General features: G+C 45.9%; 12 protein-coding genes, 1 long non-coding RNA gene, 1 other non-coding gene and 2 pseudogenes across 21 annotated transcripts; 8 read left to right on the top strand and 8 right to left on the bottom strand.

Moving 5' to 3' along the window:
• Positions 1 to 2,959: 2,959 nt before the first annotated feature.
• On the bottom strand, positions 2,960 to 9,343 carry LOC120647757 (serine/threonine-protein phosphatase 7 long form homolog). Its single transcript, XM_039924608.1, has 9 exons — positions 9,248 to 9,343; positions 5,527 to 5,686; positions 5,063 to 5,447; positions 4,573 to 4,986; positions 4,190 to 4,488; positions 3,848 to 4,106; positions 3,443 to 3,776; positions 3,277 to 3,357; positions 2,960 to 3,195 (listed from the first exon to the last, which is right to left on the bottom strand). Exons 2-9 carry the CDS (start codon positions 5,682 to 5,684, stop codon positions 2,960 to 2,962), a joined length of 2,166 nt encoding a protein of 721 aa, XP_039780542.1. The 5' UTR covers positions 5,685 to 5,686; positions 9,248 to 9,343.
• A 26,347-nt stretch (positions 9,344 to 35,690) lies between these two features.
• On the bottom strand, positions 35,691 to 37,526 carry LOC120650405. The gene is made up of 2 exons (XR_005665595.1): positions 36,469 to 37,526; positions 35,691 to 36,169 (listed from the first exon to the last, which is right to left on the bottom strand). It is a non-coding gene; the product is annotated as an uncharacterized LOC120650405 (long non-coding RNA).
• A 9,231-nt stretch (positions 37,527 to 46,757) lies between these two features.
• On the top strand, positions 46,758 to 49,289 carry LOC120650406 (probable UDP-arabinopyranose mutase 1). The gene is made up of 4 exons (XM_039927525.1): positions 46,758 to 47,309; positions 48,074 to 48,324; positions 48,425 to 48,593; positions 48,704 to 49,289. The coding sequence occupies exons 1-4, from the start codon at positions 46,968 to 46,970 to the stop codon at positions 49,034 to 49,036; spliced, it is 1,095 nt and encodes a 364-aa protein (XP_039783459.1). The 5' UTR covers positions 46,758 to 46,967; the 3' UTR covers positions 49,037 to 49,289.
• A 2,281-nt stretch (positions 49,290 to 51,570) lies between these two features.
• On the bottom strand, positions 51,571 to 51,642 carry TRNAD-GUC. The gene has a single exon. It is a non-coding gene; the product is annotated as a tRNA-Asp (tRNA).
• Positions 51,643 to 51,785: 143 nt separating this feature from the next.
• Positions 51,786 to 57,996, bottom strand: LOC120650407 (ultraviolet-B receptor UVR8-like). Of its 4 annotated transcripts, XM_039927527.1 has the most exons (10): positions 57,486 to 57,994; positions 56,371 to 56,632; positions 55,794 to 55,899; positions 55,527 to 55,720; positions 55,387 to 55,434; positions 54,296 to 54,368; positions 53,895 to 54,066; positions 52,975 to 53,406; positions 52,668 to 52,859; positions 51,786 to 52,338 (listed from the first exon to the last, which is right to left on the bottom strand). In XM_039927527.1, the coding sequence occupies exons 3-10, from the start codon at positions 55,837 to 55,839 to the stop codon at positions 52,260 to 52,262; spliced, it is 1,236 nt and encodes a 411-aa protein (XP_039783461.1). In that variant the 5' UTR covers positions 55,840 to 55,899; positions 56,371 to 56,632; positions 57,486 to 57,994; the 3' UTR covers positions 51,786 to 52,259. The 4 variants fall into 4 exon arrangements, with proteins under 4 accessions (XP_039783461.1, XP_039783460.1, XP_039783463.1 ...); XM_039927526.1 differs by lacking the exon at positions 55,794 to 55,899 and having other exon boundaries at positions 57,486 to 57,996; XM_039927529.1 differs by lacking the exon at positions 57,486 to 57,994 and having other exon boundaries at positions 55,794 to 55,961; positions 56,371 to 56,512.
• Positions 57,846 to 60,728, top strand: LOC120650408 (uncharacterized protein YwbO-like). 2 transcript variants are annotated; one of them, XM_039927530.1, is made up of 9 exons: positions 57,871 to 58,014; positions 58,089 to 58,314; positions 58,639 to 58,783; positions 58,874 to 58,996; positions 59,080 to 59,123; positions 59,207 to 59,332; positions 60,091 to 60,175; positions 60,261 to 60,317; positions 60,416 to 60,728. In XM_039927530.1, exons 2-9 carry the CDS (start codon positions 58,199 to 58,201, stop codon positions 60,500 to 60,502), a joined length of 783 nt encoding a protein of 260 aa, XP_039783464.1. In that variant the 5' UTR covers positions 57,871 to 58,014; positions 58,089 to 58,198; the 3' UTR covers positions 60,503 to 60,728. The 2 variants fall into 2 exon arrangements, with proteins under 2 accessions (XP_039783466.1, XP_039783464.1); XM_039927532.1 differs by lacking the exon at positions 58,089 to 58,314 and having other exon boundaries at positions 57,846 to 58,014.
• A 421-nt stretch (positions 60,729 to 61,149) lies between these two features.
• On the bottom strand, positions 61,150 to 64,486 carry LOC120650409 (E3 ubiquitin-protein ligase At3g02290-like). Of its 3 annotated transcripts, none has more exons than XM_039927533.1 (5): positions 64,198 to 64,486; positions 63,699 to 64,035; positions 62,677 to 63,058; positions 62,157 to 62,266; positions 61,150 to 61,456 (listed from the first exon to the last, which is right to left on the bottom strand). In XM_039927533.1, exons 2-5 carry the CDS (start codon positions 63,804 to 63,806, stop codon positions 61,430 to 61,432), a joined length of 627 nt encoding a protein of 208 aa, XP_039783467.1. In that variant the 5' UTR covers positions 63,807 to 64,035; positions 64,198 to 64,486; the 3' UTR covers positions 61,150 to 61,429. The 3 variants fall into 3 exon arrangements, with proteins under 3 accessions (XP_039783467.1, XP_039783469.1, XP_039783468.1); XM_039927535.1 differs by having other exon boundaries at positions 63,699 to 63,889; positions 64,198 to 64,485; XM_039927534.1 differs by having other exon boundaries at positions 63,699 to 64,051; positions 64,198 to 64,485.
• A 7,650-nt stretch (positions 64,487 to 72,136) lies between these two features.
• On the top strand, positions 72,137 to 73,585 carry LOC120650412. Its single transcript, XM_039927538.1, has 3 exons — positions 72,137 to 72,605; positions 72,749 to 72,840; positions 73,045 to 73,585. Exons 1-3 carry the CDS (start codon positions 72,215 to 72,217, stop codon positions 73,342 to 73,344), a joined length of 783 nt encoding a protein of 260 aa, XP_039783472.1. The 5' UTR covers positions 72,137 to 72,214; the 3' UTR covers positions 73,345 to 73,585.
• Positions 73,586 to 74,951: 1,366 nt separating this feature from the next.
• LOC120650411 (BTB/POZ and MATH domain-containing protein 1-like) lies at positions 74,952 to 76,306 on the top strand. The gene has a single exon (XM_039927537.1). It carries the CDS (start codon positions 75,105 to 75,107, stop codon positions 76,185 to 76,187), a length of 1,083 nt encoding a protein of 360 aa, XP_039783471.1. The 5' UTR covers positions 74,952 to 75,104; the 3' UTR covers positions 76,188 to 76,306.
• A 200-nt stretch (positions 76,307 to 76,506) lies between these two features.
• On the top strand, positions 76,507 to 83,820 carry LOC120650410 (nucleolar protein 14-like). Its single transcript, XM_039927536.1, has 14 exons — positions 76,507 to 76,836; positions 76,931 to 77,065; positions 77,276 to 77,408; positions 79,111 to 79,193; positions 79,287 to 79,346; positions 79,954 to 80,127; positions 80,465 to 80,593; positions 80,852 to 81,481; positions 81,572 to 81,764; positions 81,858 to 82,051; positions 82,315 to 82,419; positions 82,496 to 82,638; positions 82,711 to 82,989; positions 83,077 to 83,820. The coding sequence occupies exons 1-14, from the start codon at positions 76,591 to 76,593 to the stop codon at positions 83,345 to 83,347; spliced, it is 2,775 nt and encodes a 924-aa protein (XP_039783470.1). The 5' UTR covers positions 76,507 to 76,590; the 3' UTR covers positions 83,348 to 83,820.
• A 1,086-nt stretch (positions 83,821 to 84,906) lies between these two features.
• LOC120650413 (ACT domain-containing protein ACR4-like) lies at positions 84,907 to 88,016 on the bottom strand. Of its 2 annotated transcripts, none has more exons than XM_039927539.1 (8): positions 87,647 to 88,016; positions 87,135 to 87,207; positions 86,941 to 86,986; positions 86,731 to 86,845; positions 86,542 to 86,621; positions 85,853 to 86,452; positions 85,637 to 85,741; positions 84,907 to 85,524 (listed from the first exon to the last, which is right to left on the bottom strand). In XM_039927539.1, the coding sequence occupies exons 1-8, from the start codon at positions 87,657 to 87,659 to the stop codon at positions 85,192 to 85,194; spliced, it is 1,365 nt and encodes a 454-aa protein (XP_039783473.1). In that variant the 5' UTR covers positions 87,660 to 88,016; the 3' UTR covers positions 84,907 to 85,191. The 2 variants fall into 2 exon arrangements, with proteins under 2 accessions (XP_039783473.1, XP_039783474.1); XM_039927540.1 differs by having other exon boundaries at positions 87,643 to 87,986.
• A 4,050-nt stretch (positions 88,017 to 92,066) lies between these two features.
• LOC120650415 (scarecrow-like protein 9) lies at positions 92,067 to 94,124 on the bottom strand. Its single transcript, XM_039927541.1, has one exon. The coding sequence runs from the start codon at positions 93,432 to 93,434 to the stop codon at positions 92,316 to 92,318; it is 1,119 nt and encodes a 372-aa protein (XP_039783475.1). The 5' UTR covers positions 93,435 to 94,124; the 3' UTR covers positions 92,067 to 92,315.
• A 17,339-nt stretch (positions 94,125 to 111,463) lies between these two features.
• Positions 111,464 to 113,620, bottom strand: LOC120647758 (scarecrow-like protein 9). The gene has a single exon (XM_039924609.1). The coding sequence runs from the start codon at positions 113,618 to 113,620 to the stop codon at positions 111,464 to 111,466; it is 2,157 nt and encodes a 718-aa protein (XP_039780543.1).
• A 3,868-nt stretch (positions 113,621 to 117,488) lies between these two features.
• Positions 117,489 to 118,112, top strand: LOC120647759 (annotated as a pseudogene).
• Positions 118,113 to 118,745: 633 nt separating this feature from the next.
• LOC120647760 lies at positions 118,746 to 120,083 on the top strand. Its single transcript, XM_039924611.1, has 3 exons — positions 118,746 to 118,764; positions 119,110 to 119,323; positions 119,489 to 120,083. The coding sequence occupies exons 1-3, from the start codon at positions 118,746 to 118,748 to the stop codon at positions 120,081 to 120,083; spliced, it is 828 nt and encodes a 275-aa protein (XP_039780545.1).
• Positions 120,084 to 123,540: 3,457 nt separating this feature from the next.
• On the top strand, positions 123,541 to 125,661 carry LOC120647761 (annotated as a pseudogene).
• The last annotated feature ends 1,493 nt before the right edge of the window (positions 125,662 to 127,154 follow it).

Raw genomic sequence — 127,154 nt, forward strand, 5'->3', positions numbered from 1 at the left:
TCCTTTGCACTGGACACCAGGGGCGGCGCCCCATCTCCTGGCCGCCTTCCCTAGGGGCTGCGCCCCCTTCTCCCTCTATTTATAGAGAAGTTTCTTTTCAATTCAGACTTGAGTTTTGTTTACATCTAGCTTTAGCTACTCTGGAACACGCGCAAAACAGCGCTGTCCTCGTGTATTCAGAACTCCACCTTCGAGAGATAATCAGATTGCTCGCATCCTTTTCTTGTTCGTTCTTCGATTGCGGACAGGAAACGATCTTCGTGATCAGGCTGATCTTGCATCAACAAGGTCGGTAACCACAGGGAGTTGGTTCAGCGATTGCATTGGCGCTTCGGGTTCACTCGTCGTAGTCGGATCGTGAGGGTCTTCTTCCGCCAAGTCGAATTTATCCCTACTCACCGAAAGATCGGGCACTCCGGCTCTATCACATGACATGGCATGTCAGGACCTGTTGCAAACTACGGTAACGAGGTCCAATACTAAACCTAACATGCCTTAGGTAATTCGAACAAACGTTACATTATTTATTCAGACGTAGCAGTACAACATCAATCATTCACGGGCAGTACCCTTATCACGTCCCGCGATGTCTGGTTTTGCACGCTCGCCTTTGCGTAAATCTTCATTCACCTTCTTTAACCACTCCATATATTGCTGATCACGATGGGTGATCCACGTGTCAATCCACTCATGGAAATGACACCAATGAGTATGCGTGTCATCACCAGTGTACTTTTGCAAACAAGAAACGATTCAAAATTAATAAAAATAATAAAAGCATATTTACAAATTAATCTATACCTGTGATGTTGCACCTCTTTTTTGGACTTCCTCGATATTCTTGCAACACCAATATCTCTGGCCAAAAGTCTCGTAATCACGAGATATGTTCGGAACACAACGCATTTGGCAATAGCAATCTGGTGGCTCTACACCTTTCGGCCATACCTTGCAATCTGTAATACATCTATTGGGATCGTTAGGAGAGGGTCCTAAATTAGCCTCCATTTCCCGACGGAAAGCTGCCCGGGAGAATGAGGAGCTCATAGCTGTTTGGTTGGGCTAATTAAAAAAAGTGGAAACTGAATTGCAAGTCTGTGCTCTCAGGAACCACAAGGTGCTCTTTTATAGACGCAGGGCTGCTTACATGTCCAAGCACTTTGAACATAGATATTATCTCTCACTGCTCCATAGTCGTCCACGGTTCTGCACTCGCACGCTCCACAGTGCGCACTCATTCCACTAAAAACAACAACAGGACCTCTCACTGCTCGTACCATCAGCACTCGCACGCTCCACAACGTTCACTGCTACCACTTTAAACACGGATTATTGCATCGACCTACTCATCGCATCGCCCACTTTAAACTCGTCGTACTGTCACTGCATCGACCTACTCGTGATTATTGCACTGCCCTGACACATCCCATCGCCCGGAACACTACACGGTACCGGCGTAATCGTCACAATGTTAACCATAGGAATTACATCATAATACAACATTAATGAAACACACAGCAGAAATGCAGTGGCATGGCAGAACCCGTTGCAACTACAGTAAACAGATTTTGATCTAAGCTAACATGCCTTAGGTAATTTAAAAAAACCCAACAAATACAACGATGCAACATGTCACTTGGACTAGGTAGTCCTAATAGCCGTACCCCCACGTAGCAAACTGCGTTGAGCCTTCTCCGCAGTATCCACCCATTGCAGGTTGCGCAGGCGGTGGTGCCGGAGGGCCAGGGCCCTTGTTCTTGTGACAAGGGCAGTTGCAGTAAGGAATAGTGCATGGTTCATCTTGTGAAGCGGCAGCATTGCTGTTATCATCATCTTCGCCGTCTTTGTTACCCTCGCTTACTTCCTCGTAATGGTTCACCTTGCACTCCAGATCAAATATCTTAATCTGGAGGTACTCGATGAACTCCTGAACAGAATCAATTGGTGCAGGATCGACCCACCTGGTAAACCCACAGTTTTCTGGAGCATCTGAAGACTGCAAAACAAATTTCATGTAAGATGTCTCAATGAATAAAGAAATAAAACAACCGAGCATTACCCATGCGTGAGGGCATTTGAAGAAACGCCGACCGCCATCCATCCCGTCGGTGCACATCTGCACTAAGCAGTCCTCACCATGTCTGCATTTTGGCCACGTTTCTCTACGGTTATCGTATTGTCGAAGAGGAGTTTCATTGGTAAATTCACTCTTGTGTTGTGGCGGAAACTCAAACACTGGTTCTGGAAAGGAATCGGGTCCAAGAGGCCCCTCCCATATTATGGGGTCTCCCTTTCTTCCCCCTTTTCCTTTGCCAAAACCATAGTAATTCTTCCCGCTAGACCCACCTCCAGACATCGGGTATACAATGAGCTTTGGTGTTTGAGTGCTGCTGGGAGCTCACAACCTTGTGAGTATTTATAGGCGCACAAAGGTCTGATACCCGGAGTGTGGAGTGTAAATGCACAAGAAAAGCCTATTGTATTCGCACGCTCCACAGCGCTCACTCGTACCACTTTAAACACGGACACGACCTCTCGTTGCTCTTGATTTGTACCCTCGCACGCTCAACACCGCTCACTGCTCCCACTTTAAACAACGACACGACGTCTCACTGCTCATGACTTCAGCACTTTCACATTCCACAGCGCTCACTCGTGATTATTGCACTGCTCCGACATTTCCAATCGCCCGAAACACTGCACGGCACCGGCCTAATCGTTATAATTTCACTCCACGGACATATACCATCGCCTGAATCATTGCACCGGCCTACTCATCATAATGGTACGTAATAGACACATCGAATCATAGTCTGCACATGCATACATAAGATAGTATGACGGAACAAATTAATTAACAAGCTACAACCTGTAAACTAGATGCGTCCGTGCTTGCCCCCTCTCCTCCTGCCACGTCGCTCTGCAGCCTGGCCCGCCCTAGTGTGGTGCTGTGAGTACGTCAGTGGCTCCGGCAGGATGGTCTGGCGAGTGGACCGACGACCCTGCTCAGGAACAGGCGTCTGTTCCACCTGACTGTAGTCCTGCGTCGCGAGTGGGGCACCCCCAGCTGTGAAGTGCCGACGACCTCCTGCGTCGGTGCAGAAGAGAAGAACGTGTTCACCCACTCCATCTGCGCGAGGTCGTCTACCTCCTGAATCTCCTCATCGTCGTCTGTCCCTCCCACCTGCCGGTACTCTGATTCACAAACTTCAATCCATCAATATTCAATTAAAAATGCACTTGTTACCGCCTATTAACAACTGGTCTTAGACGTACCTAAATCGTGTATTGGACGATGAAGAGACGAAGATCCAGCGCCGTAGGGATCCATCGACGGAAACAGCGACGAGCCGGGCGCTACACGAATAAGAAGTACAAATTAATAAATAAAGTTTAACATGATACGGTATTGTAAGTGACACGAGGTTGGAGTACGATTTACCTGCCGAGTACAAATGTGCCGGTCGCGGCACGTACGTGGGCCAAACTGCAGAACCCGAAGGTGTCGTCATCGTTTCAGGTGGCGGTGGCGGTGGCGTTGGACCTGACTGTGCCGCGGGTGCAGACCGTCGTGACGATGGACCGGTCACAGGAACCGGCCCCGAACTGCGAGGTGGGAGGAAGGTGTTGTCGTCACGACAGGTCACGGCTTGTCGGAATCGCTTGCACATATCGACGATCTTCTGCAGTGTGCTCTGGTGCTGGGCGGGCGTCATGTCATGGTACTGGCCCATACTCGACGAAGCCTCGGACTCAATCGCTCGTATGACATCGTACTGTACCGAGAAAGTAGTAACATCATATGCAACCAGTTTTTTTTACTGCAAATTCAATCAGAGAAACGTACCGCTATGGCGAAGTTCTGATCTCGAACTACGGGGTACGTCTCCGACACCCTTGCGGCCTCGATCGGAGCCTCTGGTGGAACGTGCACGACACGTGTGCGCGTCCTCGGCAGGTACCACCGTAGGTAGTCCGCGAACTCCTCGTCGCTGTGCGGCCGATCCTCGAAAACGACGTCGTCGAGGGCCGCGGCCCAAGAGTCGACGTAAGGACGGACCTTGTCGGCCCACCGCGAGCCTGGTGGCTGACCCTGCCGTGTCCACCTATAATAGAAAGCTTGAGCGATTCAATGCTAAATGGTAGGTTAAAAAATTATTAATTATTAACAAAACTATTTATTCGGTACCTGTGGACGTGGGCCTCCACTGAGTGCACAATCGGGACCGGGGTCTGCTGGTAGAGACCGAACTGCCTCATAACCTGGTGAACGTGGTACTCCTCGATGTGGATGTCGTAAAGGATCGGCTTCCTCGTCATCCAGTACTCGTGATCTCGCAGGCATAAGGACGAAAGACCGCTCGGTGCCCGGGCGTAAATGTCGGCTGCAGTGTAAGGAGTCCACCTCACGTCCGTGTCCACAAGAGCGTCAAACTGACCAACGAAGTCGTGGTACGACTTCCTCGTCTGCACGCCGACCCAAGAAGGCTGCACAATGAAAAAAAAGTTAATCGCTAAATCGTACATTTGTGCACGCATGTAACAATAAGTAAAAGAAACTATGTAACGTACCCTCCTGAGGCACCACAACGAACCCATCGTAGGTCTGTCGACGTCGTCGTGGTCTGCGGACAGCTGGACGTACGGCTCGAAGTCCATCTTTGGCCTACCAACGGGAAAGCGCTCGTAAGACCAGAGCTGTAACAGTAGAGGACACCCAACAAAAATGGGCTCCTCTGCCGAGACCTTCGTCACGCCCGTGCAAAGACCCCTGTAACTCGCAGCCAAAACAGCAGAACCCCAGCTGAACTGTGGCATCTCGTGAAGTGGAGCGTCAGCTATTGACCTCGCCAAAGGAATGAGCTGTTTGGGGCACGAGTCACCCTGCGAGCTGCAGAACATGACCCAGCCGAACAGCCACAGTAAGTAGGCCTCGAAGTGCCTGGCAACCGTAAAGTCGTCTGCGTCTGCCCTCATGTAGTCCGCCTTCAAAATGGTACGAGTCGTCAATGCAAATACGTATCAATATAAGTACGGAAAGAATCAACATTTATGTACTCACACTGAACTGTAGAAGCCACCTCTTTGTCGGTCCGTGTGCGTGGTTCGTAGGCAAGGGCCGGTACGGCAACGCTAGCTCGTTGCGCTGAACCCCGGCGAACCAAGCCAAAAGGTCATCGCGCCACGAGAGTCCCACGTCCTCTGCACCCACAGCTCGTCCAGCACACGGCAAGCCTAGAAGCATCGCCACGTCCTGAAGAGTAGGGGTCATCTCACCAACCGGGAGGTGAAACGTGTGCGTCTCCGAACGCCAACGGTCGAGAAGTGCCGCGAGGAGGGACATGTCGAACTGGAACCGTGGAGCCCTGTCCCTAGGTCGACGTGCAGGGTCGGCCATATCTCCCTCCACAAGTCGCGCAATCGGGAGAAGACCTGAAGCGCGTAACCTGCATCGCGAAAATGAAAATCAAGTTAGAACAAACGGTTAAGGAAACAACTAAAATATGTGACAAATGTAATCCGTACCTAGGAACCCAGCGACGGTGTATCGGCATCGTCGACACGGGCACACGAGCCCGAAACGTCCCTAAGCTGATGCCACGGACCGCAGACATGTACGACCGGTGGCGCTTGTCGACGAGAGCATCTAGCAACTCAGGGGTAGCTCCTTCCTCGTGCGCCATACCTGTATAATGAGATTTATTACAAATAATTTCAGAACATAAATAACAATATTAAGCATAATAACATTAACGTAAAAAATACTAAATAAAATTTTAGAACATAAATTAAGTAATACAACAAATTTTTAATAAAATACTAAATAAAACATAACATAATAAACTTATAAATGATGCACAACAAATTACATATTATATAACTTCAAATTCCAATTACAACAATAAAGTTGAACATATATTTGGAGCACATATTACAACAAATATTCGTACGGCAAGACGAAATCAGTTTACGACATATTAGTTCTTAATATTACATAATTTAACATCGAACATGATTGAATAGCGAATGACACAAATGACAATCGTCATCGATCACATAAGGCCATCGTTGTTAGGACGGCGGCCACGACGACCCGTTGCCTGCGGTGCCGGATTTGGAGCAGCTTCAGATGGGCCCGCTCCATCTGTGCGGCCACCATAACTCAATGCCGTACAATACTTGTACGTATGACCCGTCTCATGGCACTTCGAGCAGAGGCGGACATCTCGACCAGCCTCCGATCGATCCATGTTATTTCTAATGCGTTTCTTCTTGCGTCGGCCCACCCCTTGAAACATTTCTGGATCTGGATCTGGAATGTAAGTTGCATTGTGTCCAGGATCAGTTATGAAGTCTCCAAGGATGCGAAACCCATATATCTCGTGCCTCCAAGTCATCCAAATAGTTTCCTTCATGAAGTAATTTGAGACATACATACGAGCATGTAGTCCACCAGCTTCAAAACAGGCAGCAATGACATGTGTGCACGGCAGGTGCAGCAGCTTTGGCTTATGACATGAGCAAATACAAGCATCAGGACGGAGAACACACTCCTGCACATGCTTCTCACGCCGGCCCCCCATTCGGCCTTTGTCCCTACACATCACCTCGTACCGACGTTCCATAGAGCCAACTGGAGTCACCCGATGTAAACGGGCCTTTTTGAAAGCTTCCTCCATATGCTCCGTAACCTTGTATCCGTAAACTTTGCGATTATCGACCATATCTTTCTGTGCCACAGCGTAACGGTCCCTGAAGTACTCGCAAGTGCGATACAAGAAGAACTCCACGATCTCAACAAGTGGCAATGATCTTACACCACGCAGCACCCAATTGTATACCTCCGCTAGATTCGTAGTCATTAAACCGTACCTAGCACCGCCTTCATCAAACAGTAAAGCCCATTTCTCTTTTGGTTCGTGCTCAATCCACTCAGAGAATGTCTTAATTGCCTTTCTCCTTTTGCGCCTGACATTCGGACCGTCCAAGCCCACATCTTCAAGCGAGACCTGGTCGTCCTCCTCTGTATTGACAGATCTCTTCGCTAGCTCCGCCGTTTGCTTTTTTGTTAGCTCATCCAATTTTTTCCATAGGAAGTTGAATTTCCTTTCATGATTCTGGCTGCATAACCGCTTGAATAGCTTCATAAGGATTTTGTTCTTGAACTGGGTATGAAAGTTTGCCCCCATATGCCTCATGCACCACCTACTCTTTAGGTCCGGCCAAAGTGCAGTCCTACTACGCTCAGTAGAACCATTCTGTATGTCATCGATTGCTTGTAATATACCCTTGTGCCGATCATGAATTAAACACACGTTCTCTACATCTTTAACAATCATCTGCTTCACCCTCTGCAAAAACCAATACCAAGTATCCCCTGATTCTTTCTCCTCAAAGGCAATTGCCAAAGGCAACAATTGTCTGTTACCATCAGCTGCAACAGCTGTGAGGATTGTGCCTTTATACCTTCCTGTCAAAAATGTCCCATCTATACAAATGACTGGCCGGCAGTGCGGAAACGCCTCAATGCAAGCGCCCAAGGCCAAGAACGACCGTTGGAGTACCTGCTTTCCAGGCTTATGGGCACATGGATACGTTTTCAAGTCGTAGTAGCTACCAGGATTTCTAAGACATATAGTGTGCAGCAATGCCGGTATATTGTGATACGAAGCTTCATACGTCCCCCACCTCATCTGCAGCGCTTTCTGTTTCGCTCTGTAAGCTTTGTTGTAGCTAATTTTATATTTAAACTCCTCCTCAACAGCACAAATGATTGACTTAGGTTCATAACTAGGATTGTCCACGATCAAAGGGTACATGTAGTTAGCTATGAAACCTGCACTGAGGTTGCGGTGCTATGGTTCTAATTGCTCAAGCAGGCATGTGCGCTCCACAATTTTTTTAACCTCCCAGAAATCCTGCCACTTGCCCATAGAAGCATACACCCTGAAAGGACATTCGCTTCTCACACAATGCACGTCATATGTTCTCGGACTGCTCTTGAGAACTTTGAACTGTCTTTGCAAAGAGAGAGTCGACCAACATTTTATAACTTCCTTCATGTTGTCACTGTTAGCATACACCGAACCGATGCATACCTCATTTTGCCTGTACTCCCAAGACACCGCTTCACCTTCATTTACACTTAATTTTGAAAATTCATAACCGGACCAATTGTGTGGGACATGATAATCTTCGTCGTCATCATCATCATCATCCGAGCAGTCATCATTCATTGCATTGTGCTGTTCTTCACCCTCCCTCTGAAACTCTTCAACTATCTCTGGAATGTTTTCCCCTTCATCAGCCTGACCAGTTGCTTGACGAGGTTCGTGTGCAGCATGTCTATCATCTTCTAAAATCTCAAGTTCACCATCTTCTTCATGAGATTCATGCATCGTCTCAGTTTCTTCGGAAACTATATCTCCCTGGCCTTCATGATCCCCGCCCGCTTCAGTTCTAAAACTAATCTTCTCGAATGCTTGAACAAACAACACAAGCGGTAAGCCTCGGCTACTACTTATATTGACATAGTTCCTCCAGTTTTGCGTCCCTTCAAGCGGCAATAGCTCCCAAAATACTGGTTCCCTTCGACTAACCACTGCCATGACAGAGATCTCATGTTCATCTCGACTAAGGCCGAAAGCTTTAAATAGCCAATTGGATATTGAAATCCAAGTCCTCTCTCTAACTCGGGGTATTTTTTTTGTGATCGAGCTAAACTCTGACAAATCTACCCCTTCAGGACCATATCTAACTTCTCCAGACCCATAAAACACTTGAAAATACAAATCATCTGACATGCCTGTCAATATTTACGACAATAATTACTCTTCCTTAGAATTTAATCAACGCTAAAAAATAATTCTGCTATTTTTGCATATATCTTAATTATTTCTTTACAATTTTTATTACTGACAACCATTTCTATTTTTCTGTAATATAATATTAATTAATATTATTTTTTATGCGACAAATATGTCTGTTTGAACTCATTAATATTTTCAATTATATTCGTATGTAAACTAATATTTTCAATTACATGTTCTACGATTTTATATCGTAATAATTTATTTTCGAATCACTAATATTTCTACATATAAAAAAATAATTTCTACACATCAAACTATACTCAAATAATTACACGCTAAAAACTATTTCTACACATAAAACTATATTAAAAACACTAATATTTCTAATTCTAATCTACAAACTATTATTAATAAAATTTAAATTTAAATTGTACCTGCGCGCGCCGTCTCGGTGCGGCGGCAGCCGGCCGGGAGAGCGCTGCGAGCGCCCGGCGCGCGTGCGGGAGCCGCGCGGGGGGCGGCCGGGCGGCGGAGCGGGCGGCGGCGCGGGCGGAGCAAGCGGAGCGAGCGGGCGGCGGCGCTGGGGGACGGGCGCGCGCGGGGTTTAAAGGAGGGACCTTACCGCCGGTTCAACTGGCGGTAGGTGGAACCTACCGCCGGATGATCCGGCGGTAGGTTCCACCTACCGCCGGTTGAACCGGCGGTAAAGCTCGGCCCACCACGGCCCAGCGCGGACCGATCCTACCGCCGGTTCATCCGGCGGTAACAACCTTCCGCCGGATGAACCGGCGGCTGGGTGATATTTTTGAAAAAAAAACAAGACATATATTTTTGATAAATCGAAAAAAAATAAAAATAAAAATAAAAAAACTCAGGAAAACAGCGATCGGAGTCTCTCGCTTCGGCTACTTAAGGTTGGTGGGCTTGTTAGACGTATATATCGGGCCGTTGTTGGATCTAAGATGTATAAGCTAAGGAGTCCCCGTCGTCGTCCGCAGCAGACTATATGAGTGGCTCGCGCTACAAAATCATCATCCATCACCTGAAGCATAGCACGCACGGCCCAATAGTATCTAGCCCAATAAATATTCGACCTACTGTATTGATTGGTTCGTATTGATTTGTCTACACTAATAGAGGCCTACTAGTAGACGTGCAGCATGCTTGGACTGGGCAGCAGAGCAGTGGGTGTGGAGAGGCATGCCTTTTTTTAACCATTCTCTTATATAGCCATAGAGAGTGGGTGTGTTTCTTTTTTTTTTGCCATACTATTTTAACAGATTTTTTTTTCCTGATCTTTGGCCCACGCGACATGAGTTTTATTTTTTCATTTTATTTTTCTTTCCTTTCCTTTCCTATTACTTTCATTCCATCTTTCTATTTTCTATTTTTATTCTTTATCCTTGTTTATATATAATTATTTATTTACTCTTCCTTTATTTTTTCTGCTTTTTCTAACCGTTAGTCTTGCTTAATTTGTAATAATCTAGACCATTCATTATTTTCTTATAGAATTGATTGTTAATAAATTTATTTTTAATTGTTTGCCTAGCTAAACTATTTCTAATCCTTTCCAATACATTGTCTTCTCATATGTGATTTGTCCTTTTCAATAAATTTTGTTTAATACTTCATGCATGTAAGATTCTCTTGTAGCGCCAGGTGTTCTAGCGCAAACCAAACAGGGCCAAACATAGAGGCATGCATGTGTAGCTAACCAGCAGAACCCATACACATATTACATCATATCTTTATCCGTGCACATGGCTGCAGGCAATATTTAAGCTGCACCCCTTGCTTTCTTTTCTTCTTTTTTAATTCTCATTTTTCTTCTTCTTTTTTATGTGTTTCTATCATTCTACAGATAGAAAGCGAGTTGCACATTTTGCATATTGCTATTGCCATGGGCATATTCGAGTGCACACATTAAAAAAGAGTTAGATTTTTGTTTCTTTACTTTGCTTTACTTTACTTTTCTTTTCCGTGCATTGAACAAGCTCGTAGGTACATATACATGGTAAGCTAAGGCACCTTATTAACTGTCTCGATATTTGCAACAAATGCATAGTACTAATTAAGTACTAACTTGTCATCATCCCCCTTTCAAAAAAAACTTGTCATCCCAAACAAAATGAAGAACCACATGTACCCGGAGAAGTTTTTTTTCAAGAAAATACTACTTATAATTACTTGGTACCGGATTACTCCCCTCCCCCATTCTTTCAAGTGGTACCGGACGCCACGGAAAGGGGGCAAGAATCCCGGCTTTGCTCCATATCCAGCATCAATTAGGTAGTATTTGCCTGTCATGTGATGGACAGGTTGGTCAAATTTCTATAAACATGACAAATTTGTATGCACAAGTTCAGAGCCTGCTACTCTATTACCTTGTGGAACACGAAGACCATTCTCACGTTCTAAAGCATCTTGTAAAACTAGAGCATCGTGTGCTGCCCCCTCCCAACCAGCCAAGACATAAGTGAACCGTAGATCAAAATCTACGGCTGCCATAATATTTTGTGTGGCATGAGATTTCCTACCACGAAATGAATTCTCAATATCCTTAGGAACAGATGCTCTTACACGTGTACCATCAATTGCTCCAATACAATCTTATTTTTTTCAAATAAATCAAGAAAATATTAGGGACATTGCTGAGGTCAGATTAGTATGAATATGAAAACAAAACAGCAATAAGGCTCACACCTTAAAGTATGGATCCCATCTATAATTCCCTGCAATTTTGCTTGGAGTGTCCAAAGATGGGGGTTTAATTAATCCCCCCGTAACTGACCAATAGCATGGAGTACTTTGTTGAAATAACAGCTAACTGTTTCTCCCGATCTATCAAAATTAGTTCCAACTAACCTATTCCTAAGGTTGTGTCCCACTGTATTTAGAAATATGCCCACTTGTTGCTCAACACACACGTGAATGGTATCTTTAAGCAAACAACGATCTCTAAAAAGACTGCACAACCGAAAGAACTTGTCTCTATTAAGTTTTAATATGTTCACACAAACTGTGTCATCCCTCCAAATTTTATTGTTTAGGTATTCTATTCTCATCCTATCCCTTTCCATCATAGACCCATAGGTAATACCAGCAGTCCTTTCACCCGTTTACGTTTTCTAGACTGAATAATCACAGCCATCATTGATAACAACATGTGTGCAGCAGCAGCGCAAATTACAGCCTTGGTCTTCTTATCCATCTACAACATAACAATGACAACAATAATAATATAGGCATGGCATAGTTCCAAATCTAGCAACATATACATGTATACCCATTGTTGTAGCAAAATTAGTTCCAAATCTGGCAAGCACCACACACGAGAATCAGCAAATCAGTTTGGATTTGCTTACCTTGGGGCGGAAGAAGGATGGCGCGGCTCAGTGATGCCCGGTGGTGGAGGAGAAGGCCGGCTTGCTGGAGATGCGGTGACGACGATGAGGGCCGGTGCAACCAGGTCGCCGCGACGAGGGAGGGGAGGGGACGGGTCCGTTGGGCCGGCGCGGGCAGGGGAGACGGGGAGGTACGGCGCCTGTAGGGAAGAACAGGGGCGGCACGGTTCAGCTCGCGAGCTAGGAGGGAAGGGGGAGGCGTAGCCAGGAAAAATGAGAAGGGGAGGGCGCCGAGGTCATGGCGCAATACCTAGGAGGGGAGGGAGCAGGGATGCACCAGCAGGGAGGCGAAGCATCGCCACCATGGAGGAGGGGCGCCGCCGCCGCCCGCCAGAGAGTGGCGTCACGACTCGTGATATCCAGCGGGGGTGTGCATGGGAGGGTGAGGGTGAGGGTGAGGATAAGGTTTGGGGGGTGACCGACGGCTCACGCGCGACACACGTGACGCGTGGGAGGGAAGTGGGTCGGAGTGGTCTGTTGGTTTTGAAGGAATCACCCTGACCCGCATCTAGTGGGTACATTCCCCTCCAGGTTGAACTCAACCCATATGAACCCCCTAACTAAATATGAGTCCAACTGGGTTGAACTCGTCCCGACCCAGTTCGACCCTGGAACCAAACACACGGTTGGTCTCATGGACCCTACAGTACAATATGGACGCCGGCCGCTTCCATCCTCCAAGCTGGCTCTTCTCCGTCGGATCCATCCAACGGCCGGGTGACTTTGCAACTGGAGCGTGATGCACAGCCTGCCGAGATCAATCACCGCATGCAGTCGGCCGATTATGCATGCGATGATCAAGTTAGTGGCAACAGTGTTGTTTTGTACCGGCCTATAACTTTCTGAAACTATGTTGACTTGCTCTGTATTTAATTTGAATCGCCATGGAATTTTGTTCAACAATGATTTTTTTAGACGGACCGGCAAAGCGCCCTGCCCCATTTTCCATTGAAAATGAAGCAATTTGTTCAACCATGATTCATACTATACAGTAGTTGCTCCAGATTTGTCGACCAAATATAGATAGAGCAAGTCAACCATCACTGAAAGGCCCGCCTCCCATTATTAACTGATCTGATTGGCAAATTATGAAGCAGGGCCAGTCTTCTCATATTGCTGTTTCCTATGGAAATTGCCTGCCAAAAGATGCTAGTTAAGTTTTTGAACGTTATCACTGTTTGCTGAGCATTCCATAACACAAGTGAAGGGGTCAGGCTGTAGGCGACTGACGAAAAACGTGAACAAATGGCATGCAGCGTTCCATTGAACAAGATGTTTGTCTGTGTTAGTGTCTTTTTTCAGCGAATCTGCACCATTGATGTCATTATATCTCCTTGTTTATCAGTTCCTCCTAACATACTGCAGGTCTGCAGCACGCACCATGTGAATTCCTGACCCACAATTGTGCCTTCCTATATATTCTTCTTCCCCCACCACATATTTCCTCTGCAATATGCCATCATATATGAACAAGGGTTGTCTCATTGGAGTCCATGTGATGGCTAGGCCCCGTCCTGATTTGTAATTGTGGATGGAACACATGAAGGAGGTAACATCATGCACAAAAATTGGGCAGGGTTCATCAGGTACTGGGGGTAACATCATGCACTTTCAGAGCATAAAACCTAGTAAGAGTTATAAGGAAACTTGGAAAGAATTAACACGCGGAACATGATCTGTCCATGAATCGATAAACATTAAACCCTTAATCCCTTAACAGCTGATTCCATAGCATATAAAACTCTTCTTGAAGTAGAAGGCTCATGCATGTAGAGTCTTCTTTTATTGCCTGGGGAAAATGGCAGGCAGCATAGTGCGCGCGCATCCATGAATCAGCCATACTCTTGTCATTTAACAACTCAAGATACATGGGTGAACAGTAACCACAATAACCGTTGTTGTCGTGATATCGTGCCGTTGTTGTCGATTAGTTAATTGCAGATGTAAAGCACACCACCTCAGGCTGAGGCTGGGTTTCTTGCTACAAGCACCTTGGAGAGCCGAGTCTCTCAAGCAAAACATGAGTGCGAGATTCCTTAACCTCTCTCTACAGGCACCTTTGCCAAGTAGATTTGGCCATCGAATTGACAATTAAACAGGAGACAAGTGAATTGAACAGTCAATTTAATTTGCTGATAATTGTGATTTTCTGACTAGACCATGACTCACCATAGCTAGCCTCCTCATTTTGTCTTGGATTTCCCAGATCTGATCGATTTGCTCTGACTCTGGACACCTTGCTAGCACAAGCTTTATCTATTTCTGTTTTTTATGCTGCATTTTGAGTGATACAAACCTGATTTGTAGAAGTATTTGTCATTTCAACATTAATTCATCAAGAATTAAGCGCATATTGGGCACGCTATTGTTCCTTCCACTAGCTCAGTCTATTTTAGTCATTTTCTTGTGCTTCACAAAAAAATAGTCATTTTCTTGTGGGAGTACCACACCATTTCTACAGTAAAGTTACAAAACAAAATTCATCTGGGTCAGGTCCGTGTAGCTAGTACTAAGAACATCTCCAGCAAATTACTCATCCCTCACCCCAATACCAAAAATATATCCTTTTGGTAATGAGAGGTGCTCCAGCAGATTACCAATTTCATCGATAATACCAAAATAATTTTGGAGATTGCCAAAACACACCTCTCTCTCTTGCTCAAATGTAGTGGATTCCTCCCTCCACCCTCTCTTTTGAGTAATTTGCCACAACACAGGCTACCAAAAATATAAAAATCATTGTTGATGATGGAGAGAGAAAATATATAGTGTGTGCAAGATAAATAATCTTTTGGAGGTGCTCCAATTTTGATGCGTCTAGTGTCTCTGTCTGGCAGAGCATTGAGTTCATTTTTTTTGAAGAAACAAGAGGGGTGATCCCACTACCGATTATATATTCAAAGCAGAGAAAAAGTTAAATAAGCATCCCAAAAATTAAGAGACAAAGAAGGAAACAAAAAAAATCAGTGAAATTACACAAAAGCTTCGAGCCATATGGACATCGGGGCTTTATATCTATATTTTGCTCTTAGATAACTAAGGCAACTGACAAAATATTGAAAATAACTTTCTGGAGAGGGTTGCACTCCTTTGAAGATTAAATCATTCCTCTACATCCAAATGCACCAACTCGTGACAATGATCACATCCATGAAGAAGGATACGTCCAGCTGGAGTTTCAAACTTTCTAGAGTGACAAATGGATCATCCATACATTTCATAAGACCAATGGTGGACCAACATGCTTGTGCAAAACTGCAATGTATGAACAAGTGTGCCAAGGTTTCCTCCACTGAAAGTGTGCAGCATGTTTCTCCATTTGAGTAAATCTCTTGTGGAAAGTCTATCCTTTAGCAGAAGCTAGAAGAAAACCTTGTGTTTATTTTGGCAGGCTGGTTTCCAAAGCCATTTGGAAGCTACATGAACTTCTATGTGGCATTGAGTTCCCTACCAACATGAGGCCCATACTCCAAACAACATACCTCTGCCACCTAATAGTAGCATTATTGTTCAAGAAAATGTTTGTCTAAAATTACGGTGGGTTGGGGTTATAATGACATGTACATGTAGCTAGCTAGTTGTGGCCCTAACATATACCCTACACTTACTCCCTACCGCTATGGTTCTGTACCTGCTTGGATTAAATAAATATGTTAGAGACAGATATTTATCTTCATTTACTCGCGCTAAGAGGCATCAGGAATCATGTCCTAGCGGGACTTTGGATTCATCCGTAGGCCTCCTTTGTTCCATGCTCTACACCATTAGCCATCTTGCTCACGAAGCAGAGTGCCCTGGTACATCAATCTGACACCTTGTTCGTCATTGTCGGGTCCTCCTTTGAACATTTGAGGTGGTGTAAAATATATAGGTCACCAAGAAACTGAAAGGTAAAATGAAGGAAAATCTGAGTAAAAAATATAAAAATTGTATCATCATGCAATGTGCCATTGTATATATGTAGTCATCATTCCTTGCAATAAAATATGTATAGTTACTAAACTTAGGAAATATAGTTAAGATTTGGTCGATTCCCAAATGTACACCAAGTTCGACTCGAATTGGGCAATATAGTGGATTTTTGCAGCTCCACAAAGTGGAGAAAATGAAAAATATGCAAATTTGAAGCATCAAATTGAAGAAATAAATGGTTCAGCACAAATAGTACAAGATGCTTCAACGCCATAACCACAAAAAAGTACGTGTGCACAAGCCACACATGAATACCCCGGTGCTCCTTGGAGAAATAAATGGTCTCACCTAGGTTTATGTCTTTTGGCTACCGTGCATCCTTATGCTAGCTCACTCTTGTATACATATACATCTTTGTGTTCACTCCTTGCAACTAGAGTTTCATATGTGGAGACAGATAGTTGTATTAACTTTTATGATCAGAATGGGTAGCATCAGGAATCATGTCCTAGCGGATGTTCAACATTCAAGGCCCTCAGCAGGGAGCCAGGAACAGCTAGAGTCGCCACCGCCGCCATCGCCGGGGATTGAAGGAGCCGCCGTCGTTGTTGCCAGAGATTGGAGGAGCATCCGCCGCCGCTGGATCCCAATGGGATTGGAGGAGCGCCGCGGATTCGAGGTGGCATCGGCGTAGGCCTTCGTGGGGGGAGGTGCGGTGCAGGCGCGCTACAGTGCAAGTGGGAGGCACGGCGCAGGCGTGACCGCATGAGAGGGAGGCATCGACGGAAAGAGGTGGGGGCTGGGGGCACGGGGGGATGTAAGTAGTGTTAGGGTTGAGCCGGGTTATGTTTGTTAGGTGCTCAATATTGGGCTGGCCTGACAGTTGATAACGGGCCTTTTTCTTTATCTCGGAGAACTGAATTTTTCCACTAAAATTTGGTTATCTAATATCTTGAATCGAATTAATGACCGAAATTTTAGATTTCGGGTTATTGGTTAATTATGCCCACCTTGAGTACTAGTAAGACCTAACGACAAAATCATGGCACTGAGTACTTTGATGTTTGATTTTATTATAGAAATACAATATAAGAATGCAAACCTAGTACTACTAATAGCATTTGTGGGAATGCAATTAACATACAAAAACAATATAAATGAAAGATTGTGATTTTAAAAAAAGATCAGGAAAATTTATCGAATTTAGAGTTTATATGAGGGAGAAACACTAGATACAAGATTTAATCTCGGATTAAAAAAAGAATGATGAAAAATACATGTGTTCTTCATCTTAATCCATCTAGAAGAAAACTCTTTACCGATTGACGATTCGAAATACTAGGGTCAAATATTTGGTGTTTATCTAAGTAACATATAGTATTAAATAATTTTATAAATTAATAAATCTCATCTTTGAAATATTAGGCATATTTTCTCAATTTTTGGACAATAGGTTTGTGGCATAAGAATTCAAATATTCTTAAAAAGTAGCCTAATTTGGTGGATTTTAGTTTTAAGATCGTAAATGCCACATATAGTTTTTTTTTGCAAAAGGGACTCATCTTCATTGGTTGTATCACTGTAAAAAGTTTGATGAATTTTGGATTTTATTTGAAGGTCGTTTTAGTCAAGAAGAAAGAAAAGATAGGTGAAAAATCACACGTTATTGTTCACGCAAGTTAACTAAGAGACTTTGACGGTTGGGCCATAGAAGGGATAAAAGTTAAAACTAGGGTCAAATAAGGAAGATTCAACTTTTTTGGGTCGTAGAAGGAAGTGATGTTATTTCCAAGCTCTTGGAGGAAATTTTCCCAAAAAAAAAACCAGCTGGCTAACGCTGATCCTGGTAAGGAAGAAGCCTTTATCATTTATTTGCAGTAAGTCTGACCGGAATCTGCTGCTTCTATTTTCCTGGGAAAAACTGCATAGTAAAGCAACTAAAGCGGTAACTAGGTTTTAGCTTAGTAATCATGAGTGGCCGGATGCAAGTGCAACTAAGGACGAACTTGAATCGTTCAGGTGGAGTTGTTCGCGATCATCAACCGGTAAAGCCAAGCTGTTGTGATTTCCAGTTAGTTGGCCTAAAGCTAGCATTGTACCTTGATATCCAAGTCATTACATAGGCCTTGATTCGCTTTAGTGACGGAAAATAGTGGACCATCACTTAATAATAGCACTAGCGAGCAAGATCGTGACATCTATTTCATCCATGGGGCACACGAACCGCCCCATTCCAAATATACACTACTAGAAAACGGGCCTTGGGCACCGGCTGAGAAGAGCCAAAGACATCGGTTTCCCAACCGGTGCCCCGCAACCGCGACCAATGGCCTCGTCTTAAGACACCGGGTTTTTCAACCAGTGCCTTAGTCTTCCATTGGTACCGGTTGGAAATACCAACCGGCACCTATGGCCTCTTAAATCACGCAAAATATTCTTTGGCTGGGATTTGAACCCACGACCTCTAGCCTCACGTGCTGCTCCTTTACCATCTCAACTACACATCAGTTCTGATTGAGAAGGAGATATTTTCCTTTTAAAGTAACTCATGTATGAGCCTAAGGTACCGGTTGGTAATACAAACCGGTACCTAAGGCTTTTAAGGTACCGGTTGGTAATATCAACCGGTACCTAAGGCTCGTCTATTAGTACCGGTTGGTGGTACCACCCGGTACCAATGTAAAAGTTACCACCCGGTACCTATGATGAGCCTTAGGTACCGGTTGATAATACCAACCGGTAGCCTTAGGGTTTTAAATAACCGGCTATAGCTGCCGCTATAGCCGGATTTAGCCTTTTGGGAGCATAAACGCTAGGAGAAGGTCCATTTGGCGCTAAGCAGGATAGCCCGCTAATAACCCGCTATAGCCAGCTAAATCAGCTAAATTACCATCTCTTAGCCCGCTAAATTTTGACTGGAGATCGAAACTGTGAACTCATTTCTTCATCGATCTGTCGTTTGTGTTAGACTTATGGTTGTTGCATCATCTGAACTTTGTGTTAGATTTGTGAAAGCATGAAGTTGAAGTCCTATGTTGTTTCTCTACATGATGAATTGATGATGTACTGAATATTCTGAAACTGTGAACTTGATTTGCAAAATAGCTAAATGGGTTAGCTAAGGCTATAGCCGGATATAGCCTTTTATTAGCCTTTGAAAAAGTAACCGCTAAGTACCTTAGCAAGATATTTAAAACCTTGCCTAAGGCTCATCCATAAATTCCATCCACCCCAAAAGTACCGGTATCTTCGTACCGGTACTTTTGGGGTGGACCTAAGGCTTGTTTTCTAGTAGTGTATAAGACACAACAACGATTTTCTTCCCCGCATACTTATTTGCTCCTGATAACAGGGCGGTTTAGTCCGGGTGTATGGTGCTACCCTTCTCCCGGGTGGTTTCTTCCTTCATATACTACAACCAATGAGAATTTCAGGTCACACACTTCAGCCTTCCCGCACCTCATATATATCTCCACAGCACATCTGCATAGAACCATCACAATACAAAGGATGTAATAATGTGTGTGCAGTTGCAAGTTACTGTTAGGTATTAGAATTGGGCGGCACCAGGAAAATTAAACATACAGACTTATGGTGGAGACTTGTGGTTCTTCACCAGTGCGAATGCCCAACGGGATAGACATGGCCAAACACACACCGGCTTCGGCTGCGCACATGTGGTGCCACCTGCTGGAATCCCCTCTGATTCTAGCCCCTGCAGCCCTGAAGCTAAGCATGAGCAATCAGACTCGTACAGTATGCCCATGTCTCTCATTCCTCTCTGCACAATATAATACTATCATATGTCTGCTTGCAATGTTAGATACTGGCTACCGAGATAAACGTTTTGAAACATATATGAACAAGCACTCTAGTTTGTGGTCAGGATTCTAACGAGAGTAACAAGGGTTTGTCAATGTTTCGTAATACTTGACTCCGGATGCCTTATTAGAGTGAGCTTTACATATACCTACTTACAGTGGTTGCACTTGCACAGAATAACCCAAAATTAATTGATTAGTCATTTAGGTAGCGTTTATCTCACCATTTTGTAACGTAATCAGATTATGCCGGAAAGCAATAATCACGTTACTTGCGTTTGGTCGGAGGTGGTATGTTCAATCCCGTTACCTCCGGCCGTGGTCTGTTAACGCATTGCGTTGCCTCCTCCATGGGAAAATATTACTCCCTCCATTTTAAATTATAGGTCATTTGACTTTTTGACCTCAAATTTGACCACTTGTCTTATTCAAAAATTTATGCAAGATATGACTTCTTTTGTTGTGGGTTGCTTTATCAATACAAGATCTTCAAAAATAATTTAAATTTGGCAATGTTGGCACAATTTTTTTTTGAATAAGACAAGTTGGTCAAATTTAGGGTAAAAGAATCAAACGAACTACAATTTAGAACGGAGGTGTAGTAGCTAGTAGTCCGTAGCACGTATGTAGCACGCTGCTAGCAGACGCAGACACCGCAGCTCGGAAGCAAGCACACAAGCCTTGCTAGTAGCTTAAAATATTTTCAGTAGAAGTGTTATTTGATACCCGTTACAATTTTAAACCTAACAAAGTGTGCAATAATCACTCATCCCACCTTCGATTAGACTGTGAACTGATTTCGTTTCTTTTTGCATCACCACTCCTACCAAACACTACCTTAATTGGGCTTTTTCCAGACCACCCCATTGAACATTAATTGTAAAGCATAACCTTATTGGGCGAGGCCAGTATTATTGTACAACGAGCATACATGTGCACAAGTGACCAATGTATTCTGACTTAGCTCATTGCTCACCTTGAGTAGTGGACTAGCGGTAAATGATCTCATCTACCGGTTTACCTTTTGGCCAGTTTATTTGCATCATTAGGCTAGCTAGTTAGCCGTATATTTATATACATACCTAACACATTACTCGTTGCAGACTTGCAGTCATGGTTGGACACGACATATTTGCGTTCACTTGCTCGGAATGGGTAGCATCAGGAATCGGGTCCTAGCTGGGTGCAACTATTGTTCGCGCTGCACCCACAGGCCACCAGACACCTGCTCGTGCAACAGTGCAGAGGCCAGCGCCCATCGTTCACTCGCTCTAGCCATCGCTGTTTCGCCACTGAACAAAACTCACCTGTGCCGATCCAAGAACAGTTGCTCTTTTCTTGATCATCATTTGCGCCGATCCAGTCGTGTCTGGTCCTACTGGCTGGTTGGTCCATCTAAAATCTAAGCAGCCAGCAGCAACATTCCTGACGTGAAACCTATGTACGTAACGCCAAGCTTGTCATTGGTTGTAGTACAAAAATTGGAATATACATTGTTCATATATAGGACACATCTCTTTCATAGTTTCTTATACTTGAACTCAAATGATATAGTTTTCACATCTTGCAACATTTTAAAACTGGTATGCTCCTCAAATTTGGGCACGACCTTATGTTTATCTTAGTATTAGAAAATATGAAGTTGCACTAGTAATTATTATGCCAAAAAATGTTTTCCTATTTTGTACTTAGTTACATAAAAACTTTTTGGGAAATAACAATTCTATACAAACAAAAGCTATTGAATGAAAGAGCTTGATTTAAAAAAAATTAAAAAAACAGACCATCAAATTTGGATTCTTTATGATAGAGAAATACTATATACAAGTTTTAATTCTAGATTAAAAGGAGAAAAACCAACATTTTTTGTGTTCTTCATCTCAATCAGTTAACTTTTTTCGTGAGGGGGGTAGCTTATTTCATGAGGGTTTACACAATAAGATCACGAAAATAGTACACTCTCGTGATGGTGTATGGAACACCTTCACAAAATTAGTACATTTTCGTGGCGGTGTATGGAACACCTTCGCGAAAATATATTTCCGTTGCGGGTTTTGACGAACCTTCACAAAAATAATTTCATAACAGTTCCTTAATACCTCCCACGAAAATACATCACCGCTTGTCATGAAATTTTGGTTTTCTAGTAGTGCACAGGACTCAGGAGCCCACGGCAGGAAAGAGAGATGGCAAAACACACAGGATCAAGATGATTCTAATTTGGGCAATAATCCATTAGTCTTTTAATTTTAGTTGGGCAAGTCTAGACCACCCTATTTAACACTATAGAGTTGGGTCAGCACAATGAGCAGAACATGTGCTAAAGCCGCCAATACACGTGCATGCTACCTCAGTGCAGTGCTCCGGGGAACTAGTAGTAAATTATCTCTCACCTATACCGATTTGCTTTTTGGCCAGTTTATTTGCATCCTTGTACTTGCTAGTTTACCCTTATATGTATACACCTCCGGATGTTTATTCCTTGCAAGTTGCAACCGTAGTTTCAGATGCTGGCCGGTGACGAGATATTGTTCACTTGCTCGGAATAGGTAGCATCAGGAATCGGGTCCTAGCATACCTTTTATGTACTGCTGCTCGGATTTGAAGCGCCACGTCCATTCAGGCAATTTGCTCGTGCAGCAGTGCAGAGGCCGACGCCTGTCCTTGCACCTCTCCATTCGCTACTATTGCACAACTCCACCAAACACGTTGCATCTTCCAGTTGTAGCTTCTCTTTTCTGGGTCATCCATTGCGTGGTTCGTCTAGAGACAATTCAGCGGCACGCTTGGTCTTGGCTCTTCTAGAGCTAATTCAGCGGCAATGTTCCATGAAACCTACATGATGGCCGGAAAAGCTTGGAGTTTATCAATCCCTGGTCTTGGCTCATGATGTACACACCAACCAGCCATTTTAGTTGATGCGCACACTGCAAGCTCATGGCATTGATGATTCTCTCCACACACCACACAAAACTAGAGAAGGTGGATTATTTGTGAATCTCATCATATATATTAACTATCTTGGAGACTCAAGCATACAACGGCAAATATGTTTTCAAGGGAAAAAAAGGTATATGAGGCTACTATATCAGATTCAAATCTACGTAACTAGTACTGGAAGTGAAGCGTGCACGTGTCATTGTGCTCCCTTTGAATTATCAACCAAGTGTACTATAAGGTAATGAACAGAGGCCAAGTGCCTGAATTGTCAGTAGTAGGCCACTCCAAAACCCCGCGGCCTAATGCTGCCGCTTCAACTGGCACAAGACTAACACGCAGCCCGTCCCTGCGCTCCGTCCGCATGCCATCGTGTGCCCGGCCACAACCCATGCACTAGCAAGGAGGTCTGTTCTTCTGTGGATGCTGCTTCTGCTCAAGAAACATGAGCACCTGGAAAGCTAGGTTCAATTAAATTTGTTCGTGACGTCAACACTGCTAGCATCTTTGGGCGTTGGCGCGTAGCGTAGGTTATTCTACCGAGAGTTGATGGTTGTAAGCACGAGATTTGCGATTCTCTGAATCAACACGCAACCAGTTTCATTTTGCTCCTTTTCAAGTTTCATTTTGCTGACGTAGGCTGCTGGAGTTCGCTGTTTACCCATGTAACCAAGCCCTGATCTCCACACTTTACGGTAATTTCTGAGCTGCCTATAATGCGCCCAACACGCAACATTTCATCACCGGTTTGCCGCCATCAGTGAATAAATCAATTCAAGTGGGGACTTTCGTCCCCCCGCCCGTGTTGCTTGCATAAAAAAATTTGTGTCTTTGTCTTTCTTCATTCTGATTTGCCATTTCATCTTGGATAGATTTCTCCTATTTAATTTGTAGATTGCATCGGCTGACAAAATCATACTTGACTCCATGCCCTCTGAGATTCTCTACTTCTGCATCCAATTCATGGATTAAGAGTGTCCCTGTAGACTTTAGTTAGTAGAAGTCTATAGCATTTTTACATGCTTAGACAGGACTAAACTAAAATCAATTGAGAATCATGCATTAACATCACTGGGCCTGGACCAGTAGGACTATGGCTCGATTTCGCCGCAGCACTGTGGTTCCCTAGCAACATGAAGGCCCATGCGCATGCACTCGACCCCACCTCTCTCTGCTAGCCACACTTATCACACTGGACTAATGTTGTTTGCTTCAAAAAAAAATGTACACTAGCATGTCCCTTTTCTTTGTAATTTAGTTATCGAATTTTGGCTTGTTTTTCGGTCATTTTTTGTCAAATTAAGTTGGACCTAACGTACTACAAATTTTAAAAAATAAAGTTGAGATATAAATGGGTTACTAGAGAGATGGTACAAGATGTGTCCACACACGGAACAGGGCCACTAAAATTTACATGTGCACACAAGCCACACAAGCCCCGTGATCCTAGAGAAGTAAATGATTTCACCCTCCAATTTGCCTTTGGGCGAGTCTGCATCCTTACACTAATTCACTCTTCTACATATATATGTACCCCGACAGGTGTTGTTCACTCCTCGCAATATATTAGTAGTTGTTAGTGACAGATACAAACTCACTCTTCTTCGGAATGAGTAGCATCAGCGATCATGTCTCAGCGACTCTGGCAGTTCAACCACAATTCACGCTCTACGTCTTCACAGACCAGACTTCCCAGCCTAGGATCACCAACAAGATAACCAGCATGAAAGAGCTGGTAAGTAGCTGTGGATCAGCCAAGATAACTAGCTTACTCCAGTGCATTTCCCCGTCGGATTCAGAATGAAAACCGTCGTTAATAAAACTCAAAGCCTACCAGTCTTTAACCGGCATATTGAATCAAAGATTCGTCTAACCGCACTCTGAAAAAACCAAACAATCAATAAACTAGGAGCACAGGCGCTGATGACGCAGCCGCATCTATAATCCCACAAGAAAATAACAAGAGCGGGGGGGGGGGATAAAAGTTCTCCTTAGAGACTAATTTTAAAGAGATGTCTACGTTACCTGCAGTTGTGTAGTACTGAGACGTCGGCCTATGCACGGTCGTCGGACACGGGAACGACGACGAGGCCTGGGACGACCCGTAGCTGTCATCGTACTGCACACGGCTTCCCAAGTTGTGCAGTACTGAACGCAACTGGTCACGCTGCCTCGACCATGCCTCTGTCTGCTCAAACTGGGTCATTGGGGATCCGGCACGTACCCTCGTCAGGTAAGTCGAGCAGTCCGTCTCCATCATGTTGCAAAGGCGAAACTACATCCATTCAGTAAAGGAACAGTTAGAAACACATGAATTATCTTATATATATATATATATATATATATATATATATATATATATATATATATATATATATATATGCAAATATGATCAAGAGACTCACCGCGCCAGCTAGTGCCTCCACGTGGTGCCGGGCATAGCCATCCTGAGGCCTCGCCTGGTGTGGCTTCGGGTGAGTGTCAACATAAACCAGACGAGCCCGAGTCCGGGGTAAGTACCAGGTGAGGTAAGCCCTAAATGAGCTGTCTGTGTGTGGTCCTGTTAGATGGACCAAGTGCTCGTCTGTCTGTTCCCATTGGTCCACCCACGGCTGCATCCTGGTGAGCCAATCAGTAGAGCACGGCAAGCCACTCCTTGACAACCTACAAAAGTGGACCACGAAGAATCGTTAGATTCGACACGAATGTATGAGCCAAGTTCATTCATAATTACCTGTGGTCCTGGCGACTGACACGCTCCAACGCGGTGGGCACCGGAAACTCCTGACGCTGCCCAAACTGTCTCCTGACTCTCCAGGGGCAATATGCCTCAACCGCAATGTCATAAACCAGGACGGCTGTAGTAAGCCACAGGCTCGCATTCGCGGAGCAGTGCGAAGACAGGCCTGCTGGTGCACGGGTAGCCACAGCCTCTGGGCTGTAACGCTCCCAGACAACGTCCTCGGGCGTCAGCATGTCGAGCTCCGAAACAAACTCAGCATATGCGCGTCTAACCTGCGCATGCGCCTAGGACCTCTGCAGTCCGAATAAGTAAAATTAAAAAGTGCGCTAATGCATCGTGTAACAATGAATAACAAAATTAGATTTGTTGCGAACGTACCTGACGCCAGATCCAGAGAGTTCCCATAGTGGGCATGTCGTCCTCCTCGTCGCCATACATGGCCTCGTGGTAAGGCTCGTGGCTGACGATGGGCCGACCAACGGCTAGCCTCTCGTACGACCAAAGTTGCAGCAGTAGTGGGCACCCCGCCAGGATAGCGTTCCCATGTGTCTTCATGCAGCCGTCGCAGAGTCCACGGTAAGTGGCTGCAAGTACCGCCTCACCCCAGCGGTAGGGCGGTACGTCCTCGTCCCCATCCGCAATCTCCCGTGCATACGGAAGGAGAATCCTATCGACCGAGTTGCCATGAGTGTTGTTGAACATGATGTAACCAAACAACCAAAGTAAGTACGCCTCCAGCGATCTGGTCACACTGTACTCGTCGGCATCCACAGCCAACAGGGTAGGCTGCATAAACAATTAAGATTAATGGTTTCAACTGACAATGCAACATGTGAATTGTAATAATTAAACTTAAATATGCAATGAATACGTACTATAAACTGTAGGAACCAGGTCTTCGAAGGACCTGCTGCTCGCGGGTGCGGGTTGATCGGACCTGCTTCTTCCACGCGGTCAACCAGGGCAAAACGGACCTCCAGGTCATCCTTCCACGAGGCCGCCACCACACACGGATCTACAGCCTCCCCGATGATAGGGAGGCCGAGGAGGTAGGCCACGTCCTGCAGTGTAGGAGTCATCTCCCCACACGGGAGGTGGAACGTATGTGTCTTCAGCCTCCATCTGTCAACGAGCGCCGTCAGGAGGGATCGGTCGAGCTGAACAGGCCCACCCTCGACAAGACGGCCCAGAGTCAGTAGACCGAACTCACATAACCTGCAATAAAGAAAATTGTCGAAACAAAGGAATACCGACGAATACATAAGTGATAAACAATAATATTTTATTACATACCTGTCAACCCAATCATGGTGTATAGAGATCGCCTCCCCAAGTGGACGAGGACGTAGCACCTCTAGTGCTCGGTGCTCAACTGCTGCAAAGAAAGACCTGTGGCTCGAATCGATAACTGGGTCTAGCAAGGAGTCCATCTCCATACCTACATTCAAAAATATATGAGAACACATAGGTATATATATGTCCCATACAAAGTGGACGCACGATATTTATACATTATAGATATGTTCGATACAAACTGGACGCACGATATTTATACATTATAGATATGTTCCATACAAACTGGACGCACGATTACTACATATTACAGATATGTTCGATACAAACTACACGCATGATTAGTATATAGGTACAAACTGCACACTGGTGGATCATGACACCGAGTGCCTTCCACGAGCAATTCTCGCCGATGGTCGTCTGAACGTAGGAGGTGCTCCATCTCTGGGATTTCCGGAAGGACCAACGTCAGCAGCATCGTGAAGTGCATTCTGAGGACACTTTTTGTAGTTGTGACCCAATGCTCCACATTGACTGCAACGCTTTTGTGCCTTACTTGCTTCGGACTCGTCCATACCATTCCGAATACGACGTGTCTGATGGTGGCATTTGCCTTTCTTAGTGGCTGGATCAGGAATAAACATCTTATCCTCATTATCCTGAATGAAAGGTCCCACTATTCCAATCCCGTATACCTCATGTCCCCAGGTGGATACAGCTGCTTCCTTGCTGAAGTAAGGTGAAACAAATACTCCTGGCTGCAACCCAGACTCTGCACATGCTGCAATGAGATGCGAGCATGGCAAATGCAATAACTTAGGCTTCATGCAGGAGCAGAAGGCTTTGCCATCTACTGTAATCAAACTCTCATGTACCACCCTATCTCTACGGATACCACGACCAGTTCTATCCTTGCATAGAACCTCAAATCTATGCTCCATTATACCTATCGATATGACGCGGTGCAGTTTGGCCTTTTCAATCTTCTGTTGCATATATTGTGTCACTCTTGTACAAAACTGAATTTGGGGGTTGCTGATGTTTATGCTTGCAGCCATGTAATGCTCTCTGAAATACTTCAGGCTCCCATACATGATGAACTCAATAATTCCCACAAGAGGAAAGGCACGACAATAACGCATAACCATATTGAAACACTCTGCATGGTTCGTTGTCTGAATACCATACCGTATTCCGTTGGTATCATAAAGGAATGACCATTTCTCCTTAGGTGCACCTCGAATCCAGTGTGAAAATGGCTTCTCAATTGAATCCCTAGCCTCTGCAGCCTGACTCATGCTTGTTCCTGAAGCCCTTACCTTCACTTGCTCTGCAGTCAACTGATCAAGTATCTGCCATAATGCATTGAATTTTCTCTATTGATTTTGGGTGCACAACCTCTTAAACATGTTTATTAAGATCCTTGTTCTTGAAGTGGTCATAGAAGTTTGCACCCATATGCCTAATGCACCACCTGTTTTGGACATCGAGCCACAATGGAGGCGTTATCGCGGTTCCACGTTGCAATTTCAGTATTGATTGTAGCAGACATGCATGCCTATCACTAATAAGGCACACATCTGGACGTGCAGCAACAACATGAACCCTCACTCGTTCAAGGAACCAATACCAACTGTCTAAGTTCTTATTCTCAACAAATGCAAAAGCGAGCGGAACTATTTGGTTGTTGCAATCTACCCCGATTGCGGTGAGTATCTGACCTTTATACCTTCCAGTCAGAAATATGCCATCAATGCAGATCACCGGAAGACAACACTGAAATGCCCTAACACAGGCACCTAGGCAAAAGAAAGCTCATTGCAGAATGTTTTGCCCCCTAGTCACGGCTGGTACGAGGTATGTGTCATAAAAGCTTCCAGGATTTCTAGCAGCAACATGTAATAACATACGAGGTAGGTTATCATATGATGCCTCGTATGTGCCGAACTGCATCTCGAACACCCTTTATTTAGCCCGCCATGCCTTCAAATAACTAATAGTGTGCTGGTAAGTCTGCTCAATGTGTCGAACAATCATTTTTGACTCATAATTTAGGTTGTCCATAATCAACCCATATATTTGCTTTGCAACAAAGTCGCATGATATATTGCGATGCGAGGGAAGAACTTCTGACAGCAAACAAGTGTGCTCTGTCACAATGGAACATTTCCAGTTCGACTTCCATTTTCCCTTGAATGCATGTACTCGCCATGGACATCCATCATTCACACACTTCACCTCATATTCTTTACTGCCAGACTTTACGACTCTAAATTCTCGTTTCAATGATATTGCCCATAGTCTCACAGCATCTTTTACGGCTTCAATGTTTGGATATGTTGCACCTTGCACTACCTCATTCCCTCTGTACTCCCACTCCTGATTTCGTACGTCTTCTGCGACATAATTGCCAAAACCATGCGCCTTCCACTCTTTTGGCAATGAGTACTGCTCGTCATCAGATGAGCCATCATATTCTTCCATCTCCGTTGCGGTTTGGTCTTCTGCCTCCATCTCGTCCACAATGCTATGTATCATCTCTCTCCCTCATCAGCAAGGCCCTGTGGTCTGATGTTTTGGTTCTCTATCTCTTCTAACTCATCTTGCTCAACATAGTTGGTCTCTCTTCGAATACTCGGAGTTGCTTGATCTGCACCATGTTGGATTTCATTTTGTGTCTTCTCCCGGATTTGAACAAGAATGGCCAGAGGCCACCCACGCTCTAGAGCTGATTGCATGTACTTCTGCCAGTCATCAGTGTTGTGTATCATCATCAATTCCCATAAATCACTTTCTACCTCCTAATTAACAAGAGACTGGACGGTCATCACATGTGTCTCCGGATCAATACGGAACCCACGCTGCAGCCACTTACATATGGAACCAAAACTCCTCTCCAGAAGTTTATCTATGGCGCTAGATGTGCACTTAAAGGCAGAAATGTCTACTCCATTTGGCACATACAAAATATTATAGTCACCAAAAAATACTTGAAACTGCATCTTGCTCGACATATCTGTATATCACATAATACTTATGGAGTTATACTCTTTACTTCACTACCTTATTCAATAATCCGTAAAAACTAAGTATTGATTTCAACTACAACATATAAGTATTCATAACTACATGATGACACTCAAATTCTATACTGCATATGCGAAATTCTATTCTAAATCGTAATTAATTTATAAACATGTCTCTAATAGTACTGCAATTATAATAATAAACGTGTAGTACTAATTTTCTAAACTAATTTACTACTACGTAACTAAAGTATCATTAAACTCCTACTTAAATGGTTCTACTATAGCACTAATTAAATTAAATTACTCTACAATACCAATGAAAAAATACATAAGCTAAATGTACTACATTTTAAAATTACTCTACAAACCCGGGGGGCAACAGCCCCCCTGTCGCCCGGGGGGCGACAGGCCCCTTGCACCCACGCGCCCCCGGCTAGGGATTTCTTTGCAAATTTGAAGAAAAAAATTACATTAAGGGACTGTCGCCCCCCAAACGGGCGACCGGGGTATATTTTCGAAATTTTTCGAAACGGACATATATTTTTGAAATTTTGATTTTTTTTAAAATATAAAAAAGAAAAAATCGCCTACCCTAGTGCTTAAATGCAAGGTCTCACTCGCACTTTAATTGGTTTCTCGATCAGTTCAGTAGTTGTGTTGCCAGCCCAGCACATCCGTTGGTTCATCCGAAACTGATCCAGCAGCACCGCCGTTTCTTGGAACCTACATTTTGATCCCTGCCTTCTTGGTTGTGTGGCCCAACATATCGTAAATTTTGGCCCGGATATGAACTGGGGCCCATGAAGATTGGTCGAGACACTATAGGGCCCTTTGGGCCACTGAAGCACCAGCCAGCGGTCTTTCTAACTCACGTGCTGCTGCTGCCCCTGCTGCTAAGCACACATTCAGGTGATACTTTGTTGAGTTGGGGGTCTGGTTGTTATAGTCGCAGTTTGCCATGCTAAACCTTACACGATGCTGCATTTGCCGAAGAAGATCCATGAACCTCTCTTAATTAGTAGAGGCTGGATGTAAACTTATTTGTCTGCAAGGGGGGGGGGGGAGAAAGGCATGAGGAGGCCTACCATGCAAACACTGTAGCAATATATCAGGCTTTCGCTGTTGGGAGTAGGTAATAACAGAATCAGATCATGTGGCCTCCCTCCTGTAGTTGGATCGGGCCGGTCTTCGGTACCAGCCCGTGGGCCCTGATTCATCTCCCACAGACCACCACTACAACAGCAGCGTCAACCCCCAGCTGGTGGCAGAGGTCCCATTTTCTTGCACGTACGGTCACGTACCGGCTGCATCAGGGCCCTTCCTTAATGAAATTAATTGAAGTCGCGATACTAAAACTGTTACGCTAGTAGCAAAGTTATGACACCTGCTCGTCGAGGAAAAAGTTCAGATTACTCCAATCCCATCAAAGTATCGACAAAGTCCAGATAACCTCTGAACTATTTCTTGATTCAGTTTACCCCTCAAACTATATTATTTGGTCCAATTACCCTTTGATAAGATTTATCTTTTTTTATCCATGCACGAAAAGTCTTAAATTAAAATTTAGTGGGATGATAGCAAACAGCCTAACACATTTTTGAAAAAACATGTCAAAAAATTGTCATCATTATTTTGATAGGGTATGATATTTAATAATAAATTAACTCTTATGATATAAAATTATGGAAAACATAATGATGAAAAATTCATAATATGTTTTTTACATACATTTTGATGCTGACTACAACCCTGCAAAATCATAAATTGTATTAGGAGATAAACTGAACCAAATGCCAGAGTTGAGGGCAAATTGAATCAATAGATGATTATTAAAAGATTATCCTGACTTTGGTCATACTTGAGAGAAGTCATTTGGATTTTTTTTTTGTCTTATTAAAGCTAGCCACACGATAAGGACTAGTAGAGTTTCGCACGAGGACACTCGTGCGGTTAGTGCTAGCTAGGGGAGGACCTAAACGTACAGTGCTGCGTTTGTGGATACATAGTTTTTTTCCTACCAATCTACGCTTACTCTAAGGCCAGTCTCAATGGTAGTTTCACAAGAAGTTTCATAATCATTAAATAACATATCACATCAGCAATTTTGCTGATTTGACAGTGTCATTATGAGCAGAGATGATGGAGAGTTCCATAAGATAAGAGAGGAGTTTTCATCCTTATGAAGCCCAGCGGGCACAATTAGGAGTTCTCAGTTTTGATTACCGTGCAATAAAACTAGCCTAAGTCCAATCTCTCTATCTTGAAAAAGGAGCATGCCGGTAATAAGGTACAATGCACATCAGTTGCTTCCTCTTTTGGGGCAGAGGAGGAGTACAATGTACTGCGCGCTGTCGACGAGGTCAATGCAAGGTTTCGGACGATTTAATTTTTTCTCTCGGAGTCGTCTTGGGTACCTAGCTAACCGGTGGCTCCAGAATGCAACAAGGTTCATGGATACGTACGTACTACTACCCCCTGGGACGGTGGGGGTAACAGTAATTAACAGTAGTATCTCGATCAAACCTTTTGATCGTGAGCTGTCGGCGCGGTGGCTAAAACGCGCGTAGTGCACGGATAAACTTTGGGTGCGGTGATGCATGGCCGGACAGAAAACATAACGGAGGCGCGCGCGAGCCTGGCCCCTGGGTGTCAGTGGACAAACTTAGCTGTGGCAAATGGAGCCGGCCAAGGCATCGCAACGAAGGCATGTGCGTGCGGCTGCTTGCTGGTTCGGTCGGCTCGGCATGCATGATGGGCAGCATCAGATCCGAGTGATGCCACCGCACCGCCAGTGATCGCTCCCGGCGATCCCACGCACGGTGTACAGCGTGGAAAAGGCGCAAAGGGGGCAAAGGTCAAAGCCGTGAGCTCCGCTCAGGGTTCACCTTTTCGTTTTTCTACCGAATCCCGCCAACTCCCGAAAACGAAATTTCGGCCGAAATTTCGCCGAATTTCGCTAATTCCGAACGGAAAGAGAATTCAAATTCAAAAAACGAAATTTCGGTGAATTCCGACCGAAATTTCGGTGATTTCGACCGGAAAATGATGTCCGTTGTGATTTTCGTACTGTTTCGGAGGTCAAATGAAAAACTTTTGAATACCAATTTTGTTCAGTTTTTCGAGATCTACAACTTTTGTTTCAGAAACTTTTTCATTTGAGCAATGGTTTGAAAGTTATTTAATTATTTCAAAAACTACCAATTAAAAGTCTTGTCATTTCATGTGACAACTTCCATTTTCTCTCTTAGGTCTCAACTAGACTTTTATTATTCTTGTTATTGCGGATATGGCTATTAAATTTCAGGGACATTGGTTGATCCAATTGAAAGTTGTTTTAAATCCAGGACAAACATGATTTGAATTGGTTATCAATTCATGTGACAGTGTTTGAATTTTTTTTTGATTCAATTTGTATAGAGAATTCCTAAAATGTAATTTGTATAGAGCGAGGAGGGGTCTGGAGAAATGCCAATCTGCGTCGGATACTAAAAAGATATAAATTCTACCTCATTAGACTACAAATAACCTTGTTTTTCAACTAAAATGCAATTTTAGCCTAGCAAATGATTTTAGATTTGAGTTGTTCTAGTCCTATTTGCTCATAAGAACACCTAGTTTTTTATCATATTTTTTTGAATTTTTTAAAATATTTTTGAATTTTTAAATTTGAAAACGAAAAATACCGAAATTTCTCTTCCCGGTAATTAGCGAAAACGAAAAAAACACCGAAATTTCGGCGAAATTCCACCGAAAAGTTGAACCCTGGCTCTGCTACGCCACTCTGCTCCAACTTCAACGGGCGCCTGGCTAGCTAGCTGCCTGCCTGAACGAGCGAGTGGGGAGATCGGGTACGGCATGCAGCAGGGGCGAACGACGCATGTGGCGCGGCACTCGTAGGGCGCATGCCACAATTATTGTTACGTCGAGGTGAGGTGATCAGGGGAGGATTATTTATTTATTGTACAAAAAAATATTACTGGTATATATATATATTAAGGTCTTGATTGGGACCACCGAGCTAGCTAGTATAGCACTCATCCGACGTGCCGGCCGGGTACGTCGAGCTCGGCTTAATTAAACAAGGCTTGGTTAGGTTGGATCATGCATCCTTGCTGCAGAATGGACTGTCATGGGTGTCGGTCGTCGGCCCCAGTTGCTGCCTGCTGCGTTTTCCCGCGAGACCACGTACCGCCGGAATATGGAGATCCATACGATCCACCCATCCTGTGGAGCCAGGCCGACGCCTTTCTTATCTATTCTACAGCGCCAGCCAGTGCGATGCACAGCACACGGTGACAGTAAGGCAATAACTTCATATACGTCATGAACACAGGAGCATGGCGATATAAACTAGCGGCCCAATTAACTACTACTAGAGTACGTACAGGAAAAAGAAAATTTATTGTTTATTTGTTTACTATAATATATACTCCACGAATAGAAAAGAAACCCAGCAGAGGTGGACGGGAATCAGAAGGGGGAGAGCGAGGCTACTACCATCATGTCGCCATGTGCGGCGAACCTTGCGAACCGCACAGTACTCCTAAAAATAAAAACGTAAAGAATTTTTACAATGATTAAAAAAAAGTAAGAGACATCAATCTGACAGAATTGTACGGTGGTCAAAGGTAGGAAGGATCTAGAGTAAAGTACTTGGTGGTACCAAAATGTGGGACCAAATACTAAAAAGTGTGGAACCGAATACTAATTTAATTTAATTTTTATAAATATCTTCATTGATCAACTGTCAGAAAAATTCAAGCCAAAAGTACCCATTGGTATTTTAAAATTATTGTAACATGGCTCATAAACGTATAGCAATATACTATTATGTTCTGGATGGAAATTACCCTAAAATAATTACTACGTACTCCAATCACACGCAGAGAGAGAGAGAGAGGTCAGAGGGGGTACGGTAGTAGTGTGTTTGCGCCTAGAGTAGTAGGACGAAGGCAGTTGGTGATCCGCATGCACCGGATAGTTCGTGTCTTCCGGCGTTTAGGCGCATGTGAAACGAACATGCACGGGGCGTGGTGATTTGATGCCATCATTCCACCGTACCTCCAGTGGCGGTGTTGCCGGGCCACCGTCACGGATGCTGGAAAAGGCGCGCGGCTTTACTTTACACATGTGTCTCTCTCGATCGTCTCGGCAGGGTGATAGGCTGCCTCTCGATCGTCTCGGCAGGGTGATCGTCTCGCTGCGGGGGGTTGGATCGGGTTTGGTCCGCGCACGGAATGGTAGCTAGCTGCTGCCTGCCTGCTGGTGCGTTCGGTTTGGGTGGGGTCCTGCCCACTGCCCGCCCCCGCGCGGGTGGTGGCGCGTCGCGTCGCTTTTAATTTGTAGCCTCTCCAAAGCTGTACGACCGTGCTGCTCGCTCAGCTCCCTCGCATGCGTACAAGGAGTAACCCGGTGGATTTGGGTTAATCATATCCTTTAGGCCTCATAATGGGATGTACCCGCCTCTCCCCCGCCCCTACCCGTAGCAGTTTAATTAATTTTTGCCAACCCGTCCCCACCCAAATATTTAATTAATCAACCCGCCCCACCAATGGTGGATTATGCATGGATTGTTGCTGCGTAACATATGCAGCACTCCAGCATCGGCCCAACAATATTATCGTGCAATACCAAAGCCTGCAGCTGTACCACGTCAAAGAAAAAAAAAAGGCCTGCATCTGTACCGTACATGCAAGCTATCAGATCAACCACCTTCCAAACACCTCCTGGTATCGTGGTAGTAACAATGGTAACATTAAAACATAAAAAACTGTGACACATGTAGCTCGAACAAATGCGATGGTAATTTTTGTAACTATCACATGAAGTTACAGTTCCTCAAGAGGGCGATGCTGTTGCTATCCTAAAAAAAGCTGCATCAGCTCCTTGCAATCCTGAGCCCCAGGTTAACCCTTGGTGCTGGTGCGGCATTCTGCCCACAAGTTGCTCCCCAATTCAGGCTCTGGCAGGTCCTCCTCTACTGCAAGCAATGCTATTTTGCTAAAGCAAGACAGGAATTGAACTTGTGACACTACCAATTTTCAGCTCCCTTTGAAGATCTAATACTAATTTGATTTTAGTTCTCTTTGAAGACCTATTTAAGAAAACAGCACAGAAAACTCAATAGGCAGCCATAAAACAGTTAAGGATGAAAATTGGAGTGCCACTGTTGAGAGTGATCTTGAACTCAAACTAAGCATCGGCCCTAGTTCACCTGCAACACAAAAACCACACTGGTTATTCTCGGGCAGCAGGGATAGGAACCTTTCTGGTCAGCATCGATGAAACAAATTGGTTAACTGGACCAGTTAGTTAGATGGTGTAATGGCACAGCGCTATAGTTTCACTCTGTGCAAGACAAAGCTAAAGAATATTGCAAAATGGGTGCATGGTGCTACTAGTATCAGTATGTGAGTATGTCAACGAGGTGAATGGCCAGCGCAAGCACACGCATCAGGCTTGAGATAAACTAATCTGATGCGTCAAGTGAAATCCACATGTACATGTAATTACCTATACGAGCAGGCGCCGCCGTCCGGGCGGTGGAGAAGCACCTGCAGACGTTCCACCACCGGGAGATGAAGAAGCTGCCGTCGTTCCTCGACTGGTTCGGCTGGTGCACCTGGGACGCCTTCTACACCGACGTCACCGCCGACGGCATCAAGCGCGGCCTCCAGAGGTATGCCGGCCTGTTCTGTTCACCGGCGAGATTAATTCCTCCTCACCTGCTCTGATCGATCTTGTCCTCCTAATGAATCGATGAATCCTCCTGCAGCCTGGTGCCGACGGCTGGTAGCAGATCACCGCGGTTCCTCAAACTTCAAGTCGACGGTGGTGCCGAAGCCAGGTCCATCCACCTGTGGCTCCTGCGATGAGGGTGTACAGAGGCCTACAGCACCTCCCCCATAGATCTTGGCATTTTGCAAGAAGAGGAAGAGGAAGGGGTGATGCGGAGGACATAGAGATGCGAGGTGGAAGATGAGTACCTTGATCCGTGGACGTCGGAGGAGGGGATGTGCGGCGGCGACGGTGGCCGGCGGCGGCGATGGCGGCGGCGGCGGTGTCGCGCCTTCAGCTTTCTCGCGGGATCTCAATCTGTTTTCTCCACCCAGTCACCCACCCCGCCCCAACCCGCAAGTGCAGCCGACCCCGCCCCAACCAGTTGGCCTCTAAACCCGTTACTACCCACACAAACAGATCTCCATTCGAAAACCCGCCCCAAAATCCCCATCTGACCCCGCCCCACTAGCAGGCCTAATATCCTTCCTTCCTCCATCAACCCGTCCATCATCTTCGAATCATATCTTCCGAGTTCGTTCTCAGGCACCTCAGAATCTCAGGTGCATGTAGCATGGAGATTTGAAGGAGACGGCCTTTTGTTGCAAAGCTCTTATCCTTTCCTGCGCGCAAGAAAAAAATCATCCGTACATTTCCCAAGGGAAGATTGCAATCCTTGGAAATTAGCAGAAACAACTAAAGTATTGGCATAGAATTTGGCACTTGGCGGCGAGTACTCCTGCGCATAAAGGTCAAGGAATAGCACGGATCGCGGAAGTCGGGGAGGGGTCTGACCGTGTGAATGATAGCGACGGCCCGCGGGGTGCTCACGCTCAAGTGGCCAGCCAGCGTGGAAAAGGAGAGCCCGGCCACGGCCAGGGAGAGGAGACGCGGCAAGCGACTGGCTCCTAGTACTACCCAGTCAAGTGGACGGACGACGATGGACGACCCCCTCTCCTCTGCCTCTACTGGAGGATGGATCGGAGCCGAGCGAGAGAGAGAGAGCGTTCGGCACGGGAGTTTGACCCGTGCACGCGCGACGCGGTGAGGGGACGAGATCAGGCCCGTGCCACCCCACCCCCCCCCCCCCCCCCCCCCCACCGACGAACGAGCGAAGCAGCGGGCGAGCCGCCGGGGTCGTCGCCTCGCCCGCCCGCCTACCAAACCGAACCAGCCTGCCTAACAAACTACGTAGCCGCCGCGTGCCCACCGCGATCGGCGCAGGCGGGGCAGCTTTGCTGCCACTATTAGGAAGCGGCGCCGGCGGTGATCCCCCTTTGCCGCCGCCCCACTCATCCACGTGCCCCCCCCACGCCGACGCGACGCCCCCAATTCATTTCTGCTCTGCTAATAGTGGCAAACCGAACCAGCCTGCCTAACAAACTACGTAGCCGCCGCGTGCCCACCGCGATCGGCGCAGGCGGGGCAGCTTTGCTGCCACTATTAGGAAGCGGCGCCGGCGGTGATCCCCCTTTGCCGCCGCCCCACTCATCCACGTGCCCCCCCCACGCCGACGCGACGCCCCCAATTCATTTCTGCTCTGCTAATAGTGGCAAACCGAACCAGCCTGCCTAACAAACTACGTAGCCGCCGCGTGCCCACCGCGATCGGCGCAGGCGGGGCAGCTTTGCTGCCACTATTAGGAAGCGGCGCCGGCGGTGATCCCCCTTTGCCGCCGCCCCACTCATCCACGTGCCCCCCCCACGCCGACGCGACGCCCCCAATTCATTTCTGCTCTGCTGTGCTCGCCACCACGCACGCACGCAGGCTGCTGGTTCTCGCTAGCGGTCGCCCGCCGCGGCTGGCCCTTCGTTTACCCGTCGCGGCTTTGGCTGCTTCCGCCGTGTCGGCGCAGAGCCTCTTCTCCCAGGGAGCAACAGCCGGACCTGCACGGTTCTACGCAGTTTCTTTCACCCTCGCCGAGTCACCGTCAACTCGTTTGGACTGCTTCAACATCACAACGATTCTTACAAAAGTATAAAAAAGATCACAACGAATATTACGTTCCTTTATTTTCTCGCAACCGTGTTCAGTCTCCGGTTGAGAGGTAGGCTTGGAATTTGTTTTTATGTAATTTTTAATTTTCCTCTTCTGCTGTAATTTTATTGCCAGCTGCGTCTGGACCTTAGCCCCTGCTGCTCGCCCCCCCCCCCCCCCCCCCCCCGGTATTTGTGTTGGCAATGTATGGTTCAGACTGACCCTTAAACGGGTCCACAGTACTTCCCGTAAAAAAAATTATATCACCACAAACGTAACTCCGCTTTGCATTCTTGTCTCGAACACCAGCCGGAGCAACAACGGGCCGGGATTTTTTTTTGTGTGTGTGTAAATTTAGCCGTTTGCAAAAAGCTCAAATCCGCTATTAAGTTAATCACCGCTTAAGATTGTAGTTAGTTTACATCCTCCATGGGTTCCAAACACAAGCATATGTTCCTTGTACAAAAAAAACATAAGCATATGCCAGTGGCAAGAGAAATCGATCTATCTTTTGCCTCCAAAATTTTAGTGGATTAAGTCAGCAGTAGCTATAAAAGTAATAGCATACTGCAAGCGGTAGCCTAGCTAGTGCTCTTTAATGTCTTAAATATCAGCCCACACAAAACAAACAGCTTGATGCTGGGACTTGCCCGATCTTCCCGTGTAGGATCTGGGGATAACTTGATCTGCGCAACCTGATGAACCGATGGCACCAACAGTTGCTCGAATAGCCACCTGTGACAAATGATTTCGCCCAACCACACGATTTGGTCGATGCCTAACCTGATCCACGCAAAATAGAGGCAATGCTCTCGCAAATCACAAGGAAACACAAGAACAAATTGTAGAGAAAACTCCCAATCCTCAAGGGGGCAGCTATGACACAACCCTAAGGACAAGAGCACTTGGTTTCTCTATTTTTCTGAGTCCAATTCATGGTTAGGGTTTCCACCAGGTGCACAATTGATATTTATACTAGGAACATCCCTCCTAGCTGGGCCGGAGGCCTTACAAACATGCCCAATCCAAAAATACATGAGTTGGAACATCTCACGGGCTGGTCAGATCGGACCAGTCCGAACTACCTCGCTCAGATCGGACCAATCCGAACTACATTGTTCCCTAACAGTCTTCACGAAAATGGGCATAACTCCATTCATACAACTTCAATCGATGTGCCGTTTGTTGCAAATGAAAGTAGACTTGATAAGCTTTCCATCCATGTTTCCCTCGTTTCTCATGCGCGTCGTTTCTTGTTTCTCGTACTTGGTGAGTTCCTAGTCAGCTCAACTCTGGCAACAGTACTATTTGATTCTGGAGCATCACATTCATTCATATCGTCAAGCTTTGTGGATAAGCATAAAATATCTACAGTACTACTAAAAACACCCCTATTAACCCGGACGCCTGAAGGTGACATCAGGTGTCAACTGGGTTGTCTACGGGTAAGGATCAATTTAAGTGGGGTAGAATTTCTAGCAGACCTAGTAGTACTTAAGTCTAAGAGAATAGACGTGATCCTTGGAATGGACTGAGCCTGCACAATGGTCTCATAGGTTGTACTGACAAGGTGGTACACCTAACGAACCCAGAAGGAGTACGAGTGACCTGCCATATCCGGGGAAGTGGACCAGATCCAATGGTGTTTAGCATGGAAGCCAAGACCTTGGAAGAAGTCCCGGTAGTAAACGAATACCTAGATGTTTTCCCTGAAGAACTTCTCGGAATGCCACCAGATATGGATATAGAGTTTGTCATCGACCTTGTCCCTGGAACCTCTCATATAGCCAAGAGACCCTATAGGATGGCAGCCTCTGAATTGGCAGAATTAAAGAAGCAATTGAAAGAACTACAACGAATTGGCTTCATCAGACCAAGCTCGTCGCCTTGGGGAGCCTCCATCCTTTTTGTCAAGAAGAAGGTGGGAGTATGAGGTTGTGTGTAGATTACCGTGCACTGAACGAAGTTACCATCAAGAATAAGTACCCCCTCCCCAGGATTGATGACCTTTTCGATCAACTAAAAGGAGCCAAGTACTTTTTCAAGATTGATCTGAGGTCAGGATATTTTCAGCTCAAGATTAGAAAAAGTGACATCCCAAAGACAGTTTTTGTCACCCGCTACGGGCAGTTTGAGTTCACCGTGATGTCTTTTGGACTAACTAATGCACCTGCTTATTTCATGAACCTCATGAACAAAGTGTTTATGGACGAGTTAGATAAGTTTTTTGTAGTCTTTATCGACGACATACTTATTTACTTCAAGAGTGTCCAGGAACACGAGCAACATCTGCGGGTAGTATTCGAAAAGTTGAGAGTACATAAGCTATATGCCAAATTCAGGAAGTGTGAATTCTGGCTTGAGAAAGTAACTTTCCTTGGTCATATTCTGACCGCAGAAAGAGTAGCCGTGGACCCTGAGAAGGTCGAAGTAGTCTCCAACTGGCAGCAACCGACCAATATTAGTGAAATCAGAAGCTTTCTTGGATTAGCTGGGTATTATCGGAGATTCATTGAAGGATTTTCCAAGATAGCCCGGCCCATGACAGAGCTGCTCAAGAAGGATAGGAAATTCACCTGGACAGAGTCATGTGAAAGAAGTTTTCAAGAATTGAAGAATAGGTTGACAACCGCCCCAGTGCTGCCCCTACCGGATATTCATTGGAATTTTGTCATTTATTGTGATGCATCTCGACAAGGTTTAGGATATGTCCTCATGCAAGACGGGAAGGTAGTAGCTTATGCTTCCCGACAGCTCAGGCCTCATGAGCAGAATTACCCAATACATGATCTGGAGTTTGCAGCCGTAGCGCATGCCCTCAAGATTTGGAGACATTATCTAATTGGAAATAAGTGTGAGATCTACACCGATCATAAGAGCTTGAAGTATATTTTCACCTAGCCAGATTTAAACTTAAGGCAAAGAAGATGGTTAGAACTGGTAAAGGATTATAATGTGGAAATTCATTACCACCCTGACAAAGCTAATGTGGTAGCTGATGTCTTAAGCCGAAAATCTTATGGACTCAAGGATGCCCATCTGCAAGAAGAAATGGCCCGATTGAATGTGCACATTGTCCCTCGAGGTTCCATTCGCAAGATGAGCATTCAACCTACTCTGGAGGATAAAATCAGAAAGGCCCAAAGTTCGGACAAGGATTTGATGGAAATCCGAATGCAGACTGGAGAAAATAAGGCACCGGATTTTAGAGTGGATAATGAGGGAACTTTATGATATAAAAATAGAATTTGTGTGCCCCAGGAAGGAGACTTCCGGCAAATAATCATGGATGAAGCCCATAACTCGGCCTACTCCATCCACCCAGGATCCACCAAGATGTATATGGATGTAAAATAAAAATATTGGTGGAAGGGAATGAAGGCGAATATTGCACGGTTTGTCACCCATTGTGATACTTGTCAAAGGATCAAGGTCGAACATCAGAAGCCAGCAGGATTGTTGCAACCCCTACCCATCCCGGTTTGGAAATGGGATAAAATAGGAATGGACTTTGTAGTGGGTTTGCCCAGAACACAGAAAGGACATGACTCCATATGGGTAATAGTGGGCCGACTCACTAAAGAGGCTCATTTCATACCCGTGCGGACCAATTGCGGTGGAAAAAAGCCAGCCAAGCTTTATGTGGAAAACATAGTAAAGTTGCATGGTGTACCTAGTAGAATTATTTCAGATAGAGGGACCCAATTCACCTCTAGGTTTTGGAAAAGTTTGCATAAATCTATGGGCACCAAATTGGATTTCAGCTCCGCCTCACCCACAAACGGATGGACAAACAGAAAGCGTAAATCAGATTATGGAGGATATGTTGAGAGCATGTGTCCTTACCTGTGGCAAGGATTGGGAGCAGAGTTTGCCCTATGCGGAATTTTCATACAATAACGGTTATCAAGTAAGCTTGGGCATGTCACCATTCGAAGCTCTTTATGGGAGAAAATGCAGAACTCCTCTGATGTGGTCAGAAGTTGGAGAACGTGCCCTGGTTGGACCCGCACTCATAAAGGAAGCCGAAGAAAGAGTGGCCGAGATTAGAGAAAAGCTGAAGGCCGACCAGTCTCGACAGAAGAGCTATGCAGACAAAAAGAGACGAGAAATAAACTTCAACTCAGGAGAGTTCGTCTACCTTAAGGTTTCACCTATTCGGGGAACTCGAAGATTTCAGGTACAAGGAAAGTTGGCCCCTCGGTACAGTGGACCATACCAAGTTCTGAAGAAAGTCGGAGCCGTAGCATACCGTCTGGAGCTACCAGAAGGAATATCAGATATACACCCGGTGTTCCATGTATCTCAGCTAAGGTGATGTTTGAGGGTACCCGAGGGAGAACACGTGCCAGTAGAAGCGATAGATTTGCAGCCAGACCTGCGATACCAGAAAATACTGGTCAAGATCCTGGACACTGTCACTAGGAGGACAAGAAACTCCGAAGTACGGATTTGCAGAGTTCAGTGGAGCAGACACGGAATAGAAGAAGCTACATGGGAGCGTGAAGATGCTCTGAAGAAAGAGTTTCCCCATCTCTTTAGGAACCAGCCGAATCTCGAGGACGAGATTCATTTTAAGTGGGGTAGATTTGTAACATCTAAAAAAATCACCAAATTAAATCACGCGCTAAAAATAATTTTCAAAACTTTTTCGTCGCTGAGCTCGAATCGTTTCCCGTCCGAACTCCTAATCTCCCGAAATCCCCCGGCGATCCGCCGTCCCGGCACCCGCATCAGTCACCGTCTAATTTTTTTCCTGTTTCCCTCGTTTCTCGTGCGCATCGCTTCTCTTCGACGCCACGCCCGGCTTACGACCGTCGCCGCGAATCCCGCCAGCGTCTCCTTTTCTTTTTCCCTTTTTCCTCTTTTTCCCTCTCTCTTTTTCTTTTTCTCCTTTTCTTTTTCCCTTCCCCTTTCTTCCTTCTCTCTTCCTCTCCCCTTTCCCACGCACGGACAAGCACAGAGCAGAGCACAGCACCTCCCCCACGCGCTGCACGCGCGTGCGCCTGTGCGCCCACGCGCGCCACGCGGCCGGGATGCCCGGCGCGCCGCTCGACCTCTGCCCGAGCCGTCCCGTCATCTACACTGCCACCGAGAATCGCGCCGCCGCTCCGTGACACCTCGCTGGCTCCAAACCGCCATTAATGGCCGCAGAGCTCGGCCACCGGCGCCCCCCCTTTCCACCGCATCTCCCCGCCTATAAATAGGCCCTGCGCGTCGCCCTCGACCCCCACAACCCCTCCAACCACCGCACACCTCCTCCCTGAGCATGCCACGCCACCACCAGAGCCACCTCCACCCACCTCCGCCGACCACCATCGCGCCGCCTCCTCGCTCCACCATAGCCCGAGGTGAGTAGGGGAATCGGACCCCCTCGGCCTCCTCTCCCTTTTCCCCCTCTTTCCGGCCGCCGCCGTGCTCCGGAGAGCCAGATCCCAGGGGCGCCCCCCTTCCTCCCCCTCCTCTGTTCTGTCGAGGGAGAGAACGGGAGGAAGAAGAAATGGCTATTTTGCCCTTAGCCCCCTCCTCTCTTCTCTTTTCATTTAAGAACCCTCCCACCTCTCTTTAGCCCTTTTCCAAGAAAGCCCTTTCCTTCTTCCTTTTTAGGAATAAATCCCTCCACCATACAAAAATATTTATTGTTAGACCCCTGCCTTTTCCTAGAGTGACTCTAATATTTCCAGAAATACTAATTAAGCTCCTGTCTTCTCAAAAGTATTTACGAATAAGCACCGGATTCTTATTTAACCCTAAACCCCTCTCCGACCTGTCATTTCATGCGCCACAAATCCTCCAATCACCTTGAAACTTTACCACACCATTTCTAATATAGTTTTGGCCGTGCCATTAGAAAACCACCCAAAAATATTATTCCTGTCTCTATATCTTAATTGTTCCCGATTCGAGCTCAACGATAAAACCTTTATTTCTTTTTTTTATTGTGTACTTGCTTGTGTGCGTCGTAGATTACGGTGTGAACGAGAGAGAACCCGTCGACGAGCAGTACTGCGAGCAAGTGAACGAGGACCAGTACCGCGACCCCGAACCCGAAGGACAATACCTCGATTAGGACATCCCGGAAGGCTTTGAGAACGGCAAGTTCAATCCCGCCCTTTGATGCATGTTTTGTCCCAATTTTTATAAACACAACCTATTGGCCTATTTTATAAAATTGCATATATTTTGCCTGCTGAAAACATGGTTGGATAGCCACTCCTTAATTTATTATAATCATTCGTTGCCCACCTAGATTAATGTCTGAATGTGATCTATTTGGACGTTAATCGCTGCTAGAATGCTTAGGACCTTAAACACAATACAACTTGTTTTATAAAGCAAAAATGCGTGAGTGTGTGGAAAGGGAAAATGTGGAAATTTTTGAAAACCAAAAGAAAGACGAGATGGATGGCACTTCTGTCTGAATTGCCAAAAGGTGTGCTCGTACCTGTGTGGTTGAGCAAGGTTGGGAGATATCCATCTTGTCACAATTAAGGACCAAGTTGGTGTGTCATCTTGCCTAACTTCACTATCGTGCAAACCACTCGACCGTTGTATGGGCAACGGCTTGGCATAAACCCCACTAGTTAGTCTGATAGCCATCAGGAGAGCTGAGAGCAACGGGTGACCAAGGAGAAGGGATAAGCTCTGTGTGACTAATGCCCCGATTAAACCTCGGTGATAGGTCAATGACCCCTTGGTGGATCCTGTGGTGGCTAGTCAGGTCTAGCTAAGGTGGGTAATGGCTTTGTTGGGATCTGCACCAACACTAAGGTGATCGTGCTGTGGTACCCCGCTTGTGGGTAAAGTTGCACACCTCTGCAGAGTTAAAATCTATTCGAATAGCCATGCCCACGGTACTGGGCGAGTTACGGTTTGGTCACACAAACTAGTGTTTCTTCTGGGAATCAATGGGTTGCGTGAGTTGTTTTGGAAAAGTGTCCGGCAGTTGTGCCGTGTGCTACGACGGATGAGGAGTCCGGTAGCAACTTAAAACTGGGATCCTGTGTGGATCAACTCTACGTGTTAATCAGTGCAAGATAATTGCTTTTGAAAATCCCCTTCTTTCAAATAAACCCCTGCATAATAATTAGCTTTCCGCAAATTAAACTCTAGCCTTATCCTTAATTTACCATGTGCATTGAATTCTGTTTATACCCCTCCGTGGGTGTGGTTGGACTTGCTGAGTACGTTTGTACTCACCCCATTCTTAATTTTTACAGAGGAAGATCCAGACTTCGTTCCTGAAGACGTTGAGTAGGGATTCCGTCCTGCACCCAACCTTGCCTGTGGATAGGGTCACCCGCAGGAAGCTCCGTATGGCGCAAGACTCTGATGACATCTTCGTAGTTAATGTCGTTGTGTGGGTTTTAGTTGTTATCCTCGCGATAGTGGCGCTTCACTGTCCATTACCACGTACAGTTGTACGGTAATGTATCATCTGATGTAATAAATGTGTTATCAGGCTCCTGGGACTGATATTATATCATATTTAAGTCTTCTCTTATGAGGAGACGCTTCACCCGTGCAACCTGACGAACCGATGACACCAACAACTGCTCGAACAACCACATGTGACAAATAATAAATATACTATTAAACATCAATTTTAGTTTTGTCATCTATTAACTGTCATTTATAATTGCCACTTTTAGTGAAGACTCACTGATTAGTACCCTTTCAATGAATAGTTCCGGTGAATTAGCCGCACAAGAAGATAATTTCACAACTGGTTATTCGAGTGAAAAAAGAACGAAAAAAATATACAGCTATGTACCTAGCATGGAAGCACATTTTTAAACACGATATTAATCGGTACCATGTGATGGAGGCACACTCATGCTGGTGAAATTTCATAATATGAATTCACATCAAAATGTTTCCACATGCAGGTTCCGGGGCACCGACATGCCTGCTCGGCTGCTCCCAGATCCAAACCTCCTCCTGTGGACCCATTAGGAAGCTCAGCAAGAAAAAAAATACCACTCGGAAAGCTAACAAACAAAAACAAAATAAAAATAAGAAAGGGCAGAATAGAGATAGAGAAGAGGGGAGGAAATTAAAAGAGAGGAAAGTCCTTGTTCCTCCCTGCTGCTCGTCCTATATAAACGCGACCTCCTCCCACCGCTCACCCCACGCCTCCCAACCCCTCTCTCCTCCTCTGCTCCCAAGATCTCCTCATCTCCCGGCCCGGCAGCAGCGCGCGGGGTGGGCAGAGAGATCGAGATCCGGAGGAGGCGCGGCACCTCGCGGCACCAGCAATGGCGGGCACGGTGACGGTCCCGGGGGCGAACGTCCCCTCCACGCCGCTGCTCAAGGACGAGCTCGACATCGTGATCCCGACGATCCGCAACCTCGACTTCCTGGAGATGTGGCGGCCCTTCTTCCAGCCGTACCACCTCATCATCGTGCAGGACGGCGACCCGACCAAGACCATCAAGGTGCCCGAGGGCTTCGACTACGAGCTCTACAACCGCAACGACATCAACCGCATCCTCGGCCCCAAGGCATCCTGCATCTCCTTCAAGGACTCCGCCTGCCGCTGCTTCGGCTACATGGTCTCCAAGAAGAAGTACATCTACACCATCGACGACGACTGCTTCGTATGACCTTTCTCCTATTCTGCTCCCGTTCCTGTTAAAATTGACTCTTGGATCCGACGGAAAGGCGGGATCTTGGCGCCAGATCTGGGTCCAATTCGCCCAGATCCGGCCCGATCAGATCTGGATCTCGGCTTGCGCGGTCAATTCCGTTGATCCTTAGCGTCGGTGGTGGTTTCGCATTGCGGATCTCGATCTGTAGCACCAGGCTATGCTCAGTAGCTGGTAGCACCAGGCGTTGTTCCGAGGGAACAGGGCCAGCAGCATACTGGTTGTTAGTACCTTTGTCGTTAGAGAGGGGTCCTTTTCATTCGGCCAGGGTCCTTGTTTATGGGATCCCGTCGTGGATCACAAACTTTCATGTATTAACCAAGACATATTTAGAATGCTCCACTGCCATTGGATCTAGTCGCATCAGATCTGATCCGAGCAGTAGGCACAATTCAGGTCAACATTAGATTTAGCTCCTCATAATACACACTTTCTGAGTGAAAATTTTTCACCTTTTACCAGGTTCAACTCTTATTAAACGACGCAGTTTAAATTTTTCACCTTTCACCTTGCAAGATCCACACACCTAGATCGTAATGCTTAGGGTGGAATTAGCAACTCCGTGATCTGTTGACACATCGGCAGTAATATCCAGTGATGCACTCAAATTAGGAGTTTTTATCAACTGAACTAGCAACATCGTGATTAAAACTAGCAGCATCATTGCACTCGTGCTATTTTGTCACATTAACCAAATGTCTTTGTTTGTCATTTAGGTTGCCAAGGATCCATCTGGCAAGGACATCAATGCTCTTGAGCAGCACATCAAGAACCTCCTCAGCCCATCCACCCCGTTCTTCTTTAACACGCTGTATGACCCCTACCGTGAGGGTGCTGACTTTGTGCGTGGGTACCCCTTCAGCCTCAGGGAGGGTGCCCACACTGCTGTCTCCCACGGCCTGTGGCTGAACATCCCTGACTATGATGCTCCCACACAGCTGGTCAAGCCTAAGGAGAGGAATGAAAGGTACTGCAGTCTGTTCTTATTTTGATCCTTTACATTACATTCGTACAACTGTTTTTTTACATCAATGGTTTTAGCTAACTCTGTTTTTTTTTGGGTTCAGGTATGTTGATGCTGTCATGACAATCCCCAATGGAACCTTGTTCCCCATGTGCGGCATGAACCTTGCCTTCGACAGGGATCTCATTGGCCCTGCTATGTACTTCGGTCTCATGGGTGATGGCCAGCCTATTGGTCGCTACGACGACATGTGGGCTGGGTGGTGTGTGAAGGTGTGTTGTCATTCTGTTCTTTCTGCCACAATTGCATCAGTTGCTTTCTTTGCAAATCACATGTTTTCTAATGACGCCATTGTATTAACAACTGTGCAACTAACATCCAGGTCATCTGCGACCACTTGAGCCTGGGTGTCAAGACTGGCCTGCCATACATCTGGCACAGCAAGGCTAGCAACCCCTTTGTTAACTTGAAGAAGGAATACAAGGGCATCTTCTGGCAGGAGGACATCATCCCCTTCTTCCAGAACGTGACCATCCCCAAGGAGTGCGACACAGTCCAGAAGTGCTACATCTACCTCTCTGGGCAGGTGAAGGAGAAGCTGGGCAAGATTGACCCCTACTTTGTGAAGCTCGCCGATGCCATGGTCACCTGGATTGAGGCCTGGGATGAGCTGAACCCAACCACCGCCGCCGCTGCGAACGGCAAGGCCAAGTAGAGGGAGTCCCTGGTCTTCACTTCCCCTTCGAAGTGATGAAAGTATGATTGGGGCCTGCCTAGGCCCCATAGATATAGCTCTTTTTGAGAGGGAAGAGAGATTATTTCAGCAGCAGCTTTTATAATTCTTTGTTGTTATGATACCGTGGTTCTTTTGTAGTTGATGAAAGGGATTTGTCGTTACTATCATTTACATAATTCAAGACAATAATTTATCGTGTAATTTTGAGAATGAAAGCACTGTTTGTGTTGAAGCATTGTCTATGTGGGGTGGAATATGCACTGCTGCTGTTTTGTCTTATGTGGACAGAATCAGTCCTTCCAGGCTTCCAGCTTCCTGCCTGTAGGATTGTAGGGAGAGGTGGCAACCAGTTCAGCTTTCAAAATTGTTGCCATGTTAAGTGCGGTGTTTGTCAGCTCTGAACGGGGACATATCCTTACACCACCCTGTACATGGTCCGGTTTCACCGGCTTTTGGTTAAAACCCAACTCAGACCATGAGGGAGCGCAGTTGCGGTCTAGGAACCGGTGGGTTGGACGGTTACCAATTTAACCCGTCGCTAATTGCAGAAAACATAATTACACGAGCAAAATAGCTGCTAGGGGCAGCGAGGCGGCACCAGCCGTTGCACTGGGGAACGAATCTTTTGATGATGAAGCGGCGCAAGTGCGTGGCGTGAGGTTACTGGTGTTTACAAAGCGCCACATGCATATAATGCTACTTGAATATGGTGTTTACAAAGCGCCATATGCATGGAGACAAACTCGCGAAGGCAGATTGTTGTGTACAAGCTACTAGTGCTACTTGAGCTTTGAACGGGTTAAGCGGTTCAAACCAGACTCAAACCGGCCCGTGCATGATCTCCGGAAGCGGTTTAACATGGGTCGGTTACACGGGTTGCTCGGGTTGAGACCGGACCATGTACAGGGTGATCCTTACATGATGAAATACAGCTAGTACCAGTACCATAGCGGACTGAGCAATAAAGGTGCAATGTGAAGCTGCTACTCCCACAATCCATAAAAGAATTCCTAAAAGAATGCAATTCTTACTTTTCGATAAGTCAAACAGTTTAAATTTTGACTAAAGTTATATAAAAACAATAACATTCATGATACAAAATAAATTACCAATAGATTATTTATACAAATATAATTCTATATAATAAATTTATTTAAAAACATAAGCGCTAATACTATTTACTATAAATTTGGTCAAACTTAAACTAGAACTTAAACTAGTTTAACTGTCACAAATCCCATAATTATATTTTTTTATGAGTCCCATAATTATATATTTTTTTTGTGAACGGAGGAAAGTAACATTACCGTTAGCGTCGGGAGCAGCAGCAGCTTATACATTGAAAAGCCGCCGCCAGCTCTCTTTTAAGTATATCATTTCCGAACATTAACGCCTGTGGTTTGGACTTTAGAGGCGCAAATCCAACCCCGCGCGCGACTGCTAGCGAGCGTGCTAGCGCTCGAGTCCCAGAAGCCAACCGCCAGGTGCTAGGCTCGCAATCGCACCTCACTGTATGTGGAGGGTCCTGCCAAAGTTTTTAATTTTTATTCTCTTTTTCCTCCAAAGATGGCTAGACCGCAGACCTGGTGTCGGAACCTGAGTGCTTGCTTTTTTATTTTTTTCTTGTTTTCATTGATTTTTCATAAAAAACATGTGATGGAAAACTTATGTGTATGTGTTATACATATAATTTTTTATAAGTTTTGCATTTTTCGGATAAGTTATATATTTAAGTTTTTGATATAAAATATATATATATATAAGTTTTCGTTTTGTCATATAAGTTTTCGTTTTGTCATATAAGTTTTGCTTCTTTTCGTATAAGTTGTATGTACAATTTTTTGGAAAAAAATATTTACGTAAACCGGCTGGGTGAGTGGAACTGCTCAGGAAGAAAAAAAAAGTCGAGTCCATTAGTCCGTGGAGCGAAAAGCTGCCATCATCCGTGCCTGTCAGAAATCGACCGCTAGCATCGGTCCTGGCGAGCGCTCGCGGAACAGCAGAACTCCTTTAGAGGACTACTAGCTACTCTACCCGGGGTTGTGAAACGGACCCTACTGTTTTTTCATCGAGAGGAAGACTAACCGGCTAACCGGATAGAGAAACCCCTCGAACTCTGGCCCATGTCCGAGAGGGCCAAGCCTTGCGGCGAGCACAGCGAGTGGGTTTTTTTTTCTCACAGCAGCCTGAAATTCGCTTATGATGAGATTCAAACTCAGGACCTGCCGGGTTAGCCATCTCAACCGTCCGGCCTTTCGCTTAGAGGACTACTAGCATTTGTTGGTTTTGATGGGATGTGATGTGCGAGATGTTTGCTTGATTTGGCTTAGACGGTCATTGAGTCACCACATGAACAGATTAGCCTTCGACGGGGGCAAGCTAATCGATTGTAATAAATTCGACAAGGTTTGATCACAGTAAGCAGATTACGGCTACGGGAGAAAGAAAAAAAAATGGCTTCGATGACCCAAGCAATCGGCGAGTAGGTAAAAATGGTCTCCAAAAACAAAGGTCGCCGTTGCCGGGGATCGAACCCGGGTCGCCCGCGTGACAGGCGGGAATACTCACCACTATACTACAACGACTTTGTTGTTTAATTTGGCAAATCGACTTATATCAAGTTGCGCAGATGTTACCAAGTGCACAAACATCACGGTGCAGCGCCAAAAGCCCAGAAACCACAGGCAAGCATAATCACAGACAAGCAACGGCCACTGGACAATAAAGGTAACATCGATCCTTCTTTATAGATTAATAACAGTAGGAGCCATTCCCACAAGGCCATAAGCATCGTCACAGATTTCAGTTTATCACACTTCCAGTTGCACGCACAAGCCTGTCAAGTTACAAGCACACACATGTTTCCATTAGGTTCTATGGCAACCTGACTGTTACAGTTGCACGCACAAGCCTTTCAAGATACAAGCACCCACGTTTCCGTTAGGTTCTACGGGGACCTGACTGTTGGACTTGGATCATGATACTTATGGAGCCTCTCTGGCCCTCGGATACACTTGAGAGGCATACAAATGGGGGTTTACAGATCAATCAGAATCAATTTCTGAGTCCAGACACAATCGCATAGACCATAACAATAATTGTCTGAATAACATTACTGAGAGGTCAAGATATTAAGGTTGAGATGAATTGGCACCGGTTTAATTGGCTTCAGCCTCGACTGCTTCAACTATTCATCAGTGGTCTAACCGGTCTTAGCTTCTGCTTCTTCAGAAACCTGCTTTTCCAGGACTTCACATTCTCCTCGTTCATGCACATGCTCCCTGCAACACGCCAACAATGCCAAAAATAGGTAACAATAGAAGAACAATAGATGGCTTGGCTAGGTACAATACAACGAATGAATAGAACAGATCACTTGGCTAGGTAAAATACAATGAATGGAAGCCTGAAAAAATCAAAATAAAATTGTTATTGCAAATTTTCCAAAACTGCACTAACCGATCACAGAAAACCAGTTCTTCCTATGATACTATGTCTTTTTTTTTTGCTTAGCTTGGGAATTAGCCCCCAAAGAACTAATAATAAGTACAGTATGAGAACAACAAAAACCATTACGACCTGCCTTAATTCTGTATGTGTAGTTCTGTACCTTAGTTTCTCACACAAGCGTGCCAAGGCATCAGCACCAGTACGTGATGCAACATCTTCTATTAGCTCAGCATTAGAAAGGTTTACAGTCTCTGCTAGCTTGAACTCACACAGCTCTTTTAGTGAACATGCATCAGTCAGAACAGCTGAGTGTCCACCTCCAGCAGCAAGTCTCCTCACCTCACCAACACACCTGCATCACATGAAAGATAATTAAGAACCTAGAGTTGATTTTAACAAAGGTAGGAACAAAACAGTCTATGTTTAAACCCCCAAAAAAGAAATGAAATGGTTCTATTGGAACCTACCAATCAACTGGAGAGGGGAACCAAGCATAAGTAGATTTTGCATTTGCTGCCTGACCATAACTATTGTAGCCCCACCCATATATACGGCCATCTTTCATTGATACCAGTGTGTGTGAGTGCCCACAGGTAGCAAGACGAACACCTGACGGTATGACCGTGACTGGGATGTTGCGAAGTAACAAGTCAGATCCATTAAGAGAGCAAGAGAAGAAGCCACTCTGAGGCCCGACTCCCAGCTGGCCCACATGTCCGCCGCCCCACGCATAGAAAGCTCCACCTTCAGTTACAGCACAAGAGTGGACCCCTCCACAAGACACGTCACTAACCACTATTCTATCAAGGGCAACAATTCGCCTAGGGATCAGCTCCTTATCACCAGACTGGAGGGAGCAATGGCCAAGCTGCCCCATGCTTCCTAATCCCCAAGTATACCTGTATTATAATTAGAAAAATAATCAAGTTCATGCTTGGAATAGGTTTGTGATGATGAGAGTTAAGAAATGAAATGGTTACGGTTTTGATTTAATGTAAACAATCTAAAAAAGCGAAATCTAACAATCTCTGGAATATCTAGGCTAGCAAATCGACAGACTCAGAAGAGAATTGACAAGTTATAATTCAACTGTAGTAATGTAGTCATTTAATTCTTAAAGTATTAGACACATTTCTCTGTTGAAATTGGGATGCTCAAGAGGAGACCACTTGGATCTCTGTGTTCAAAGATCGTAAATAGCAGCAAAAGTGCATGGAACAACACTGATGCTATAATGAGAAATTAAAACTATTTTTCTTGTTCTCTTTGCAGTTAGCCCAACAGTTAGTCATGGTTAGTCTTCGATACTCCAAATGCTTCTATTGTCATGCGAGAAACCACACAACAATCACTGACAGCAGAGAACAGCTCCCTTGAAATGACTTACACCTCCCCATTTTCTGATATAGCTGCTGTATGGTACTCGCCACATGACACTCTAACAATCTTCACTTGCTCAGGGGCGTCGTCAAGGAACCTTGCATAAGCAGTTAACACACGAGCTCCCTGAAGTCCTTGAGAAGTAAAACCTCTGCCAAGCTGACCATACTCATTGTAGCCTGGTTAGTAAGAAAATAGCACATATCCCGTTAATAGTCATCCTATTGTTAATTTTACAGAAGTGACTTTCACATAGTCAAAGCAAAATATCTTGATAGCCTAAACATTAAGTTATATCGCTGCTGATTCACAAGGTTTGCACCAAGCAGTAAAGAACAGACCAGTACATTTGCATTAAAAAAATCACAAGTATGAAAAGTGTAATTTAAGACTCAGGTTGCACATTACCCCATGCTTGAAGTAGACCATCCTCAGATAGAGCCACAACATGCACAGCTCCACAAGAAACCTGCTTAATCACCTGGGATATGCAAACCATATTAAAAAAAAATCGCATAAAGAATTACACACTAAATGCACAGTATCAGTAACTTTTAAGTATGTCCACCCTTTTTTTTTGTCGAACACACAGGAGGGGTGCGTACCAATATACTAAGAAGGAAGAGTATGTTCACCCTGTTACTAATTCTGAATCACAGAATTACTTGAGCATAGCTAAACATCTAAGACTTATGACACAAACCTGAATACAATATAAGTATTAAGTACACAAATTAGCAGTAAGAACCAGAGCTTTCTACTGAAACAAGGGAGAGAATAGTGGCACTGAGGGAAAATCCAGGCACCTATTCAAATTCTTTAAACTTGCTCATATCATGGACCCAGCAGTAATATATTTTTATTTGATTTATTGATTTACAATGCTAGAATGTACATCTAGATATGATTTTTTCTAGACCCACCTAGATATGGTTCTAGAACATTAGAAATACAAAATACATTAAATCTAACTAGAAAACATACAAAGTTGGCACTTTCTCATGAGCAAGTTTGTCAACTGGAACAGATACAGAGAAAAAGAAACAAAGACACCTTGAGTATTAAAATGAAGATGAAATTAAAACACAAGGATAAAGACATTCTCCACGGATGAGGATTCTACACTAGTTTTTTATTGAGTACATATCGTAAAGTTTTCTAGCGAAACTAAACCCAGCAAACAGGATAAGCAAAGAGACAATAATATCATGAGATATTTGAATTCAGTCCACCCAGCAAGGCTATCATATACTCCCATCCGAGGTCATTAGGTGAAAATCATGTTATCAGATCGCATGATAATCTAACTACTTAATGCAATGCAGAATGTTAGCACAATTTTTTATGTATTTTTTTTCAAATCGAAAGAGCTTGGCAAACTAACAGGGAAACCGAATGTAATGACTACTGACTAGGCATGTCACTGCTTCAAAATGTTGCTAATACTATTTGCAATATGTTACTAATACTTGAACCATAAGTTGTTAAAATGAACTTACTGTGTTTGGTGTGAAAGCTCCCCAAAAAAGGCGAGGATAATCAGAACCCTGTAACAAGCATGCAAATGGTGAATATTTAATCAAATAATTGTATGAGCTTCTCAAGGTTTGTTGACCCAGTGAGAAGTTATTGCACAAACCTGATTTTGTCCCCACACCCAAAGCCTGCTTTTGGATAATGTGCCATCATTTTCTCGAGGCTCAGCAACAGCAGCTGTACAATGTGCACCACAGGATACTGATTTTACAAGCTCGGTCTCCAGTGACTTGACTTTCTTGGGTTCCTGCGCACTCTCCTCTGTCCCATCTCCCAACTGGCCAAACTCATTAGCACCTGTACGCATTTGAATTGAACTGTAAGTAACTCATTTCAGTCACAAACAGAATACCTGTACGTCAAGCAGTACCTTTCATCACTGTCAATGAAGCACTCCAATAGAAAAAGTTCCCCATGCTCTAATCCTCATCAAGCCAAAGCCAATTTAAATCTCAGGGCTAAATTAGTTGCGCCTTCTGAATAATAATAATAATAGCAGTGTTCACAATTACCCGTACTTGTTACCAAACTACGCATACTGGGGTTGCACAATAGCAAGGAATTGATAAAAAGAACTTCCTTAGAAAAGCAAACAAGGTAGTAAAATTAACGGGAACAAAAAAGGCAGTGAAATTAATGACATAAGCATCACTGATAGCAGAAGAGATAGAAAACAATTTCTAAGAAATCCAAATGCACAGAGTACACATGAACAGAAGAATAGCTCTTTCATCTTGATCGGAAGATATCTTTTACACTACTGAGAATTTATATACAGTTGCAATGCTAAAGTTACTGGCAAAATAAAGATATAGATCAACTGTAACATCTAAGTCCAATATAACAATTATGGTGCTATCCCTCTCATTTCAATGCCATTAATTAATTAGGGAATTAGGCACTCTAACGTACACCTACTGCGAATTAACTGAGCAGAAAGGACTTACCCCAGGTGAAGAGTGATCCATCGGAAGCAACTGCAGCAGTGTGCTCACGGCCACATGCAATATCAGTCCACCTGAGGCTCTTCCCATTCCCCAATTTGAATAGTTTGGGAGGGAGGCTCCTGGGGATCCTCAAGTGGCACTCCTTGCCCTTTCGTGCAGTCTGACCACTGTGGTTATAACCCCAAATGTAAATTGCACTTTTTGTTGGCACACCGACAACACGCAGGTTGCAGAGCACATCATCTACATCCATGGCCCCTGACTGATTATGATGCATAAAAGACAAGTAGGTCAACAAACAGACAGAATAGCGCACCAATTAAACCGATAAACAGACAGATAGAACAGTGCAGGTGAGTCTCTAGAGTTGCCATTTCATAGCCTAAAATGATAAAACAAAGCAATTTGGCCAAAAATTTCCCAGCTTTGATGAATGGTTGTCTCCTTTCACAGCCTCATGTCCAAAAAGAAAGAAAAAAATAAAAAAATGTGGTCTTATCATTCCATCATGGAATTCCCTGGCCCCTACCTTCATCTTTCTACTTTTTATTTTTCTTCGGCACCACCAATTTTCACCACTAAATTTGATAGGATGAGAAAACCTTGCTCCAGTTTACCACAACAATGATCTTTCATAGGTTCCCAAGCTGCCTCAAAAAAAAAAAAGAGTTGAAGTTGCAAACTAAACCGCCCTGGCTAACAAGGTCCCAACTTGTTCAAGATGGTGCAGCCGGTGATCCGGGCACCGCAGCTCAGCATAGGCAAACAGGCAGCTGCCGAAAGAACAAGCTAAAGGCATCGAGAACCATTACCCCCAATAACCCGTGAAATGCCCATCAGGACATGCAACTGGTTCAGGAATCCGGATACAACGAGCAATCATTTTCCAAATCTACAAGAGAAAGGGGGCCGCCCCTCAAGCTTAAACAGGAAGTATCCATGATTCGAATAAATTGTGCCAATTTTTCCCCTACTTAACAAGGTCCTAGATTTACCCAACTTCTCTGTTTCCCCAAATCAATCAGGCGGCAATTCAGCGGTCGACAAGCGCAAGAAACAACACCATGCGCTGCAGAAAAGAAATCAGAGAGGGCAGAGGAGGCTCCGGCGCTCACCTGGAGGGAAGGAACGAGGAGGAGGAAGAACGGCGCAATCTTTCGGGCGGATTCTGCGAAAGGTGGGAGCTTGGCTTGCTTCTCTTCGTTTGACCCGCCGCGGAATGGCCTCGCTTCCTTGTTCCTCCTCCTCGTGGCGCACACACTTGTCTATGGGCACCGACCACCGGATTTTTCTGGAATCCTGGATTCCCGAGGTCCTGGGAAAGGATAGACAGGAACGGCAGAGAGCGGAGGTCACGTGCCCAACGTGAGCCCGGTCCAGGGGAGGTTTGATAGGTCGTCGGGTGCTCGGGAGCGCACCGCGCGTAGACCGAGCTCACCAACGCCCACTAAACTCCTCCTATGACGTCAGTTACCTGCTTCTCCCTCCTTCCACAACCTACAAGAGGGGAGAGCGCCGACCAAATCCCTAGCAAGAACAGGGGTGTGGGGAACGAAGGGAGGAGAGTCCTCTGTGCTTGTGTATGCCAAGTCGCCTCCTCCTCTCTGTTCGCGTCCCGTCCCACGCGAAACCCGGCGCTCTCAGGTTCGGTTTGTTATTCATTTTTTTCTGTGTTATAATCGTCGTTTATGCTGATTAATTAAAGGCCTTTGATTCAGAAAGATGGCGATGATAGTTGCTCTAGGTGACGGGTACTAGTTGTCCTTGGCCGCAGCAGGAAATTATGCTTTTTTCTGCCGCATAATTTTGCTAGTACTTCAGGAAAAAGATGCAGGGCGATTATTTGATGTGTTATCCGTTGGGTGTAAGGTTACAGAAACCTGGCAGTGAAGAACAATTTGATCCTAGTTCTGAATTACACACTTTCTTGGCTTCAGAACACTGGTAAAAAGAAAATGAATTGAGCATATGGCCATCTCACAGAAGCATGGGATTGAATTGTGCTATTGTGAGACAAATCTATTATCTCATTATCTGTCATGCATGAGGCGATTCCTACAACCAAAATGCATCCATAAAGATATGCATCCTTACTGGAAGGGGGGAAAGTCCCCCACTTGTCCTGTCATCGAAATTCTCAAATCTTTCGTCTAGTCATTTTCAGCCCAAAGGAATGATTAACAAGCATATTGTTACCAAATTGTCAATCAAAGCTTTCTTAGAGGGAAGCTAGACCAATTTGATTGTTGACTGCTCTGCAAACTGTAGGTGCACGAAATTCATGGCTTCAGACATGGGGAAGAAGCTCATGCAGATCGATGTGAGCTCAGATACAGTGTGCCCTTGGTGTTTTGTTGGTAAAAAGAACCTCGAGAGAGCAATGGAGCAAACCAAGGACAAGTATAATTTTGAGGTTTTACTCTCCTTTAAACCACCGTCATGATCTGGGTTCACAATCTTGTTTATGCAGTATTAACTTAGCCTAGACATGTTTGCTTGTTAGGTCCGTTGGCATCCATTCTTTCTGAACCCTGATGCGCCTAAGGAAGGCATCAGGAAATCTGACTTCTACAAGATGAAATTCGGCCCTGTTCAATTTGAGCGTGCAACATCTCGCATGACAGAGGTTCTTTCATTTGACCTTGCCATGGTAGACTTCATTCACATTCCAGAAAATGGATTTAGCTGTTTGGCACGCGTGTGTTTCAGATATTTCAAGGACTTGGACTTGAATATGACATGTCAGGGTTGACGTAAGTACATGGTTTTAAAGCTATTGCTTCTTACATTCTTGTCATGCAACATCACACTTGCTGACGTAACGATTCTAATCCAGTGGGAATACGATGGATAGCCATAGGCTCATAACACTTGCTGGACATCAAGGCTATGACAAGCAAAATGCTCTTGTAGAAGAATTATTCCAGAGTTATTTTTGCCAAGGAAAGTATATCGGTGACAAGTGAGTATGCATAGAACTTGTTGATTATTGTATTGATTGTAATATTTATTGTGCATTCATTTTTGTGTTAGCCTGTATATTCTGTAATTTATTTTATAATTCTCCTAGATCATCTTTTATCTGGCTCTGTTATTAATTGGTCCATATGAAAAAAAAATCATATTTTGCTAGAAATCTTGAAGCTGCATCAATTTGTGCAAATAAGGCTTTCAGAATTTACATTTGATGCATATATTCTGCTGGTAATCTGACAATATTGGGAGTGATTTGCACGATCTCTTTCTCAAAATTCTACAACGTTATGGTTGAAGTATTTGTTGCACTATCTAATCTAAGTATATATTTTCATATTTCAATTATGAGTTGAAGCACTTCTGTGCAAGTGTTATTGAAAATGTACAGATGAATAAGTCAAATTTGTAGTAGGTCATGTGCTAGATCTATTTTACTGGTACGGTTGATATTAATTTTGTACTGAGACTTTGAGAAAAAAAAGCATATAATCTCTGGCCCCCTTTCTTGAATGATTATATGACCTGCATCATAATCTACAGAGTATATCTAATCATGATGGACCTCCATTAAGGTGCTAGTTGTCAATAGTGCCAGAGCATTCTATGCTTGAGGTTCTCTTTTCCAGTTTCCTCAACCGCAGATTTATCATGCAAACTGGAATTTTACATGCTCCTTCCTGTGTCGGAATGTTCTTTTCTCAATTAATGTTGAGTCAGCTAATTGAATTATTTCATGTATCGCAGGCAGGTTTTGCTGGATGTTGCAAGAAAGGTGGGCATAGAAGGGGCAGAACAGCTGCTTGAAGACCCTAGCAGAGGAGTCGATGAGGTAAGCAGTACGCTTTCCTGTGAACTCTGTTCCCTTCCATATCCCTTTGATGACAGGGCTCATATATCGTTTATGCTGCCAAAAGGTTCAGGAAGAACTCAACAAGTACTCATCTGCCATTTCCGGGGTCCCTCACTTTGTGGTATGAGCACTAATTGATGATGATATGTATTTATCATCTTTTATCTGGTCAATGTATACATATTTTATCCATCTGTTGTTCACTGCGCTACCTTTCAGATCAATGGAAAATATCAACTTAGTGGTGGCCAGCCTCCAAGTGTATTCATGAGGGCGTTTGAGATGGTGGCAAAAGATGGAGCTTAACTGTGATCTAAGGAACTCCAAGTATGTTTGTGTATGTTGAAGGGATAAGAATTGGAGTACAGAATTTAACAATAAAGTTGGAGTACAATTAATTTATAGCTGATTGTGAAACATCTGGAATTATTTTTATTTCCATAATTTTGAGGTGGTGATAATTAGTGGTGAACATATTTGAATAAATTTTTGAGGTGATAGGATATGGCAGAGGTGTCAGAATGTCGCAAAAGCTGAATCTACTCTCTATTCATATTTGGTGGGTATGGGATATGCAGAAGATATCCGACAAAAGAAAAATTCATTATTTTTGTCATCAAAATTCAGTTTTTGATAACAAATTTGAAAGGAATGGAAAAGCCATAGCATACGCAACAGTATCTAAATCTGTTGTCATTTACACTAAATATTCCACCATCTTTCTGGTCCAATATATCATTTCACCTAGAGAAATTTCTGCAATGGCTATATATTGTTAAAGCTTGAATTTAGACCTGACATTTCGTCAAAAACCTTCAGACAGATCCTCTTGCAAATTATTGGCCAAGATGTGGCCTAATGGCCACTGATCTGTTTCTTGTCAATTGACTTAGATTATCAGCAACAAACTGAGGTTTGTGGAACCTAAGATTTACAGCGTGAAAAACCTAATGTAATCAACCTCTTGAAAATGTAATATAATTGAGCATGTAACATCAATGACCCCATCAGTTTGAAATATCATATGTAAATTGGCACAAACCATCAATTTTGTCAAAAAAGAAAAGTGAGGGAGGATTCTCTACTCTATAAAGAAAAATTGAAACTTCACGACGCTGGAAGTTTCAGCAAATAATCTAGTGACTGTATTCCATCAGTGCTATGTACACAACATATTGGATCTAGCCTGCGAGTCTTCCACTTGCCATCGGTGAAGACATTACCTCAGCAGGGTCATTCATCCTCGTTAAACAACATAACCTGCAGTGGGAGATTTTATCGTTAGAGATATTGCAAATGTTGATCAATTACATATAATCTTCAGTTCTCAACAACAACAACAACAACATAGTCTTTTTTACCAAGCAATTTGGGGTAGGCTAGAGATGAAACCCAAAAGAAATAAAGGTCATGGTTCAGGCACATTGATAGCTAGTCTCCAAGCGCTCCTATCCAAAGCTATATCTTTAGAGATATTCCAATCCTTAAGGTCTCTCTTAACCGACTCATCCCAAGTCAGTTTAGGTTTACCTCTACCCCTCTTTACATTATCGACCCGCTCAGGAACCCCACTACGCACCGGCGCCTCAGGAGGCCTCCGTTGGACATGTCCAAACCATCTCAGCCGATGTTGGGTAAGTTTCTCCTCAATTGGTGCCACCCCGACCCTATCCCGAATAGCTTTGTTTTGGACTCTATCCCTTCTTGTGTGCCCGCAAAACCACCGCAACATCCGCATCTCTGCTACACTCAGTTGCTGGACATGTCGCCTTTTTGTAGGCCAACATTCAGTACCGTATAACATCGTCGGGCGAATTGCTGTCCTATAGAACTTGTCTTTTAGCTTTTGTGGCACCCTTTTGTCACAAAGGATGCCAGAAGCTTGACGTCATTTCAACCAGCCAGCTGAAATAATTTTCAGTTCTCAGTGTGAAATAATTTTCTGGTAGAAGTTAGGTACCTTTGCGCAGACAGGGCAAGCTTGACTTCTTTCCATCCACTCGTAAATGCAACAAAGATGAAAATTATGCTTGCACTGCAATGCAATCTTTGGATTCTCATAATCATATTCTGCAGATAAAGTATGATATTCAGAACACAGCAAATACTGAAATCATACATGCATGGCTTTGTGCATAAACTATATTATTACAATAGTTAGAACATATTTCCAATATAGTTACCCATATGTTCCCAGCTATAAATTAGCTAACATGTTCTTCTGTTTATATTGTCATTGAAGCAAGTTAATAATCTAACAATCCATCATAACCTTTAAACACTTAGGCATGTCCAGATTTAGAATGATTCAAATGAACGAGCATTTATTTCCTTCTGCAACTAAAATCACATGGTTTAACTGATCTCCTTTTATTCATGCATGCTAGACACTCGAACCTGTAAATTGTAAAGCCAGTATCTGCTGAGCAAAAATCTGAATAGGTGAGAGAGAGAGAGCTGTGCCAATGGCTTCCACCAACCTTCTAGGCATATCGGACAGTCATCCTCACTGTCAGAAGAATCAGAGGCTTGTAGTCCATCAATTCTCGAACCTCCTGAGTGGTGTTTTACTGATGACCCATCAACCTTTTGAGATTGGCAAGTTGATGCAGTATCAGTATTCTTTCTTTCTGTAATTTGTCCAGGTTTCTGGAAATGCGTTGATGCTTTGTCATGTTCTGACACAATTGGGTGTTGCACCGTCGGAGGACTAAATCGAGGATCATCATAAGGCAAAGGCCTTGGAGGGGCACGGAAAGTATCCATTGAATCCACTTGTCCTTCAAAGATGCGAGCTGCAAGAGGAATCCTTCCACGATCAGGAGCGACCCGTGTATCACCTCTGTGACGAGCAGCAGAGCCCTGGGTAGGAAGTGATTAGAAGAGGCTGCATAACAGCTGACTGAAAGACCAGATGCAGTGAAAATGTATGTGAACAGATCAAACAAATGTGAGAGGACGATGTAAATACATATTTAGTCCACAATACTTAGACTATATGACTCCAGAACATGCATTAAGTCACGTGAACTCAAACTTCCAAAATAGATCTCAAAATATGTTGCCAAAGTCACTGATAACAAACTGAATGAGCTGCAACCAAAAATTATGGCATTCTATTAGAACTTTAAAGTTGTAGTCCTTTTTTTTTCTGTTCCACACCACCTCCTTAAAGAGACCAACAATGCTGCTCCATCCAACGATGTAAGCTGAAACTCCACGGAGTCCATCGCAAAGTTGATCTCAGAAACGGCCATGCATTATCAAAGAACATGGAGACGGGCACCACCTGACAGTGCTGGTATGGATCCCCAAATCCCTAACACGTATTTTGCAGGATCCATGAGCATCATCGGAAGAACCCAATCACACATGCAGACACTAAACTGAATGCACCACAAATACATTCAGGTCTTACAACCGCAACACGCCAATACCCAATACAGTTGCAGAGACAAACGGAGGAGAGATAAACAGCAGTATAGCAGTGCTAGAAGCATACCGAGTCGACGCCGTGGTAAGCGAAAGGCCATGGCAGGCAGAAGCAGCAGACGGGCGGCGCCGCCGTGCCGGCATCCGGGTAGCGCAGGCAGCACAGCAGGGACCCCATCCCTCGCCTCCCCCTTCCAAGTTCGAACCAGGCAGAGGATTCTAGTAGCGCCGGCGCGGCGCCTCCAATTCTTGGACTCTCCCCTGTACGCCGCCGCCCGTTCAGGGAGAGGGAAAAAAAGAAGAAGAACGGAACAAATCCGGCCGCTCGCGATAAAAAAGGCGGAGCAGGACACGATTCGCCGCTACGAATCCGCGCAGATTTTCCTTCCCCTTCGTCGCGCGTATAACTGGGTAACAAATTGCCTATTAAAAGATCAGTCGCCGAGGCTCCGGCTGCGGCGACGGCGGCGAGTGCGGCGGCGCAAGTGACTTGGTGCTACTGCTGCTGCTGCTGCAACTTACTCAACGAATAAACAAAAAAGTGTAATTTTTCACGACTGGATTCTTACTGCGAGTTCTAGGCGGCGGATTGGAAGACAGGCCACGGAGCGATCGGGTTAAACCCACAACCCCCCACGCGGATTGGCAGCGCAACGGTCCCCGAAAATCGGAGGTGGAGACGGATTTGTTTGTTGGAGTGGAGTTGGATTGGGGGTGCGGATTGGATTGGGGTCAGGAGATCGGAGGTGGCACGCAAGGCATTGCGAGCTGCGATTTTGCTGTTGCACCGAACAACGAGCGCAACGGAGGGGCCGAAAGGAAGTGAGAGAAAGAGAGAGAAGAAAAGAAAAAAAAGGCAAAGCGAGGGAGAGAAAAATAAAAACGAAAATAAAAGAGAGAGAATCTTGGTGACGGCGCTAATTACGAGATTAGCCCTTGCTTTTGCTAACAACAAAGCCTACTGTTTTGTAGCATCTTTTGAAGGTGCTACTAATTGCTATTTTTAATAATGGCACCAAAGTCCAAATCTTCCCTGATTACCTGCTGGGGAAAGGGGAGATTAGATGTCCTCCATAATGGTGGACACACAATTGCTGTACTTAAGAATAGGTGGAAGAAAATTTATGCTTAATGATTTGCAGTAAATTTTTGGCTAATACTACTCCCTCTGTTTTTATTTATACTCCCTCTGTTTTTATTTACATGTCGTATTGGATTTGTTTTAAGTCAAATTTAATAAACTTTGATCAAATTTATAGAAAAATTAATAATATTTACAATACCAAATTTATTTCATTGAATTCACCATGAAGTATATATTAATAATGCATATGTTGGATATTATAGTTGTTGGTATATTTTTCTATAAACTTGGTAAAAGTTAATCAAGTTTGACTTAGGACAAATCTAATACAACATGTAAATAAAAACGGAGCGAGTAATAAACTATTAACTGGTCTTATTTCAATCTGGGGTGTTTTATTTGGCAAAATAGTACCATTTTGTAGGAGAGTCATAATATGAATATGCATCAAGATTCCTATATTATGTAATGAACCTCATGTAATGCATTTTTAAAACATAATGCCATGACAATTCCACAAAAATAGTTCATATAGGGATCCTGAAACATAGAGCCTGAAATGTCAGCATGCCAAATATAGGCAGACCCACAAAATTTGGCGCTCATTTGGTTGAAGGCAACAAAAAAAAAACTACCCACCTCGCCAAATGCTATATAAACTTGTCAATATTTTGACATCCTGCTCATAGTCCCAAAAATACTAGATCCGAAACTTTAAACACTGAAACCAAAAAAGTTACAAACTTGATAAGTACATGAGGCTTATGAACAGAAAGTTAAATTTTTAGTGTCAATTGGCATTCAAGTAAAAAAGCAGTGTCCTAGAAATTTAGATGGGGCCCAGAGCATAGCATCAACGTATGCTTGGGATGGCCCCAATTCATTGATGCAGGACTGACCGCGTTCAATTTTCTTGATTAATGGACCCACCTGTTTATTACTGATCCAAGTCAATGTGGTGGGTTCCATTTTAACCTAGTATATGTGCCAACAACGATTAGATAAACAGGACACCGACATGTGAACCATCAGAAATCTTCATATAAGATCTAGCGTTGCTTGATAGGCAGACCATCTAGTCACTGACAAGTGGGCCAGAGGAAATATCATATCAAATGTGGGAGTACTGAAATGCCAACTCAGCAAGTCACCGGCAAGTAAGACCTTGTTTGCTTCCAAGGGTTTTTTTAAGTCCATGTCACATCAAAAGAAATTTTACTATTTTGGATATCAAATAAAATTTGTTTATAATTTTTTTACAGCTAAGTGCTAATTCGCGAGACGAATCTAATGCGTCTAATTAATCCATAATTTGCTACAGTAATGCTACAGTAACCATTCACTAATCATGGATTGACATAGCTCGTTAGATTCGTCTCGCAGTTTAGCTCTAAGATTCTGCAGTTAGTTTTATAATTAATCTTTATTTAATACTTCTAAATATTAAGATTCTCTTTGATGTGACATAGACTAAAATTTAGCTTCTGGAACCAAACAACCCCTAAACCTTCTGAAAGGAAAAAAAATAAATGGGGGGTATTTTTGTACTCCATGACTATCCTTATCAATTCCTTTATCGTCTATCCATCCATGCATTTGTTTTCCCACCTACTAAAAGAAAGGAGAGGGTTTGCTTGGACGGGCAGCTTCGCGGTTGATCACGGTGGTATTTTTAGTTGAGAATGGCGGCGAGACTGCAACTTGCGCAATAATCTTTGTATCCCGGGAAAGCCCCTCATGAGTGGTGGAGGAGGAGTCGCATAGTTTAATTATAATCAAATCCTTCGTACTAATCACGTTCATTCTCCAATCAGGGCAGTGAGCTCTCCCAAGCCGCAACTGTATTGGTGGGGTCTCTAGTACATTGTATTTGTCTGCCACCCAGAGGCCCATTATTATTCAACATAGCTAAGGACGATGACACTAGCTAGTACTTCATATCATTCGTTTCTATCTGGTCCAACTTGTAGATAAAAAGAAACGCCACTACTTGCGTACTAATCCCTCCATTACAGTTGTTTGGAGATACTCCTTTAATGGAATGTAGCATGTCAGTCGCTCAAATGCTTCACGCTGACACTGGTGTCTCAATGGAATAACCCCCCTTCCCACATGCAGAAGCTAGCTATAGCAGTTTTCTCAACTTGAAACTTCGCTGCGAAACCAAACCTGCTACGATACGACCTAGACAGTGTGCTCTCCATCTGCATCAGCGCACCGTGTCATTCACTGAACCTGCATTACAGTAATGCGCGTGATTACTGTCGGCGTCGGTGAAATCCTAATCCTAATAATAAAACAAACTGTCGATGAAGAAGGGCCGTGCAAGCAGCTCCATATATGCTTTCCACTAGCTAATCACGACTACAAATAATAAAATGTATGGACCGAACGGGGAGGTTAGCTTCCGACTGACAGCAACGTCGTCTGTCATCTTCTTCCAGCAATCGACAAATCAGCAATCAGAGCTTGGGCAGGCAGGCAGGCTTCAACGCACTCACTTCTTGCCTGTTGCTGGCACATCGCCGCCGGATGCACCGAAGCGACGACCCAACCTATCGTGCTGGAGTTCCCCTATCATGCGAATTGAACGGCATTTTCTGAGTGGGGTCTTGCTTGTTGGATCAGCAAAACGCCAATGCTGGTTTCTACCATCGATGCAGACACTCAAGTAGCCAATGCTGGTTTACTTCTACTATAACTACATATTACTAATCTATACACAGCTGCTTTACTGCTCTGCATCTTGGTACATATCCATGCCGCCTAAGCAACATTCTTTTTCATGAAAAATAAGGAGAAGCTTGACTGCTTGAGCCAGCCGGAAAAAGGGTCTGACAGTGCCCACGGGACGGGTATGGGCACGAATCTTCGGCCCAAAATGAACCGTGCCTTTTTTTTTAGGCCCGTCTTAAAAGATGATGAGGTACACAACAAAACACCTTACATTCCATTTTATATTGCTCAAAGAAATAAAAAAGTATGAATACATGTTAAACATATGTTTCGAAGTCGCAACTTATAATTCAATATGTTGAATTTGATGCCCGGGATTTTAATTTTCAAGGTTTATCTGCTTCCACGAATGGTGAGCTCTGTGATAAGTGCCAACTACATGTCCACATCCATACATCTTGTGTGTTGATATTCTAAGGCTTCCATTGAAGATTGACCCTCTCAAATTAGATTTCAAATTTCTACTCAAGAAACTTTCAGTTGGAAATTTCAAACTTTAAATTGAAAACCAATATTTCAGTTTAATACGAATATTTTACATACCCAATGAAGTTTAGACCAGAAAACACACCATCATGAGCATGGACAACCTTTTTTTAAGTTGTCCATGCTCACGAATTAGTATAAGTTGAGCCCAGGTGATAAATTAGTTAAGAACCTTTTTATATATGGATTAACTTGCTGAGACATGTAAAATCCAAGCACAAAACTTGATAATCCAACACGTGCAATTTTTCCCCGAACAATATTTCAATATTTGTTGTGTGTGAGGGAGAGGGGGGGGGGTGCGGGATCCCAACCTACTTCATTTCGTTGCTGGCACACCAGGCAGAAATTACATCGATCTCGACTTGAGAGTGAGATAAAAGAAGAACTAGAAACAGGAGAGTAAAAAAGAAGTGAAATCTGCCAAAGTCTAGACCACATTTCCTATAACGACACCTCCAGAAATCCATGTCTTTTAACGTTTTATGAAGAACATCTGTTGGAGAGGAGCTCACTTTTTTAAAAAAATGAGAGCATTGCAAGCTCTCCATAGTTGCCACTTGCCAGACCAGGAGAAGCATAACATTCACATGTACACAGTGAAAATATGCCCATCACGAGCAATATTTAATTAAAAACAAATATTCTTGGTCCACGTTAAATCAATTGGGAAGAAATCACTACTACAAAAATAATTTCGGGTAAAAATGTATTTTTAGGAGCGGGTGCGATACCTGCCACTAGTTCTTGCAGCTAAAAATTGTTTTGTAACGTGCACGCCCCTACAAATAATTTTCTAGAAAATGAAAAAATAGATGAAAACTTCAAAACAGCAAAAGGAAAAAATATCCCTACCAACAGGCCACCACCACAAACCCCTCTACTATTGAGGTACATTTTTTTGACTAAATATGCATACTTGCGCAAACCAAAATTCGAACCGCTTACCTCAAGCCTCGCGCATACCCCCCTTTCCAACACACTACATAGTCACTTGGGACTTAATGGGATATGCTTTTGTTTTATATTAAATCCGAAATCGATTTGTAGGGGTCGGGAGGCCATGACCCACCTCTACAAATCCATCCCAAATATAATTTTCTATTTTATTCCAAAAATTTATTTAAATAATTTAATATAGTAGAATAAATCAAAAAAATGTGAAATTTCTACACTATGATTATTGTGAACTATATATACAAAAGAATATACCAAATATATTTCGATGTATATAAAGTTTAAGATTATGGAAAATTGAAAATATAACTTTTTGTAATAATTAAATATAGTAGAATAAAAAAAGTGAATCTTCGACACTATGGTTATTGTGGACTATATACAGAAAAAATATACGAAATATATTTCAACGTATATAAAGTTTAAAATTGTGGAAACTTGAAAATATGACTTGAGTTGTATGAGATACTATATAGTCATAGCCATATGCAGGGCACAACTAACAAATGATTTTGTGGTACTAAATGTTCTTAAATGAATAATGCATAAACTATAAAATTTTAGATCTTACCACTAAAACTTTGATATGGAACTACTTTATATTCTACATCCGAAGTTGTTTAAAAACAAGTTAAAACTTCTAGATTTTGAAACTAGAGAACTTGTAATATTTTTTGGACTATTAAATGACCTTAAATGAAAAGGTTGTCAACTAAAAAATTTTAGATCCCCTCAAACTCTATAGTTTTGGTATAAAGTTTGTCTTCATCCGAGATCATATGAAAAATTATGAGCCTTTTGCGTAAGAACATTTATAGGGGCAGGTCATGTCATCACCCGCCCCTAGAAATGCATTTTAGGGGCAGATGACGCGCCATCATCCAATCCTAGAAATAGTGATCATTTTCTAAAAATATATTTTCAGGGACGGGTTAATTGCTACAGTAGCTCTGCTACATTTTGAACCGTCGGTGAAAAAATGGAGCGTTGCTACAAGTTGTTTTTGCAGTAGTGGACTGATGCAAATAAAAATCCCTCCTAGAGGAAGTTGATTGTGTCGCTGCCGAAGTATGGCTGGTATCAGGCGCAAGAGGCATGCAGCATAACTTTGTGCCCTTTCTTGTAATGAAAGAAAATTATTTTGTGGTATTGCCCATGATGGGGGGATATCGTGGTGGGACTTGGGAGTACGGGACCATCGACAGCAATTGTACACGTTTCACAAAAGTCGGAAAAGGGAAGAGGAAACAAAGTCCAGCATGCCTCCGGAGGGTGTCAAAAATCAGGTGAGCACCTCCGTGATTACAGGGCGCCGAAGACTTCAATTGCAGGCACAGCATGTTTCTCCATGCGGGCATGCAGCAATATGCAAAGTGTGGTTGATTTCTTTCTTTTCTGAGAGGAAACTGTTATGTGCGGTCGATTATTTTACCACCAGTGGTTTGCATTTTTCCCTTCAATTTAATTTCAGAAGTAGTGAAGTACTATTATGAGCACAATATTTGCAACTCCGGCAGTCACTATTATGAGCCAGCTTAGTATCCCCAGACCTCTAATTCCCAATAGCTACTAGAACCAGACCTCTGATTTCAAAAGCAATGGAGCGGTGGCGGCGTGGCGTCTCCGTGAGACCGTGACGGCATGTCAAACAGGAAGAGAAGAAAATAGGCCACCGCTCCATTGCTCGCCGGAAGGGAGCAAAACAGGAGGATCCTAGAGGTGCTACTCTGCCGGATGGAGCAGCTGCCCCACCCTGCCGCATGGGGAGCTCCGCCTTTTACGCATCACCTTACAAGGGCGAATGCTGGCACGGATGGCTGCTCAATTCTAGCCACCTCCCCCAGTTCATGTGCCCTTTCCCCTTCTCTCTCCCACCGCCCTCGCATCCGGTAAATTTGTCACCGCCCACCATTTTGGAAACTTAATATTCTCCCTGTTTCAAATTATAATTGGTCTGATTGTTATGACCTCAAGTTTGACCATTATCTTATCTAATAATTTGCGCAAAATATCTCTTCAACATTTGTTGTGGTTTGCTTTATTAATAAAGATTCTTCAAGAATAATTTAAATTTAACTATATTTGCACAATTTTTTAAAATAAAATAAGTAGTCAAATTAGGATTAAAAAAGTCAAAAGAATTATATTTCGGAGCGGAGAGAGTAATTTGGAGTCTCGCATGCCCGCCGAAGGAGCGGCATATGCAAACCAAACATCAAACAAAAATTATAACAACGATGGATGTAGGCTTGGATTTAGTCAGGCGTAGGATTAGGAACTTTATTTTTGCAGAGATTTGCCATCCGACACTAATGATCTGAAAGATTAATTATTATCGTGCACACTACATATATAATTAACAAACTCGATCGCATGATGATGAGCCTGCTAGAGCCTTCCATCATTGTTTGGTCGCGCGATAGAGAAGTCATCCACATCCCCGTGCTAAGTGCCTATACGTACGTGGAAGTACCAGCCTGTATAGTCGTGGTACGTTTTTTTTTCCGGAAGAGAATTATTAGTACTCGCTGCACGTCGACATCCGTGTCGATCCGTATGTATAATTTGGGCTGAGAGCAGACATGCGTGTATATATATATATATATATATATATGTTACGACCGTACGGACCAATCAGCTGCAGGCATCGTGGCCGTGTATGCACGAGCACGTAGATAGATGGGAGATCGCTCGTACCCGTACGCTTGCATAGCTGGAGTAGTAGTTGGCAGCTGTTGGCGCCAGAAATAAACTTTGCTAGCTAGTATATAATTAACCAGCTGTGACTATATACATATACTTAATAATAAATATCATATATATATGTAATAAATCCTATCCTATCGCGAGCTGCGAGCTAGGATGCTGACAGCCGGGGGGAAATCCATCGGCGAAAATCGTATCCCCGATCGACCGATCAACGCGCCAATCATGCATGTGATGGATACTTCGGATCCGCGGCATACGTGCACGCCGGCCGCCCGCATATATGCGTACGTGTGCGTGGCAGTCTGCGCGCAGCGGCGAAGGGAAGGAATGGTCTGATCCATCGGTCAGCTCAGACCCAATTGCTCCGACGATCCTTGCCTAACCACTCCCTCACTTCATGCCCTGCACGTCTACTGACCCCACGCGGGTACAGTACGACGACCCGGCCGGACAACTAGAGAGAGGCAGGGCGCCAGCCACTACATGCTTCCAGTATATGAACATGCAGGCCTCTTTGTATATATAGAACCACACCACTGGCACTGCACAATGTCGTGTATGTGTATGTGGTAGTAGACTAGTAGTAGTGTCCTTGCATTGGGCGGTGCCGCACGATGGGCAGGAGGCTGCCGGCGCTGTGCGGCGGCGGCGGCGGCCGGGCGGCGGCGACGCGGGTGAGGAGGAAGCGGGCGGCCTGCTCCTCCGCCCCGCCCTCCAAGCTCACCGTCACCGTGGCGGCGCTGGCCGGCGGCGGCGGCAATAATAAGGCCAGTAAGGGTACTAGCAGTCCAGGATGCTACGTCGATGGCAACGGCGCGCTGATGGTGGAGGTGGGCGGCGCGGCGGGGGCCGGCAGGAGGAAGGACGGCGGCGGGCGGCGGGTGATGGTGCTGGCCGACGGCCGCGCCGAGGCGGCGGGCGCGCTGCAGTGGGCGCTGTCGCAGGCCGTCCGCAGCAACGACACCGTCATCCTCCTCGCCGTCGTCAAGCCGGTCGCCCAACACGGTCAGTCTCTTAACTATCTCTAGCTAATACGTACTAATAATAGTTTCGTGCGACAGCTTGGAACTTCTTCTCTCGATTTCTTGTTTGAGAGCGATGAAATTTGTTGACGGCCCTCTCCTTTCAATGTCCATTTCTGCATGCAGCTGTCAGCGATTCGTGTGTCAAGATGCTGGGGACGAAGAGCCAGCAGCACCTCGACGCGTTCAAGACCCTCTGCGAATCAACAAGGCCAGAGGTGTTTAAAATTTTCCACATCAAAAGCTCGTGAAATTATTTATCATCCCAGCTTCCAAAACAAAATGATTACTTTCTATCCACTACCATGGAAAGCAATCAGCCACTTAGCGGATTTCATGGAGCTGCCAAAAGAAAAGAACTCAATTTTTTTTTTGTTTCTCGCTGACATCACGGCGTCCACCACCGTATCACGACGATGCAGGTGAAGGTGGAGACGTGCGCGGTGGAGGCGGAGGAGCGCGCGCCGGCTGTGGTGGAGGCGGCGAGGCGGCACGGCGCGTCGCTGCTCGTGCTGGGCCAGCGCCGGCGCCGCGCGGTGGCGCGGTGGCTGCAGGCGCTGTGGCGGCGGCGGCGGCGCGGGGGCTCCCCCGGCGGCGCCGGCGGGATGGTGGAGCACTGCATCGAACACGCGCCGTGCGTGGCGCTGGCCGTGCGGCGGAGGAGCTCCGGCGGCTACCTCGTCTCCAGCAAGCGCCACAAGGACTTCTGGCTCCTCGCCTAATCGTCCCAACTCATTATCGATCGATCAGCAGCTTCCTATTCTATTGAAATGTGAAAAAAAAAATTGTCAGCTGGTATAATAGCTGCTATCATGAGCGAGTTTGGCTAATGGCTATCGTTATCTGGCTGGTGATGCATGATGTAACGAAAATAGCAATCCAACGGGCCGGAAACAGTTTTAACCAATGCAAACTGCAAGTTGATTCAAAAGAACTGCTCGGTGTGGTGTGTAAAGCACTCAACTTTCTGTCCAAAACGGAGGCCTTCTCAAACTTCAAACACATGGAAGCTGAATTCTCTTTGTGCTTGTGCAGTTTAAATCTGGAACAAAAAATTAACTCGTGCCACTAGATCCATGCGTTTCAGAAGTCATATATACTATATAGCCCTTTTACAGAAGCACTCTTTGTGAAGTTTAAAATCTGTCAAAAAAAATGATAACACGGGCTTCTACACCTCATCATTGTTCCATATCTTTTGTTTTTGCAAGGAATCATGGTTCCATATCACTTAAATCTTAACTGATTTTTAGTCTTAAACCGGTCTCTTTCTTTTTGATCCTCTCACTTAAATCCAAACCTGTCTCTTTCTTTTTGATCCTCTCACTTTGGTTCTTCAAAAAAAGGGAAAAGTCCAGTTTACACTCTCAAACTATCGCAAAAGTCCGATTTTCAACCTTCAACTACGAAACCAGACAATATAGGCCATCCAACTGTCAAAACCGGACAAATTTAGTCCTTGGGGTGGTTTTGAAGGTGGTTTGCATTTTCTAAAAAAATTAAATAAATCTAATTAGATTAAAAAAAATCAAAACTAATTAACTTTAAATCAGAAAAATATGGAACTAGTACCAAAATTTTTCTAAAAATATAACCTATCTATTGTTGCTCCATTTGAATCTTAGTTATTAAAAATAATAGGCATAACTGCAAGTAGCCAAATATTATGAACATAAAAAAATTAGATCTGAATAGCTCACAAGTCATGTGACAATAGATATGTTACATTTTTAGAAAACTTTTGAGACCCATTTCATAATTTTTTGACTTAAAATGAATTACTTATAATTTTTTTAGTGTGAAATTGAATATTTTTAATTCTCACAAAATGGAAAACCACCTTCAAAACCACCACAGTGGCCAAATTTACCCGGTTTTGACAGTTGGATGGCCTATGTTGTCCGGTTTCATAGTTGAAGATTGAAATCAGACTTTTGCGATAGTTAGAGAGTGTAAACCGGACTTTTTCCTTCAAAAAACCGTGCCATGGGCCAAGTCGGGGTTGGGATCAGCCCAGATAAAAAGAGAGGAATAATTTTGTTTAGATCTTGGGCTTTAATATCCCAAAAATCCAAACTTAACTTGAATCATTTGAACCTGCACCATGATTCTCCTTAAATTCGCTCCAGAATATAAACATGATGCTAGTGCACGCTAGTGCAAGTGTAACCACACTGATTGACTGCTAACAAAGCCATCCGCCCTAGCTGAATGATTCCTAAGATTAGGATAAACGAGAACTGAAGACTGGAATAAGGGATTGCAGAGGTTCCAGGATTTCGGAAGATTGCAGTTCAGTTGGGCATCTCTCTCCTCCGATTACAGTGTCGTTGGAATCCAGTTGTTTTCTTGCACGGGCCCCCCTTGCCCGGTTGCTTGCAAGAAAGCTGCAGAATTTGGGTAGTACATTGTATCCTATAAGAGAAATAAACCTGCTAGATCATGTGCACGACAAATTCTGTTGAAGCCAAAGAGTTCTCCCATGGCGACGGCCGCGTCCACCACCACCGGCGGCGGCGGCGGGCTGTCGCGGTCCGCCTCCGCCATCGTCGCCGTCACCGAGAGCGGGCAGCACCAGCTGAGGATCGACGGCTACTCCCACACCCTGGACGTCCCGACCGGCAGCGACATCAAGTCGCCGCCCTTCCGCGTCGGCGGCCACAGCTGGCGCGTCTGCTACTACCCCAACGGCCTCAGCTCGGCGTGGTCCGAGTACATCTCCCTCTTCCTCCGGCTCGACGGCGGCGTCCCGGAGGGCGTCTGGGCCCGGCACACGTTCAGCCTGCTCAGCAGCGAGGGCAAGCCGCCGGTGCCGTACTTCACCAACACCGGGAAGAGGATCTTCACCGACTGGGGCACCTCGGCCCTCATCAGGAGGAGCGAGCTCGAGAGCTCCGAGCACCTCCGGGGCGACAGTTTCACGATAAGGTGCGACGTCACGGTCACGAAGGAGATCCAGACGAGGAGCGTCGACGTCGTCGTCGGCGCCGGCGCGGCCCCGCCGCCTCCAGAGCTGCACCGCCATCTGGCCGGCCTCCTCGCGACCGGGGAGGCCGCGGACGTGGCGTTCGAGGTGGACGGCAGGACTTTCATGGCGCACCGGTGCGTGCTCATGGCTCGATCGCCGGTGCTCCACGCTCAGCTCTCCGGCGGCGGCGGCGGCGGCTCTACCATCGCCGTACGGGTCGAGGACATGGAGGCGCAGGACTTCGAGGCTCTGCTCCGCTACATGTACACCGACTCGTTGCCGGAGATGGGCGGCGAACAAGGGGAAGCGGCGGCGATGCTCCCGGACCTGGTGGCGGCGGCGAACAGGTACGGGATGGAGAGGCTGAGGCTGCTCTGCGAAGACCGGCTGCGCGAGCTCGTGGATGCGAGGACCGTGGCGGCGATCCTCGCCTTCGCCGGCGAGCACCATTGCCACGGGCTCAAGGACGCATGCTTGCGATTCCTCAGTGATCCTGAAAATCTAAGAGAGGTCGTCAAGACCAACGGCCTCGAGCATGTGAGCAAGAGCTGCCCCTCTGTTCTGGTGGACCTAATCGCCAAGCTTGCTGCAGAGTAGCTAATTCAGTCACCAGAACAACGATGCATCAAGATACTACTATGTAAATAGTAATAGTCAAGCAGTGTTATTAAATAAAAATGATTAAATGGGAGACGGCAGGTAAAACATTTTTTTTATTTTGACTGGAGAGTGATTTTGTTTCAATTTTGGGCCTTCCGGGCCGTTCGACGCGGCGACTTCTCTTCTCACTTTCTCAGTGCAGATCGGCCCAAGAAGCTTTCTTACATGGGCCTTGGAAAAAAGCAGGCCCAGTAGCCCACAGAAAGGCCTGCCTCTGCTTCTACTGCGCCGCGCCCTGGGGGCTGGGGATTAGCCGGAGTCGTTTCGTTCCCCAAACTCCCATAAACCCTAGCGGCCGTCGTCCCCACTCCCCCTTCCCTCCCGTCCCGCGCTCCCGGCCATGGCGAAGACGAAGCCCATGGCGGCGGCGGCGGCGGCGGGCGAGAAGAAGAAGAGCAAAGGGAAGAAGAAGGGGAAGAACGGCCCCGCCAAGGTGGCCATGAAGGCGCGCGCGGCGGCGGCGGCGGAGGAGCGGAGCAACCCGTTCGAGGCCATCTGGTCGCGCCGCAAGTTCGACGTGCTCGGCAAGAAGCGCAAGGGCGAGGAGCGGCGCGTATCGCGCGCCCGCTCGGAGGCCATCCGCAAGGTAAGCAGCAGCAGCAGTGCTGGTGGGCTTCGGCTCACCAGCGCCCCCGTCGCTCGATTTGGTGCCTGCCTGATTTGGCCTCGCCTCGCCGCAGAGGGAGAACACGCTGCTCAAGGAGTTCGAGGGGAGCGCCAAGTCGTCCGTGTTCCACGACCGGCGTATCGGCGAGAGGGACGACGCGCTGCCCGAGTTCGACAAGGCCGTCCTCCGCCAGCAGCGCGAGCGACTGGTATGTTGCGCCGACAGATGGTTCATTTACACTCCTTTTGATTTTGAAGCCACCACCACATTTTTAAACATTTCTCTAGACACTGGCTTGCTTTGACTTGAAGAGAACAAGTATAAACAAGATACAGACGTCATTGTAATAATCGTTAAAATGCTAAATGCTAAGATGTGCCATTGTTTCACAACCTTCCCATTTTCTGTTGATTTCTAGGCGAAGTTCAAACGCGAAAGTAAATACAGTCTACCTGATGAGGATGAAGACGAAATCAATGTTCATAACCTGCTCTCGGAAAAGGACGATTTTGATGAAGAGGTGCCTTTTGATGATGACAGTGATGAGGAAGGTACGCTTCTGCTTCTCTTGTATCTTGTATTGGAGTACAATCCACCTCACTTTATTCTTCCCTTTTACCCTGTACATTCCGCAATATTTGTTTTTGTGTATGTATATCTGCATTATATGTGGTATGGGCATAAGTTTTCTGTTTCATATCTCACGAGTTTGTGTATAAAACTATAAAAGCATTAGTGTTGTTAGGCTGCAATAGGATTATCTTTTTCACCAGTTCTCCACACTCATATATTGGTGAGGCAATTCCTTTGAAGCCATTATAAAAATTATCAATTCCATACGTACCACTGAAAAAATTGTAGCTCCTACTCAACCATCAATCTAATTTGGTCTGGACTCTAGTGCCCTTCGCGTCCATATCCGTCACGTTGGCCGTCTGTTGGACTAGATCTAACATTAAGAGGATGACAAAGTGCCCGTTTTACCCCTGGCTCCTTGCCGTTGAGCTCTTGTTCGGCCGGCGTCGCGATGGGGGCTGCTTGCGGCCGCCGGGTGCTGGCCCACGGCCTCGCGCTGCTCCTGGTGAGTTGTGGCTGCGCGCCTCCCAAGGGGAGGACGGCAGCTCGGCGCCCTGGCCGCGGCATTGGCGGCGGCAACGGCGCCATAGGAGGAGAGCGAGCGGCGCTGTACGCGGCCATCGAGGGCTTTGTCGGCAAGAGATGGAACGGCTCCGGGCTCTACCCCGGCCCCTGCGGCTTGTGCCGGCAACAGTTGTACATAATAGAGCATTTCCCTCTCCCGTGAATCTGTTGTTCAATTCCTCAGCACCGGGGCAGAGAGAGGAGGTGGCCATGAGGACGAGCTCGGTGACGGAAGGGGCGGCGGCAGGCGCGGTGTCCGGGTGGAGCGAGAGCGGGCCGCACCAGGAGGCAACCGCGGCGCGAGCACACGAGACGACGGGACGGCGGCCGGGTGGCATGAGGCATGAGGAGGAGCTGGGCGGCCCCGTCTTGGTGGCGTCGCCTTGAGGCATGAGGCGCAGCAGGATGCGAGCGCGCGCGCGTGGAGGAGGAGCAGGGCGGCGAGCGCGCGCGCAGTCCGGAGAAGGAGCAGGGCGGCGATGCGAGCACGAGCAGGAGGGAGGGGAAGAAGGGCGACATTGGGAGGCCGTGGGGATCAGGAGCGGAGCTTTGGGCGGCGGGGCAGCAAGGCTGAACAGGAGCAGCGAGGATTGGGGAGGCTGGAGAAAGAAGAAGACTTACACATGGAGCCCACCTGTAGAGGGGCAAAAGGGACATTTCCATCTCCGGTTAGCTGCCGTTACTACGAAAGCTGACGGCAGTGGTACAGAAGTCCAAAAAATTGAATCGATGGCTGATTGGGAACGAAAAAAAATTTAATGGCATGAAGGGAATTGAAGATTTTTTTAATGGTTCGTAGGGAATTGCCTCTATATTGGTTCATTTTTGTTGATACTGAAAGTGAAACAAAATTTCTTTTTGATGTAGATGCATAAATTTGGCATGAGCACTCATTACAGTTTGATAATTAAATGTCCCGAAGTTAACAATTCACCTTGCGATAAATATCTGCTGAATTTAGTTCTGATATTTTGAGTTTGTAACCTGAAGGATCACTTGACAGAATGTTTCTGATGTCATATTATGGCATTAAAAGGTTCCCATCAATATCAGTTGATATTATTGTTTATATCTTGTTCATTGCGCTTTCAAACTTTTTTTTTATAATTTCAGGTAAAATGGTTCTCTCAAAGAGGCGGCTATCTCTCCAAGGTGGTGACCTCCCTTCAGAGACTGATCTGCCACAGGAAACACATGTAAGTTTCATAGCTACAGTTAGAAGTTCAGATGTACAGTCAACTATCCAACACATATGCTGTGGCCTGATTCTAGTTACTTTGTGGTGGCAGGGGCATAAGAGCAAGAAGGAAGTAATGATGGAGATTATTTCAAAGAGTAAATTTTATAAGGTGGAATATACATGCCACTTAGTTATTCTGTCATTAAATATATTAATTTATTTTAGGATCAGTGTCTCCCTATGTGATTGATGCCTTTTTGGTCTGATACTGTTACCTAGAACATCTTTCCCTTTAGTATAACCTATGGATCCATTCTATGTTTGCCCTTCTGGCTTCAGCTGACATCTCTCTTTTCACTGTGAAGTGTCAAAATTGAAACAACTAGATATTTGGTCTGTACTTATTGTATAATGATTGATGGTTTAATTGAATGTGTTTTAACAATTGGTACCTTTTCTTTTCACATACCTTTTTCTGAGGTATGTGCCAACTTTTCTGACTTCTTCCCCTAGAGACATACCATAGAAACTCGAATCTAACTTTTGTATATCTTGCCTTCCCTGACAATGTTGATCATGCACTGACCAAGGCTTCCACATATGAACTATGCTAATATATACTTGTTTTAATGAATTATGCTACATTTCTGCTGCCTTATGTTAAACCATAGTTCACGCAGTCCTTGAGTGTTCAGATTACCCGAATTCAACTAGAATTCTTAATGGTGCCTGACATTTAGAGCTTGGCTTAAACACTATTTGCTTTATTGATGCAGGCCCAAAAAGCCAAGGAGAGGGAAGAGGATGAGCATCTGGTAGATAAGTTAGACAGCGACTTTGCATCATTGGCCCAGACACAGGCGCTGTTGTCCTTGACAGAGTCAACTAAGGTCAAGGCGAACAAAAGCGATTCAAGTGCAGGCTTGACAGGGAAGGAGATATTTACAAAGGTAGTCATTCTTTGCACGATTGCATGACTCAAAATGTTCTGGAAGTCTGGTTGTACGGGTGGAACTGTAGACCGACGGGATAAATGGGTTCGGTGGCTCATATGAGTCATCAGTCATTTTTCTTCAAGAGATTGTCTTGTGATGCATGTAAGTTCTAGATGCGTAAGCGTAACATGAGTGGTTTTGCAGGATGTATTATGTTCACTTGGCTATTCCTCCCTTTTCACAGATTCTGGTTGTTTCATGGACAATCTGCACGTTTTACATTGTGGAGTCGGTATTTTTTGAATTTGTTGTACTGAAGTTGTGTATATTTTGTTATTTTATTACATGACAGGCAAAGTCGGACACGTATGAAAAAATGGTGAAAGAAATGGTGATGGATCAACGTGCTCGTCCATCAGACAGGACTAAAACCCCTGAGGAAATTGCACAAGAAGAGAAAGAACGTCTTGAGAAGTTAGAGGTTTGCTCAATAGTGTACTTTTACAATGAATTCAGCCATTGTTGCTCTTATTTAAAGCTTGCCTTTTCTTATACATGCGTAAGATTGTGTTAAGTTCCTTATCTGAATTTTTTCTAGTGCGAGTATGCTATGCTGATCCAAAATTCTATATGGTTATGTTTATGCTTGTGATGCTACTGCATGTCTGGTCTCTTTGTTTGTGGAGCAATGAAGTACTCCTGGTGTTGAAATTGCTCTTGATGCTGGTCTTCATTGTAGGAAGAACGCCAAAAAAGAATGCTTGGAACTGCTGATTCATCTGATGAGGATGATGACAATGAGGATGATAGCCACATGAAGCTGGATAACTCAAAACCTATATCTGGTGATGATCTTGGCGATTCCTTCACTGATGATTCAATAAGGAAGAAAAAGGGTTGGGTTGATGAAATCTATGAAAAGGAGGGTAGAAAGATTGGTGATGATGCTGCAGCATCCAATGATGAAGAAAGCGATGACGAACATGCTGATGATGATGAGTCTGACGACGATGATGATACCGAGGATGATTCAAATGACTTCGGTAATATGTCTGCTAGAGACTGGGAGCAAAGTGATGATGATGAAGTTGATGCAGGGGATGATGAAATGGAGGATGGTCATGAGAAGGAACAAGAGATCAGTGGTAAAGTGGTGAAAAGAGATTCACAAAAATTGAAAAAAGAATCTAATGTGAAAATGCAAGTCAAGGATGGCAGTGTTCCTTTTGTTATCGATGCACCAAATAACCTGAAAGATCTATCCTCCTTGCTCGATGGTCGTTCTGAAACTGAAATAATTGAGATTATTAGTCGAATACGCACATGCAATTCAATAAGGCTTGCAGCTGAAAACCGAAGGAAAATGCAAGTACGTGATAGCCTTGCGCTTGATAGCTGAAGTACTTTTGATTTCCACTTCAGATCAGACCTTTCTCTAATGTTCACATTCCTTTGGCAGGTTTTCTATGGTGTTCTCCTGCAGTACTTCGCAGTTTTAGCTACTCAGAGTCCAGTGAAGTTCAAAATAATCGACACACTTGTTAAGCCTTTGATTGAGATGAGTGGGGAGACTCCATATTTTGCTGCTATCTGTGCAAGAGAGCGACTTATTCATACACGCAATCGTCTATGTGAAGATATTAAGATTCCAGGTTCGTGAGATGAGACTTGCATGGTTTATGGGAAATTTATTCTATTCCCACTAATGCAGTATCTTACTATATTGAATCCTTTAAATCTTACAGGAAAGAGCAGCTGGCCAAATCTGAAGACGTTACTTCTCCTAAGATTATGGTCTCTAACTTTCCCCTCCTCTGACTTCCGCCATGTTGTAGCAACTCCAATGCTTCTACTTATGTGTGAATATCTGATGCGATGCCCTATTCAATCTGGTCGAGATGTTGCTGTCGGTTCTTTCTTGTGTTCCATGGTGCTTACGGTATGCTCTTAAGCTTGTTTTCTTTCCTGAAATGCTAGAGATTGTATGTTGAAGAGTCCTTCAAGATACTTTACCCAATTGAATGAATATTTAATATTTGGAACATTGAAGCTGTAGCTGAATCTCTGTTTCATATTCCAAGGAGGATTAATCACTTCTCAATGCCTCATTATTGTATGAACATATGTATGGCCAAGTTTTTCCATACCTTTTTTTCGACAATAGCGTATAATCATTTTTCTCTGCAAATTTGACATCTGCAGGCTACTAAAGAATCAAAGAAGTTCTGCCCTGAAGCTATTGCTTTTTTGCAATCTCTTCTGGTAACATCTCTTAAAGGAAAAGTAGGAACTCATTTGCACAATCAGGTGAGTTCTAATTCAGGTGTGTAGCATAGTTTCTGATTGTTTATTGATATTAAGGCAAATATCCTCTTGGTTGTAGATTAATGATCAATTTATGGAGCTCAAGACACTGAAACCATGGCTCAGTATCCATGAGCAAGTGCATGAGGTGAATCCAGTGAATGTACTAGAAATCATGGGCATGGATCCTGACGCCCCTTATTTTTCATCAGATGATTTTAAGTAAGCATGTATCTGTTCATTACTGGATGCTGAATATTGTTTCTTGTTATCTTACAGTTCATTTTCTGGCAGGGCTGGTGTACTCCTATCTGTGGCCGAGTGTTTAAGAGGCTTCGTTATTATACATGAAGAACTAAGCTCTTTCCCAGAAATCTTCCTTCCAATATCCTCTCTGCTGCAAGAAATTTTGGATAAATCTGAAGTGCCTGGCCTGTTACGAGACATTTTCCTTGAAGTCATTGACTTGATTAAAAAGAGAAGTGATGAACACCATGCTTCAAGAGAGCCACTCCGAATGCGGAAGAAGAAGCCTGAACCAATCAAGCAGTTGAATCCAAAATTCGAAGAGAAGTATGTATTTGTTGGTTCCTATGTTGTCAGTATCAGTATATGACATTCTCTCTCCTGTTTTTACCAATTTACTTCTATTTTCTGCAGTTACATAAAGGGTCTTGATTATGATCCTGATCGAGAAAGGGCACAAATGAAGAAGCTGAAGAAACGTCTCAAGAGTGAGAAGTCAGGGGCAATGCGTGAGCTGCGCAAAGATAATTACTTCCTATCTGCTGTGAAGGAGAAAGAGAGGATTAAGCAAGAGCAAGAAAGAGCTGAGAAGTATGGAAAAGCCATGGCATTCCTTCAAGAACAGGAAAGTGCTTTCAAATCTGGACAGCTAGGGAAAGGAAAGGGCAGAAAAAGGCGGCGGTGACACATTCTCCATGTTCAGCAGTTTGGTTGGTGTAAATATACGGGTAATGCGGTCCTTGCAACTCAGTTTGTGCATCCTCCTGCTGTACTGGAGGTAGCGTGAGCTGCTTTGTCTAACATGAAGCTGGTGGATGCACCGAACTAGAAAGGAGATGCCGTATGGAGCTTTGCCTGAAGAGGGGCCATAGCTATATCAGCAATGCCTTGAGCACTTTACAAGGTCTCATTGATTTGATTGTTTACCATACTTGGCAAAGGCTTTATTTCTCTTGTGCTCAGAGCTACTTACTAGTTGCCCTGCTCTGGTATACTCGTGCGGTAGCAATTTTCCTTAGCACAGAGAAGAGGTTTTGTTATTTTTTAGTTTTCTTGTACTGTAACATGTCAGCTGTATGGGTATGGCAATTTTGAGACAACACATTTCTGTATTCGTCATTTTCCCCAAATTTTAAGCAAGTGATTCTTCATCAGAAATTGAACCTCTCAAGCTGTTATAACACTCGCATCACAGCCTCAAATTACGCATGCTTTTGCACTTGGTTTGTCTTCTGTATCTAAGGATTCCATGAAATTGGGTTGGTGCTTTGAAAATGCACTAGTGCATTGATTACTACATGCGGAGAGGCGGAGGGCGACAAGGTCACAGTCTAGACCGCTTGACACTTGCATCTGCCTAACTGCTTACAAGTCACGCCACTTCGCCATTGTTGAGACCATTCCACTGGAACTCTCTGGTGAGGATGGCGTGCTTCTAATCGTCATCAGCACAGGTTTTCTCGGTACAAAGCATGCAGGAGAAAGCTGCTTTGCTGTTCAGCAATGTCATGCTGCTGAAAGCCTCCACTTTCTGACCTCGATGTGCATTATCAGTGCAGCCGCCTTTGTGGATCAGATGTCACCGATCAAAAGCGGAAGTATGTGCTATCAGCCAATCATCGCAGGGGCCAAAAGCAGCACTATAGAGATGGGTAGAGGGAGTAGCATAGTCATTTGAGAGGTTCCAGACTGTGACAAACATTCTCTGCTGACTCTTTAGCTGCCTGTTTCTAGATCCTCATTTCAGCTGCTCGTTTTGGCCCCTCCACTCAACTTTCAGGCACAGGCCAGGCCACCACATCTCTAGGCAATGTGAGCCGTGAGCAGGATGCGACGTCACCGCCTCGTCATCAATCAATCTGAATACCAGAGATTTTGTGATGGATGACATGGTCACAGATGAGCCACATAAGCTGATCTGGTCTTGAACTCTTGATACAGTTTTGTCTGCACCAGGGTAGGCCTGTAGGCCATCAGCACCGAGTTGATGCAATGCGTCCCCATCGCCAAAGCTTCAGACAAGGGGATAACCGCATGCTTTTTGACTACTGACCTGCATCTAGCGTCCAACCACAGAATGTGAGGCGGCCATTGGCCATTGCTGTCATGCAGATTCCAGTGGCCAAGGACAGCTGCAATAATTCGGAAGCAAAGCGAGCCGATTCGGCCTCTCATTCCGTGGAAGATATAAAGAGATGGCCTCATGCTCTTTTCGCATTAAAATATTTGGAAAAAGGCACTGGCTTTCTGAGGTGGTAACCATCTGGGATTAATCACATTCTGTACAGCTTATATTTACATCCTTTATCTACATTATAAATGTATGTACAACACGAGGATGGTGAAACTGACTATATTTACAGACGACCATGATATATGAACATCCCCATATGCTATCTAGACCCCAATATATCCTGCACTACTAGGTCTCATGAGAGAACGCTTGCTCTTTCTGATCCCCCGGTTTTCCTGAACTTTGCTTCATGGCTAATGAATTTACACGGTGGTTTTCAGGACATGGCGATATGATCAGCGCATGAACAAACCAAAGCTGTAGAGAGACCTTGGTCGGAACAAGTTGGCGAAGAGGAACCATGTGGGGGACTCTTTCTTCTGCGGCTCCGGTGGCTCAGGCTGGCCTTTCACCTGGAGGTTCTGCCCAATGGCTTGCCTGATGGAGTCTATTGTCTTCTGATCGACCGCCTCGCCCGCAGAACCGCGGACATAGAAGGTGTTGACAGCCATCCTGCCTCTAGTGGTCACCTCTGCTCTGGTAACAGTCAGGCTGTTCTCACGGAAGATGCGGGTGACCTCAGATAGCAGGCCGACCTTGTCAGTAGTGCACAGCTCAAGTTTGACACCCTATGACAAACCAAAATGAGGGTAAAAAAGGTAACTTTCAGTTTCAAGCTGCATGACTAGTGGTTTTGCATATTTGGTAATGTAGTTTCAGACAAGTGAATGGCATTGTTACCTCGGATACCCTCCGTTCAATAGCTGCTTCAAGGCACTGGATGACTCGCAATCTCTCAGTTTCAGTGTTCATCGGTGATCCATTCACATGCCTTACATAGAATTCCTTCATAAGGGAAGCATCAGTATAAATGACGGTGTTTTCTTGAACCAAAAAAATTTATGAATAAGAATAATGTCAATGACTAGTGAGAGATGTCCGGGTCACCATATTCACCTGGTAAGCTTGATTATCCTTGGCATCAATGTTTGCATGGAAAACAACATATTGCAGGTCTGTCAGAGTGCAAACCGTGTCAAACAAAAGCTTGGACCTGTCCTTACACCGAATGGTCACCACCGAGTAGTCCTTGTCGTTCCAGTTCCTCACAGTGACATTAGGTCTCTGAGACTGCTCCGGAGCCTGCCGCTGGAGCTGCTCATAGTTGCCGTCGTCGAGCATCATCTGGTGCAGCCTCCTCTCGGTGTGCGTGGTGGCAGTCCCTGACGACACCGCCATGGCGGCTCCCCTGGAGAGGTCGCCTCCCCGGAGCAGGTACGAAAGCCTCTCCCTGATCCTCTCCAGCCTCTCAGCATCTGTGACTGCCAGCCCGGTGTCCTCGTCGGTGACCCGCATCACAGCTGCAGCTCTGGTCTTGTGAGTCCAGATCTCGGCGCTGACCACGTTGCACTTGAGGCTGGCAAGCACCGCGCTGACTTCGGAGAGCAGGCCTGGCCGGTCCGTCCCCATCAACTCAATGACATTGTGGTCAGCTGCGGCAGCAACGCCCACTGATCTCCGGCGTGAAGGTATGTATCTTGAATCGGCGCCCAAGGACTACGAATGTTTCCAACAATATGTGTCACTAACTGTACGAATAGACTACAAAGAAGGCATGATTGATCAATATGGTAGTATGATCATACCTTTCTGATGTAGTCTTCGATCTGCGCAAGGGTTTCCTCATCTTTGATCTTCTTCCCTTCCTTATCGGTCACATTGAAGACTGAAAGCACGAGCAGCAAACTAAGTTTACCAAGTCTGTGTCTGGTTAGGCAAAACAATGAACAAAACAAAACACAGGCGCGATCAGGCTGTGCATAGTGCGAGCTCACCATCCATGAACCATCCACCATCCGAGGTAATATACGCCTTGCCTATGACAAGGTTGAGATCAATCATAACTTGAATCACCTCTAGCAGTATCCCATATTCGTTTGCGCTATCCACCTACAATCGCAACAACATGGAGGACACATCAGAACCTTAATTTTCGATAGCGCAGAAATGGGATCTAAGCGATTCAGCAAACCAGAGGAATGTACCCTGACAATTGTGGCCTCTGCTGAGGACTCGTTATCTATCACAATCCTGCAATCACCAAAATTGACGAGCATGATTAGGCACCGCACGTGTGATTTCCCATCACTAGTAATATTGCACTGTGGGGACTGATTCTTGGGCGGGAGAGGAGAGGAGTGGAGAGAGGCGGCGGCATGTGAATAATTGGGGGGCGCACCTGGGCGGGTTCATCTTGCGTATGAAGTTGTCGTATTCGTCGTCGCTGTCCCAAGTAGGGCCGTAGCCCTCATCTGCGCCCACAGCCAGGACAAGCACATGGAAACCATTAACTCCCGCACAATTCCCTCAACGCAAGGCTCAAAACGGCAAGAAATAGGGATGAAAACACCATCAGGAATTCATTCAAACAGGAACGAATCACGGGGGAGACGAGCGGACGGAGAATCTTATGGCGGTCATTTCCATTTCCAAGGAACAAACAGGAGGCGCGGATTGCGGGCGGCTGCCCCCCGGTTCCAAGAACCGAGCACAGGGCGGAAACAGAACGGAGCTGAAGACTGAACCCTAGCATCAGCAGCGAGGAGAAGATAGGGAGAGAGACGACGACGAGTGGCGCCGCGAGCCCGCAACCCAATCCACGAGAGGACGGGAGGAAAAAACGGCAGGCCCGCACGCAGGAAGAAAGATTCTTGGGGGCAAGAAGAGAGATAGGGAGAGAGAGATACCCACCCATGGAGGACATGGCCGGGGGGAGGCCGAGAACGGCGCCGCCGGCAGCAGCAGAGAAGAGACAGGCCGTCAGGCCGGCACTGCAGCGCTCCTCCTCCTCCTCTTCCTGTTCCTCTCCCGGCAGTATTTGTGCGCAGTGGAAAGCGCGGGCGCGCGCGCGCGTGGTTGGCTGTCGGCGATCCTACCTAGAGAGAGAAGAGAGGAGGGGCCGGGGGGAGTAGGTGGTGGAGAAGAGAGGGGTGAGAAGGGAACGGGATGGCCTGGGCCGGGCTGCTATTCCCTCGTCTCGCCGGTGACGGGGGGCGTGTCGCTGCGGCGCGCGCTTGCTCGGCTCTGCTGCCCCCTCTCCTCTCCTCTCCTCTCCCTTCCCTGAAATCTTGGCTGGGATTGGACCACGGCTTGTTCCACATGCCCGGGCCGCTTTTGCGCGCGCGCCCCCCGGCTTCTCCCGATTCTCCTTGGCGCGCCAGCCCCTCGCGCCACCCAACCGCCGCCACCTGGAGAGCGGGCGGGCGCGCTTGGCCGCCCCTGCTCGCGCCACGCACGGGGGCGCCGGGTTCACACGCGGCTCGGCTAGTGTGTGTTCCTTTCTCTCTCTTTCTCTTTCTCTTTTTTTTTTCTTTTTCTGAGCAAAACACTGCACTATTATTATTCTACTAGTAAACTAGTTGCCTCAGAGGCATGCATTCTGTAGATTCGTTCTTTAGATCTTTGTTATATCATGCTGATTGTAGTTTAGTAAAATAAAATAAAATAAACAAGGGCACAAGTTGTATTATAAAACCACCGACAATTAGGAGACGAACTCGCAGAATTTAACAAAACAAAATCAAGCGGCAGGGACGGTCCTATCTCAATGACCAAGCCGGCCATACATCATTGAAGGATGTTATGTTTTTAGGCACACACACACACACACAAAAAGACTTGAAATCCGGAGTTGTGCTCTCAGATTATAGCCTCCCGGTCTCTTAATCACAAGCACAACAAATCAACAATTCTGCTTCCAATAGATGTATAACTTGTCATGGACAACTGACTTGAGCATTTTTTTTTCCAAAAAGGAGAAAAAAGAACTGACAGTACAATTTCCTGTAAAAAAATTTCGCGTACAATAATAATGCCTACTACCAAGTCGATGCGTGTACTAATAGTCTAATATGATGCCCTTGGACCTGCCAAAAAAAATGGTAACAGAATGGTCCAAGGACGTTGCACGCGTGCTCAAATGAAAACACAAAGTTTAATCGCCTTTTCAGCAGCCCCTGAGCTGAGTCACGACAGGGTCAGCTCTTCGCCTAATAATCAGTCTTCTGAAGATTCTGGTAATAACCTGAGTTGGTTGCTGAACGAGACAAGCATCAAAAGGAGAACAAAATGATTCGGATACTTTCACTAGTAGTACGTCCTACCACGATGACAAGCTTGATAACGACACATTACCCTGCAAGAAAAGCCTACACGGAATAAATATGTCATGGAATGACTAGGCTGTGCCTAGGCAGGACATGGAGTGATTAGTTGCACGCATAGTGAATTAGTTAGAAGGAAAGAGGGACACCTACCTTTGGTACATATTCAGATAGACCTTTTCTATGACAAGTTGCATTTATACTAGCTAGCATCAACAGTAAAAGGGCCATGTTGCTCTTTTACACCAAACGGCCAACGTGATCAATCTTACTAGAACATTCTGAGTCACAGTATGTGTTTACTACTAAGTGCCACTTGCTTTTGTACATGTGCCACATTATACGTACGTACCCCAATAATGCTTTGTATAAACTTGATTTGTTTGTGGATCACTGGCACCGGAAAAAGCTTTGAATTGGAGAAGTATTATCGGTGTCTCCCTAATAATATAATCTCTCCATAAAATCGATCAAGCTTATTGATAATAAGCTTGTTTATATGTATTCTTCTCCTGTTGGAATTAACTTAAATAAATTTGCTCAGAGTTCAATCGTTTGGGTTTAGTGTATTCAGGTTCAGCTAGTGACTAGCCCTTACTATATGAAAAGATAGCAAAACTCGATCGTTTTTTTAAAAATAGTACAACTTCTGTTGGGAGATTGCATTCGCTGAAATGGGAATGGACGGCCATAAAATTATCACCCCGCTCCCCCAATATTCTGTCAGCTCTTCACCTAATCTATAGAAGATTATTCTGGAGTTAGCTAGCTGAGACAGTAGAGGGCCACAGTGAACAAGACAGGCATCAAAGCAAAACACATTGTGAGTGTAGACACTTTAACTAGCAGCCCTACCATGATACGGTTGACGACAGCGACGACATGTTACCATGGACGAAAGCGGTGAAGAGATCGATCGGTATCAGCGTATGAGTGGGCCAGGGAGTAATTAATGATCCAGTCGCGTCATTACCTTCCTTGGTAGTACTTTCGAAGGACATTCACATCACTTTGTAGCTAACAAGTTGCACTAGCAGTAAAAAGGACCATTTTGTTCCGTGGCACCGGAGAATCGCCATTCCTGAATCAACTTGGAACAAACTACGAAATTTCACATCTCTTATACATATATATTTCTTGATTGTTAGGGCCTACTTGGACCACATGATGATGATGATGATAACGACAAGAACTAGTATGCAGGGAAGAAAACAGCCACACTCTACATACTTGTGTTTTAGATGGTGTCCAGCTCGCTCTTCTGCAAAGTCCAAACGTGTGCCGTCTTGAGCACTGAATGGATGATGAATCGGTTAGGTCGGCCAAAGAACTACTAGTAGTTAGGCAACAAGTTGTGCAATTAGCAATGCGGCAAGTGGACGTTTGTGAGTCATCACCAGATCCACCGGTCGATCCGTGCCGATAATGCGATCGATTAGCCACTCGTCGAGTGCTTCAATTCCCCACGAATCAGGGGATGAATGAAACCTTTATTTTGCTGGTTGGATGTTTATACTACTTTGTACGTCCCCCTGGACCCTATCTAGCTGCTGTTTCGCAGCAGCATCAGATGTTGATCTTATTGGATCAAGATTGAAGACAGGTATCAAAGAAAAAAAAAGTTTGCTATTAGGTACCCCCCCCCCCCCCGCGTCTTTGAAAGGATTAATATTAATTTTATTGACAATGATGTGTCGCCGACTCACAATGAGCGAAGAGCCTACTGTGTTTGTTAAGCAGCCAGTGCAGGATTGACCAATGCAAGGATCTCTAGGCAATGTTGAGAAGATTTATAGGATCCGGCTCGACAGTAGAGTCCATGTTCTTTGCCGTTCCTGCATGTCTCAATCAGCGCCAAAGAACAATGCATGGTGCGGTCGAATCGATGCATACGAATTGAAGCTCGTCACCTGCTTCCAGAAGTATTCTGTCTTTATTCGAGCGATTACATTCTGCCGTCAGCTCCTTGACGCCAACATTTCAGATTCGGTAAGGCGGCAGCAAACCCAGCTCGGCATGAGAAGCTCACATCAGCGGTGATCACGATAGCGACGCGCCTCCGTTAATCTTAATGATCTGCCGTCTCTCCAAGGTGCTAGTAGCACTAGAGTTGCGTATATATATTTATAGAGGTAAATGTGCAAGTGTTTGTGAGCATCTGCGTTGGTTGTAAACGAAAAGAAAAAACTGATAATTCTTATGAAAATGTGCAAGTCTGGCGGCAGGCAAGTGGGGAAGTAGACGGGCTGAAGCTGGGTTATTGGGCTAATGGCCAGTCACAGTCAGCAACCACTGAAGCCCATTAATAGTGGCCCAAATAACGCTTCGCCGTCTCATCATCTTCTTCCTCGTATCGTCTCTGGTCTGGCCTCTTCCCCAGCGAGGGCAGAGGTGGCTGTCGGATATGGCGGATGCCGGACGGGGACGGGCCGCCGGCGATTCTCCGGGGTTACTCGCGGAGGAATCAAGGCATGGCACCTCGCCGTACCGGTTCCTCCGGCCCTGCATCTTGGGGGGGGGGGGGGGGGCTTCTCTGGCGATCCCAAAAATTCCGTCACGGTCTGCCGTGCCGTGGAGATCGTCGGACCCCGTAATGGGGTCAGGGCTTCTGACGTCAACGGCGGGAGCGGATGCTCTTGCTATGGAACTGTTCGATTGAATGCCTGACTGGAATTCGGCGCCTGGGAGAAGACGTGGTTGTTCAGCAGTCCGCCAGGTACTGTGAACTGTCCTTTCCACGCCTCCGTCGTTTCTTGCTTGCTCGGCAGGAGCGCGCCTTGCCTTCTATTACTAGTAACTCATGACCGTTTTCCTACTTTTGGGAATCAGCAATTCATCATTGAGTTGTAGTGTACATTCCATTCTCTGCCTACTTGGCTACTTTCATAGGGAAAAAAGAACATGCTTGGAAGTATGGCCCATATACGAACTGTTTAGCTTAAGCAGAACTCATGCGAGAAGGCCGTATTTTGACATGTGTACAAATACCATTTTATATCACAGAAAAGGCAATCGGGCGAATTTGCTGTATAAGTATGAGATGAAACATTTGCATCACAAATGCCAATGTTTTAACTGGACAGCATTACCAGTATGCAGTGCTTTGTACTTTGGCAGCCCATTTCTGCCATCTAGTTGACAATCGCAATGCATTACCAGCGTACAATTAAAACCATATGAGTACACCACAGGTATAGAATACGTGGTTCAGTAGCATATCTTTGGTCTCAGTCGCCATTGTTTGACTAACTAGGTTTTCATGTGGCCATTCCATAGAGTATCCTTCCCTTCCATCCCAGTAGCAGCCATTGATCATCTTCGTTGATGACGAAATCTTTATGATATTGTTTCACCATAGCTCTTGTTCCTTCCACGGTGTCCGGATTCAGTTGTAACTGCTCAAAGCCTGCCTTCTTGTTTCGTAGCTTCCACTTCTTGTAACTCTCTGGTCTCTCGATCCTTTCTGAACCTTCACATGCAATGACATTTAGGACTGTAGAACGATAGATATCCCTCTCTAGGATCATTCTTGCCTCAGCATCCCGTGGAAGGGTTTTATCAATAACATCAAACAGTGCACTGTGGTGGTACATGACCTTTTTAAAACGTGTTAGAAAGAAGGGGGTAATGTATGATCCATTCACAACTCCATGGATGAAAACTTTTGGCTTCAGCATTCTTATTGTATTGAGAACCCTATTCCTGGCACTGTTTATGGATACTGTCTCATCACCAAGATTCTTCAGGCAGTATATACAGTTGACTATGACCACATCGTCTTTCTCAATCTTGAAATCGTCTATCTTTATAGTTTCCCATTTTGATGATATTCCCTGATATTCAAAAGGTATATTGAACATGCTAGCATAATCAGCCAATCGCGGTCCTGTATTCTTACTCGATTCATTTGGTCGAAAACCTGGTTGGGGTTGCTCAATGCCTGTAATTCGAACCATAGGAGGTCCACCTTCCCTCTTTGCGAGTTGCTCAAATAGTGATGGCCATTGAAAACCAAAGCAAATGCCAAAATCGATAATGTGCACCCGAGGTTTTCCCTTTGAGACATCAATGATGGTCTTATTTGAGAAATAATATGGTACCCTCGAGAAAGGCGATATTGCTATACATAAATGGAATACCTTTAAAATGTCAACTGCCTTCCTTCTTTTCGCCATCATTTTGCGATACAGTTGGCTCCCAGTTCCAGCTAATCGTACCTCAAGGCAGTCCGCTAGGCAGAATGCTAGCCTCTGAGAATCGTCCCCACTCGTTGAAGCATGTTGCCTAATGATGCTCAATATGTCACTCGCTAAGGTATGATTATTTACAGACACTGCTTGTGCACAATGGATAAGGAGGGTTCTGAGATCCACCATCTCTTTCCTCTGTTGCTTCTTACCTTTTTTTATTTCGCTGAGCTGATGTTCTTCCCTGGTCACTATGTGAATTTATGGTTGATCAATTTGTCATAGCTTCTTGTAAAACAATACCTTGCTCTACTGGTTCATGCTCAGAGCAGAGTAGAACTTTATCGAAAATCTCGTCTCGAGTCGGCTCATTGAAAGAAATGGCAAACTGCTTGTTACTCCTTCCTTCTAACAAATCAAGGTCTTCCTTGTGCGAATTCATTTTCCGGCATTGAACCTCAAAAAATGCATGCTTTCTTGACTCTCCAACATTGATCTGAAGTGATTGGTTATATCTATTGTTGTTTTCGACAATGGAAAGGCCACCAGCATTCAAACCAAGCTCCGTTGTATATGTATCCTGAGTGAACTGTCTTATATCTCCAACAATGTCAGACAAACTCCATGGAGCTTCAAAAGCTTGCAAGTTGTCATTGTAGTGGTTATTACCTGAGCTAATAGCTACAGAGCAGTTACTGCATGGCTGCCCATTAAACTTACTGATGCTACCATCAGGAGTATTCGGGTGGTCACAGCTACAGACTGGTAGTAGTTGAGTATTAGCTGGATAATTTTGTCCAACAAGTTTATACAATGGCTCCTCCATAGCTCTAAGTGCAGACTTACCATGATGTGATTTGAACTTTTCATCGCTGTCCTCCTGCATCAACAGCTTGTTTATAGTAGTTGATGTATCTGAGTTGATCCAACTTTCCTCTGAATATTCTGCCACGTTGGTTCCATACCAATCTGGTGTCACGTTGCTACTGACTTCACAGGATTGGGGAGCATATATTTTACTCGAAGAGGATGCGCTCGATGCAACACAGGCGTCATTGTTAACCGTAGTTGCCACTGGTGGAAAATGGTCAATGGAGCTTGTTTGGTGGAATACTAAATCCAAATCACTATACTTGTTAGCTGGATCCATGAATTTCAGAGAAGAGGCATAGCACCCGGGAGTATTTGCTATGCCGTGTGGGAAGTTAGAACTAAATCTGCCGTTGCACTCCACTGGTTGGTTGGGTGTTTGATTTTTGCAGAAAATTCATATTGTCCCATACACAAGATTGTCTAGAACTGCATTGTAAACAATGAACTTAGTATGTGAAACCAAAACTGATGTAGATAAAGTACGTCATATATCCTTCTACTCTCTGTCTTTTCTATCAGGCGTAAATATAAGAGAAAATTAATCTTCCATTAATCATATTCTTGTAAGAGAAATTCTGAGAACAAGCACTGCATACGGGAAATTTATGAGTTATTGAAAATATCAATCTTCAAGTAATCAGAGCACATACTCAAGTTTCCATAGAGTGAGAAACGTCCAATCAAACCACAAACAATAGGCAGAAGAGAATGGATCTTGGTTTTGGTCATGTAATGAATCATCTCGCTTCTGTAAAGTTTTTATAGGGCAGAAGGTTCAATAATTGAATTATGAATTTAAGGAGTCAATTGAGTAAAGTTGTGAGGTGGAGTAACTCGTAAAGGTACTTTATTAAAAGTACCGTTAAGTCATAATTTACAGGGGGGATTAGCTCAGTGATATGGACTACTTTGTTGAGATATGAAGGAGGTAGATGGGATCTCGCCCTCACGCTGGAGGCTCTGAGATTAATCCTCTACTTCTTCCTTGACCTAATTGGATACATGGGGCCTCTATTAAATAGAGGTGACTCACCCTAACCTATCGGCGACGCTACAGTGCCACGTGCTACAGTATCGCGCTGCTGTTCATGGGCTGCATTGCTCGTGGGCCAGGGCCTCTAGCCAGCCCACTTCCCATAACACTTCACCACCCCCTCGAAGACAGCTCGTCCTCAAGCTGGAAGGCCACCAATGCTGAAATCTTGAAACTCCAGTTGATGCGGATGACGAAGAGGAGGGCAACGAATCATCTGGCTGCTGAAGGAGCTGCACGCCCAACTTGCTGCAGGGAGACCCAGGTGGTGTGCTCGGAGGTATTGACGAGGCGACCGCGTGTGGCCACGCCGGGGGTGGCGCCTAGGACACCGTGGGTGGCGCTGTTGTCGCATGTGGCTGTGCAAGCGCAGACGCGCGGGAAGGCAGGGGACCGATGAGACAGATGGCGTCGCCCCTGTTGATGACGTCTTTCGTCCGAGGAGCCTGGAGCTGCAGGTGGCGAGGTCGTCGGTAGGTGCGGAGCTGTTGATGGCTCCAGGGTGTATCTGGCGGGTCGGCCCGCGGACGCACCAGAGGCGGCGCTGGTATGCTGGCCAGTGGTTGCGCCAGGACCTGCGCTGGCAATGCCGGCGCTGGCCGGCTAGCCCGCGAACTCCCCAGGGGTGGCGCCGGCGGGGAAACACGCGAGTCCTCCCGTCGGACAACAGACGTCAGTCCTAGGAAAGCGCCGGATGGCCCGGTGGAAAGGCGCGGTCGTGGAGTCCGAAGATGGGCCGCGCCTGGCGTGGCGGCCGCCGGAGACGAGGCCGTGTGTGGCGCGATGGTGGGGCCACGCGAGGTACGCCCGATGCCGGAGCCGCCGCGACACACACGGTGTGGCGAACGCCAGGGGCGAGGCCACGCGAAGGGCGCGGGTGCGGATGGAGGCCGGCGCTTGCGTAGGCGTGAACAGCGGCACGCAAGATGCAGCAGACGCCGGAGGCGCCGGCAACGGGGAAGCCGCGCGTGATGCGTTGAATCCCGAACACGAGACCGCGTCGCCGTAGACACTGGTGGAGCCGTTGCCGTAGATGTGGCCGCGGTAGTTGGCGCAGACAAGGACGCCGGCGCGGGGACGGGCGCCGTGGCCGCACGGGGTGCGGGTGCGACCGTCGAAATCGCAGATGCCGCCGGATTTGGTGAATCAGATGCCAGAGGGGCTGATGCTGAGGGTGATGCAGACGATGATGTCTGCGGCCCGAAACGCTTGTTGATGCCTTCGACGAAGTCCGACCAGGACGGCTCGCCGTGGTTCTTCTCGAGGTGGAAGTACCACTGGGCTGCGGCGCCCTCGAGGTAGAAGGCGGTCGTCCAGACTTGCAGTGACGCCGGAGTGCCCTGGGAGCGAAAAAACTGCTCACACTTGTGGAGCCAGCCCAGGGGATTTTCGGCGCCGTCGTACTTGGGAAAGCGTAGCCTGTGGACTGGCGGCGACGGAGATGCAGCCCGCGGCGCTGCCGCCGCCGCCGCGGAGGACGGTGGCGATGTAGATGTCGAAGCCGCTGGTGGTGATGGAACCGAAGGAGACGTGCCGATGGCGTCGATCTTGGCAAGGAGCCTCTGGAACCAGGCGTCATGGGTGAGAGATTCTCCCATGATCACAGGAGAGGGGAGGGACGAACAGATGCAATCTGATCATGTCTGAATTGGATTAGGGGTGGGATGTGGGTGGGATTTGTGGCGCAGGGGAAGAAAATTGGCTCTGAATACTAAGATGATATGGACTACTTTGCTGAGATATGAAGGAGGTAAATGGGATCTCGCCCTCACGCTGGAGGATCTGAGATTAATCCTCTACTTCTTCCTTGACCTAATTGGATACATTGGGCCTATATTAAACAGAGTTATAGAGGTGACTCTAAGGAATGTTGAGTACTCTATCCTGCTTGTGATGAGTGAATTGTCAACCGTGCGGTGTGATCGTGCGCTTGGTCTTTGGATTGCAGGTACACGGACGTTAAGGGTCGACGGAGAGCTGCCGTGGAGGTGCTGTGGCTGATGGACCGTGCGGTGGACGGCGGTGAAGGGCAGCCGGGACCGGAGCTCGGGCCGGGCGGCAGCTGTGGCGTCCACTCCTGGATCGAGGGCGCAAGCGGCGACGGAAGGCGGGTTTCTTGGTTTGCGCCACAAAACCAAGGAGGCGGACGGCGGTTGAAGACGCTTAGTCGTGGAGGCACGGGCGTCGGTCTCGGGACTGACGGAGGCGACGGGCGTCGACGGCGTCTAGGGCCTCGCTGCGGGCGAGGAGGTGACGGGCGTTGGGCAGCGTCTAGGGCCGACAGAAGGCCGAGGCGGGAACGGCATCTAGGGCCACGGCGTGGAGGCGGGAATCTTCCCGCGCGTGGAGTTTTGGCGGTTTTCTCAAAACCGGCCACCTACCCGGGTTTCGCGGAGCCCCCCCAAAACCGCGAACCAGATCTTCATCGACATGGCAGCATCGCGGAGAAGGCTTCGAGTCGAAGAAAGAAACTCCGCCGTCGGATGAGATCGTGTACATATTTCCGGTTTTGCCCCTACGGGCGTTTTAGTGTCTAGTTTGAGTAGAGGGTATTTTGGACCCCTGCATGGGCACCTTAAATACCCCTCTCCCTCTCTTCTCTCTCTCTGGGTGCCAGCTAACCAGAACAGAACCGCCTCTCCCTTCTCCTGGTGCCACCCCCCTCTCTCCCTCTCGGTTCTCTCCCTCTCCTCTCTAGGACTAGGGTTTTTAGCCATGGATACTTGAGGATTTTGTACTGAGATTGTTCGGGAAAGGAGGCCCATCCCTCCTTGTGCCCTCCGAGGTTTTGAATTTATCTCGTTCTTGTTCCTCTTGTGCCTCGTTTGATTGAATTTCGATTTTCTTTTGTCGATTCATGAGCACGAGTTGATGACTTGATTCTTGATGTTTTCGTGACTCTTTGTAGTGATTCAAAACCATCTAGCCTAGTGCTAACCCCCCCCCGAATCACGAGTCACCACGAATCGAAGTTTTTGCGTTCTTAAGAAAACCCCAATCTTGCTTCGAATTTCGTCGATTTCTCCCAAACCATGGAGTAATTCGTCGATTCCTTCCGTGGACGTATTCACAAGTCCCTTGTGATCATGCCTACGAAATTTGGTGAGTTTTGGACTTGATTTGGTCACTCGATCATCAAGTTTTCAAAAGAACACGGGTTGAAAAATGTTTCTGGACTCTGTTTCATCTAGCACCGGATGAACCGACGCTTTGAAATTGTATGCGTCGGATCAACTGATGTATAGGTGTTTCTCACGTTAGGGTTTTCTGCTTGTCGTCTGGTTGCACCGGTGCTTTCTCTCGCAAGTGCATCGGTTCAACCGGCGAGTGTCTTTTTGCTGCTGTTCTGCCCGTTTGACTGGCGTATAGGCTTCGGTGAACGTCGGTTCAACCGGTGGGTGTTCAGTTCAGTTTTGTTGCCTCTGGACAACTGCACCGGTGTTTAAATTCGATTTTGCCGGATCATCCGGTGTGTAACATCGGTTGAACTGACGCAGTTCAAACCATTGCGTTGGATCAACCGGTGCTTGCTTTCTCGTGCTGCTGACTCTGTGCGTCGGTTAAACCAACGAGGTGCCCTGTGCACGTCGGTTCAACCGGTGTGTGTACCGTGTGTGTTCCTCAGCTGCTTCTTCTCGCTGTTTGCTTCCGTGTTACTTTTCGCTTATTCCTAGGCCTGTTTTGTGTTAGTGTAGCTTCTCCATAGCTACTCTACACTTCACCTAGGACTTGAGGGTTGGGTGCGAACTTGAGATCTTAGGCTGAGCTTCCGATTGCAAGAATTTTCAATTGGCTCCCATTCACCCCCCCTCTGGTCGCCTTTTCGGCCCCTCAATTGGTATCAGAGCTTGGTTGAGGTTTTCAGTACCTTAACCGGTTCGAGAACCACTTGGCGACTATGGCGAGTCTTGGTAAGATCCCAGTGTTTTCCGGCGAGGACTATGCTTATCGGAAGGTTCGCATACGTGTCTTCTTGCAAAGCATGGGAGCCGAGGTCTGGGATATCACCAAGAACCAGGCATACGAGGTGATTGCCGTTCGGACCTCTCCTCTTCAGGTGTCCGAGCACGAGGCTAATGCCAAGGCTGTCAATGCCTTGTTCGCTGGCGTTTCTCGTGCGGAGTTCTCACGTGTCCAGGGTTTTCAGGAAGCCCACAAAGTTTGGACGTGCCTTGAGAACTACCACGAGGGCACACCTCAGGTGAAGACTAGACTGTTCGAGACTCACCGGCGTGAATATGAGAATTTCACACAGGGGCCGGGTGAGAGCATTGGCGACATGTTCAGTTGATTTCTATCGATTGTGAACAAAGTCAGTGCGAACAGATCTGCTGATGCCCTTGACTACACAGAGCACGAAAAGGCCCTCAAGTTGCTCTACGCACTTGACCGCTCTGTGTGGGATCTCAAGGTAAACACGATCATCGAGTCTGCAGGCTATGAGACTCTGACCGTGAATGAGCTTTTCAGCAAGCTCAAGGCCACAGAGGTGGATAACCAGACACGAGCCAAGCTCAATGGTGCCCCTCCTTCCAAGAGTATCGCTCTTGTGACTGGCCCAGGTGGATCGAGCTCTAACGCTAACTCTGTTCTTGGCTTTTCTCTTGCCTCTTTGCCTTCTGTTACAGATGAGCAGCTAGAGACGCTGGGCGACGACGACTTGTGCCTCCTCATCAACAAGTTCCAGCGTGTCTACCACAACAGGTAGAGAAAGAAGAACCCCGGGTGCTACCACTGCGGTGATCTGAACCACTTCATCGCCGACTGCCCCAAGAAGTCCGGCGGTGGCCAGAAGAACAACTTCGACTACTACCGCCATCGCGACCGCGACGAGGGAGGCTCCAACAAGGAGCGTCGGCGCCACAAGCACCGCAGTCGTGACCGGGGAGGACGCTTCGACAAGGAGTCGCTCAAGAAGCGGGAGAAGGCTTTTCTGGCGCAGCTCAGCGACCTCGACAAGAGCTCCGACACCGATCGCTCTTCTTCACCGACCTCCGACGACGACGATAAGAAGAAGAAGAAGCGGGACAAGGATGCCACCGGCTTCATCGGCCTTTGCTTGGCGGCCGATAGGCGCAAGGGTTTCTGCACCATGGCGGGTGAAGCCAATGGTGCTCGTGCGTCTCCAGGTGGACATGCTACACCGATGCACGACGGCTCTTCTCCTGGATCCGAGAGTGATTCAGAGGTAAACTCCACTATTGACCTGCTTGATACAGAGGTTAGGGAGTTGTACGCCGCTCTCGACAACCAGAAGAGGCTGCTTAAGGAAGCAGCTAGAGAGCGTAGAAAGCTTAGGGCTGAGCTGACTTGTACTAGAGATAAATCTGGTGAGGATGAGTGCGCTGGCTGCATATCTCACATGAATGATTTTGTTTCTCTCTGTGCCAAGCATGTTGAGAATGTTGCGAACTTGGATGTTGCCAAGACTTCGCTTGCTGACGTGTCTCATGAGCTAGCTAAGGCCAAGCATGATCTTGAACTGTCTAAGGACGCTTCCATCGTTAGTGATGTGCTTGAATGCGATGAGTGTCCCATTTTTAATTCTGATCTAGCTTCTTTGCAGTCTAAGTTTGCCACTGTTGTTTGTGAGCTAGAGGAGCTTAGATCTAGGGCTGTTCTGCTTGGTGCCTGTAAGCTTTGTCCCATGCTTAGGTCGGAGCTAGATGAGAAGAACGTCTTGATTAAGTCTTTGGGGAAGACTAAGGTCGGGGAGTCTAGCCCACCTATTGATTGTCATGTTTGCCCTGGTTTGATTTCTGATTTGGATAATCTTGCGGTAGAGAAAGCCAACTTGGAGAATGAGAATACCTATCTTAGGGCAATTCTGAGTTGGGTTTCTAGCAGTGAGCCGCAGTTCGGCATGATGATCAAGCAGTTTAAGCGTGGTGATGGTTTTGGGGTCGGTTATATGTACACTAAGTCAGACTTTGACAAGCTGTATGGTAAGATCGGCAAGGCTGCTGGAGCTCCAAGCGCTCTAAACACTGCTAGCACGAGCACGCAGCCTTCGCTTGTTGACCCCGTGGATGGTGTGCTGAAAGAACCACAAAAAGCACCTCCACAGAAGCAGGTTTGGGATCCAAAGCCCAATGAGCTGAGGAATCCCCTCGATACGCTCCCTGCTGCCACAGCCCAGGTTGCCCAGAAGAAGGGGGCTGCTCCTCCCCGTCCGCAGGCAAGGCCTCCACCTCCCAAGAGAGAGGTGAGGTACCACTGTGAGTACTGTGACAGAGAGCGTCACCTGGAGGAGTTTTGCTTCAGGAGGAAGAGGGCTGTGAGGCGTGAGCAGGAGAGACGCAACTCGGACATGTACGCTGCTCGGGTGCATGGTCCTCCTCGCCGTGGTGGTAGGCAAGATGCTAGGGCGCGCCGTGTAGGTGGAGGACAGGGAGACGGTGGTGGTTACCGTGCTCCAATGGGTGGTCGCTTTGCCGGTCGTGCTCCTGGTCGTTCTCAGTACGGCTATGGACCACGGGACTGAGGCTTTGGAGGAGGTTACGATGCACCACGCTTTCCTCGCAGTGGTGGTCGTCAGCCTCACGGTAGACGGGACAGGGGATACGATTTGTCTGATTTTGCTAACCCTTCTGTAGAGCAAATGGCTCGACACTGGTTTACTTCACACTTTGCTAACCCCAGTGTTGAGACATTTGCTCACCCTTTGTCTCACTACTGATGTGCAAGTTGGAGGCTTGGAGAACAGGTGGATCGTGGACTCCGGTTGTTTGCGCCATATGACCGAGAATGACAAATGGTTCTCCAGCCTCACCCCAACGCGCCACAAAGAATACATCATATTTGGCGATAATGATAAGGGCAAGGTACGTGGTGTTGGCGCTGTTAGAGTTTCTGATCGCTTCACCCTGAGAGATGTTACTTTGGTTTCGAATCTTGGGTTTAATTTGCTATCTGTTTCGCAACTTCTTGATGAGGGGTTTGAAGTTCGCTTCAAGGAGGGTTGTTCTCGAGTTTTGGATTCTAGAGGAGACCTGGTTTGCCGGATCGTTCCTCGTGACCGAGTTTTCTTGATCGATTTCTCTGGAACTCCTTTTGGCCCTTCTTGTTGCTTGTTGGCTGGTCCTTCTTCTGATCTGTGGAAGTGGCATAGAAGACTTGGACATTTGAGCTTTGACTTGTTGTCGAGACTTAGCTCACTTGGCCTGATCCGAGGATTGCCCAAATTGAAGTTTGAAAAGTATCTTGTTTGCCACCCGTGTCGCCACGGGAAGATGGTTGCCACCTCCCATCCACCTGTTAATCAGGTGATGACCACTCACCCTGGAGAGTTGCTACACATGGACACAGTCGGTCCTTCTCAGGTGATGTCGGTTGGTGGGAAGTGGTACGTTCTTGTGATCGTGGACGACTTTTCTCGCTATTTTTGGGTCTTTTTCATGAGAACCAAGGATGAGGCTTTCGAGTTTGTTCGAAACTTGATCTTGAGGTTGAAAAACGAGCTACCCCAGGCCATGAGAGCGATTCGCAGTGACAATGGCACATAATTCAAAAATGCTCGTTTTGACACCTTTTGCAGTGATCAAGGTCTTGAACACCAGTATTCTTCCCCTTACACTCCACAGTAGAATGAGGTTGTACAGCGGAAGAATCGGACGTTGGTTGAGATGGCTAGGACGATGCTCGATGAGCATAGGACTCCTAGAAAGTACTGGGCTGAGGTGGTGAACACCGCTTGTTATGTGTCCAATCGTATTTTCTTGCGTGCTTTCATGCGCAAGACTTCTTATGAATTGCGATTTGGATGCCAGCCCCGTGTTGATCATCTCAGAGTTTTCGGTTGCCGGTGCTTTGTGCTGAAGGAAGAAAATCTTGATAAGTTTGAGTCTCGATCGTCTGACGGTATTTTTATCGGTTATGCTTCTCACTTTAGAGCTTACCGTGTGCTGATTATTGATACTAACATCATCAGAGGGACTTGTGAAGTCACTTTCGACGAGACTGCACCGTGCAATTCTTCTGTCTTTGAGGTTGCAGGAGATGATAAACTCGGCACCCCCATCTTTGAAGATGAGGGGGAAGAAGCTGCGGAGGGTGATGCTAAGGCTACCACGCGTGTTGTGGACCCAGTCGCCTCCCCCACAAGCTCGGACGATGATGATGGCCCCGATCCGACTACATCCACTTCCCGGGGTCCGATCGAGCAGATGACAGCCTTCCCCAGCTGCACATGATGGACACCAGCCTTGGTTGAGGAGGAGGCGACTTCGACAAGACAAGCACTGCGACACATTCAGTGTCGTCACCCACCTCAACAGATGCTAGGTGACCTCAACGAGAGAGTCACACGGTCCAAGGTAACAAGTATCGCTGGCTTTGCTCATTCATCGTTTGTTGCCTCTTTTGAGCCCAAAGATATTGGACACGCTCTTTCTAATTCTAATTGGGTCAATGCCATGCATGAGGAACTCGAAAATTTTGAAAGAAACCAAGTTTGGGTTTTAGTCGAGCCTCCACCTGCTTGTAATCCCATATGAACGAAGTGGGTTTTTAAAAACAAGCAGGGTGAGGATGGGTTAGTTGTTCGAAACAAGGCTCGTCTTGTTGCCCAGGGGTTTTGCCAAAAAAAAGGGATTGATTTTGATGAAACTTTTGCCCCTGTTACACGTTTGGAAGCGATTCGGATTTTTCTTGCATTTGTTGCTTCTAAGGGTTTTAAAGTTTTCCAAATGGACGTTAAATCTGCCTTCTTAAATGATTTTATTGAAGAAGAGGTTTATGTGAAACAACTCTCTGGTTTCGAAAATCCCAAGTTTCCAAACCGTGTTTATAAATTTCAGAAAGCAATTTATGGTTTGAAACAGGCACCTAGAGCTTGGTGTGATAGACTGAAAACATTTTTGCTGGCTCAGAGTTTTAAAATGGGATGTGTGGATAAAACTTTGTTCCTCATGCAGTCTGGCACTGATTTTCTATTAGTTCCGATATACGTGGATGATATTATCTTTGGTGGCTCTTCTCACGCTCTTGTCTCCAAGTTTTCTGAGCAGATGTCTAGAGAGTTCGAGATGAGTATGATGGGTGAGCTGCAGTTCTTCCTCAGGCTGCAGATCAAGCAAACTCCTCAGTGCACGTTCGTCCATCAAGCCAAGTACACCAGGGACTTGCTGCGGAAGTTCGACATGAGTGACTTGTCTCCTCAACCGACTCCGATCAGCACATCGACGGCGCTTGATGAGGACTTGGACGGTGAGGCGGTGGACCAGAAGGAGTACAGGAGCATGATCGGCTCCCTCCTGTACCTGACGGCGACGTGGCCGGACAGCGTCGGCCTTTGTGCGCGGTACCAGGCTTCTCCGCGCACCTCCCACAGGCAGGTGGTGAAACACATCTTCAGATATTTGAAATTCACCCCTGAGTTTGGTCTTTGGTACTCTGCGGATTCTTCTCTGGTTTTGGTGGGCTTTTCTGATGCCGATTTCGGTGGGTGTCGGTTGGATCACAAGTCGACATCCGGCACTTGTCAATTTCTCGGTACATCTTTGGTGTCTTGGTCCTCTCGCAAGAAGGCTAGCGTAGCGCTTTCTTCCACAGAAGATGAGTATGTTGCCGCTGCTAGCTGTTGCTCCCAGATACTTTGGATGAAACAAACCTTGCAGGATTATGGACTGAGTTTTAATAGGGTTCCCATCTTTGTAGACAACATGTCCGCTATTAACATTGCAAAGAACCCTGTCCTACACTCCAGAACCAAACACATAGATATCCGGTTCCACTTCCTGCGAGACAATCATGAGAGACGCCACATAGATTTGATCCATGTCTCTTCAGAGAGGCAAACCACATATATCCTCACCAAACCACTTGAGCAGGACACCTTTGCTCGCTTGCGAGGGGATCTTGAGGTTTGTTACCCCTTTTGATCGCTGACTTTTCCTTGGTTAGCTTTGTAGGTCTTGTTTGTTTTTCTCTTCATTTTCTAGGTTTGGTAGTTGCATTGTGCATATGCATTGTACATTTATGCATTTTGCATTGCTTCACTTGCACTAGCATTCTTGTATACATTGCTATGATCTCCCAGTGCTTGCTAGTGTGAGTTTATAAACGTGATCATGTATAGCTTGCACCACTGTGTATATGACATCATCTGAGTTAAGCTATTTTGATTTGAAAATTTGAAAACTTGGTCACCCTATCTTGGCTACTAGCATGTTAGGGCGTGTTGATATGCTTTGCTATCTCATTCATGCTAGTGTAGCCTTTTGTTCAGCAATTCATACTTGACATGATATAAAATTGATAAAATTGTTTGAATTGTGCTTGAAATGGAATGGAAAGATCCAGGTGGGATTGCTTGTCGCACTGATCGAGCTTTCGGGACGGCTCACTTTGCACTTGTGAGAACCCGGGCAAGGCAGTGCATGACTGAAACGAGTGCCTTAAGCTTCTGATTGCCTTTGGCATAGGCTTGGTCTCGTTGCTAAGTAAAGCATGACAAGCTTTCAACCCCTGTCATTAAATTGCTTGATATAATGAGATTGCAAAATCAATGTTTATAACATGCTTTGGATGTTTTTGGCGCACCTGTATGAGTTTGATTAGCACTGTCCTTCATTCCCTACTTGCTAGTGCTAGATCAAGGGTGATGCTTTTATTTCCCCTAAACTGGAACTTGCCTAGCTCTAGACTGATTTGATATACCCTGTTGAGCTAGACGCAGGTCTTGTTTATGGATGCACACGTGCTTGTGACTAGTTATTGCTCATATCATTGTATCCCTGAATGCTTTCACTTACACCTCCTGCATTGCATTCATTGCATAGCATATGTTAAGGGGAGTCTCAGTTTCAGGGGGAGCTTTAGGTCTGTTTAGCCTTGATGTGTGCATGTGTCAACAAGGGGGATAAGTTTGATTTTTGAGAGAACCAAAAACTTGTTGAGCACAGGGCCTTGAGGGTGCATACATTTGGTGAGAGTTGCACTGGTAAGGGGGAAATGCATTCAGTGGGAGTTTCTGCTTTGTTTAGCTCCTGGTTTTTCCTCCGCTTCTGGCATGACTGTGTCGAGCCCTGCCTCTGTCTTTGAGGAGTCATGCTTGTGTTTGATCGATTGTGTCGAGCTGTTGCCCTTGTCTGAGGGAATCGATTTGCGGTTGGTCAAGTGACTTGTTCTTGCTTCTTTCGTGCTTTTGTCACTTGTTCAAGTTCTCTCTTGCTTCTTTGTTCTTCACTGTTTTTGTTTCAATCTTGGTTCGTTTGTGGTGTGTTGACAATGCACTCATCAAGGGAGAGATTGAGGAATGTTGAGTACTCTATCCTACTTGTGATGAGTGAATTGTCAACCGTGCGGTGTGATCGTGCGCTTGGTCTTTGGATTGCAGGTACACGGGCGTCAAGGGTCGACGGAGAGCTGCCGTGGAGGTGCTGTGGCCGATGGACCGTGCGGTGGACGGCGGTGAAGGGCGGCCGGGACCGGAGCTCGGGCTGGGCGGCAGCTGTGGTGTCCACTCCTAGATCGAGGGCGCAAGCGGCGACGGAAGGCGGGTTTCTTGGTTTGCGGCACAAAACCAAGGAGGCGGACGGCGGTTGAAGACGCCAAGTCGTGGAGGCACGGGCGTCGGTCTCGGGACTAACGGAGGCGACGAGCGTCGACGGCGTCTAGGGCCTCGCTGCGGGCGAGGAGGTGACAGGCGTCGGGCGGCGTCTAGGGCCGTCAGAAGGCCGAGGCGGGAACGACGTCTAGGGCTACGGCGTGGAGGCGGGAATTTTCCCGCGCGTGGAGTTTTGGCGGTTTTCTCAAAACCGGCCACCTACCCGGGTTTCGCGGAGCCCCCCCAAAACCGCGAACCGGATCTTCATCGACATGGCGGCATCACGGAGAAGGCTTCGAGTCGAAGAAAGAAACTCCGCCGTCGGATGAGATCGTGTACATATTTCCGGTTTTGCCCCTATGGGCGTTTTAGTGTCTAGTCTGAGTCGAGGGTATTTTGGACCCCTGCGTGGGCACCTTAAATACCCCTCTCCCTCTCCTCTCTCTCTCTCCTCTCTCTCTCTGGGTGCCAGTTAACCAGAACAGAACCACCTCTCCCTTCTCCTGGCGCCACCCCCCTCTCTCCCTCTCGGTTCTCTCCCTCTCCTCTCTAGGACTAGGGTTTTTAGCCATGGATACTTGAGGATTTTGTACTGAGATTGTTCGGGAAAGGAGGCCATCCCTCCTTGTGCCCTCCGGGGTTTTGAATTCATCTTGTTCTTATTCATCTTGTGCCTCATTTGATTGAATTTCGATTTTCTTTTGTCGATTCATGAGCACGAGTTGATGACTTGATTCTTGATGTTTTCGTGACTCTTTGTAGTGATTCAAAACCATCTATCCTAGTGCTAAACCCCCCGGAATCACGAGTCACCACGAATCGAAGTTTTTTCCCCAATCTTGCTTCGAATTTCGTCGATTTCTCCCAAACCATGGAGTAATTCGTCGATTCCTTCCGTGGACGTATTCACAAGTCCCTTGTGATCATGCCTACGAAATTTGGTGAGTTTTGGACTTGATTTGGTCACTCGATCATCAAGTTTTCAAAATAACACGGGTTGAAAAACATTTCTGGACTCTGTTTCATCTAGCACCGGATGAACCGACGCTTTGAAATTGTATGCGTCGGATCAACTGATGTATAGGTGTTTCTCACGTTAGGGTTTTCTGCTTGTCGTCTGGTTGCACCGGTGCTTTTCTCTCGCAAGTGCATCGGTTCAACCGGTGAGTGTCTTTTTGCTGCTGTTCTGCCCGTTTGACCGGCGTATAGGCTTCGGTGAACGTCGGTTCAACCGGTGGGTGTTCGGTTCAGTTTTGTTGCCTCTCTGGACAACTGCACCGGTGTTTAAATTCGATTTTGCCGGATCATCTGGTGTGTAACATCGGTTGAACCGACACAGTTCAAACCATTGTGTCGGATCAACCGGTGCTTGCTTTCTCGTGCTGCTGACTCTGTGCGTCGGTTAAACCAACGAGGTGCCCCTGTGCACGTCGGTTCAACCGGTGTGTGTACCGTGTGTGTTCCTCAGCTACTTCTTCTCACTGTTTGCTTCCGCGTTACTTTTCGCTTGTTCCTAGGGCTGTTTTGTGTTAGTGTAGCTTCTCCATAGCTACTCTACACTTCACCTAGGACTTGAGGGTTGGGTGCGAACTTGAGATCTTAGGCTGAGCTTCCGATTGCAAGAATTGAAATTCAATTGGCTCCCATTCAACCCCCCATCGCATTTTCGGTCCCTCAGACTCACACTACAGTACCGCGGTGCTGTTCATGGGCTGCATTGCTCGTGGGCTAGGGCCTCTAGCCAGCCCACTTCCCATAACACTCAGTATATAGGTAGTAACTACCATCTGATATATATACTTTGCATAAGTATTTACATGGGTGTTTGGGGGGGGGGGGGGGGGGGTTTGGGCTGCTTAAGTATTACCAAAGATAGCCTCAGAGGCCACTAGTTCAGCAGATCTCCCTGCCAGAGATTACCATGCCTGGCTAGAATACTTATGGCGGTACGAAGTAAGGTGTCACCTTTCATGTTATTACTATGTTAGATCATGCTTTGCAGCAGGCATCTCAATCACTGATTCTTTGTTTCCAGTTTTGCAATTAGGCATGCACATCCATTCGTCGATGGCATTTGACATGGAGCTGACAATGAATGAGCAGAGGATAAGAGGGTCTTACCATTGTGTTTTTATTTCCTGCAGGGATCGATCGCACACTATGGAACTGGCGTGCTTGGAGTTCCAGATGCGAAGGCTGGCTTGGATGGTGAGCTGAATGGCGAACTGAGCCGTGAGCACAAGGAAAACTACCACGAGGCAGCTCCTCTTATATGGCCTGGCTTAGTGGCCGTGGCACTGGCACTGGCCTGCAATCAGGCTGGCGATTACTCATCTGCCCGAGGAAAGCGAGAGCGAGTTAATGTCACCTCGCAGCATGAGTTGCTCACTGGCGAATCCGATGAGGTTCCAGCGTTGATAGCTACGGTTGAATCTGTCGTCGTTTTCCCTGAAGAAAGCTAAGAGACAAGGCAACCTCTGGAGAAGGGCGATGTTTCAGATGTAGCCGCTGGGATCTGTACGTCTGTTCCAGTTGGGAACCTCTGATTTGCAGTCAGGTTGCCGACGATATCTGGAAAACACTGTCATTTTCTCTAGTTTTTTAATAGTGATAGTAAATCTGATGCCTACAGTTCATTGCAATGCGACGCAGACACGCAGTGGACATAGCTGAGGTTGAGAGTTTGAGAGACCGGAGGAGATGTTTTCAAAAAAAAAAAGAAAGAAAGAAAGAAAAAAGAGAGAACGGAGGAGAGCACCAAGCTGGCAATAAGTTGGACTTGGTCTGTCTCTGCAAATTTCTGGTACTGTCTGCATCAAAACTCACGTGCTTGACGCTCGTCCATCTTCCATCTGCGCAAGGTGTCCTATTAATCCTCGTGTGTTGGATTTGGTATGAGCTGGCACTTGATTAAGCCGAAAAGAAGAGGAAGATCATCCTACGATTCAAAGTTTCAAACAAACATAGGATGCAAAGCGTCCACTAGAGCAACACGACCTTAGTTGCTTCCTTCATGTCTAGTACACTGCACTCTAGAATATGCAGTCTCCATCTCAAAAGTAAGCTAGCATCATTTGATCTGTGTGGTCTTATTTTAGCATTAACACTCTATAGAATATTATATGTATGTAACAATAAAATCAATATCATGCATATAAAAGTGTTTTCAAATACAAATCAATGGTATAGGCCAGAGATTCAAATGTTTGGATTTTAGGTTGTGTGTGTGTCTTACATTTTGACATGGAGGGAGTAATTTTAAGGGCAACAATCCTATCCCTGATCTTGTATCTAGCGCGTAGCCTTTGACCTTCGCCATCTAACTTTTTCGTAAAATCACCACCATTGTCATACTTTTGGAGATGGAAATTTAAGTAAATTTATAATATATAATTTTATCCGTTCCTAATGTTCCAAATTAGAGATCGCTTTGGCTTTTCTAGAATTGGAAATATCCTAAACCGTGAAGCCATGCCAGCTAGGCACGGTGGGAGGACGCTGGGCACCCCCACTGTCCTTGAAAAAGTTGAAACAGTCAGGCATTCTCCAAGAACCAAGGAGAAGACACGGTTGTTCTTGTTCCACATTCCGTCAGATACTATGCACTTGACCATTCCACGCCTCCTCCGCTTCTTCTTTGCCTGGTTCGGCGGGTATGGCTGCGCCTTGTTGTTGTTATACTGCTAATAACTTTTAACTGGTGATGGTATCTACGCTACTAAAAAAATAAATTACCACGCCTTTTTTTTTAAACACATCCAAGGCAAGGAGAAATTTCAACCACCTCTCAAAATCGATTAACCGAGGTGGACGCACCCTATAGGTTCCGTCTCGGAAAATAAAGCACAAAATAGCTCAGAAGGCCCATTAGTTTGGAACTCTCATCTCCTCTCTTTTCTAAGCCCCCGCCAGCCTCCCTCCTTCGCTCCTCTCTCACTTAAATCCAGGAAGGCTTGCCCGAATCTTTACTGCGGGCGGCGGACGCGGCGGGACGCGGTGGGCGGCAGGAGGTTGGCGCAGCGGGACGTGCGTGGCGGCGGGGGGCGGCCGGTGCAGCAGCTCCACCCGTCGATGGGTTTGGCAGGCCTATGGACGGGCTCGTCGACAGATTTTTTTTTAATTGACTAACCGAGGTAGGCAGCAAACTATCTTGGAAAAATAAGTCATTTACCGTGACCTTGCACCCGAGGCGGTTGCAAAAACGCCTCGGTTAATCGTTTTTGAACATCTCAGTTAAGATTTTGTAGTAGTGCTAGCCTTGAGGATCAATAATTCAGCATTAACTTGCACATTCCATCCTCCACTAGTTTCTTTTATCCTCTACTTCCATACAAAGAGAACATGCTTGGACGTAAAGGTGGCTGAGTATTGCCAAAATATGAACAAAGGTTGTGAATAGCCATGGACTACCTGGAAAGTAAAACTATGCTGGCAGACGAAATTGTGAACTGTAGTGCAAATACCATAAATTATATCACAGGAAGGCCACCGAACAAGCAACTTGGCTCTGTAAACAAAAAAATTATTTATTTACATTGGCAATGCAAATGTTTAACAAGTCAGCATGGCCTATGCGATGTTTTGGACTCTGGAAGCCCATTTATGCGAGCTAGTCAGACAATTGCAATGCATTACCAGCATACAATTGAAAACATATGAGTACATCACAAGTTCAGAACACTGATGGACAAAATTCTCAAACCTCTGCTTTTGTTGTGCAATAATAGCAAGCTTCTTGGGTCTTAGTCGCCGCCGTACGACTCATTAGTCATTAGGTTTCCATGTGGATATTGCTTTCAGTATCCTTCCCTTCCATCCCAGTAGTAACCACTGATCATCTTCGCCAACAACAAAATCTTTGTGATACTGTCCGACTACGTCTCTTGTTACTTTCACAATGTCTGGATTCAGTGGGAGCTGCTCAAGGCCAGCCTTCAGGTTTCGTGACTTCCATTTCTTATAATTCTCTGGCCTCTCAATCCTTTCTGATCCTTCGCATGCAATGACATTGAGAATTGAGCATAGATAGATATCCCTCTCTAAGATCATTCTTGCCTCATTATCTCGTGGGACAGTTTTTTCAAGGATATCAAACAATGCAGAGTAGTGGTACATGACTTCTTTAAAACGTGTTAAAAAGAAGGGGGCGCTGTACGATCCATTAACCACTCCATGAACAAAAACTTTTGGCTTCGTCATTCTAATAGTATCGAGAACCTTATTCCTGGCACTGTTAACGGATACTGTCTCGTCACCGAGATGCTCCATTCGGTATAGGCAGTTGACTATCAGCACGTCAACTTCCTCGATGTGGAAATCTTCTATACGGATGGTTTCCCATTTTGATGATATTCCTTGGTATTCAAAAGGCACATTGAACATGCTAGCATACTCAGCTAACCGGTGTCCCGTGTTTCTGTTCATCTGATCTGGTCGAAATCCTGGCAGGGGTTGCTCAATACCTGTGATCCGAACCTTAGGAGGCCCATCTTCCCTCTTTGTGAGTTGCTCAAACAATGATGGCCATTGAAACCCAAAGCAAATGCCAAAATCGATGATGTGCACCTTTCGCTTTCCCTTTGTGACTTCAAGGATTGTCTTGTTTGAGAAATGAAATGGTGCCATCTGGAAAGGGTTTACTGCTAAACTTAATTGGAATACCTTCAAAAATCCCACAGCATTTCTGCATTTAGTGATCAGCTTCTGATACAGCTGGCTCCCAGTCCCATCTAATCGAGCCTCAAGGCTGTCCGCTAGGCAAGATGCTAGCCTCTGGGTATCATCACCACTTATTGAGCAGTTTTGCCTTATGATGTTCAGTATGTCGCTTGCCAAGGTGTGGTTGCTCACAGATACTGCTTGTGCACAGTGGATAAGAAGGGTTCTCAGATCTACCACCTCTTTGTTTTGTTGCTTCTTACCCCTTGTCCTCCGCCGGGCTGATGATGCTCTTCCTTGATCCTTCTGATGTGTTGATTTGTTTGTCCCCTTTTCTCGCAGAACAATACCTTCGTCCATAGGCTTATGCTCAGAGAAGAGTAAGACCCGGTCAAACATCTCATCTCGGGTTGGCCCGTTGAATGAAACGGCCAACTGCTTTCTACTCCTCCCTTCTAACAAACAAAAATCTTCAGTGTGTGGATCATTTTGACACTGAACCTCAGATGATTCGTGCAATCTTTTGTCTGCGACATTCAGCTGTTTATCTCGGCTGCGCTCTTCAGCAATGGAAAGCCCATCAACGTCCATGCTATGTGTACCTTGAGCGAAATGTTCTGTCTCTTTGACAATGTCAGACAGACTCCATGGAGCTTCAACGGCTTGCAGGTCGTGATTAGGATGATTATTAGTTGGGTCAATATAATCAGAGCAGCTACTGCATGACTGCCCGGAAGACTTCATGCAGCCGTCGAGGTTATTCAGATGATCACAGCTACATAGTGGTAATAGAGGATAAGCTGGTCTACTTTGTCCTAGAAGTCTGTAGAAAGGCTCTTCCATAGCTCTAAGGGCATACTCTCCATGATGTAATTTTACCTTGTCATCATTGTCCTCCTGCATCAACAGCTTATTTATGTAGTTGATGGTTATATCTGAGTTGACCCAACTGCTTTTAGAAGAGTCTGCCACACTGATTCCATACCAATCTGGTGTCACATGGCTACTGACCTCGCAGAATTGGGGAGCACATGTTTTACTCGAATAGGAGGTGTTCGATGTAATGTGTCCTTCATCATTGGCAGTGCTTGAAACAGGAGGGTAATAATTCGAGGAGCTTGGTGGGTGCAAAAATAACTTCAAATCATTAGACTCATTGGCTGGATCAACAAATTCATGAGATGGGGCATAGCTTCCAGAAGTACTCGACATGCTGCTTGAGAAATCCTCAAAATTAGTACTAGATTTGTCATTGAACTCCATTGGTGGGGTGCTTGATCATTGCAAAAAGTCAATCCCTTGTAACTCAATGAACCTAATATGTAAAATTAAAACAGATAACAAACTGAGTCTTCCCTCTTAACGAAAAGCATGCAGCGAACCGCATTAGTAATATATGATACATGTAGAATATGGAGTACCAGTGTCCAAGTAGTCAAAGCAGTTTTTAATTTTATTTTTTTTAAGAGTACGAAATGCCCATCCAACCACAAAAAACTAGGCTGAAGAGATTAGACTTGCTAAAGGAGTGAATTGAACAAAGCTGTAGAGTGCCATGTGCATGAACTTGCAAAATAATTTCCTAAAAGTTAATTAAAGAAATTCTTCATGAAAAGCATGACAATCCTTCCATGGCCATACTTTACAAGAAGAAAATATTATCCCGGGAACATGGAAAGACCAAATTAACTACCTACCTGTGAAGAACAGTTGATGTTTTGCATTAGCACAAAATTGTTGGGTATAAGTTCAAATCCCAAAATTAACTTTAGAGGCAGCTGATGATCATGAAAGAGCATTTAGAGTGTCCGCAATGGTAATAGCTAATACTAACTACGTAGTCTGCTGATGTGTAGGTGAGAGATAATAGAAAAATTATTTTATACTGTTGGACCCACATGTTTCTCTCACATATTCTTAGGCTACGTGAAATAGATCAGTTATTTGCTCATCACTAGTTACTACTCTCTTCTATTTTTTTATTGCCGCATCAGATCTAGCTAGCTAAATAACTAATCATTGTGGACGCCCTTAGGACAGCAACGAACTAAGATGTGTCATCCTTCATGTTATTACTCTGTCAGATCATGCATGACGCACCTACTTGCCATGAAAAAAAATCATTTCCTGAGATAATCATTTCAATCACTGATTGTTTGTTCAGCCATTCGATTAGGCATGCACATACATTAGTCGATGGAAGAAGCTATGCAACCAAAATCAAAGACGCAACATTAACATTGGCCTGATTTAGGAATGAACTAATTAAAATACATCCAAGAGAGTGTTACCACTGTTTTCCTGCAGGTGTAAGTATAACACGCCCGATGGAATTCGCAGAGGCCTGGACAACACCCGGACGTACGCGTGAAGACGACTGACCCAGATGGAATGGCAACCTGAGGCGTGAGCAGAAGGAAAACAAGGAGGCAACTTTCCTACGGGTTCTTAGCGTTGCCTCCGGCCGGCAGTCAGCCAGCGTTGCTCAGCCATGCCGAGGGAAGCGAGAGCGAGTCAATGTCAGGTTGCGGCATGAGAGCATGAGGTGGTGATCAAGTGGTGAGCCTGACGAGGTTTCCAGCGTGGATAGCTACGGTTGAATTCGTCATCGGGTTCCCTGCAGGAGAGCTAGGGACAAAACGAGCTCAGGAGATGAGGCGTCGTTTCAGATGTTGCTAGAAAGGAACCATCGCTGCCGAAGGGTTCGTCCAGTTTGTGAGCCTCGGAGTTGCAGTCAGGTATGCTGGCGACGAAATATTCTCTATTTTGTGAAATGTGAAGAGTTTGGCACAAAATAGCGGCATGCCGGTTATTTTAAGATAGACAAATTCTCAATCGGTTGAGATGGAGCAAATCTCTTTAAGATAATGGCACATTCCATATTCGGGTCTCTACATCACAGCGTGAAATATCAGCCATTATTACAAGACGAGAACAATGTATGGAAGAAAAAACGATAAATTTGTAAACGGCTTATTATAAACAAAATCTATTACTAAACCGCCACCCATTTTTCCGAAGATCTCCATAGGTACGGACTCTAAAACTCGACAAGTCAGTATTCATGTCCTCCTTTTTCTAAAACCAAACCCAAAATCTTATCCAGTGTGTCGCTCTGAAAAAGATCCGCAAAAAAGATTGTGGGTTCACTTTTTAAAAATAATATCATTTCTTCTTAGCCACATGCCCAACAAACAACACTTACGCATGTAGGTATTAAGTTTTTTTCTTCTTCTCCCCAATCCCTTGTAACCAAGACCCTAACATATGAATGACATTATTAGTTTTTTTTGTAAACCAAAGGTAATATGAATTATTCTCCAAATTAATCTAGCCATATGACACTAAAAAAAGAGATGTTGTATAGTTTTATTATTACTACAATAGCAACATTTCTCATTCCCATGCCAATTTCATCTAACTAAATTATCTTTAATTAGAATAACCCCTCGGTGAATGAACCACATAAAGACTTTTATTTTTAAGAGAAGTTTTAATTTCCACAAAGATCTGTTAATTTGAATGACCCCCCCCCCCCCACCCACACACAAATTTCTGTATACAGTGATTGAACAGAGAAGGTTTTTTTTGCAAGGACCATATGAACATTCACAAGATTGTTTCCCCTTAGAGCCCTCTTAAAAGAAACATTAAGATGAGTCCAAGATATATATATTTTTTACTATGTCATGCTTCCTAATTACCCGATTGTAAAGTGTTGAGTATTGATTTTTAAGACTAGTGTTTCCTAGCCATTTGTCTTCCTGATTTATTTCTCATTTTTAAGTTTAAATGTTCCACAATTAATTAAATTATTTTTTACCTCCATTAACCCATACAAAAAAATGTGAATCCCCTATTTTTTTTACATGTGCAAACATTTTGGAGCCTAGATATTTCTTTTAAAGAATTTGTTGCCAGATTCCATCTTTTTTAATAAACTTAAAAGGTTATTTACTTAAGAGACTTTTATTCTGAATTTCTAAATCTAAAATTCCTAGACCTTGATCTCTTGGTCTACAAACAATATTTCATTTCGTTAATTTATATTTCCTTTTGTATCCATCCCCATGCCAAAAGAACCTAGACCTCAGGTAATCTAGTTTCCTAAGAACTTCTTTAAGGATTGCAAAAAAAGAAGATCATGTACATAGAAAGATTGTTTAGAAATTAGATCTGAGTTGAATAGGGTTAGCCCGAGTCCATAGGAGAGCATCTTGCTTTTTCATGTGCTCCGTTTTCTTTCAAATCTTTCCTCTATTAGTTTCAATTCTTTGTTGAGGAGTCTAGTATGACACATTTGGATATCAAGGTAACAGAAAGGGACATCATCAACAGGACACCTAGCTAAAAAATATTCATGTATTCTTGTTGGGCCTCCTTCGCCTCTCCATAGCAGGATAATTCACTCTTACAGAAATTTATCTTGAGACCAGAAAGATGCTCAAAAGCTGTAAGCAGAAGTTTCACATTCTTAGCCTCTTCAAAGTTATGTTCCATAAATAGAATTGTATCATCTCCTATATTAGAGTATGGAAAGACCGGCATCAACAAGATGTCGAATTAAGCCTGAGATTTGCCCATCCTATTTTGCTCTTTCTATCAAAGTTGCCACCATATCCGCAACTATATTAAAGATTAATGGAGACAGTGAGTCTCCTTGTCTCAAACCTTTCTTTGTTTTGGGAGAATCTTCCAACATCATCGTTTACCTTAATGCCCACACTACCTTTTGAAACGAACGACTCAATCCCCAGGCCACTTGCACCATTTTTCTGTTCCAATCTTAAGGTTCGTCGAAGGAAAGACCAATTAACTTTGTCATATGCATGCGGAGGACCGGTGAACATCGGTCGATCCGGACTGGAGAAGGTCGCCACAGCAGGAGCAGCCGCAAGCACTGGAACGAGACCCTAGTCCGCGTCGGGGACGGATCATTGCCGTGCGCGTCTCGATCGCGGCCGGGCTTTCAGAAGGGAGTGCGGATCGGGAACGACTTTGAAGCAGTAACGTGCGAGAGACATATACATGACCGGATTAGTATTTGATTTGATTTTGACGGGCGAAACTTGACAAGGCAGAACGTATGAAGGATCGTACGCGGGACGAAGCCGAAGCAACAATCTCCAAGATGGTCGGACGGCAGGACGAGGATCTGGTGGCGCAGCTGCTCCCCGACGACGTGCTGGCGAACATCCTCAGCCGGCTCGCGCCGCGCAGCCTCGCGGTCTCCCGCTGCGTCTGCCCAGCGTGGTGAGTGCTCATCGACGGCCGCCGCCTGTTGCGCGCGGACCTGCTGCTCCCGCGCTCGCTGGCCGGGCTCTTCATCAACTGCAACCACCTGCTGTCCACGGAGCTCTTCTCGCGCCCGGCGGCCTCCGCGGCGGTGCCCATCACCTACCAGTTGCCTCCTCTCACCTTCTACAGAGACCACTGCAATGGCCTCCTCCTCCTGTACACCGCCGTGCTCAACCCCGCCACGGGGCGGCACGCGCCATTGCCGCCGGACGACCTGCCTCCTCAGGTAGGGATCGAGTGTTTCTTTCCGAACATGTACCTCGTCCATGATCCCGCCGTGTCGGCGCAGTACGAGGTGTTCGCGATCCCCCGCGTCCCGGACAAGGATGAGGAATCCGACGACGAGCACGATCAGAAGAAGAAAACTCGTGTCCTCCCCATCTGCTGCAGACGGGTTAGGCGCGTAGACAAAGCCACTGTTACAGAACAGGCCTTTGTTCCAGGCCATTTGTCCTGACTGTCTTTGGATCCGGGACAATATGTGGCTTTTATCCCGGGTCCAATGACTAGCCGGGCCAGTGGGGGGACAGGGACCTTTTGTCTCGATTGGAGACACCAACCAAGACAAAAAAATGGGCCTTTTGTCCCGGGTGGTGGCTCCAACCGGGACAAAAGACCCCGTGGCCTTTTTGTCCTGGGTGGAGCCAGCACCCGGGACAAAAAAACGACCGACGTCTCCCTAACGATATTTTCCAAGTCGCTGGCTCCTCTCCTCTCATTTCTCTCCCTCTCTTCTCCCTCTGCCTTATCTTCTTCCTCCCGTAGTCCCGCCCCCCTTCCTCAACTGCCTTCTCTCCTCCCTCCCTCCGGCCCTCAGCTCCCTCCCTGGTGTGGGCGGGGCCGGCGAGCCGCAGCCAGGGCGCGGCCAAGGCACGGGCACCGGCCAGGGTGGCTCGGGCCTGTTGGAGCGCCTGCCAGGCCCCGGCGGCGGCAACAACTCGGCCCGGCGGGGGCTGCTCGGCTCGGCGGGGGCGGTCGCTAGCGCGGGTCCGCGCCACGGCCAGGCCCCGGCGGCGGGCACAAGCTCGGCCCGGCGGGGGCGGTTGCCGGCGCATCCAGGCATCAACTCTGCTCGGTCACGCCGGCGGGGATGGCGCCGCCAGATCCAGGCGGGCAGCGCTGCTGTTCTTGTTTTTTTTTGTCAAATATGTATATGTGAACGGATTAATTTGTGAAAAAATCGTTTGTAGTTGTGATAATTAATTTTGTGAATGATTGATTTGTGATTGTAATTGATTTTGAGATTGATTTTGAATTTGAAGAAGCTGGCTCCCGTACGCGGGCGCTAGCGACCTAATTTTTTTTGTTCGCAAAAAATTAGCATTTGTCCCGGTTCGATAGCTTCCGGGACAAAAGAGATGTACGTATTTATCCCGGACGGCCAATCCCGGTTAAAAAACCGGGATAAAAAGCAGTTATAGATCGGGACAAAAACCCTGTTCTCTAGTAGTGAGCCTTGCTGGGATCGGAGTGGCCGCCGTCGCCGTACATTCTGAACGTCTTCTCGTCGGCGACGGGGAGATGGGAGAGGAGATCTTTCAGCCGGGAAGGCGAGGCCGCGGGAACCAGCGCCGACATGCAGGTGGAGAGCCGGTGGTGGCCGGATCGCCGCAGCGTGTATTGGCAGGGCGCACTGTACGTTCATTGTGAAAACAACTTTGTTATGAGGCACGTATAGCTGCCTAGCTCACTTCTCTCTTGCCATCATCTTGTTTTGTTCAGGGATACGCTTTCTTTAATTTCTTCGTAAAATGCATCACATCATCAGTAACCAACAACCCATTACTTATATTTAATCATTTATTTTGCGTTCTTTTATCACGCTCTTCCCAGGATATCGGTGGAAAATGACACGTACCATGTAATCAAACCGCCAAAGGGAGGAATAAGCACGTACCGTGAGCTTCATTTAGGAATGTCCAAGAATGGGGTGTACTTTGCATCACTTTGTGATGACAACAATGACAGGCTTGAGGTCTGGATCCTTGAGGAATCGAGTGGTGAGTTGGTGTGGATGTTGAAGCATGATAGTGGTCGGGGCCTACTGCAAGCAAGTGTAAACTGCGTCCGACGGGGTCGCGGACCGTGGAATTATTTGTATGATGTTAACAGTCGCCAAGGTGATGATGATGGTGCTAATGAAGGACAAGTGGAACATGACGCATTTGACGAGTGGAATTCTGATGACGATGGCGTTCTCAACGTTGAAGATCGTATTGAGGACTGCGATGGATACATTGGAATCCTTGGATTCCACCCTTACAAAGAGATCATCTTCTTGCACAGATCACAGAGCAGAGGATTGGCGTACCATTTGAATAGCTCCAAACTCGAGGACTTGGGTAGCTTATTATGCACCAGAATTTATGATAGCATTGAACGGCCTTTCATAAGGTCGTCATCTCCATATACACCTTGCCATCTATAGGAGACCTGTCTGAATGTTCGAAGTTAACAATGGAATAAATAAGTAGGTCACTTTTTTAGAAAGAGACACTGTGACCTCTTTGTAATTTTACTTTTTGTCATTTCAAGTACAACTTGATCTTTCCAGGATGTGACGGAACCACCAAATTAAAACTCCAAATTAAACGTAATGGCCGTCATTTGAACACATCGAGCGCATTAACTTAATAGTTTAATTTGGCGATCCTTTCTCAACCCACGGCCCGATCGAAACAACACCGGTAGTCCCACGCGAAGGTGGGCGCAGATGGTACAAACATGACAAATACTTGAAATTATACGGCAAGACGGAAAAGGGAAAAACCACAATCTTTACAACACGAGTTTAAATACAACAATTTTACAAAGCTGGTTCAAATACATACATAACTTACATGTTTTACAACTCCAGAGATACGAGTTCGAATAACAAGAGAAAGGTCTATATTCCCTTACTTCTACACTTCTGCCTATGCACAACCGGTCAGACTGGTTCAGACAACCGGTCAGACCGGCTGCAAGAAAACCCTGCAAATACCGGTCAAACCGGTCCAATAAAATCTGAGGGGTTGCAACTCTGCCCTTAAGTGTGCAACCCAACAACTGTCTAACCTAGGGGTCTCGATCCACGACTTCCCACCCCTCTGCATCCCGGCGGATAAATTTGACACAGCAGGGGCAAAAATCCACGTCTGGGTGCTCTGAAATAAAAGTATGGTGGCAACAAACCCTGAGCAACTAATACTCAGTAAGGCTTACCCGACCGGTGGGTATAACTTAGCCCACGTATCTAGACATGCAAGACTTTTGGCTGGTGGTTAATTTGCAGAAAAAACACTGTGAGTCCTTATTTCCCAAGTTTTAGCTCCAATTTCTATCAATAGAATTACTAATCATCTATGATTGGTAAAACTACAACAATCAAGGTGATCAAATCATTAATTAGATATCATCAGCTCACATTTCATCTCTTCTCATTCTACTCATTTTCTTTTCTACGATGTGACCAAGAGATCAAGGCTCTCATAACCACGAGACACGGCGAATCGATTCGATTTAATCTTGCAAGGTGGACCTAACCAACACGGCACGCAAAAGCCCCGTCGGACCCCACGCACCAACATTTTCCCTCCCCGCCTCGAACTACAGGAAACAGCCCAACGACATATGGTCAGCCGAGCTCAACGTGAGACCACCAAAAATAAACATATGCATCCCCATTTCTCCGTGACTACTCGACTACCCCAGGAGTTTGGTGCGGGTTCTTGTACTTTCGAAGCAAAGCAGTACTCGGCTTACCGGTTTCGACTAACTCCTACTCCCGGCATTCGGTTAGTACAAGTCAATCCCCGATCAGCACAGCCGACAACGGAACGGTCCTTAATCAACACAGATGGGGCTACACCTTCCCCCATACGGTCTCCCACCCCATACCTTCCATCTTGAATATAATAATTCATATACTGTAATATAAAGACATCATATATCTCGCGAGTGACAGAATTATCACTCGACTTCTATCGAGCCCTATTAAGCATAGCAGTGCTAACGACCTATTCATACTAGTGTAAGACCCAGGGAAACCTAGGAATCATGCAACTAGGATTCCAAACAATTGCTAAACCTAATGCACAAGTAATAAAGACATATATAGGTGTCATAATTTAAAATAATAGGACATACACCGGGGCTTGCCTTCGGGCTGCTGCTCAGAACTGGAGTGAGTTGAGCCTTGGGCCTGGTTCTCACGCCTCTCCTCCTGCTGGGCCTGCTCTAGCGGCTCTGGTGGCTCCGCAATCACCTCATATATCACCTCCTCCGCGGCGGCTGCTACACGTATGCATATGCATATGCATATGATATGAGAATGCATGCATGATTTATAAAAATTATATAACAACCAATTAAATTCCAACTATTTGCACCAACACCCACTCATCACCTCCTCTCAGCCAGGGGCACACCGGTCAGACCGGTCCACTTGACCGGTCAGACCGGTCCCAATTAAATCAACCCCGCCGCCGGTCAGACCGGTCCTACCCAGATCACAAACTAGAATCTAAGTCGCGGCTAAACTAGCCCACAACTTTCGAATCCCTTCTAGGCCCTAATTCAGAGATGCATATAGATGATCTTGACCCAAGAAAATCGACTAAAACCTTCAAAAAGGTGGATTCACCCAACCCTAGATGAATTACCTTGAACGAGTTATCTAGCCCACCAAATTTAAATTCCTTCTAGGCTTTAGTTCAGAGATGTAAGCGGACACGTTTGACCAAAAGAAATCAATTAGAACCACCTAGAAAAGGAGATCAATCCACCCAAGCTTGATTACCTTGAATGGCTTCTTCCCCATGAAGAACTTGGAATCCACAGCACCCTAGGAAGGAGCACGCGGAGGAGATGATCACCTACACAAACCCGAAGCTCCCATGGCCTCGAAATCAAGGGAGAGGGAGGATTGAGGAGCTTAGGGCTTGGGTAGGGAATGAGAGGGAGAGAGCTCGGGAAAAGAATGGCCTGAGCGTAGTGAGGATGAGTGAGTTGTTGAGAGAGAGAAGAGTGGTTTAAATGATGTGGGTCTAAAACCCACAAAACAGGTTCAACCGGTCAGACCGGTCGCCCCGACAGGTTAGACCGGTCCGACTGAACTGAGCCAAGAAATTTGATAAGTGAGTTTTATCGTTTCGGTTTTTCTCAAAACTAATGGCTGGGTTTAGTCTTAATTATGGGTGATTAATACCTGAGGTGTTACAAAGATGTTAAAAATGAAGGTAAATGGAGATCTATACAAAAATTTTGCAGTGGCTCTTGACTACTTGAGATCGCCACGTGAAACAAACAAACTTAAACTTAAGGTTGCAGGCTTGGTATCATGGAGGCACGAGCACTACAATTTACAATGCTAGAAAAACTATTAAAGGTCCCGGGCTAATTAAGGCCCTGTTTAGTTCCCTACCGTGTAAACGCAAAAAATTGCTAGAAAAACTATTAAAGGTCCCGGGCTAATTAAGGCCCTGTTTAGTTCCCTACCGTGTAAACACAAAAATTTTTTGCGACGGAATCTTGCTAATTTGAAGTACTAAATGAAGTTTATTTATAAAACTTTTTACACAGATGTGTTGTAAATCGCGAGACGAATCTAATGATGCTAATTAATCCATAATTAATCAATAATTAGCGAATGGTTACTGTAGCATCACCGTTGCAAATTATGGATTAAATAGGCTCATTAGATTCGTCTCGCGATTTACAGCCCATCTATGCAAAAAGTTTTGTAAATAGACTTTATTTAGTACTTCAAATTAGCAAGATTTCTTCGCAAAATTTTGTGTTTTTGCGTTTTTGCGTTTACGGGGTGGGAACTAAACGGGGCCTAACAGTCTCTCATACTATGTGAAGAAGGCGTGCGTTTCAATTGACCGGGGACGTCCCGCGCACGCTGCCGGACCGCCCTCAACGTCGTCGAGCTCGTCGTACGCGCCCTAGCTACCTCTGCAACAGGCCCGTTGAAGGCCAAGTGCAAGATGGGCGACCGCACAGAGCCTCCAAAATTGGAGGGCCCCAAATTATTTTGTCAAGGTCCATAACAGATGACAGTTTAGAGCAGCAACGGTCATGAGTCGTGTTTGGATTCAATGGCTAGAGCTAATTAGTTCAAGTAAATAACCCTCCATAATTTTTGAAAAAAATAAATAGCCCTCCAATAAAACAGACTTTGACATGTTTGGATCAAAGAACTATTTAGACTTTAAAGCATTTTTTTCCAATCATTGGAGCACTATTACCTCTCTTGCTATAGTGGGCCTAAATAATCACCCTTTGGGGTGGGATGATTTTTGAGGTTGGCTATTTGCAAATAGCCAAGAACTAGCCCTCATATTTGAGGATTTTGAGCTATTTTGGGCTATCTTAGGCTAAAAATAGCTCTAGTCCTTGGATCCAAACACGCTCCATGTCCGTTGGGACTAGAGGGAAATAAAGTCAGTGACCCATTGCCAATTCCTTCCACGCGAAGACAATGTCGCCGTCGCCAATGGCTTCGTTCAACCGATCGATGTGAATATTAACACCGTAACCACATCGCTCGTCGTTCGATGGCGGACGCCCATTCGTGCCAAGATCGAGGTGCCGTCGCCAGTCACCGCACCACCGGCCGCACCGTTGCTGGCTCGCCGCGGGCCTCCATTTGCGTTTCGCACACGGGCCTCCAAATTCTGGAGACGGCCCTGCTCTCCAATTACCATTCAGTACCAAAACAAACAAAAAAAAACATCGATCTCCTTGCATTGCGTGTGCCACTGATCGATCGGATCTGAATCTGATGTTCTTGCAGGTGCGGGAGCTCCCGTACTTCAACGCCGGCAGGGGCTCCGTGCCCGCCGCCGACGGCACCGTCGAGATGGACACGCCGCCGTCATGGAGGGCGCCGCCCTGCGCTGCGGCGCCGTACGTCTCAGGCCTCTCCACCGTCGCCAACCCCGTCTCGCTCGCCAGGCTCGTCATGGAGAGGACGCCGCACGTCTACCTCGCCTTCGCCGGCGCCGAGGCCTTCGCCAGGGACCAGGTCCGTGCCAGTCGTCTCGCTCGTCGGTTCCTCCCATCCTCCACAGCTTGACACTACTAATAAATTCACTTCAATTAAAATCATCGAGTACATACGTCAAGTGCTCCTGTATTATGCTTTTGATTTGATTGTCAGATGTCAGGGGGTGGAGACCAAGGATCCAAGCCACTTCATCATGGAGCACAACATCGAGAGATTGAGGCAGGCGAAACAAGCCAACAGGGTGAAGGTACCATTAGCTTTCGGCGGCAAAGACAGATACGGTTCTTGAATTTGTATTCGCGCGGGAAGATAGCCATCAAAACTTGAGTCTTATTTCATCTTTGACTGCAATGTCAAGCAGATACAAGATGCAGAACGGTGTCCGTCTCTTCTGACTTTCTGAGTTCATTCTGACGCTTCGTCCTCGCGAGTTACATTGAGTTTCAAACAGTTATCTTCAGAACATGATTTGCAGGAGAACTGGAACGTGCAAACAAAAATCCGTTCACTCGAGCACTCTTCTAACCCAGCAATTCCCCTGCTTCCTCCGCAGGTCGATTACACCCAGCCAATGAACGGCCAGGCCACCCAGCAAGCCCCCGGCACGGCGGGCTGCGTGGCCGTCGAGGCGTCGACGCCGCGGGCAACCTCGCGACGGCGACCTCCACGGGCGGCCTGGTGAACAAGATGCCCGGCCGGATCGGCGATCCGCCCCTGGTGGGCGCCGGGACCAACGCGCTGTGCGCGGTGTCGGCCACCGGGGTGGGGCGAGGAGATCATCCACCGCACCGTGGCGCGCGACGTCGCGGCGCTGGTGGAGCACCGGGGCATGCCGCTGCGCGACGCCGCCGCGCGCGTCGTGGCGGGGGCGCCCAGCGGCACCGTGGGGCTGGTGGCCGTGTCGCGCGGCGGCGAGGTGTGCATGGCGCACAACACCGCCGCCATGTTCAGGGTCTGCGCCACCGAGGCCAGCAACGTGTTAACAGTCAAAATTGGCACCTGCCGAGTCTGACCGGTCGGGCCGACCGGTAGACCGGTCTGCTCTGTACAGTCCGAGTAGAATTAGATTTTTTTAAAGAGTTCTTATATAATCTTATTCGTGAAGGGGTACGTCTTCTCCGGCCTATAAATATAAAAGTTAAGGTCGATTGAGGTTATTTCCAATCGAATCAATACAAAAATCACATTACTTTTTATCTTTCAAACCCTAGCCTTTTCCAACCCTATATTGTTTTCTTCCTTCGTCTCGACAGCATTTGAAGACGTTCTGAGTGGCCTGCCGACCTCAGGACAACCCTATGTTCACGAGCTCCGACGGGGTCGGCGGCACTGGTCAGACCGGCCTGCCCAGGATTTCGAGGGTGTTGATCGTTTTGACGATCGTTCGCACGTACTAGCGTCTTCGAGTGTGTTGGTATGATTCTGTGTTAACACCACGTCGAGGTCTGCATCTGGACGGACGCCGATGCCGCCGGCGAGAGTGTCAGCGTTGCGCTGTGAACGTTGCGGTGGGATCGTTTCCCTGTTGCGTGTCGTTGTTAGGCCAAGGATTTTGCTTATTTAATTCGATGCCACTGTTTGATTTGATCCGTGTTATAGAAATTTGATTTGGTTTCGGACATTGCAATGCAAGTATGTTGATCGATGGTTTTGCCCGCGTAGCATATCAAACGGCCTCCGCGTCAGAATGAACCCCACGCTCCGCCGCCGCCACCGCCACGCAGCCTCCTTCGTCCTCTCTCCTGCCTCCGGAGGAGTCCGCCCGGAAGCCTGGGCAGCCCCTAGGAATAAGGATGGCAGTAGTTCAATTTCGGGTCGGATATCTGCAGATTTTGGGTTTTGCGTGTTTGGATTCGGATATGATTTTTCACCCATAGTTTTCGGGTTTGGGCCCCGAAACTTTTCAAGTTCAGTTTCGGGTTTGATTTTTCACCCGTGGATACCCAATGGATAACCATTTAGAGTAAAACCTCATATTTTATAGTATACTTAGTAATAATTTTGTTTACTTAGACTATTAAATTTATTCTATGTTGACTTAGGAAATTATTTACTATTTATTGCATCTTGTTTATACATGTAAATGTTATATATATTATGTATATGTTTGTAAAAGTATTTATTGCTCTTACTATATTGTCATACAAAAACGGATTTCGGGTATCCAATCGGGTTTCGGTTTCGGGGATGGATTTTGACCCGAATCGGTGTTCGGGTCGGGTTCGGGTTTCGATTTTGGGTGTCCAAACACTCCACCCGATCCGAACCCAACCCGTTGCCATCTCTATCTAGGAATAAGGCGGCAAAGACTTTGTTCGGGCTGACCGCGGGCTCCGTCATGCGGGGGTGGCACGCGGTCAACCAGCACCGAGGGGTGGTACGCCGGCGGCGCGACTGATTCGTGGCGCCGATGGCTGGATCGGTTTAAGGTGCGAGTAGGGGTGGTAAAGGGCCCAACATTTTGAACTAGAAAATCTAAGAATCGGGCCCTAAAAGGGCCGGGCT

This window comes from Panicum virgatum, chromosome 9K (assembly GCF_016808335.1).
Source record: "Panicum virgatum strain AP13 chromosome 9K, P.virgatum_v5, whole genome shotgun sequence".
Lineage (NCBI taxonomy): Eukaryota > Viridiplantae > Streptophyta > Magnoliopsida > Poales > Poaceae > Panicum > Panicum virgatum.

Excerpts from the sequence above, each read along its gene's own strand:
- LOC120650411 (XM_039927537.1), top strand. The coding sequence starts at position 75,105 with ATGGCGACGGCCGCGTCCACCACCACCGGCGGCGGCGGCGGGCTGTCG.
- LOC120647758 (XM_039924609.1), bottom strand. The coding sequence starts at position 113,620 with ATGGAGTTCAATGACAAATCTAGTACTAATTTTGAGGATTTCTCAAGC.
- LOC120650415 (XM_039927541.1), bottom strand. The coding sequence starts at position 93,434 with ATGGTGGATCTCAGAACCCTCCTTATCCATTGTGCACAAGCAGTGTCT.
- LOC120650412 (XM_039927538.1), top strand. The coding sequence starts at position 72,215 with ATGGGCAGGAGGCTGCCGGCGCTGTGCGGCGGCGGCGGCGGCCGGGCG. Across the intron at positions 72,606-72,748 it reads CAAGCCGGTCGCCCAACACG|CTGTCAGCGATTCGTGTGTC; the intron begins GTCAGTCTCTTA and ends TTCTGCATGCAG. Across the intron at positions 72,841-73,044 it reads GCGAATCAACAAGGCCAGAG|GTGAAGGTGGAGACGTGCGC; the intron begins GTGTTTAAAATT and ends ACGACGATGCAG.
- LOC120650409 (XM_039927533.1), bottom strand. The coding sequence starts at position 63,806 with ATGGGGTCCCTGCTGTGCTGCCTGCGCTACCCGGATGCCGGCACGGCG. Across the intron at positions 62,267-62,676 it reads CTGTCCGATATGCCTAGAAG|AATATGATTATGAGAATCCA; the intron begins GTTGGTGGAAGC and ends CTTTATCTGCAG. Across the intron at positions 61,457-62,156 it reads CTTGCCCTGTCTGCGCAAAG|GTTATGTTGTTTAACGAGGA; the intron begins GTACCTAACTTC and ends CTCCCACTGCAG.
- LOC120650408 (XM_039927530.1), top strand. The coding sequence starts at position 58,199 with ATGCAGGGCGATTATTTGATGTGTTATCCGTTGGGTGTAAGGTTACAG. Across the intron at positions 58,784-58,873 it reads AGGACAAGTATAATTTTGAG|GTCCGTTGGCATCCATTCTT; the intron begins GTTTTACTCTCC and ends TTTGCTTGTTAG. Across the intron at positions 60,176-60,260 it reads CTAGCAGAGGAGTCGATGAG|GTTCAGGAAGAACTCAACAA; the intron begins GTAAGCAGTACG and ends TGCTGCCAAAAG.
- LOC120650410 (XM_039927536.1), top strand. The coding sequence starts at position 76,591 with ATGGCGAAGACGAAGCCCATGGCGGCGGCGGCGGCGGCGGGCGAGAAG. Across the intron at positions 79,347-79,953 it reads CAAAGAGTAAATTTTATAAG|GCCCAAAAAGCCAAGGAGAG; the intron begins GTGGAATATACA and ends TTATTGATGCAG. Across the intron at positions 82,990-83,076 it reads AATCCAAAATTCGAAGAGAA|TTACATAAAGGGTCTTGATT; the intron begins GTATGTATTTGT and ends TATTTTCTGCAG.
- LOC120650413 (XM_039927539.1), bottom strand. Across the intron at positions 86,987-87,134 it reads CGCAAGATGAACCCGCCCAG|GATTGTGATAGATAACGAGT; the intron begins GTGCGCCCCCCA and ends TGGTGATTGCAG. Across the intron at positions 85,525-85,636 it reads TTGAACGGAGGGTATCCGAG|GGTGTCAAACTTGAGCTGTG; the intron begins GTAACAATGCCA and ends GGTTTGTCATAG.
- LOC120650407 (XM_039927526.1), bottom strand. The coding sequence starts at position 56,623 with ATGGATGTAGATGATGTGCTCTGCAACCTGCGTGTTGTCGGTGTGCCA. Across the intron at positions 55,435-55,526 it reads GGGTGTGGGGACAAAATCAG|GGTTCTGATTATCCTCGCCT; the intron begins GTTTGTGCAATA and ends TGCTTGTTACAG. Across the intron at positions 52,860-52,974 it reads TTCCCCTCTCCAGTTGATTG|GTGTGTTGGTGAGGTGAGGA; the intron begins GTAGGTTCCAAT and ends CATGTGATGCAG.
- LOC120647760 (XM_039924611.1), top strand. Across the intron at positions 119,324-119,488 it reads GAAAACAACTTTGTTATGAG|GATATCGGTGGAAAATGACA; the intron begins GCACGTATAGCT and ends CGCTCTTCCCAG.
- LOC120647757 (XM_039924608.1), bottom strand. The coding sequence starts at position 5,684 with ATGGCGCACGAGGAAGGAGCTACCCCTGAGTTGCTAGATGCTCTCGTC. Across the intron at positions 4,987-5,062 it reads GGTGGCTTCTACAGTTCAGT|GCGGACTACATGAGGGCAGA; the intron begins GTGAGTACATAA and ends ACCATTTTGAAG. Across the intron at positions 3,777-3,847 it reads ATCAGAACTTCGCCATAGCG|TACGATGTCATACGAGCGAT; the intron begins GTACGTTTCTCT and ends TTCTCGGTACAG.
- LOC120650406 (XM_039927525.1), top strand. The coding sequence starts at position 46,968 with ATGGCGGGCACGGTGACGGTCCCGGGGGCGAACGTCCCCTCCACGCCG. Across the intron at positions 48,325-48,424 it reads CCTAAGGAGAGGAATGAAAG|GTATGTTGATGCTGTCATGA; the intron begins GTACTGCAGTCT and ends TTTTGGGTTCAG. Across the intron at positions 48,594-48,703 it reads GGGCTGGGTGGTGTGTGAAG|GTCATCTGCGACCACTTGAG; the intron begins GTGTGTTGTCAT and ends ACTAACATCCAG.